Below are 122,834 nucleotides of genomic sequence, written 5' to 3' on the forward strand. Positions count from 1 at the left end.
CTCTCTCTTTCTCTCCTTTTCTCTGGTGCTTTTGATGAACTCTGACTCTGATGAACTTCTACCTCATTGGGGTGAAACACTCTGGACTTTATTATCACTCGGTTCCAGCACAAAAGAAATGTACAGAGCTCTTGTTTATGAAGGATGTTCCATTCTTTCTCTTATTCTTTTTTGAATAAGTGTGGAGTGTGATAAAAAAATGCCCTGTCAACACATAAATCCCATCCCAAACAGAATAAACTAGGGTGTTCACTCAGTGGAGCTTGTTGAAGTGAATGGTCACCTTCGTGGGAGGAGCTTGTCAACAGGATTTAGAAATTGAATAAAAAACATATCCGAGAAAAGCTAAGACAAATAGATATTTTTTAAAATGTCATAAGCTGTTCCAGTCAAGAAAAAAACATAGGTCCCATAAGAGCTCATCTAACCTCTAGTGCCTTTAACACCAACCTTACAACCACGTCTTCAACAAATGGGTCAAATACACACTATGGGTGTTTTCACACTGGTGGGGAATATGTCCAGATGCAGCTAGGATCAATTTGTGATTTGTAACATGTTAGACACTGGGTTAATCCCTTTAACTTCCCTTGATAAAACACTAAAGCAGTAAATAACAGTGCTTTTTGGATACACACAATATCCTCAAGCATATTGAAACATGAATATTAAATGCTACAGTTAAAGTAGTTAAAGCAGTCACTAAAAATGGCAAATCACTCAATCTCACACATAATGCAGTAAATGGATAGCTTCCACACCTGCAACGAGCTGCACCAGAGTTCTCTCAAAGTTAACCCCTGACCATCATTTTTTGGAGGACCTAACATCAGATTTCTTCAAAGTTCAGGTTTCTGACTCTTTGAGGTTACTTTCAAAGTTGGGTAATTGTGTTTGAAATGGCATTTTCTCGTTTTATGTTTTCATTTGGTATAGTAAATCTGAAATGGGGTTTTATTTGTTTTTCCAATTTTCTATTTATTTATTTTGTCTTTAATCAGACTTTTACCTTTAAAATGTTGGGTCTTGTAATAAAAGTGGATGGACTGCATGATCCAGGAAAATATGAAACACATTTAGTTTTACACATAATTTTCAATTTACATGTGGTATAGTAAAAATGAAATGGGATTTTTCAGTTTTCTAGTCTTTTCTTCCTGCCTCTGAAGATCTCAATTTCAGGGGAGATTTTGCAATGAAAGAGTTCAGCAGAAAAACCAGGAAACTGAAACAAATAAATCAACTTTTGATTTTCACTAGACCACATTATATAAAATTAAACAAGTTTTACAACATTGCTTTTTTGTGCAATTTCAGTTTTGCATGGAATCAAATGAGACAAACTCACAGAGCCAGCAGTCTTGAGTTCAGAACAAAAAAATCCCACTGGTTTCCATTCCACCAGTTGAATGCAAATCTACTTTTGCTTTTTCATCTGGTTTATATCAAATCAAATTCAAATCAAATGTATTTGTATAGTGCTTTTTACAACTGATGTTGTCACAAAGCAGCTTCACAGAGCTCCAGTAAGATATTTATATCTGCTGATAGAAAAATAATGGTGTGTGCACTCACACTGTGCCGAGTGAAGTAATCAGAGAAGAGGTAGAGCTTTCTGTTTGCTATGATAACTCCTACTGTAATAATGATATAAGGCTTTCTATATTGTTGGACGCTATGTCTATTTCTGGTAGAGAGTGAGAGTTTATTCAGAACATACTTTGGAGTAGTAAAAATGTACCTGTTTTTTTTAATTATCATTATTTTTCCAAAATGACACTTTCTGACCAGTGAAATATTCATCTATTTAGGCCATGTCCATTCTGTAGCAATTACTTGCTCAACATTAGTTTCAGTAAAGGTCTGTTAGAGCCTCCAAAACTTTGTTCCGTGGAGTTCTATCCAAACCCTTTGGGATGAGTTGGAGTGCCAGACTAATCACTCACTGTCCACATGGTTGAACACCAGCAGTTCAAATGTTCCACATTTAAATGTGTGTTTGACTTTAGGACAAAGAGTGGGAGAATAATGGATTTCTAATTCTTTAAAACAATACAGAGCCCACCTTGTGAAAGAGAGGGGAAGGGGATTTATTGGATGTGACAAATGTCATAAACAATAGAATAAGAAGATGAATGATCTTTATGACTCTGGGGGAGACGGATGCCGCTAACTGAGCTGATGGTAATAAGTGCTGATGTTTGTATGAGCCCTGATTTACACTGATATAATCTGATATATTAAAACCTCCCTCAGAGGAGATCTTCCTCATGTCTGAATTGTTTTGTCTTCTCTGAAGTGTCTAATGGTCGCTAATGGAGGGAGTTTACCGAACTGGGTGCAGTCATGACATCAAGATGGCAGGTGGACGGCAGTGTGGTCCCTCTTTCTGTTGCATCATTGCTGAGTTACAGAGACCTGGAAGCTGACTAATAGACAGCTCGGTAATATTGATCATATCTAATCTATGGGCTGCATTATATTTTACTCATGAGGTTTTCCCAAGGCGTGTGGTTCCAGCAGTAATAAATGAGTTACTGCCTGAGAGGAAGAACACCATCGCTTTTAAATTAAGTCATAACAATCCAACAAACATTATGTAAACACAGCGCTTTAGGTCCAAGCTGAAATGTTTGAGCTCTGATAACATTGAGGCACTGGCACAAAGACACTGTACACCCACAGGATTGTAGACACCCCTTATAATTAGTGATTTAACTCACTTAAGATGCACCCATTATGGTCACAGCTTGTATAATCTATACAGATAAGAATGAAATATAATGGGATCATCTGGTGCAGCTGCACATGAGCCTTAGTTCACTTTGCTCAATGCCAGCTGTTAGGAAGAGGGGTAAAAAACCTCCCTGCATTGTGGAGCAGTTTAATCTGAGCTCCAGTCAATATATTTGAGATGATCCACAATTATAATCATCCAGTATGACAACCTGACCTCTAATGTTCATGTAGCTGAATGCCATTAAATCCTCACAGAAATGTTCTACCATATCATTTAAGATCTTAGAGTAGAGAGAGTTGCTGCAGAAAAGTGGATTATTAATTAAGATTAAACTCACGATCAAAGGTAAAGTAAACAACTCTGGAGAATTACTCTTCTCACAAATCAGCTCCATCCTCCAAAGCCATGTAAAACATTGCGAGGCAAGAGTATGCTTCTTCTATGTATTTTAAAGTGGAATTATGTGTTTGAGTAAATTCGACTGTAGCTTGTTTGTTGTTGAAGTTTAACTTGTCTTCAAGTTTTATTCACCGTTTGAATTACTACAGGATCCCAGTTGTAAGTCGAGTTGTTTCATTTTGTAGCACGTTTCTATGGAGCAGGAATAGAGCAACATCTTCATCTCTTTTTAATGCCTGAGCCAGGAGTGGAGAGAGTGAGCTCCTGAGCCAGTTTGGCCAAGCCATTTTTGTTTTACCACTTGCTGAGCCAGGGCTGTGTATGAACACTGGACCTTTTTTACAGAGTGCTATTCTCAGAATTTTTTAAAAAGTGTATTGTATTAAAGTTGTGTAACAGTGGTTTTGGACAACAGGACGGAAATGTGACAAATTGTGAACATCACCTTTAATAACAAATGTTGAACATATTTACTCACGGTAATGTTGTCCTCTACATTAACACTAACATTATGAATAACACGACAGAAACTATACAGAAGCTTATCTTTATTGTCTCATTAAAATCTGTTGATAAGCCTGTTACTCTTGTGTTTCTCCCTCCTCCAGTCGGTGAAGAGTTAAACCGATGTGTGATGTGTTGGGACAGAAACCCACTTGAGCTGAGAGGCCCACTGTAGACGTGTGTGTGTGTGAGTGTGTATATTGAATACACCCACATGTTGTGTGTTCCAAGCCATCACTCTCCGTTTATCTCACCCCCTCTCTCTGCTCAATGGATCCTAATTTTGTTTTTATTCTTTGTTCATTAGCCTTTAACACTGCATTAGAGCCCATTGTCCCCAGATGCCTGTTCACCCCAAGCTTTTAAAGGGTCATAGATCAGTTTAACTTAGAAATGACCCCCATTTACAGAAAGAATCCCAGTCAAACACCCACGGAAACACCTTTTTTTTCACCTACCCTCTTAGCTTGGTTACCTAGAGCTTCATACATTTTGATTTAAAGTGTCAGTTCAGTCAAAACATCCAACTTACACAATGCTCCCCTTTACTCCTTCCCCAAGCAGTGTGTATAATTTCTGTGGAAATTCACGAAATGAAAGAGGTGCTCTGGCACGCCTGCACGAGTTTCACTACGTGCAATGCTGTGTCAGAAAAGGGATATAAAGCTCCCACCAGTGGGCTGTGGGTTGACACGGCTGCTGCCACCTTTGGGATGATTTGTGATCCAGACAGAAATCATCCAACATCAGTACCTGACCTTAACTGAGGTTTATGTGGCTGAATGTCATTAAATACTCCAATGCTCCAAAATCTAGTGAAAACCTTCCATTAGAGGAACTATACATAATATTTTACCTTAAACCTACAGCTTCAAAATCATTGTGATTCTTCACTGAGCTGTGGTAGGGAGAATGGAGTCTCTGTTGTTGCTACTCCAGGCTCAACACTCTAGAAACTGCATTATGTAACTTGGAATACATTTATTCATTGTATTGTTTTTATATATATATATATCAAAAATGAGACAATTAAAGGCATTTCCATAATGAGTGCGCTGCCAACAGAAGAAGCAGTGTGTGTGTGTGTGTGCGTGTGTCTGGTGTGAGCTGGATTTAAGGAGGATATTGTTTGAGTCTGAGCCCGTATCACTCAGGAAAACACAGATAATCTTCAAAGCGCTCTTATCAGTCAGGAGACTGCAGCCAATACAAAACAGCCCGCAGTACTCTCTCTCTCTCGCTCTCGCTCTCGCTCTCTCTCTCAGTCACTCGCTCACACACACACACACACACACAGAGAGAGGATACATTAAAACGGATACAGTCAAATGCCTTTCCTTTACTCACCCCAGACTGTAACAGTAAGAGGTAAAGTGTGTAGACACCTGTTTGAATGAAAGGGGGTATCACTAGTGTAATTCATATTTATTGCGCTGTACTGAAATCTGTGGGGAGAGGGCAAGGTGAGGGAGTTGGTTTCCTACCCTGCTCCAATAGTTACATAGTGTAGTTTCTGCAGTGCAGAGCCCAGGGTAGCTGTGACAGAGGCTCTGTTCCCCCATTACAGGTCAGTGAAGCATCACAAAAATACTGAATCTGAAATTTTAAGATCAAAATAATACCTAGTGATCCTTTATATACTAAATACTGTTGAGATGGAAGTTAAGAGGAACGTTTACAATTGTGGCTAAGTGCCAACCCGGTCTCACACTCACTCGTGATATAGTCACATATATAGGAGACTGCAATTCATGACATAGTCACATATTTTTGACTTTTTATGCAACAATATCACGATCGTAAGTGTATGGGTAATTACCATAAAAGCACTATGCGACAGTAACACGAAAACTCTTCCTCGTTACAGGAGTCATTACTCATAACAGAAAAAGGCATAATGCGAATTACTCAACATAGGTTCTTATTCCAATAAAGGCATAAAGTATTTTATTATAATATTTCCCCTAAGCAGTGCTTATTATTGGTGTCCTACTTTAGCTTTAACGCTAATGAGAACATTTCTCTCACTTAATGTTATTTTGATAATTTTCAAAAGGTTAACACTGAAAAGGTCATTTCTCTAGCCATTATTTGCTTTGACATTTTAGCAAATAATGAACTAGTAACATTATTTTTTCCGTAAATAAAAATAAGACCGTGGTGTTAACGGATGGTAATGACGCCTTAATGAGGAGGAGTTGTCGTGTTACTGTCGCATAAAATATGACGGTTTGAGTGGTAATTACCCATACACTTATGATCATGATATTGTCGCATAAAATGTCGAAAATTTGCGACTATGTCACGAATTGCAGTCTCCTGTATATGTGACTATATCACAAGTGAGTGTGAGACCGGGTTGTAAGTGCAGTTAGTTGTTTACATTCTGAAGCTAATTGTCTTTTAAGGTGGAATGGTGTGTTTGAGGGAAAAAGGTACTGTTTGTACGTGTCTGAAGTGTAACTTGTCTGTACGTTTTTATTCACTGTTTGATTCCCCTCAGAAACTCATGTGTAACTCGAGTTGTTTAGTTTTGTAGCACTGTCGCTAATGCAGTTAGCGGTCTCCTGAGTTTGGAGACATTTCCACCTTAAGTGATCCGGAACAGCACAAATAAGTTAATGATACCCACCTGTGGAGCAGGAATAGAGCGAAATCCTCATTTTGGTTCATGCTTTTCAACATTTGGAGTTCTTTTCATTGTCTAACACAATTCCAGATGTTTTTGACATGAGCAGAGAGAGAAAGAGATAGAGAAAGACCAGCATACCAGAGCGAGCCTCTCTGTCTTTTCACTCATTTACGGACACTGGGGCTTCGTAAACACATCAGACTGGAGAGCAGCAAATTCCTCAGAATTTTATAAAAAAGTGTTTTTTTATTATTACAATCATGAACTACATCTTTAAGCCCTAAATAAAGACTGCCCAGTAGGTTGGGCTTAAATTGTCTTACTAACGGGCAAAATTCTTCACACTGTTTTGTCTTACAATTTTCACAATGACATTAAAAAGAATTCCAATATTTACAGAAGGCCTCTTGTACTCTAGGAGATTGGGGCAACTAAGATCATCATATCCACTGCCAAGAGTGCCATCAGAGTAAAATAATTTGAGTTATTAATAAGTTTTGTTGGCTCCCTTCTAGTAACATTAAAGAGACCTGAGTCATTTCTGCAGTTTCACTGAGAAAGTCCTCGATAACTCTTCTGTGAAATAAACAACCAAACAAATCCCAAAATGTTCACCAGGAGCTTGTTTCTGGAAAGACAAAGCCCAGAGAGGTTGTTATGTATAACAAAAAAAAAACATTAAATGTTCTTCAGAAGTCTTGGCAGGGTGTTTGAGCCCTTTGTCCCAAGGTCCTCCAAGTTAGCATTCTCAAAGTCCTGTGACACTCATGTGGACCTTATTTATGAGAATCGTATCAACACCAACACTGAGCAACGCTTCACTGCCTCAGATCTCCCGCGTCCAATCTGCAATCCTCCCAATGTGACATTTACGCAACACTGAAACATGATTAAGTGCGTGGCGTTGGGTCCCAAGGCAAGGTTTTTGTCTCTTATCAACACAGTGGAGTTCGTTACTAAGCCAAAAACACACTTTAGAGCCCTGCTTCAGCCAAAAATCTAATTTACACTTTTCCTCCGCTTTATCCTGAATCAGGACCATAAAGCAAGCCATACCCAGTGTCTGCAGTTTGATTTTTATAGTTTTGCACTCGTGATACGAAGCTAATTTAGCTAATGATCAATGAAAATATACACCCCACCAATTAGCATTATGCATTAACAGGGAGTGTGTTCTTTCTTTGCTGCAGTATCAGCTTCTTCTCTACATTAATATTGATGTCCTTCATTAGTGAGATCAGGTACTGATCTTAAGGGATTAGTTTCAGATCACAAACATCACTCCAAAAACACACTCCCACAACACGCAAGCTTTATTCCTTTGTAGCCCATACTAGGTGTTGTGCACGGTGACACTAGACTCAGGTGCAGCTGCTCTAACATGTCTAATTTCATATCAGGTTTTATATGGCGTTGTATAAAAGTAGTTATATTTATTCATTATAAATGTTGTGTACATAATTTTGGATACATATGGAGCTCGTGGCACGTTCTCCGCTCGATTTTACTCAACTCAATATAGCTAATAATGTCACAAAACAATGTCTCTAACAGGAACTGCAGGCTTTGGAAACCACAACAATGTTGGCAGTAATGTGAATCATTGTTTACTCATTGGACATTCACTTGTTGTTGTTGTCTGGGACTGAACAGAACTCCGTACCTCAGTTCAGACTGATCAGTAGAGTTTTTCCATTCCTTGTTGTGTGTCTGGCTCTTGCTGGTTTCTTTTGTCAGCAAAAACTCCACGGGTTTAAACCACTGTAAAAGACCTAGGAGCTGCTGTTGTGAATTGGATAGAAATGTTTGGAGATTTTACAAGTGGCTAGTTTGAATGTTTGTATTTCACCATGTAGACTAGTCTCTCTGGCCAATCAGCACTCTGCAACATTTGCACATCACGTTTAGTCTCTACTGGGCTCAGTTGGCACCATGAGCGAGCAGGTATTAAAAAAAACTACCTAGTTCCAGGTACAAGGAACCAATTTTTCTAATGGAAAAGCAAAATAGCTGAGTAGTCGAGTAGGTACCATGCAGTGGAAAAGCATTCGATTTATCCCAAAATTATTGGATGGACCTCCCTCACTCCAAAGAACACAGTTCCACAACGCTTATGAATTTGGCATTTGGCATGTTGATTTCAGGCTCATGTGCAGCTGCTCTAGCATGTCTAATTTCAAGTCAGAGTTTTCTGTGGTGATTATGCAAACAGTGTGTCTACAAATAAATACATGCATTACATTAAAGTAGTTGATTGTATTTATTATAAGTGTTGTCTACAAACTTTTGGACACATAGTGTATATTAACCTTGTAACTCCAGTGCAGGACCTAATGGATAAATAAAATTTTCACCCAATCCACCGCTAATTCCTCTTTATTGAATACAGACTGTGAGCAAATAGGCTGAACTGAAGATAATGTGGGAAACTAGATGTTGAAACGACATGAGTTTTGATGACCCTCTGTCAGAGAGTGTCCGGTGTTGGTAAGACCCCTTGCCTTGATCTCTGGAGTTTATCTAAAGCATGTTTCCCCCTCTCTGGCTCCAGGAAGGTTGTCCATCCCTGTGAAGATCTAGCCTTAAAGATCCATCAATTACACACTCCGATGTTTATCAACTCAGAGGAGGAGTGTGGGAGAAGGTCCAGATGCTTTAGGTCACTGTACAGCACGTGCAGGACGACATGCAGACCTGCTTGCTTCAATACACGTGAGGACATTTTCACACCCTCTTTTATTACACCAAAGGGGATAGTAGAGTATAACGTAATGATCGCTGGCCATGAGGCGAATCCTCCAGAGCTGGGCCTGGACAGTATGAACAGTACCAGTCAAAACTTGAGACCCACCTCAGTGAGTATTGCACATTCAGACAACAAGAAGTCTGGGTTTTAGCAGATTTTAGCAGATGGAAGTCAGATGAAAATGACAGTAATTTATAACAAAGGCTTTTAACCTTTCTCACACTGCGACCCCTGTTTGAAGTGACCAATCTTTCACAACCCCCTAAATCACTTAATAAGACATCTCTGAAAGGGAAATGTTGAAACCCATGATTGTAGGTGTACAGCAGCAGTGACTGTTGTGTGTAAATAAATGCACTGATCAGCAACTGAACATATTACTTTTGCTTTTTTGAGGTTGCAATACAGAAAAAAATGATAATTAAAAAAAGGACCAGAACAAAAATTCATCATTCACAAATAAAACAGCAACATTCAGATAAAGTGATTCTACACTAAAATAAATAGTAAAAATTAATCTGAACAGATGTAGATGTAGCTAAATTAAATTTGTAATATTAACTAGGGGCAGCACGGTAGCGCAGGAGGTAGTGTTGCAGTCACACAGCTCCAGGGGCCTGGATGTTGTGGGTTCGATTCCTGCTCTGGGTGACTGTCTGTGAGGAGTGTGGTGTGTTCTCCCTGTGTCTGTGTGGGTTTCCTCCAGGTGACTGTCTGTGAGGTGTGTGGTGTGTTCTCCCTGTGTCTGCGTGGGTTTCCTCCGGGTGACTGTCTGTAAGGAGTTGGTGTGTTCTCCCTGTGTCTGCGTGGGTTTCCTCCAGGTGACTGTCTGTGAGGAGTTGGTGTGTTCTCTCTGTGTCTGCGTGAGTTTCCTCTGGGTGCTCCAGTTTCCTCCCATGGTCCAAAAACACACGTTGATAGGTGGATTTGCGACTCAAAAGTGAAGAGAGAGAGAGAGAGAGAGAGAGAGAGAGAGAGAGAGAGAGAGAGAGCGAGAGAGAGAACAAGAGTTAATACTGGACTGAATTTACTCAGTGAAGGGAGTTGAGAGCGACGCCAGACACTTTCTTCTGAGATGGATTAGTAATTATTAATAACATCTTGTTGCCCTTTCTTGATGTTTTCCAGTTTTAGATAATGATTAGTTTTGTTGAAGAAATTGTCATAAGCAGATTTTTGAGAGTCACTGAGCAGTTAGCCAGGGTTTTGTGGCTGCTAATATTAGCCGCATTAGCTCCCTTTAGCATCGGATATCAATTCTGGTCATAAGTGTGTGTGTGTGTGTGTGTGTGTGTGTTTATCACTGGAGTGCCCTGAATGTATTTATTAATTAAAGCCCAAGAGCCAGTCGTGACCGATCTGAATATCCCTCAGCTCAGTGTGGGGAGGTGTGCATTTTGTGCATTTGTCTGTGAGCGACAGAGAGATGGAGAGAGTGTGTGTTTATCTGTTAAAGCCCTGGAGAGCCAGTCGTGTTACATGTGAATATCCTTCAGCTCAGAAGCTCTGTATGTGTGTGTGTGTGTGTGTGTGTGAAAGAGAGAGAAAGAAAGAGAGAGATTTAATTTCATGACAGTACTGTAATCATGAATTACACCCAGCAACAGTTAGGGGGAGCTAAGGAGACAAAAAAAGCCTATTCTTGGCTTTTTTTCTAAATTTTGAAATTAAGGTCAATAATGAAGTTCTCTCACATTTTCAGTGAACTTCATGTATTAGTATGTTCTTCATTTCTCATCCATGACCGGGTAATATTAAATCCCTCCAACAATTTAGTGATTAACTGGCTTTTTTGAGATCGAACAGATGTACAGTTGTGCCCCTAGCGTAATTTCAGTGTGCGCCCCAGTTCAGCACACAGTCTAGAAAGGCCCCAGGGTCTGAGTGATGGATGCAGTTTTATAAAGAGCCAGTAACTCAGTCCTCTCTGTTTATTGTCTCAGTTTTGAGGCCAAAGCCCATTGAGCAATTGTCCGATTTACAAAGAGAACAGAAAGTCGGTCCAATCATTGAACTCCTGCAGGTTACACCCCCAACACACACACACACACACACATACACACACACACAGAGACATATCAGAATATTATGACCACACTCACTGTACACTCTCTCACTTCCACTGACCACACAGGAACACTTTGTACTACTACAACTGGACTCTGAATTCTTTGATTCTCATCACTAGAGTGGCACTGTTAGAGTTCTTAAACCCATCAGTGTCTGGACTGAGAACAGTCCGCCGACCAAAAACATCCAGCCGACAGCGTCCTGTGTCACTGATGAAGGACTAGAGGACGAGCGACACACACTGTGCAGCGACAGATGAGCTACTGTCTCTGACTCTACATCTACAAGGTGGACCAACGAGGGAGGAGTGTCTCACAGAGTGGACAGAGAGTGGACACAGGGTTTAAAAACTCCAGCAGCACTGCTGTGTCTGATCCACTCTACACCAGCACAACACACACTAACACACCACCACCACGTCAGTGTCACTGCAGCGCTGAGAATGATCCACCACCACCAGTATATATACCATACTCTCTGGTGGTCTTGAGTGTTGAAGAACAGAGTGAAAAGGGTCAAACATAATATGCGGAACAACAGATGTACTACAGTTTGTAATATTTTCAGGTGTATATGAGTTATATTTATATATATATATATATATTTATATATTTATATATATCATGGTATAATTAAGGGAATGTAATAATTAATAAAACTGATTAGAGACATTTGCCATAGTTTCAAGGTGCTTCACCTTCTTCATTAAAACAGTAAATGTCATTAACATGAAAGTGACATTTTGATCAGTTAATCTACAAAAATGGTGTGTTGAAATAAAATGTCACCCCGTTTAATCCCTCTCCATGTGTTTAACTTTAAAACAATGTTCACATTTATTTCATGAACAGCAGCCAGAGAAATAACTGGTCCAAAAAAAGCATTGGTCTGATAGCTTTGGTGTTAATGAGATTTCACTTTTCTTTTCAAGAGATCATTAGAAGTGAAACTGTTTATTAAAAAGACACTCATGCCAATAAAACAGAACAAGAGACTGTAAAATCTGACCACACACTGACAAGGGCCAAGGCCTGGCTTTCTGCTGAGCTCAGTAAAAGGAAAGAAAGAAAAGAAAATAGAGAGGAATTAAAAGAAAATGAACCCGACAAAGTGCACAGCTGTAAAATGTTCTCAGTTGCCAGACATGCTAAAGCTAACCCGATGAAGCCTGTAGTGTCTGGCTTCTCTGTAATGTTGCAGTATTTCACACAGCTGGGCTTGTCTGTTTAGCAGGATAGCTTAAGCCCCAAGTCAGGATTGTTCTCACCTAGTCTACACTATATAGACAAAGTATTGGGACACACCTTATTATTGAATTCAGGTGTTTCCCACAGCCACAGGTGTATAAGTCAAACACCCACACATAAAGGAATGGGTCATACCTAAAGAGCTCACTGAATTGAAGCATAGTGCTCTAATAAGACGCCAAAGATGCAACAAGTCAGTTTGTGAAATGTTATCCCTCCTACATACTCCACAATCACTTTTGAGTGGTATTACTGAAGACTGGAAACATTTAGGAACCACAGCAACTCAGCCACAATGTAGCAGACCACATAAAGTTACAGAGCAGTGTTTCCGAATGCTGAATGCTGTGTATGAGTCTCCAATGCTCTGCTGACTCAGTAACATAAGAATTCCAAACATCCTCTGGCATTAACATCAGAGCATAAACTGTGGGCTGGGATCTTTAAGACAGGGGTTTCCATGGCCAAGCGACCACATGCAAGCTATTCATGACCAAACCAAATGCCAAGTACTGACTGGATTGGTGTAAAAGCATGCCAGATGTAGACTCTGTAGCAGTGGAAAGATGTTCTGGGGAGTGATGGATCATAGACATTTTTGGCTACGTGGGAACAGTTTGAGAAAGGTCCTATTTGATCCATCCTGACTGTGCCCCAGTGCACAAAGCAAGTTCCATACAGGCATGGTTAGGTGAGAATTGACTGGCCCAGAAAGAGAGCTTACCTCAACCCAATCCAACACCTTTGGGACGAACGAGAATGGAGATCACAAGACTGACCCTCTCACCCAACATCAGTGTCTGACCTCGCAAATGCACTTCTGGATGAATGTGGAAATATTCCCACAGACACAATCTTATAGAAAACTCGAAGAAAAGAAACGTCTACCACTCGTTTTCCGGTGTCATCTTGCTCCTTTAAACAAGTCGTATTTGATAAAATCTTCACCTACAAAATGGGACAACGCTTCCAAAGCCTGATATATTATCGGCAGTTCTGCCAGTCTGCAGTTATATCAGAGGAATAGTACAGTGCTGCAACCTCACTGCATACATTTAGGGCATCGTGTGCCTCCACAATTATATATTATCACCCACCTTTAACTCTTCGGTAATATGAAACTGAGTACAGCTACTTATTCAGCAGAACGTTTTTCAAACCTTCCCATCCCACCTTAAATTTTGCATTAGCCTCAAGCACCAGAATGTAATTGCTTCATCATTTAAGGAGGTATTTACTAATACACTGATACTACATTAAGAAATGTAAAATAAATTAGTTTATAAAAAATAAAGTAGTTAAAGTCTTTTTAAAGGAGAAAATACTGATATTATTCATAACACTCCACTTAGAGTTCATCTCATGATTATATAGCCCTTACACCAGGCCTTACCCCTCTATCCCAAGAGGAATTAAGACAACCTACCCGTAGGCTAAACAGCAGGGTAGGGCTAAGTGGTAGGGGCAAGGGGTGAAATGGAATTCACCCAAAGACTTCTCAAGAGAGTATAAGCTGTTATAACCACAAAAAGCCCCAATTCCATATTAATTGAATAAATCAGTTTAGAATGGAATATCATAAAATCTACTGTAGGTGTAATGTATACATCCATATGGAGTATCTATATAAGTGTAATTCTCCCTTAACCTACATGAAAGAAAGAAATGAGGAAGAAAGCAAGGAAAAAAGAACAGAAAAGGTAAGAGCAGAGGAAGATACAGATACAGAATCTAAGGCACAGTTTTGAAAGTTTCCATTTACTGCTTCATGCAGTTTTTTATAGAAAAGACAGAACAGACAGAGTGAGAGAGAGCAGCAGTGGGTGCCATGTGGTGCACATTGCATGATGTAATTCTGTTAAATTCACCATCAGAGAGGCATCAGTAGTAACTGAATAGGCGATTAGCTCCCCCTGGTGCCATACAGGAGAACTGCACCACACACAAACCAGTGGAAAATTTCCAACCCATTGTCTTTAGTCCACACACAGACTGCATTTTACACTGAAACAAATGAATTATCCATTCACTCCTAGAGATCAGCTGACTGAGAAGGAGAGTGTGTGTGTGTGTGTGTGTGTGTATAAACTCTCTCTTTTTAAGACCCTTAATCAGTATTCAGCTCCATATCTGGCCACAGAAATCTCTCCCTCCACAAACTCAGTATAGACAAGAGAATTACAGAAGAGAGAGAGAGAAAGAGGAGAAAGATTGAACACAAGAAGGGACAGTGTAAGACTGACATAAAAAAGGAAACAGAAATAAAGCGAGATAAATGTAGAGAAAGAAAAAGTGAGGAGGGAGAAAAAGGAAAAGAAAGTAAGAGATAAATGAGGAGAAAGAGACAAAGAAAGAAATAAGAAAGAGAAAAAGACAGAACAAATAAAACAGAAAGAAGAGGCACGGAGGAAGGAGAAGGATAAAGAATAAGGGAGTGGAAGAGATTAATAAAAAAAGGGGCAGACCGAAAAAGACAAAATTAAGGAGATGGAGGCACACACACACCATCATTCAGCTTTACTTTTAGACACCATTGACCCTGAGGAGTGTGTGTAGAACACTGATTTCCTTTTCTCTTGTCCCTTTCACTTTTGTACAGTACACACACACACACACACACACACACACACACACAGCTTTATTCAGCTGATAATCCGCTTTCACACCATGTTACTGAACAATCGCAGTGTTGGTGACCTGACCACGGAGAAGGGGTGGAGCTTCTGGAGGTGGCCATATAGTGGGTTCACCCACTCTCAGCCAATCAGATCGCAGTGTGGGTTTCATTCTCACCATCTGTGTGTGTGGTGACTCCTCACACCCGGGAGCCTTACACCACAGGTGTTTCACACATCTTTTACGTTCTCACACACACACACACACACACACACACACAAAAGTACACTTTACAGCTGAAAAGCTTGGCACACCACACACTGCTCTGAAATAAATGCTGTTAATCAGGACTTTGTTCCTCTTCACTCAGTGACAGCTTCTACTCTTCTAGGAAAGGTTTATAGTTGATGTTGGAACATTGCTGTGAGGATTTGATGGTGATTTATGATTAATTCCTGTTCACAAACACCACTCCAACTGCTGCAAAAAAATAGAGAGGAGTCCAATGCCCCTGTAGCCCACATGTTATTTTCTCTCAACCTCTTTCCCCTTGTCTTCTTCTGCTTCTCATTTAACTGTGGTCACAAAATAATTATAGCGCTGACTTTGCTCTGTTTCCTTTCTGACTGATGAATTGCAGATGAAGGTTAAATGTGAAAACGTAAATGTACTTTTTAAAACAAAACTGTGCCTCTGCATTAACACAGAGGTGGCAGTGAATGAAAACACACACACACACACACACACACACACACACTAAAAGCAGTGAGAATGCACTGTTAAGGGTTGTGGGAAAAGAAGAATTTTTTCACTCCCCCATTCTTTTTTCTCAAGGGGATCAAACCTGCAGCTTTCTGGTCCCAAGCCATCTTCTCTAACACTCCCTGCGTGTATCTGACATTTATCACACAGAAAACGAGCTGGTATCTACAGTAAAGTGGTTAAAAGTGCACTTTGCAAAATGTGTGACTGATGTGTGTAAAATTGAAAGAAGTGAGTGTTTTACTGAGTCAGAAAGAACAAGGACACATAGTGTCTTTGATATAAAGCACTGAATAGCACCCCCTTGTGGAGCAGATCCTAGACATGAGTGAGTTTGTATGTGAGTGAGTTATAAACCAGTTCCATGAAGTGCTTCACACCTGAAGAATAAAATGTGTTTTCCTGCAATGTGTGGTGATAATATAGACTTAAACTCATGTTGTGAACATTTACCTCTACGTTATTCAACAACCCTTACTCCTTTCCTTCACCTTCACTCATCAGTGCTTCACACACAACACACAACACGGTCTTTTGCTTCCAATCTCCATTGGAATTTATATTTAAAAATCGAACCACTTCAAAATCATATTAAAAGAAGGGTAATGAAGTGACAAATCTCTTTTATCACTGGAATTGCTGGTGTTATGCTTTATGAATTTCATTCTTTTGCCTTGATGCTCCCTCGAGCAATAGTTCCCCACCTCACTCCTTTGGGAACCACACATTTTTACATTTCACACACATGTTAATACTTTATTTAGAGTTGACCTATAACATAAAATATCATATAAAACACAAATTATATTTCAGAGTCCCTGTACAGTTCACAATTACATTCACAATACACATTTCTCATGGGTAAAGCTAACACACACACACACACACACACACACACTAAATGCATGTGCATTAATCTTGAACAGCCACACAGGGGCGCTGCAGACTTAACCTATATAAGTTGTATACACATTTGTTCCAAATTTCATGTATAAAATATGGTTTGGTCACCACTGCTCACAAAAGTGTTATTTTCCACGTTTATTCTATATTCTCCTCTATTATTCTATATAGATATAATTCCATAACACACACAGCGTGACCCAATAACTATTTTACCATCTCATAAAACCTCTATCTGTTTCACATTTTGCAGAGAACTCATTGTTTGCACTGCAGCAGCATAATTTAAATAATTATTATAATTATGAGTATTATTATTTGTGCATAGGCACAATCCTCACTGCATTTTTCTGTGGAACAAATACTGAGCATATGTTAGGTGTTAGATGTCTAGAAATGTATTTAATCTAATGTGACCTTCAGACACCCAACAGGTACATATCCATTCATTCATTCATTCATTCATTCGTCCTGATCAGGGTCACAGTGGATCCGGATCCTATCCACATACTGTGTGATTGACTACGGGAGGAAACCCATTCAGAGACAGAGGAAACATGCCAAACACCTCACAGACCATGACCCGAGGCATTAATCAAAGCCAGGACCCAGGATCTCTGTGGACAAAGCTGAAACAATAAAAATAGACAAATATAAAAATATGATTCATTAATGAAATGCTGAAGCTCAAAGCACTTCAAATTAAAACCAGTTTAATCTTTGTGTCAGTGTGAAACGGAAGACTCTTTATGGGATATGAGGTGTGTTTGTGTGTGTGTGTGTGTGTGTGTGAGAGAGAGAGAGAGAGAGAGAGAGAGAGAGAGAGAGAGAGAGAGAGAGAGAGAGAGAGACCTCCTCAGGGTTTGTGTCGATGAAGAGGTGGAGTCATTAAGTGGAGAAGCACTCAGTTGGATAGGTGAGTGAGTCAGGTGAGACTCCAGTGAGACTCAAGTGAGAGTAGAGAGTAGATGAGAGTGGTTGCTATGGGTTACCCATCATTTTTGACAGTCCTGATGCTTCTGACCCTCTCAGAGCAGTTTAGCGATGTTTCTCTGAAAGACATGAGACGACCTGGAGCATCATCACCTGGAAACTTCATCATTGGGGGGCTGTTCCCCATTCACGCAGGTGTGCTGAAACCCAGCCGTCTTTCCCAGCCTCAAGAATTCATCTGCACTGGGTGAGTACCAGAGGTTACTCTCCTCACTGTCTCTTACTCCAGGTGTACATGAGCTAAGTTATAATTTGCTGAGTTTATTTACTTGTTTATTAATGGCTGTATTTATCTCTGATTGACCACAGCTTCAGTATATCCGGTCTGATACAATCCCTGGCCATGATCCATGCTGTGGAGACATTGAATACATCTCCCGTTCTGACCGATCTGGGCATCACTCTGGGCTACAGGATCCACGACACATGTTCGGACGTTACGACCGCTCTGAGAGTCACAGAGGACTTCACCCCGGAGAACTACTGCCCTCCCAACATGTCTGAATGTTCCCAAACCACCACAGCCGTAATCGGAGCTTATAACTCAGAGATGTCCATCTCAGTGGCCAGAGAACTGAGCCTGTATCTAATTCCGCAGGTACCGTCTCACAGTGGCCTCTAGAGAAAGGCTCCTGTATTTAATAAAGCCAAGTAAAAACTTCTTTATCCTATAGAGTTGAATTGTGTATGGTTTTAGAGAGTGTACTGTTTTCTGAGGAAGCCCTGTGTTTCAAAAAAAAAAAAATATATATATATATATATATATATATATATATATATATATGAGGGCATTTGTTCAGAAAATATGTAAAAATGAAATAAAAAACAAAGGCCCTAAATTGGAACCTTGTGGGACTCAACAAGAAAAATTCTTTCACACTGAGTGTGTATTTACATGTTTTTATATTTATATATACAGAAACTACCAACAAAACTTATTAATTGTTTCATGATTTAAATTTTGGGACATACCCCACTCTGCAAGCTGCTACCAAATATTAATATATTTGTTGATATATCCAACTCACAGGTCAGTTATGCATCCACTGCTGATATTCTGAGCGATAAAAGTCGTTTTCCTGCCTTCTCTCGAACGGTCCCCAGTGACATGCACCAGACCAGTGCTATGGTCAAGCTTCTCCAAAAAAATAAATGGACATGGATTGGAGTGGTCACCACTGATGGGGATTATGGCCGATCAGCTCTGGAGAGTTTTCTGTCTCAGGCTTTTCAGGCAGGAATCTGTGTGGCCTTCAGAGAAGTTCTTCCTGACTCTGTGACAAATGAAAAGAGGCTTGAGTCTGCAGTCAGTCGGGCCATTGAGACCTTAGACGGCAATACCAAGGTCAGGGTTGTAGTCTCCTTCACCAAACCAGAGCACATGAGGTGCCTTTTCAAGGCACTTCTGAAAAGATCACAGAGGTGAGTACAGCACTGGATTTGATAATAGTTCCAAAAACTTTTTTAATAATAGGATTCATAGCTTAAGTGTTGCTTGTCATTTGCTATGGTGTTCCAGGTGGTTGTTCAGGTGTCGTGTTTTTTTTATTTATTTTTTGGCATGGGTGCCATTTTGGTGACAAATGGTTTGATTTCAGATCAGATCTGGAGAGAGTCTCACAGCACTCGGAAGCACAGAAGCCCACCACCTCTTTGTGTCAGTGGGATAAAGGATCCCACAGTGCTCCATAATGAGGAGAAAAAACAGAGTTATCCTCTGTTAGCCAGATTAGCATTTTCATCATAGGATGTAAAACAATTAATGCATTAGACTTCAGTGCATTAGTTTGCTCTTGGAATTGAATCCGGGTGCAATATTATTATTTTTATAATCTGTGATATGCACTATGTATGGAGTATAGTACGATTTAGGACACAGAGCATCTACTAACTGACAGAAATGACCAGACCTCTGTAAATGAGTCGCAGAGCCATACTTATATTTCTTACATTTTAACATTTAAAAGTTGAGGATCAAAAGTGTTGAAAGAAACAATAGAAACATTTGAACAACACAGTTTTTATTTGAGTTATGTTTTTAAAAATGAGAAGGTACCAAATATGGCAGCTAATCTACACAGTAGCATCAGCTGCAACCCATGGCTTTCGGGTATTCCAGGTGGTTGCTAAGAATGTATTTGTTGCATCTTAGTGATATTTAACTACAAGTTCAACAGTTATTAATAACTGATTATATTGCTTTTTTTCATTGTTTACATATTATTTTAAATTCATCTTCAGGCACTGTACATACAGTTATTGTGCTATCTCTTTACACCAGAACAACTGATTTTCCCAGTTGGAGACCTGAAAGTACGTACATAACTTGATATGTAATTTGTGTCTACACTCTCTACAGTCCTGAGCAGAGGCTGTGGGTGGCTAGCGATAATTGGTCAACGTCTCAATATGTGATCACTCATGAGGAACTGAACAGAATCGGATGGGTCGTGGGCTTTTCCTTCGAGAGCAGAGATATCTCATCTTTTCAGGATTTTATAATGAACATGGACTTCACCAGAGAAGTTCAGAGGAACAGCTTCCTCCAAGAGCTCTCCACTTTGGCTTATAAAAACATGGGACAGGTTTACACAGTGGCAGATTTGCTGACTAACAACATAAATGCAGGTAAGCTTTGGAGAAACTATAACATCTTGACGCATGACATTTTCTTGATATGTATGAATATGTTTAGTTAAAGGAACACTGTAGTGTTTGGTATTTTTTAGTGCTGTTTAGCAAGATAAGAAAGAATTAACTAATCAATCGCTAACTAATACATTTGTTACGAATAATCACGTATCCTTCTTAAGACTGTTTTTAATAATGTATATTTAAATGTAAAATAAATGTAATCAATGTTAGGTCAACACAAGGGAATTATATTTATACTAGTATTTTCTATCGATTATAAAATGTAATCACAAAAATAAAATTAAAATGCTAGTACTTCCTTGTATTTTTAAGAGAGATAAATTTGTAGTGTGATATTTTTAATATCTATGTTGCTATGATTTTTAATACATATTTCAACCATAATAAAAGGTAATCTACCTTCTGAACTCTTCAGTAGTGGCGCTGTGTTCACATTGCAAGATAAATCTGCTAACACGTCACCAGATTCTGTAAAAATATTTAATTATGGGAGGATAGTGTAGCCTTTCATTTGTTTTATAAAATCAATACATTAAATTCCTGTGTGCATTAACATTAGTTAACGCATTAATTACAACAGCATTAGTATTGTTGTTTTGGGCTCTCCCTACAGTTACTAAGTGCACTTTTACAACATTGTCCTGAAATCAAGGGTGAGGGGGTGGGTACTGGGCTGATTTCCTATGCTACTTTTATAGTACCATAGTGTAGTTTCTGCACTGCTGAGCCCAGAGTAGCAACAACAGAGGCTCTATTCTCCCTGTTATATCTCAGTGGAGCATCACAATGATGTTGAAGCTGCAATTCTAAAGTAAAACTACTACCTAGTGTTTCTTTAATTCCACTATCATGAAATATCTTCAGAAATTAAATGTATTGCTCGGGAGGCCTTCCCTTTACTGCAGTAACAGCCTCTACTGAGATGGAAGGCTTTAGACTATATGTTGGGACATTGCAGTGAAGATTTGATGGTATTCAGGCACAAAAACTTTAGTGACGTCAGGTACTGATGGAGTTCTCTATCACACCTCATCCCAGTGGTAATAGATGGAGTTACATCACTCCAGAGAACACACTTAAAGTACTGACACTCGGCACTGAGCATTAGAAATGAGCTCATGGGCAGTTGATGTAGTAATCATTGATTTTTCTAAGGAGACTTTACAAACAGTTAAAGCAGTGGGTGCACCATAATTTTATTAGAAATAAAAAACCTTGCATTTTCTGATCACAATAATAATACAATATCATAATTTTACCCACGCCTCCTCACAGGGGACGTGTCCAGTATTGAGATGGCTGTAAACGCAATTGCTCATGCTTTGGCTAAATTATGCACGGACAGAAACTGTACTGTTCCTGGATCTGTTTATCCATGGGAGGTAAATATAATTTCATATATTTCTGTGAACGTATGAAGATTCATAATATATTAATACCTAAGGTATAATACATAGAGATAACCTGGTCTTCCACCAAACCGAGCTGTTTAGACTCACACCTGATTCGCAAACATCAATCAACTATGACATTTTTACTATTTAAAATGGATTGAAATTTGGATTGAAAAAGAGTCCACATGTTGATATTAACTTCAAATGAAAGGAGTCATGTGCTTTTAGATTTATTCTCCTGTTGTATTTCGCAGACTATTTTATTTGTATAAATTGTATAAATCTAATTAAATATTCAAACATTTTGTTTTTGACAAACATGAACACCTTGTGTCATTATATAAACGTTGCATAGTATTAAAATGGTCATTTTATTAAAAAATAAATTAAATAATTTAAAAAAATAAATGGTCTGAACCAAAACTCACACATACTTTGGATACAATATCATCCCCAAGAACAAATCTATGGACATGATTCTGCAGTGCATTTTCTGTGACGAATACCGAACAACGAATGCATTCGAATTTGCCGTTTTCAAACAACTTCATATTTAGTTCGTATGTTGTTGAATAAAATTGACAATTTTCATTTTTAATAGTAAACAACAATTACCATAAAATGACAAAAGTGCAGGCGAATGTTTAAAATCTGAAATAAAATATACGTTCAAAACACACACATTAAAAATGCTTTAAAACTTATTTGTAATCTTTAGACACACAACATCACAACATAGAAAAACAGAACTAAATAATTTTTTTTTAAATCCCAACCCTCTGTTTTCCAGCTGCTGCCAGGGCTGAGGAACTGCTCTTTTGAAATGGACGGCTTTACGTACACATTTGATGAGAATGGAGATATAAACCTGGGTTACCACATCTCTATGTGGAACTCAAGTGGACAAAGCATTAGGACAGTGAACGTAGTGTCTGTTTACAACCAGCAGAACAACAGCCTGACGGTCACTGACCTGCACCTAGTGAGTAAACAGCATTAGTGTATTATTATTATTATTATTATTATTATTATTATTATTATTATTACATTTGAAGGTTTTATCATCCCACTGTATAAATGTAAATATGTGTTAAACATCTCATGTCCCTCCTTGTCCTAATATTTCCAATCTGTCTCAGAACCTAACATCAAAGTGTTCGGACAGCTGTAACCCTGGTCAGTTTAAGAAAACCACGGAGGGTCAGCACATCTGCTGCTACGACTGTATCGACTGTGCTCCGAATCAGTTCACCAACAGTTCAGGTTAGTCTTGATATCTCTGTAACGTCTCCTTAATAACTCTATAGTTGCTCTTTAATAGTTACCTAGTGTCTGTCTCCTTACTATGTCTGTGGTTCTATCTAACTGTATCTGTAATGTTCTAGTGTCTCCTTAATAACTGTGGTTTCTCTTTAAAATCTTTCTAGTATCTCCTTAATGTCTCTGTACATTCTTCTTAATATCTCTCTAGTGTCTCGTTATTATCTGTGTAGTTTCTCCTTAAAATCTTTCTAGTGTCTCTTTAACATCTCCATACATTCTCCTTAATATCTCCCTAATGTCTCATTATTATCTGTGTAGCTTCTCCTTAAAATCTTTCTAGTATCTCTTTAACGTCTCCGTACATTCTCCTTAATATCTCTCTAGTGTCTCGTTATTATCTGTGTAGTTTATCTTTAAATTCTTTCTAGAATCTCCTGAATGTCTCAGTACATTCTCCTTAATATATTTCTAATGTCTCCTTAATATCTCTCTAGTGTCTCCTTAACATCTCCATACATTCTCCTTAATATCTTTCTAATGTCTCCTTAATATCTCTCTAGTGTCTCCTTAATAATTCCTCATTAATGTCTCTAATGTGATTCATTCATATTTATTTAATGTCGCTTTAATATCTCTGTTGTTCCTATTTAATATTTCTCTAGTGTCTCATTAATGACTCTGTACTTTCCTCTTAATAGTTCTCGTGTCTCCTTGTCTCTCTAGATTCTTAATACCTCTGTTGCTCCTCTTTAACATCTCAGTAATCTGTGATTAATGTTGTTCTAAGTGTCTCATATCTAACACTATTTCTTCTCATAGGAGATTCAGAGGTAAGTGTGCTGAGCTTATTTTAGACCGCAACATCTGGATTTAAACTGATGTATATTTCCTCTCAGACATGGACCAGTGCTACAGCTGTGACAGTGACCTGGAGTGGGCGGAGCCTGGGAGTTCATTCTGTAAACCCAAGACTGTGGAGTTCTTCTCCTGGACCGATACCTTTGCCCTGCTCCTGTTGTCTCTGGCAGCTGTGGGAGTGGTGGTGGTGGGTTTCGTGTCGTTTCTGTTCCTGTGGCACCGCAACTCTCCGGTGGTGAAGGCAGCTGGGGGACCCCTGTGTCAGTTGATCCTCTTCTCTCTGGTGGGCAGCTTCGTGAGCTCGGTGTTCTTCGTGGGGAGGCCCACAAACGTCCAGTGCAAAATAAGGCAGGTCCTTTACGCACTGAGCTTCACTCTGTGTGTGTCCTGTATTCTGGTGAAGTCTCTGAAGATCCTGCTGGCATTCCAGATGAAGCTAATGCACCAAAGTCATCAGAACAAGTTTTATAAGCCCTATGTTATTATCTGTTTGTGTGTATTAGTGCAAGGAGCCAACTGTACTTGGTGGCTCGTGCACTTTAGCCCTCACAGGACATACATAATCAACACCAACTCCATCCTAGAGGAGTGTCACGAAGGTTCTTATGTGGCATTTGGTGTCGTTTTGGGTTTCACAGCCCTGCTGGCACTGATCTGCTTCATCTTCGCCTTCCAAGGCCGCAAACTCCCGCAGAAATACAATGAATCCAAGTTCATCACCTTTGGGATGCTGATCTACCTCATGGCCTGGGTCATCTTCATCCCGATCTATGTGACCACCACTGGGATGTACCTTCCTGCTGTGGAGATGGTGGTCATACTCATTTCTAACTATGGCATCCTCAGTTGCCACTTTTTCCCCAAGTGCTACGCCATCATCTTCAGGAAGATGCACAACACCCGGGACGAATTCATGAAGAATGTGTACGAATACTCCAAAAAGACCACTGCCAGCTTAGGTGACCTGCTCTCACCTGAAGTGTACAAGAGCCTAGAAAGCTCCTACACTATATCCAGCCTCCCTCACCTCTTTCCTGAGAATACAGAGTCCAAAAAGACACCAGAATTCACACCGCCACCTTTCACGATCACAGAAAAACTCAAGCTCAAGCACAAAAGGTCATTAAGCATCTGAAAAGCTAAGAAACTTTATAAACTGTCCATCATCAGCTCAGGAACACGTGCCTTTCTGCCCTTAAAGGAATTATTTGGCAAAGTGACTGACCACAGTGTTTTAAAGGAACACTAGGTAGTAATTTTACCTTAAGATTGCAGCTTCAAAAATCACTGTGATGATTAACTATACTGGAATATTGAGAATGGAGCCTCTGCCATTGCTATTCTGGGTTCAGCACTGCAGAAAATGCACTATGTAACTTTTGGAGAAGGGTAGGATACCCAGAGCAAAAAAAAGAACCACCTCGCCCCCATTCCACTCTGTTCAGCGCTGTGAGGACCCCCACAGAGCAGGTGTGACGTGGTGGTGGATCATTCTCAGCGCTGCAGTGACACTGACGTGGTGGTGGTGTGTTAGTGTGTGTTGTGCTGGTGTAGAGTGGATCAGACACAGCAGTGCTGCTGGAGTTTTTAAACCCTGTGTCCACTCTCTGTCCACTCTGTGAGACACTCCTCCCTCGTTGGTCCACCTTGTAGATGTAGAGTCAGAGACAGTAGCTCATCTGTCGCTGCACAGTGTGTGTCGCTCGTCCTCTAGTCCTTCATCAGTGACACGGGACGCTGTCGGCTGGATGTTTTTGGTCGGTGGACTGTTCTCGGTCTAGACACTGATGGGTTTAAAAACTCCAGCAGCACTGCTGTGTCTGATCCACTCTACACCAGCACAACACACCACCACACTACTTCATTACTTACTGCTTCATCAGGGACTTTATATGTTCTGTTTATATTTTGTCACAGCGTGTATTTTCCAGATTAAAATTCTGATCAGCTCTTCATATCGAGATCCAAAAATTACTGAAAGGTTTATAGAAAATATATATTATTATATAAAAATGTATGATCTCCAGTGAAGCTGAGCACTTTATCTCCCTTCTCTGACCACTCCAAGCCTCCCTCTAAGCTGCTGTCACGTTTAATAAAGAAATTCCAGAAACTGAGACACTTTCTTGGCTTTGAGCCGAACAGATTTTTGAGACAACACTAGAAAGACGACACATACTGCCCATGGTGTTTCTCTAAACAATGACACACACACACACACACACACACACACACACACTGAAGCCCATTGTGTTCTCTCAGCAAGAAAACAGTTTCCTCTCTTCTCTTTCACAAGTATGTTATTAATCTGTCAACATTCATAACATATTTAATGACTTCCTTCTTGTTTCTACACTCTCACTGTTCACTCTCTGGGTTCCACTGACCACACGGATACGCTCTGTAGCTCTACAATTACAAACTGTAGTCCATCTTTGCTCTGAATACTTTCCTCCCCTTTTCCCCCTGTTCTTCAGTGCTCAGGACCCCACAGCGCAGGTATGATTTAGTGGTGGATCGTTCTCAGCGAGCGCTGCAGTGACACTGATGTGGTGTTGGTGGTGTGTTTATGTGTTTTGAGTTGTATAAATGTACATTTTGTTTAAACGATGTTTAACAGAAAACACACCACACTCCTCACAGACAGTCACCCGGAGGAAACCAACACAGACACAGGGAGAACACACCACACTCCTCACAGACAGTCACCCGGAGGAAACCAACACAGACACAGGGAGAACACACCACACTCCTCACAGACAGTCACGCGGAGCGGGAATCGAACCCACAACCTCCAGGCCCCTGGAGCTGTGTGACTGCGACACTACCTGCTGCGCCATAAATATCAAAAAATATTTTTCATCAGTTTTTTCCTTTTTTTCTTAAAAATGTATGAGGTTTTACATTATTATCTTTTTTTATTTGTTTATTTTTAAATAAACCCTCATTTCAAATTTGGTGTCTACATCATGTATCTTTCTTTTCATCATCTCATCTTTCTTTTTAACGTCACTTAAAGGAACATTATGTAAGACTAGCGTCTTTGGCTCCTGGGGCTCCCCCTAGTGTAAATCATTTTTACAGCACTGTTCTCTGTCCTCCTCCAAATGTTACATAGTGCAGTTTCTCCAGTGCTTAGCCTAGAGTAGAAATAACAACGGCTCTGTTCTCAGGTCGGTGAAGCCTCACAATGACTTTGAAAATGTTATTTAAAGGTAAAAATATTAGGTAGTGTTCCTTTAATGATACTCTTGATGTTTTGATGTTATTGTATTCTGTGTAGTTTCATAGGAGACAGAAGGAAGGCCAGTCCAGGGCCCACTCTCTCTGTCATTTTGAAGTAAGAATGGATGTGAGTAAAGCAGTTGGGATTGGTCTTTGGAACAGTAACGATCTGGACATTTCATATTTACTTTGGCCCAGAGAAAAAAAACGTTATACCCGAGCTTGGATTTCCTGAATAAAAACATAATCCCCTTAAAAGTACAGCCTTACACAACATTACCATAAGCCTTTAATAAACACATCAAAACTGATCGGATTGTTGGCCACGAAATTTGTAAATCTGTCCAAGTCCAACCCTGACGTTGTGTAAAAGTTAAAAGTTTTCATCCAAATGTCTTGGTGGAGCAGTGTGTAACGTGGTAATATTTACCCTGAGGACAGTAGAGGTTTTAGTGGTCATGAGAGATGGAGCATGAAATGTGAGATCCGGTGATGAGTATATGACCTTCACGCTCTCAGCATGTTCTTCCAGCTCAGAAATGATTAGGAGGGTGTTTGTGTTGTTGGTGTTTTTATTTTTTTTTTTTGAAGAGTATCACGGTGACATCAGTCAGGAATCAGATGCTGAGATGATTATCTCTGCTCTTCAAACCTGAACATCCAGTTTATTTCAGCTGAGACGGCCACGGCTTTGTTTTGCCTTTAGCTAAAAACTGCTGATGTAAGAGGAATACTGCAGCAAGGAGACTCAATGATAACTCTCCTACAGTTCAGAAGACGTGAGACACTTGTGTCCAGATAAAAACCATCAAGTTCTTTACAGCATCAGAATGGTGGAGTTCTGTCTTTTTTTCCAGCTGCAAAACGACAAACAAAAAAGTAGTATCTCAGCCAAGTGTTAGACCTCACTGAGATCTCCATTAAAACTGTGTGAAATACAGTGTGGTTCAAGCTGTAAAGCTGCAAATTGCTCATGGATCATAAAGCAATAATGAAAGCTGAAATGTGGAGAAGGTAAATATTTGTTAGGACTCCGGATACAGGCTCTGAGATGGACCGAGAGGCTGAGAGAGGCTTTTTACTGCGGCGAGAAATGATCTATCGATCTGTGAAAACAACTAATGGACTACATTATAGATACAGTTTAACAGTAAGAACTCTGAGATTAGGACCCTTCACATAAAAACACAAAGGTCCAGAAGTGGGAATTCAGAGTGGCCTGGACTCATCCTTTTAAAATAGTAGTGACTGCAGTAAAAGTAGGAAATCTTTTAAGGTGGAATGTTGTTTTAGTGAAAAGCCGACAGTAGATTTTGTGTGGTCACCGTTTAAACTCGAGGTGTTTAGTTTGTAGCACTCTCGGTATGCATTAATTCGTGTGAATTTGCAGTGTGGTCCACCTTAAGTAATATGTTTTGGTGGATCTTTTAAGGTGGACTGGTATGTTTTAGTAAGAAAGTGACTGTTCGTGGTTGATGTTTAAATTGCCTGTTATTTTCATTCATTAATTATCTGTAAGCGCTTATCCAGTTCAGGGTCGCGGTGGGTCCAGAACCTACCTGGAATCATTGGGCACAAGGCAGGAACACACCCTGGAGGGGGCGCCAGTCCTTCACAGGGCAACACACAATAGAGCAACATACTCATCTCTTTTCATGCTTTTTAACAATCAGAGATCTCTGCGCCGTCCATACGCCGCCGCATGACGAGAGTTTGGATGGATACACTTTGTTTAAAGTTTCCCCAGTTACAGAGCCAGGGCTGCATACAAACACCAGACCTTTTTCCAGCACACAATCAAACTGGAGAGCTAGCAAATGTAAAAGGTAAAAACATTTTATAAAAATTGTATTGGATTAAAATCATGAACATTACCTGTAAACTCTCAAAAAATCTCCTGAGGCTGAAGCAAATCTTTATATGTTTGGGAAACACTAACCCTTTAAAGCTGCTTAGATTCCTCTGGCAATCACACTATGTACTCCATACTGTATTAAAAGTGTTAATTATTTATTTTATTTTGAGAGAGAGAGAGAGCACATTAGAAATAGGTTACTACCTGTTAATTGCTTGCTTTCGACTAGAAAATACCTGCAACAAACCTGCAAAATCAATAATACGAGTTTGAATCTATGTTCCGTTTGCAACTGTGAGATAGAAAGGTAACTGTGAGATAAGGGAAACATTTTTTCCAGTATCCAGTTTAAAAATCTGTCCTGGTGGTTTGTTTTCACATGTTTACACTCACACATTAGTCATCAGTACCTTAGCCTTAAATGGGCCTTGACGAACATTTCATTGAAACCCTCTGCACAAAGCACAGCAGAAAAACACGAAGTTGCTGAAACTAGATACAACAAGAATTTCACAGCCTCCAGCAGGTCAGCGTGAAGCTGGATATACGAGAGAAACTTTGTAGGAGAGGGGCATGAATGTAGGTGGAAAAAAGGGGTAGGTAAAGTAGTAAAATACAGAATGATGAATCTAGCTTTAAAAAAATGTATTACGATGTATAGTCGCTGTATAAAAGGCCCTGGTTTGCTCAGTAAAGTTGCTACAAGTAATCTTTGTCCAGGTTATTTTGGAATATTTCTAATTGCAGTTTATTTGTTTATGTATTTTAATTATTTTGAAACACTCACATACTAGTCCTCACCATTTCCACCCATCACTGAGTCTCTTACACACACACACACACTTTGGGAGGCCAAACACGCATTTCTTTTGCAACTGCCACTAATGCAACCCCATTGAACAGCTTAACACTGAGAGGAATGCTAACTGCCCAGATCTATCACGTCAGCAAACAAACATATCAGCTAACATTAGCACAATGAGCACAGAGAGATGAGAGATGAAGGAGGGAGGGAGGGAGGGACACCCAGGGCAAAAAAAATATATATATATATATATTTTTTTTTTTTAACTGATTTTAATGGAATTTAATTGAAAAGTAGATGAGGAATTTTTTGTATATTGTACTAGTTTAGTTTTAACACTTTAAAGGGCAGCTGATGGTGTTCAGGGGGGAAAAAAAAGATAAAAGGAAGAAGGAAATTTAGTTTTTGTATCAATAGTTATTCATATGATATTCTGTTCTTCCGTGTCTTTCAACTCTGCACTTTCCTAGCTTTTAACTATTTGTATTTGTCTGATTTTCATTAAATGTAAACAGAAAGGTAAAGAGTTTATAAAACTACACAGAACAGTAAGTTATAGATACAGACTTTTACAATGATCTACACACGCTCTGGAAAATAATGACTAAGAGCATCACTGATGTCCACCTGCTCTAAAACTGGTCTAAAGTTGTCAGACGCGTCGATGAGTCACTGTGTTGATAGGTTTTACTTGTTGTCTGTGACACACTTCATTACAACAGTAAAGTCAGAGACACCGTCCCAGCCTCGCTATGAGACTCAAACACTGTCTGACTTCACAGCGGTCACACACTGAACTTAAAAACCTGGGGGCAGTGGAACTGCAATTCCAACCGTGACGTCTTTAGAACAATGAAGACATTTTAATATCTGTAACAACTGCATTTATTGAGCTGCATTTAAACAAAGGCCTGTTATTCTCAAAGTTTTTCCAGGGTTTTGTGCATTTTGAAGGGCGGCATACATTCAGATTTCATCAAAAGCCTCAGCTACTGCCTTTTCCGTTTGCTTTAACAGCTTATAACAACTGGAATGAGCTGAAGCAGCATTTATATCCAGGACTAACCAATCCAACATGAGTTCCTGACCTCCTATGAGGCCTAAGGTCACAATGTCCAATGCCATGAGTGGTTCTCCAATACTTTTGGCATAATTCCGGAGTCAGCATCTGACAACGCTACATTTGATGAGGTTGAATGCCACTCAGTTCTCACAGCAAGTGTTCCAACACCTGGTCCAAAGCTTTCCCAGAGGAGTTAACTATCACTGCAGTGAAGAACACACTCCAGATTAACGTCCTACAAGCAGGTGTCCACAGACGCTGGACACAAAGAGCAAAGCCAATCAGAACACACATTCTAACCCGTGTAAAGTGTGTCTTCTCTCGATGTGTAAAGAGAACATTTTATTTGTTCCATGTCATTTTACACATATTTTTAAACATTCTTGAGGGGAGAAAACTTGACGTCCTCTACACGGCAGATTGGTACCAATGTCGACTTTGAAACATCAAATAAAATAAAATAAAAAACTTTCTCCGATGAGGAGAGTGGGAGAAAAAAAAAAAACGCAAATCCAAACCTGAAAAAACACTGTACAAACATGAGAAATATTAGAAAACTATACACCATCGAGTTAAATGTGCTTGTTTTACAATCGCCAATGTTGTGTTATTGTTATTTTTGACACAGATCGTTCAGATCTGTTAGCGGAAGCCGGATTTCTCAGGTGAAATGAAGGAGATCTCAGGTTTCCGTGAATCCAGAGCAGACCGAAACGAGAAGGTGCTCAGGAAAACGAGAACAAACAGAACCCGAGAGAGGCCTGAGATTGAAGAGAGCACAGACAGAGGTTTCTAAACCAGAGTAAGGTGGGTAGTGGGTGGACATTTATCAGGTGTTTGTGACATGTGGATGAAATACAGTTCAAAGCAGGAGAAAAGTCTTGCCCCTGTGTTAGGTTCGAGTTCAGGTTTAGTATATTATCCTGGATCAACTTCTTGTTTATTCACTGAATATGTAAATTCCAGTCCAGGTTTCAGAGCCAGTCTGAGTCTTTTCTGCCTTTAAACATGACTCAAAGCCAATGGCAAATGATTTGAGATTTTTGTTTTTTTTGTTTCCTGAAACAGATAAACACAAGAAGACCCCAAAACAAAATAAAATAAAAAATATTAATGCTCCCAAACAGTTCCTCAGAAAGCATGAGGAAGAATGGAGACACCAAACAGACTGCATTTAAATGGTCAGCAAGTGACGGATATTTAAATAAAGATGCACCATAGCGTTTGGTAAACTCCTGACCACACACACACACAAAGGAGAAGTTTCAGTCACAATAAATACAACTCCAGAAGCTCCTCCACTCCGATAAAGTTCAGAAGCACGAAAGCCAGTGCTGATATTTTAGTCCAAGGCGAACTTTAAAAAAAATAATAATAATAAATTTCACAGGACACCAGAAAGAGTCACAAACAGGATAATCATCAAAGACGTTTGTTTGTTTTTTCGTTTGCTTGTTTGTTTGATAGCATCAGACTGTTTTGTGTGTGTGAGATCACACCGACAGGAAGTGTCTCACTTCAAACCCCTTTTGCCCATGCAAAGTCAATTTCTCTCTTTTTTTTTTTTTTACAGTCTGTAATAAATCACCAGTGTGCACTTCAGGGGGGAAAGAAAAGAAAGGAAAAAAAAAGCAGGAGAAAAATCTACCGTCAGCGCTGACTATTTCCAATCACTTTTCTTTTCTTTTTGCTGATGATCATAGAGGTAGTTTCACATTTCCAAAGGGATATGGAGATTTGTTTCCTTTCTCTTTTTTTTGGGTCACCAGTGCCAATGTCTAATAATAATAATATTATTATTTATTTATAATAATGATAATAATTATAATAATAATTATTTGAGGGGAAAAAAAAAAGGATAGAGGCTCAAAAACAAAAGACAGTCTATGTGAGATAGGGCAGAGCTCACAACTGGATAAATTTGCTTATGCTCCATCAGAAAGCTTCCTGGACGTTTTCCATACTCATCCACACACTGAAAAATAGAGGAGTGCTGCTGGAGCCACTGCAAAGGATTTTGGGGCCTTGGAGATGTTTCAGCAGTTCCTTTCTCATCCAGAAGGATAGAGAGAGAGAGAGAGAGAGAGAGAGAGAGAGAGAGAGAGAGAGAGAGTGTGTCACGATTCCATTCCAGAAGCAAAGCTGGGAGTTTTTGGAGCAGGTTTTAACTTGTTAAACAGGGTTAGAGCTGGGTTAAAGCTGGAAGCCCTCCATAGGCCCCTCCTGCTGCTGAAAGATGTACTGGCCCTGGTTCTGATCCACTTGAGGTGCAATACTGGCATCTTCCTCCTCCACTCCGAAATAATGCTCAATCAAGTCAAAGGCCTTCTGGTAAATCTCCTGGTTCTCGTGGCTCTGGAGGAACTCTATCTTATCCAGACCTGTAAATAAGACCACGAAATTTAATACTGTCAAATGAGTTGTGAGTAGAAATCAAATCAAATTTATTTGTATTGTGCTTTTCACAACCTTACAGAATTCCAGTAAAGAAAGTTTTAATACGAAACATTAAATCCCCAGGTGAGCGAGGCCAGGGGCAACAGTGGCAAGAAAAAGCTCCCTCAGAGCTGAGGAAGAAACCTTGGGAGGAACCAAGGCTCACACAGGGGACCTACCCTCATCTGGTCAAACTATCTACAAATTATTGACAAAGAGGTCCCTGAACCATCACATATGTCTGCTGTTATGATCATGTGTACTGAAACAATCATAGTTTAATAATAGATAATGAAAGCAATGATGATGGTGATAATAACAACAACAGTAGTAGTAGTAGTTGTAGTAATAGTTAGGAGTCCATGAAAACATCAATGTAGAACACTGCTGCCCTCTAGTGGAAGGATGCAATAGAATAATCCCTATATATTCAGTATCACCAACAGGAGAGAGAGGGGTGTGGGAATGCTAAAAAAAAAATAAGTATTTTTAACTGAATTAATAATAATAATAATAAACCATCTTTGTAACAATAGCATCTCAGTAATTTTAATGGTGGAAGAATTCTGAGATACTTAGAAGAAAGGAAGCAAAACTTAAATGTGTGTGTGTGTGTGTACCATATGCCTCCTCGATGAGGGCGCAGTAAGGGTTAATTCCGGTGCCGTTCTGTTTTGATTCCTGTTCTCCAAGCCTCAGTATGTTCTCCAGTCCGTTCAGGGCCACCTGCACAATCTTGGAGTCCATCACTGTCAATAGGTCACACATCGGCTTAATGCAGTTCAGAGAGACCAGGTACCTGTACCACACACACACGCACACACACACACACACACAAATATTAAAGATAATCAGAAACATTCACAATATGCTGGACCTCATCCAAAATTCCTTTCTGAAATGAAGAGAATTAATCAGGAGTTTGTTCCTGTTTGCTACAGGAAAAGCCCCTAGAAATGAAAACAATGCTGCGAAGACTGGACCTCATCCACCCTGAACATTACTGATGTTCAATGATTAGTTCTGAATCACAGTTCCTCCCAAAAATATTGGATGGACTGCAATCTCTCTGGAGACCATTGTAACTCTCTAGCCCACATTTCACAGCGGGCATGGTGACCATATGTGCAGAACCTGTTATGATTAGATAAGGAAGAGCTATGGTGACCTGATTTGATCTGGAGTGCCCCCACTGGTGGCATTAGTTATCGCCCAGGCTGCTTCTTTCCTGGTACGAAACTCCGCCTTCTGCAGGATCTCAATCAGCACCGGGAAGATGTTGGCATCAATAACCGTCTGAAAATAAAGATTAAAATAAAAATATAACTGAAAAACATGAAACAACTTCACACTACATTGCTTTTCCAGCGGCCACCAATGCATCTTCATCATCGGTGCTCAACACACTCAGAGGAGAACACTAAAAAGGCCAAGGTCTACTACGTCAGATACAGGTTAGAGAGAGGGTGAGGCTGGACCATAGCATTTTTAAAGGCCAAGTTTTCCAGAGATGGGATTGGGTATTATCGTGTGGAGTATATAAATGTGTGCATATTTTGTGTGTGTACCTGTATCTGCGCTCTGTTTCCGGCTGTGATGTTTGACACTGTCCAGCAGGCTTCTTTTTTAATGGACTCTTTGGGGCTGCTAAGCAGGTGGAGTAGGCAGGGTAATGCTGAGCAGTTCAGGATCACCTAGAGCACAGAGACACTGTAAATATAGTCTATAAATCTGTTATTAACACCATGCCAAAATCCCTACAGTCGCCTCGAACTCTGAAGCTTCTTTATGTGGTTTCTGACACAGTGGTTTCACCTAATGATAGATTGATGCAAGAGGAAGAAACGGCTATACTTCATTTAAACAGAAAGTATTATGTTTTCCGAATGCTTTAACAATGAATTGTGCTTATTATGAATAAGGACATGAGCTAACAAGCTAAAAAAAGTTTAATCCCAGATTGACTAAAAAAGTCTAAAAAAAATATAAAAATAAACAAATATGTCTTCACCTGGGTCTGAATATCGTCTCCTGTTACAATATTCCCCACTGCCCTCAAAGAAGGTGAGACCACTTTATAATCGCTGTGCCTGAAAATTAACAGCGAAAGATCATGTTAAGAGAAATTATATATTGCCCTTTATTTCTATTTAGACACAATACAACAAATAAAATACTTTTGTTGGATTAGAGAAACATTCTGATTAATCAGAATAAAATGGGCTGTCATTACACACACAGCAGTGGGCAGCCAAACCGCACCCAGGGAGCATTTGGGGGTTCAGTGCTTGGCTTGGATGTTACTGCCAGTCCTGGGGATTGAACCATTAGGCCAACGCTCTGTGTGTGTTTGTGTGTGTGTTTATTAATAGTGTCTCACATGAGCAACTCCACCAGTCTGCGACACACTCCTGAGTCAATAACAGCCTGTATTTTGTCGTTGGGACCGTCGGACAGATATGATAACGCCCAGCAAGCATCTGCCAGAACATCTGGATCACTGCTGAACAGCAGCCGGGACAAAACACTCAGACACGGAGAAACCTGCAGCAAATTAGAGAAGATGCTAAATTATTTATTACATTATTTAAACATCAAAATGAGGGTTCAGCACTTCCCACTCAGTCTGACAATTGCACCACAAGTCTACACTAATTTTTGCTTTTAAAAATATTTAATTTATACAGAAGCAAACATGAGAATATTCATTTATTCTTAAAGTGTCGGCAGCTGTTCCTAAAAGAATGACTATATTTATTCTTGGGAAAAACAAAGGGGGTGCATTGCCCTGTACACGTCTGAAAAAGGAGACATCTTCCTCATTGATAACCGAATATACTCACCTTTGCAAAGTCTGGGGGAGGGTTTTTGCCTCTGCACAGATTCGACAGAGCCCACACAGCATTACGGGTTGTGGTGAGACGGTTAGACTTTGCAAGTAACCTACACAGACACACACACACACAATTTGAGACCATGTACACCCCATCTACCTCAGTATCTGTACATATCTCTACAGCGGTTTAAATACATTACAGTAGAGCTGTTGCTATCAGTGAACCCAACTATTTATACAGCACTTCAAGTGCAGTCAATTGTCTTTCTATAATCCATATTTATTATTTCTACAATATATTAATTTAATACGTATTCATTTCTTGAACTAAGAAATTAAAAGTGTATTGAACTGTCTTTTTCTAATAATTCCGCTACTATTTACTCATTCACTGAACGATCCCTGGATTAGGAACATCTACTTGTATCTAAATTCATTATCCATACTTTATCTGCATTCACCCTGTTCTTCAATTACCAGGACCCCCACAGAGCAGGTGTGATGTGGTGGTGGATCATTCTCAGCGCTGCAGTGACACTGACGTGGTGGTGTGTTAGTGTGTGTTGTGCTGGTGTAGAGTGGATCAGACACAGCAGGTATGCTCAAGTTCAGTGTATAATACGCACTGTGTCAGGGAGGGTAGAATACCGCAGTTCAGGACAAAGTCTCTGCACTCTGCATTGTCTCCTGCGATGTTACCCAGTGCCCAAACAGCCTAAAAAACACACACATTTCAACACAAATACCAGAGATTAATTCATATTATAACAAAATAATAACTGAAAAATCAAGATTCAGCTTGTCAAACTTTGTGCACATTTTAGCAAATAATCTAAATGGGTTCCAAACAAAATAATTCCACATATGGCTTGGATATTAAACATGTTAAAGCAAGCTTCAGTACATTAGCAGTGTAATGGTTTACTGCCATTTAATTCTGTTCTATTTGGAGGTCCATAAGAAGTGATATTTGTACTGGATTTGATGTGTCTTACTTTCATGAAAACAACACAAATATTATAAAAAAGAAAAACCCTGAAAAATCTGAAGGAGAGTACTAAAAAGCTCAGGTCACCTGCTCCTGCACATCCTCATACTCAGAGTTGAGCAGTTCAATGAAAATGGGCACAGCTCCGGTCTCTATCACCACTTTCGTGTGCAGAAACGTCCCTGAGGCGATGTTAGTCAAAGCCCAGGCCGCTTCAAACTGTCCACAGCACAAAATAATTCAATTAAACATGAACATAATTTCACTTGGATAACACACAAAAAAGTAGCTATTATTTTGAGAATGTAGTAATAATCTTAAAGAAATTTGCTCACGTGTAACTATTAATATTTGTAAAATGTTTTTAAAATGTTTTTTTTTTTTAATGCTGGAGTAATGTAACATTTAACTGCGGTGACTGCTTTAATTAGCTATAATCAGATCGGAGCCTTCCCAGAATTCTCACCTGAAGGGTGCAGTTGTCACTTCTCTTCAGGAACTCCACAAACCTGCTGACCACCCCTGGAGTGAGGATCACCTCATCGATCGGTGGGTTCGGCTCTGTCGAGAGTTTATATGAAACGATTAGTTACGGGGAGTTTAGATGAGAGTTTATTTCAACACAGTGATCAACAAATCACCAGAAAAATGAGTCTGAACCTTTAGAGAGTAGTTTTCTGAACTTCTGGGTGGCTATGAGCTGCTGGTCAGGGTCATCAGAGAAGATCATCTGAATCATATCTTGAGTTATAACTCCTTCCTGTTAGAAATTAACAAAACGATACATAAAAAGGTCACATATTCATCAATGATTTTTAAAAATAAAGCAAATAAGTCTGAGTGTAGAAGATATGGGATAGAGGAATGGGATAAGATGGTGTGAAATGGGGGAATGGGATGAGGTACTATGGATAGATCGGATTAGACTGGAAGGGCACCACATAGATATAAAAAAAAATACAGAAATAAATAATATATTAACATTATTATTAACCACTGGAAGTAATAACACACTTACCCCAGATACGGGGACAGTGGAGCTGATGTCTGGATCCTGAATGGGACACTCCAGCATTGACTCATCACCCGGTGGCACGCACACATTCCTCCTCTTAAACAACTGGAGTTAAAGAAGGAAGAATATTAATCATCTTGTCTCACACTAGCTTTAAAACCACATCACATTTTATGGACATTTCTCCAAACATTAAAATTAACCTATGTCAACCATCCAAAGCATAAATAGTAGTACCCATGTAGGCTAAACTTAATAATTAGCATGACAATGTTTAACGATCTACCTGTTCTTCTCTCTTCTGTTTCCGCAGCTGAATCCCTTCTTCTTCTCTCCGTCTCCTCATCTCCTGTGGATTCAGGGCCTTATTCTTGTAGCTCTTCATTCGATAGTTGTCTTTACCTGGGCTCGCCATTCTGCCATTTGAATGAATGAATAAATAAGTAAATATATTTTGCACGATGTATTTCCTCTATCATACAGTGCCATCATAAAGATGGATAATTAGTTGTGCATCACCAGTCATCTCTAATGGTACTGAATTGAGCCCTATCACTCCAGAGAAAGAGTTTCCCTGTTCCAGGTCAATGCTGTGTGAGTACGGTGAACTCAGGTTCATGTGCAGCTGCTCCAGAGCATCACACCGTATCTTATGCTTTTGCAAGGAGATGATACACAGTGAGTCCACAAAGGATTCCGCTTAAAGTGGCTCCGATTGTAAAGGTGCTCATTATATGATATTGTTTACATATATATAACCATAGATAATCGCATACATAAATGTATAGCACAGTTATTTCCAAATACACTAAAATCTGTCTAAACATAATGCACTAATAACTAGCAGATGCCTCAGAGATTAACTACAATTCTGTAGATCCATTCTGATAGAAAAAACTAGCCAAGTCAGAACCTCAGACAATTCAGAACCAAAATGAGATTAAATACAGAATATTAGCTTAAAAATATTTACATCTGCTCATGCAAACTTTCTCCTACATTTAAATGAATGCATCCGGAGTGTGTTCCTCTTTGCAGCCGTAACAGCTTCTACATTTCTTGGAAGAGTTTATGTTAAACGTTGGAAGATTTATGTGATTCCTGAGGATTTGTAGGCATTCATTAACCCACACCTGGCACTGGGCATGGTGCCTATAACCTTCCGTACGTACTGCAGACATCACCTGTCCAGAAATCTCAAGTTATTTGTGTGTTATTTGTATTTTGTTTGAAACGGCTGGAACCCACTTCTCATAAAGTGCTGCTGTGGCCTGAAACAATGCCCATCTCTAAGTAGTTGGTAATTTATTCAAATTCTGCCTGGAGATCCACAGCATTGTTTTGTTTATCTGCTCTCTATTTCCTTCAAGACCAAACCAATCATCTGCTGATGTGCTCGATTAAAAAAAAAAAAAGAATGGAGTGGGGCTTAATACGCCATCTACTTGTCTTCTTCACTCTAGTCCCATGTCCCCCTGTACTGTGATGGCCAGGACTCCTACAGGAGCACCAAAGAACAGGTACTAGTGGGTGGTGGATTACTCTCAGTGCGCCAATGTCTCTGATCATGTGGTGTGTTAATGTGTTATTGTAGGTTGCACTTAGGTCTGTAACAATAATGGCATTATCAATTTATTGTACATTTTCTGCCCTGTTTGCTTACATAAAACTAAACATCACCAGTATTTTAGCTGTTCCTTCTGTTTATTCTCTGGTTTTCTCTGTTCTGGAGCCTTATGTCACTTTATTTAAAAGCCGTGGTTTTGTTTTATTGTTGGTTTATTTATTTGGGACATTTTGCTATATGTTCCAATTCTAGCGTGTCCATACAGTAAATAAATAAGCTCTTGCTAAAAGCTCATTGCTCTTTAAAAGGGATGTAAATACTTTAATATGCTCTTATATTACAATTACATTAGCGCCATAAAATGGCCTTAATATGACAATAATATAACTTATCACAATTATTTCTGGGGCAATATCTCACTCACAGATATGGCTATCCTGACAGTCCTAGTTACACTGGTACAAGTGGATGAGACACAGCAGTGCTGCTGAAGTTTTCAAACACCTCAGTGCCACTGCAGGCCTGAGAATAGTCCACCATCCAAAATAACCAACAACGCCCTGTGACCTCTGATAAAAGACAGGAGGATGCCTTACACAAACTGTGAAAGAACAAATGAGTCGCTCTTTCTCAACTCACATCTTTAAACTGGACCAACGAGGTAAGTGTTTATAAATAATAACAGACTAGAGAGTGAGCTGATATGGTGTTTAAAAACTCCAGCAGCACCACTGTGTCCATCACCACGTCAGTGTTAGTCCAGTGCTGAGAAATGACATACCACTCAAATTATACCTGACCTACAAAGAGGTCATTTTAATGTTATGATTATCCCTATTTCTTTGGTGTTTATAAAGATGGTGTCGTTTTGCTCCATCACACACTCCAAGGTTCCTAACACCACTATGAACAACTCAGTAAGCTTCTCCAGAACGTCACATTTCAAAGCAGCACATACAGAGAATTTCTGACCATTTTAAATGGTGGATTTCCCCTTTAAACTCTGGCATATTAGTTCAAGGCTAGTTGGCTTAAACATAGCAGCCACACCGCCGCTCGATTTCTCCGGCAAGGATTAAGACTTTAAGCCCTTTAACAGTAGTAATTCTCAATCTAGATCGTTTTAGTCTAGCATTGGGTTTACTCTAGGTCTGGAAATATGAGCTTTAATTGTTTGTTATTTACAAAAACTGCTAAAAATTGTTGCCTACCAACTGCTGCGTGGATAGTAACGTTATAGTGTAGTAGGTGGGGCAAGTTCCACTAATATCCCACCGTTTCAGGGGCCGGTGTGGAGCCAGAGAAGGTAAAATACACCACCAGATATCTTCTAAAAGCTCAAATTAAATTGAAACCACAACTAAATGTAAAATGTGTCCGTTTCTGCTGGTTTCTTCTCCTAAATCTGCCCGCTTTCCTCGCTACGTCACTTCGCCTCTCCTCTCAATTTATAGCGGGAATAAACCCCCAAGTCACTCATATAGTGGCCTTAAATCCACACAAAATACGAGTCGAGTCTCACCTGAACGCTCTAAGCCAGTGGTTTATGCCTGATTTACTCCTTTTCCGTGTTTTATTTGCTTTACCTTCCTCCCGACCTCCTTTCCGATTCACTCCGGCTGAGGAGGGCAATATGGCGTCCACAGTACTGATATGTAGTTCGGAAAGGTATCGACTCTTAGTGTCGACTCCCTCAGGTAAACATAAAAGAGTCGGCTCCCACGGAAAAAGTTATTTTTATTGGAGTATTTTTTTAATCTCTTAGTTATTGTTGCAAAATTCCTCACACTTTCAGTATTTTACATACCTGGTAACAACCTTTAGTTGAGGTTAAGGCTTTAAGGAGGAGGTTTTACTGGCCAAAGTTGCTCTGGTCTTTCAAATGTATTTTTAGTTGTCAAATTTATTTTTTTTTAATTTAATGACACCCTCCACTGCAAATCAAGCATATAACCTTAGTCAATGCGGTGTTGTTAATATGCTGCAAGGCTTGTCATAAGTGAAATACGCTACGCTATGGCTGAGCAGGAACATCAGTTTTCCAAAGATAGTTTCAAAAACACAGATTCAGGGTTTTATTACATCCCAAATCTGAGGAACCAATCCTGTCCACTTGTGGGGTGGAGCTGTCACTCTAAAGGCAATAGGTGGAGGAGAGTGAAGAGATGGAGATTAATATATTACAAATCCCTAGATTTGCACATACTGAATGAAAGGTAGGCGGCATGGTGGCACAGCACGTAGTGTCACAGTCCCACAGCTCTAGGATCCTCGGGTAGTGAGCTCAAGTCTCAATCCAGGTGACTATCTGTCCATAGGGTGTGAGTGAGTGTGTGTCACCCAGCTCTGAAGGACTGGCGCACCCAACAGGGTGTGTTCCTGCCTTGCACCCAGTGATTCCGGATAGTCTCCCGGCCCTGAACTGGATAATCTCGTACAGACACTGAATGAACGAAAGGTGTAGATTTACACACAAAACACTTTTAAAGCATTAGGGGATTTTTTCCCTTTGGCAATAGCTAGTAAATATTTGATGAACAGAGCTTTGTTTTTAACTGATGACTGGAAGAAGACTTTAAGTAACAGGCCTGAACATTGAAATTTCATTGTGACCATGAACCTCAGTATATTAAAAATCACAGTTACAACCAAAGAAAAATAAGAACATTCCTTCTTCGAAAGACATTCATTATTTCACTCTGTTGTATCTTTATAGTTTCATTTAATTACATTTTTAATAATATCCATTTTTGTTTTAGCAGATAAATAGAATGCATATTCAATAAAAACTGGAATACTGTACAAAGTAGGATTTCTATTTAACTAAATCATTAAGCCCAAATTTAAACATGTACAATAGGGAAAAACAGATTGGCATTTCTATTGGGCAGCCCACAGCTCTGGGCTTAATTTTTTTTAGATAACTCGGTAAGTAAATCCATATTCCACAGAGCAAGAATCCTCTCTTAGCAAAATAGCCTTTTCCCAAAACCCGTTCCTACTGGCTGACTTATATTTGGGCTAAAGTTGTCAATCTAAATCCTGCTTTGTGGGAAGAGTCGACTCATTTCTGAGCTGAATCAATTGTACTGATTCACTGGTTACTGGGGTTATGTCTCAAATCGCTCCGAATTTCCTACAAATCTATTCAGAAACTATTAAATCTACGCCCACTGTTAGATATTGCGCCTTAACACACTATTTAAAACGCCTTGCTTTGGACATATAGTTAACTATTTATGTGTATAAGTTTGTTAAAGGAGAAGAAATTGGTGACACACATAGTGAACTACATAGGGTGTATAGAGGAATTTGGGAGTGTCCCATGTCCGCCAGTAGCGCGTCACTTCCTGCCGTTCTCCGCGTTAAGAGAGGATGGATAACGAAAATAAGGAGAGATTCATTTTATGAAAAACACCTGCTGTTACAGTCTGCTTTTTGCAAACGGCTCAGTGAGTATTTAAATGTTTGACATAAGATGGAGGCTTTTATTAAAGCTTTACGTTTTAGTGTATAACGTTAATAACAATTCCACGAGGTGCTGAATCAAACAGCTTTGTTTGAAAACAATCAACATCACACAATTAAAGAGATCCTAGCAGTAAAAACAACCTGTGTCTTTCAGCATTGGATAATTACAGTTTACCCGTAATTCTAACATTTTCATAAAATGTTTTGTTGTTTTTTAAATGATTTATTGTTTTTGTTAATTCTCTCTTTAATTTAAAATTTGGATTTATTAAATTCCTGCCCAAAGTTTTAAGTCTTTTATTTCTTTTAATATAATTATAATGATTTATTTGATGATAATTTTCAAGGAGTTCAGTGACGTTCATGGAAATATTTATTTAAAATCTCCTCACTGACAAAGACTAAACCCCTAAAAACTCATCTCTGTTGATTAGGAATACGTAACTAAAAAACTAATTCCTATAATACCTTTAAAATGGCTTAGACATGGCCTGATTATACACTTTCACCTTTTAAATGAAGATATAATCAGGTATCAAGATACAAACTATCTAGCCACTAACAAGGTAAACTACATTTATAAGTACTGGGTAAAGTACATTTTCCTAAGCCCTCCCAGTTCTGCTCATGTACCACATCCTTTTGTCCCCCGTCAAATATAACAGTTCTCTCACTCTTGTAAAATATGTTTTCCACTGTTCACAGGTAGTTTTATTCTATTAAGTTGGTGGGCAGGGCAGCACAGTGGTGCAGCATGTAGTGTCGCAGTCACACAGCTCCAGGGACCTGGGTTCGATTCCCGGTCTGTGAAGAGTTGGTGTGTTCTCCCCGTGTCCGCCTGGGTTTCCTCCGGGTGCTCCTGTTACATTGGTAGGTTGATTGGCAATTCAAAAGTGACCGTAGGTTTGAGTGTGTGAATGAATGTGTGAGTGTCTGTGTTGCTCTGTGAAGGACTGGCGCCCCCTCCAGGGTGTGTTCCCGCCTTGCGCCCAATGATTCCAGGTAGGCTCTGGACCCACCGCGACCCTGAACTGGATAAGAGTTACAGATAATGAATGAATGAAGTTGGTGGGCACTGTTTTTGTTTTAAAACCACGGACAGTTTAAGCATCTGTTGGTGCAGGTGCTTAACAGGTTTTATTTATTTTTCTTATTTATTGTTACACTTATATAACGCCTTTCTAGACACACAAGGATGCTTTTACAATCAACACTGCTCACAACACAACACTACCATTCCATTCAACACTCAATCCACACACACACTGGTGAGAAGCAGCAGCCAAACACACACAGTGTCCTCTCAGACAGGAACAGCCATCCACCTGGAGGGCTGCATCGGGCACTAGGATTTCACCCAGGATACAGCAATCCATATCTGGGCACACACGCATACAGACATTCATTCACATAAACACTGATTCACTCACACACCAGGACAGTTATTAGAGAAGCCCTGCTAAGGACTGGCACCCTGTCCTACAGTTCAGACGGGGCACCAGACCCTCTGAGACACACTGAATGAATTAATAGCCATTACCTTTATCATTTTTCTATGTCTTTAGTTAGAAAATGGAACGAATAACAGACTTTTAGAAGCCACATTTTTAAAAAGTTCCATAAATGTGTGACGTTCCCAATGTCAGTGCATATTTGTGATCATTAACATGGTTTTTTTTCCATCATCCAGCAGCCCACCAACTAGTTTGTGTCTGTTTCCTTTCTCCTGTTACAGAAGGGTACGATGCCTGTGTGTGATATCTGCTGCCAGGAGCTGGTGTCCGAATCAGACCTGAGGACCCACCTCCTCCTGAGCCACTTGGAACGAGAGATGAACTGTCCTTTCTGCTCACTTTCGGGAGTTTCCTACGATGAGCTGAACTTCCACGTTGCTACAGCTCATCGGGAGAAAGATACGGACTTCCAGGCTCCTAAAGAAAGTGGGCAGAGATGTTCAGTGGATCAGATGGATCTGAATCCCCAAAGATCAGATGGTTTTTGTACTTCTGACCTCACTCCAGCTTGTCCTCAGACCTCAAAACATCAGTTTTCCTCTGTGGTCCATGGGACATCTGCTCCTAACACAGGAGTAGCTCTTACTCAGGGTCAAGGAACCACATCTAGAGCTAAATCCTCACCCCCAGCAGCGTCCACACCTAATGGGACAAGACGTTTAGTCCACACTGAAAAGACTCAGGAAGATCCAGCAGAGCATCGCAAATCAAAACAGAAACGCTTGTCATCCCCTCAGAAAGGTGCCTTCATAAACCAATGTCTTGAAAAATTGCTTTATGTCCAGATTAGGGACAAGACGCTAAAGTTTGCATAGATTTATGAGTTTGGGCTGAATTCCTATCTGTAAAGCAACAATAAAGTCTCTTTTAAAGGTGCATTAAGTTAAAGGAGCACTAGGTAAAGTTGTTACTTTTGCAACTGGCCTCCCCCTACAGTTGCAGAATGTAATTCCCTTTTACAGCACTGCCATGAAACCAAGGTGGACAGAGGAGGGAGGGGGGTGTTTTCCTACCCTCCTCCAAAGCATACTTAGTGCATTTCCTCCAGTGTCGAGCCTGTAGTAGCAACAACAGTGGCTCGGCATCACAATGATTTTGAAGCAGTAAGAATGCAACCTAGTGTTCTTTTAATTTCTTCAGTGCTTCCTTTAGATATTTTACCACTTTTCTGTAATTGTCACCACTAAGTATAGAAATGTATATATTTTCAAGATGAAAATAATGGAATTGCTGATTAATTTGACTGATTTTAAATGAATAGTAATTAAGCTCTAGTCTGTACACGGTGTTTAGAGACATGCGCCTGTTCTGTGTGTTTTGCTGCAGAGAAGATGTTCTCATGTCCCTTCTGCTCTCTGGTTTGTGGTGACTGCTTCGTTCTTCAGGAGCATGTGGAACTGCATCTCCAGGATCAGGAGGCGCCTGAAGGTACAGGCATGTGTGTTCTTTTTGATTTGCAAACCTTTGGAAACTCGGGTAGTTGCATAATTATAATCATAGTATTATTGTCATTATTGTTTGTAATTAACATTAAATACTATTTCCAACACCTTCCCGTTTCTGGGAGGGATTTATAAATGTAGCAGTGTATGTGCAGCTGCTCCAGATCATCTAATTTGTTTAATAAATAAACTTGTACTGTACTTGTACTGAGGACTTCTACTGTTTGTTATATTGTTTAAGGAGCTCTTTCTGAAGCAGGAGCATCAGCACAGCCTTGTTCATCAGTGAGAAGTGACTCAGGTGAGTAAATAATAAGGAACAGATTTATTCCTCTGAGTGGCATGTGGATGAAAACCCCTCCCCACCTGCATTAGGCTCTGTGTGGTCTATGTGCTGATCAACATGAAGGTTTATTTATGATGTATGTTTAGGTTTAAAGCTGTATGAATGTCCACTGTGTTCTCTGAGGTGTACTGACAACAGCTCACTGCAGGAGCATGTGGAGCTACATCTGGACTATGGTACGGCTGCCGCTTCAGGTACACACACACTGACATGTACATCACACGTTAATGTAGATTAAATATAGCTTCTGTTACTCTACAGTTTTGGGAAGGCTTTCCACTATTAGAACATATCTGAGGATTTGATGGCTTTCAGCCAAATAAACATTAGTTAAATCATGAACAGATGAAGAATGATTAGTTCTGGATCTCAAACACCACTCCAGCTCATCACAAACGTATTAGCCGGAGCTAACCGTGCGACGGTAGTGGGGTTTATACCCCTCTGTCCTATGCTTAGTATTGAGAAAAGAGACTAGGTTAGTTGCATAACCATAAACCTGTAAGTTAATTAAATCCTTTGAGCACAGTTGAAAATCAGCCCTGTTTTTTTACTTTTCCTTTTTTAGGGGATATTCCTGGAGATCTGAGGCTGGCCAGACAGCTGCAGGAGGAAGAGGAGAAGAAGAGAAAAGAGGAAGAGGCGAAGAGGGAGGAAAAAGACTTTAAAGAACTGCAGGTCAGCTGCACATCGCAGAAACCAGTGATGAACTATTATGGGATAGTGATCTCTGATATATTTCGTGTTCTCTGTAGATACGTCTGAGGATATCACGCTTTTGTTTTTTTTTACTGGGGAAGAATAACACAGATACAGTGTTTAACCAGAGGTAGACAAATCTTTTGACTGTTAAATTATCACATGAAAATACAATTAAACTTTTCCATTTATGGGGTTTTTTTTTTTTTGCTTTTTAATCATTTCCATCACTGGTGCCCAGTTCATCAATCGCAGTCGACCAATCAGTCTCACTGTGCAGATTGGTGGATTGAACCTCACTTACATTTACACTACATTTAAACAGGCTCAACGTGATTGACTGGTGTGGAATGTGGCCACTGTCCTGTGTAAGACATACAGAATACTGCAGATTATAAGCAGCTGAAATGAGGCTTTAATATTATAAGGGAGTTTAGAGCAAAAACAAACAAAAAAGCAAAATGCAAAGACAAAGTGACCATGTGATTCTCAGGTGAATTCTGGGAGTTGGAGTCCTCCCCAGCAAGTGTGATTTATTTTTATTTTTTTCCCCTTTAATACTGATATTAATATTGAATACAGATGATTTATTTGTTGCGGTAGCTCATGATTTATACTGTGTCCCAGAGACTTAAATATAACTCCTATATTTAGTGTAGGTTTTGCAGACTTCAAAGACATGTCATATGCATTTACAGTCAGAAATTAGTCCACAGCTTGATTGACCGGTGCTCTGTGCAGAAAGTATTCGGTTTGGACGGCAGCGGTGGTTACCGCAAGCAGATTGAGAGAAACATGGAGCGAGCTGTGAGGCGAGGTCAAATGGCACCTGCTGAATTTCACCAAAAACGGGCTGAAGTTATGGAGTCTCTGGCATCTGGAGTGGACGATGGTCAAAGCAGAACCACAGGTCAGTGTAGGACAGAGCAGACGGCAGGGTACATATTTCCTTTATATTATTTTACAAGTGCTTTTCTATTTGTGTCAGGTGTGATGGAGGCTCTGTATGAGTTTTATCAACGTGAGGCACGTGACAGCGCCCACGTGTGGCTGTGTGCTGAAACTGACCACTACGCTGCCTCTGTTGGAGACAAAGGCTGGGGCTGTGGATACAGAAACTTCCAGATGCTTTACTCTTCACTGAGAAGGATGGAGCACTACAGGGCTTTAAACACACTGCCAGGTGCACACTTTCATCATTATCCTTTATAGAACTGTTTTGGTTTCTTGTTTAAATCTGTGTCTGGAAATACAGTTTTGGATACATTTGGGATATTTGCTGTAAGTCTTTTATAGCAGCAATTCTTTATATTACTGATTAATTTGGAGAACGTAAGGCCAGTTAAAGGAGCATTATGTACAATTCTTGCTTTAAAATTATAGCTGCAGAATTGTTGGGATGCTTCACTGACATGTATTAGGGAGAACAGGGCCCCTGTCATTGCTACTCTGGGCTCAGCACTGCTGAAACTGCACTATGTAAATTTTGGAGGAGGGTAGACAAGAATGCAGAAGAGAACCAAGCAAAAATGGATAAAAAAAAAAAGAAAGCTGCTTCTCACTGTGGCTCCCTCACATTTGCGAACAGTGGTTATTTATAGGAACAGGCACCGAAACTAAAACTAAACCATTCCTTCACTGTGTGTATCTGTGTTTTTTTTTTTTCATCTGTCTAAAATCCTCACATTTTAGACTCAGTTCCCAGCATCCCCAGGGTGCAGGCACTTATTGAGGGGTCCTGGGCAGAAGGGATTGACCCCCAGGGAGCATCACATTTCAGCAAGAGACTTCAGGGAACCAGGGCCTGGATTGGAGCCACAGAAATCTACTCCATTCTCACTGCCCTTAGAGTCAAGTGTGTAAATGCATTTTTAATAAAGAATAATATTAACAATATTAACTATACACACATCTGGGTTTGATACATATTTGGACATGTTCCATTTATAAATTTGCATTAAAGGAGCAATTTGTTATTTTCTCCAGTGACCTGGATGTGTCAAAGATTTCATAATAAACCAAAATAAACATGGCCACCCCTATGTTGGGGACCCACTCTGCAGCGCATAAACAAATTCATTAAAGGACTACAACCCAATTAGATACTTCTTTTCATGTAAATTACAGTAGGTGAAAAATAACAAACAACTTTGATCTGTGTGCTATTTTGTGGTGGTAAAATGATTACAATAAGGCATGTTTATTGAAGCATTTTATTTTATTGTGTTTTAACACGTTTTATCCATGTTTTTTATTATTATTCCCTCAGGGCGCGTGTAGTGGATTTCCACCAACCCACTGGCCCTGGGAACACACACCCTCTACTGTTTGATTTTGTGAAAAACTACTTCTCCCTTCAGTCCAGCAGGGGTGCTAGACTTCCACCCAGGGTGGTGAAGACCAATCTTCCACCTGTATACCTCCAGCACCAAGGTACGGCCAGCTAGACTGTGATTATTCAAAATGTTTTCACTCTTTTATCTCTCTCTCTCTCTGTGTGTGTGTGTGTGTGTGTGTGTGTGTGTCTATGTGTGTGTGTACATAGACATACTCTTACTCATAGGAACAGAATGTAATATTTTAACCTTAAACTTACAACTTCAGAATCATTGTGATGCTGTAACAGGGAGAATAAGGCATCTGTTTTTCCTACTTCGAGCTCAGCACTGCTGAAACTGCACTATGTAATTCTTGGAGGAAAGCAGGAAAACACCACCCTCCTCCCTATTTATTTTTTATTAGAGCACTGTAAAATTGTATAACACTAGGGGGAGCCCCAGAAGCATAACATCTAAATCTTACCTAGAGTTTCCTTAAGTGTAGATGGTCATCCAGATTTACCAGGAAAAACTATAAATATTATTAGGCTTTGGTAAACATCATCGATGATGTTCCTGTTTATACTACCAATAACTGTATGACTACTACTACTGCTAATAATAATAATAGTGAACAATAATGTTTAATAACTTAATAAATTAATAGAAATAGAAGGTCTTACGTTAAAATTTAATATCTGTGTTAAAAGAAATAAATCTTCCTAATCGTCCCCCAGGCCACAGCCGGACCATTGTGGGCGTGGAGGAACGTAGGAACGGCAGTGTGTGTTTACTTCTCTTAGATCCAGGATGTCCTTCAGGAGGAATGAAGAAGCTTCTGAACTCAAACACAGCTCCCGCTTCAGTCGGCCGAATGCGGAAATTCCCCGGACACCTCAAACATTCTCAGTACCAGCTCGTCATAGTGGAGGGGGTCTTAACTCCAGAGGAGAAGCAGGTAAAATACACATCAACATAATTATCTTAATGCAGATTATAAATGCTTAGTAGCTTTGAATATTCTGTGTATTTTAGCTATTCCAATCCAGTTCAGCTACAATACAAAAAATACCAAAAAAAGAGAATATCCGTTCATCGCTTATCAGTTCATGAACCCCATTGAGAGGCTGTGACATTAAAACAAGCTCTAGCTGGATTCTGAAAGTAGAGTGGACCCACAAACATTTTAATGACTCCTTGCAGCGTTTGACTGCAGTTGTACCTACCTATGGTGGCAGTAATATGGTTTAGGGAAGCTGTTACTTTTTTTTTTTTCTTTATATTTATTTAATAGAAGGATGATTTATACCTTTTTATATTTTATTTATATTATATATTTTTTATTTCAAGTAATTCAATGATTCCTCCGGGTGCTCCGGTTTCCTCCCACAGTCCAAAAACACACGTTGGTAGGTGGATTGGTGACTCCAAAGTGTCTGTAGGTGTGAGTGTGTGAGTGAATGTGAGTGTGTGTATTGCCCTGTGAAGGGCTGGTGCCCCCTCCAGGGTGTATTCCCGCCTTGCACCCAATGATTCCAGGTAGGCTCTGGACCCACCGCGGCCCTGAACTGGATAAGGGTTACAGATAATGAATGAATGAATTAATGAATGAATAATTCAATGATCTGAAACAGTGGAGTGTGTCGTAACAGAAGAAGCTTTTAGGAAGGAGCACGTTGTTATACTCTATTGTTAAGGGAATAACAACAAGAAATAAATCTATATATGTTCAGTACAGACTCAGCAATCTTAGGCTGAACCACATTGTACATGTAAAACGAAAGAGAAGCGAAGTGAACAAGGCTCAGGGTGCGAGTGATAGATGAAATGGCAGGAGGCTAGAGCAGGGTGGGTCTACACATCTTTACATTTGTGTGCTTGGTCGAATCCCTGATGGAAAAACCTAAGAAAACCGAAAGCCGACTCAATGTATTTTTCCAAATATATTTTATGTTTTTTCACAGAACATTTTGTCTGTTTTTTTTTTTTTTTCCAGACACGAGTCCTCAACTCCAGAACATTACGTGCTGAAAGAATCCCCTGATGTTGCTGGTGGTTTGGAGACTGCATTACATCAGCACTAATATTTAAACAGACTGTGATTTTTCTCTGCATTTTGTGTGTCTCTCTCTCTCTGTGTGTGTGTGTGTGTGTGTGTGTGTGTGTGTGTGTGTGTGTGTGTGTGTGTGTGTGTGTGTGTGTGTGTGTGTGTGTGTGTGTGTGTGTGTGTGTGTGTGTGTGTGTGTGTGTGTGTGTGTGTGTGTGTGTGTGTGTGTGTGTGTGCGCTCATAAGTGAGTGATTTAATCTCTGAAAATAATAAATGTATAATTTTTACTCTATAGTCTAAGTGTTTAATTTGCAATCAGTTCTTTCTTCAAAGTTCAGGAAAACAACATTTTAATTGAATTAAGTTTCTGCCTCTTGCTCCAACTTTCTCACTAAAAACACAACGATCAAACCTAGAGCTGTCGTCAGTACGATGGGGAAGTTTGCAGAATCTTTCCCTACATATTTAACCCCATTAAAATGTTTTCATTGTTACATAATGTTATTGTTTAATCTCTGAGTAGTTTCTGTAATCTTCTGTCTGCCTCCTGTTAAGGAACAGAAACTGTAGCTGTTTTAAGTAAAGTAACTGCTCCATTCATTTATAAAGTAAACATCAAGTCCTGACTAAGCTGTACTAGGGCACTAGGGGTTGACCCAGGATAGAGTGCCAATCCATATCTGGGCACACACATTCACTCATTCACAGACCTCCATTCACTCACACCTTGACAGTTATTAGAGAAGACAATTCCCATGTATTTGGAGTGTTTCATTACCCACCCACCAATCGCCAGACGTTATATGAACGTTGTTTTTTTGGGCTATACCTTGCTGGTCCGTAGTGGCCTTTAGCTCAAAACAGATGATGAAATTTGAGCTGTGTTTGATCTGATTTGGTCCAAATTTATCCAAAGGTAGATGCCGTTTTACCAAAACAATTTACAACCATTTGAAGTTATATTCATATTATACATAATATATATATATATATTTACTTTAATTTACATTTACTGTTCTCTCTGGTTGGTTTATGTTCAGAAGTTCAGTGTCTTCTAAGATGGGACGCATGACTGAGAAGGGGAAAAAATGATCTGTTTGTACAAGGTTGAAGTATAACTTGTCTATAGTTGTTTACTTTTATGCAGTTAGCCATTCTCTGAATTTGGAGATGTATCAATATTACAAACCAATATAAATGTATTTCTGGTGCTGTAAGAGCACACCCCAATCAAGAAGGGCCTTGACTAAGCAGGTCCACCTTTACCCACCATTAGACACCCCTCATCGTAAGAAGAGCAAGTACCTCTGCTGGCCTTCATCTACTCTGGGATTGTGTGTTGTCGGGGTTGCGTAGGATGCAGGTTTGTACAGAATTTGGTGCTTCTGTGTGTGATAAGGAAAAAAATATTTTTGCTGCACTTCAACCAGCTTTTGTAATGCTTCTGTGTGAGTGTGTGTGTGTGTGTGTGTGAGGGGGGGGGGGTTTGAAAGAGAGAAAGACTTGGTCAAATGGGAAGAGAGGGGTGGTGTTGAGAGGAGGAGAGTGTGGGAGAATGAGAGAGAGGTGTCAGGGTGATTGGAATTACACGAGTATCAGTCTTGAATGAACTGAACTGCACGTATAGTCTTCAGTCACAATAATGGCAGGTAAGTGCAAGAAAGAGCTTAAAAGAATATATATATATATATATATATATATATATATATATATATATATATATCTGTGTGTGTGTGTGTATGTCTGTATATATAACATATGTTAATTTAAATTGCTCAAGGTGTTTACATGCCAAGGTTCACTACCAGTTTAATTTTATCAGTTGCTTTAGATTGTATTCAATCCAAGTTTATCTGCTCTGATCCTAAAAAAGACAGACTGCATTTCAGTGTAGATATGCACAAAAGAAATGTCTTTAATATGTATTCCTAATGAGTAAATCTATAACTTTATTTGTCATATGTACATCAATCAGTCAAATCGCTGACGGAAGACTTGAATAACATTTGATTATCAGGTTACAGCAGTATGTGAACAGTACGTTCTGAAATTGCAGTAAAAATGAGTAAGCCAGAGGATCTGTCACTTTTCCAACAAAAGAATTCTGGTTCTAGAACTGGTTCTTCAGGATTCTTGGAACGTTTGTGAAATCCAGCGAACCAGTCCATGTTTTTCATCTATTATATGGGAACAGTGACAGTGGGGTGGGGGTATCCACTGTAACAGCGTGTTCTGATAAATGTATTTAAATGATACAGTTCTATGAACTGTGAGAACAGTGGAGTCCTGTTGACAACAGAAGCAAAAATCACACATGTAGCAATTTCCTGCATGCCACCGAGGAAATATATCATGCTGCAAATGACCCAGTCCAGCTCCATTGCAAGGCAATATTTTATTTGAGGCTCTGAGCTCTTTCTGGAGCATCTTTAGCTCGACATTCCCAGTCTTTGATTCCAACTGGGAACAAACTAGTTCAAGTTGGTGGAAGAATGCTGAACAGTTCTGAATTAGGTAGATGAATGGGAACAAAGGGCTATTAGACAACAACCAAATTTGGGATTTGAAGATTTTGTTACGAGCATTTCCAAAGCAGACAGGTCTTGTGCGGTGTTCTCTGTTTCTAGTGGTTTGTGCCTAATAAATAAATATTGGTCAAAATAAGTAGAAGGGGTGACCTGGTGACCTCAAGGCTCACTGATGTACAAGTGGAGTGTAGGCTAGTAATCGGGTTTGTTGAATCACATTTTCTAGGTCGTCATGTTGAAAAACGTGTGTCATTTTCTAGATAAAAGGATCAGACACCAGAACAGTTTTTTGGGAAACCTGCAAAAGACGTACTGTGATGATGTAGGCAATGTTCTGCTGGGAAACATTGGGTGTCTGCAGTCATGTGAATATTACTTTCACAAATATCACCCGCCTAAAAATTGTTGCAGACTGTACGACTGTTCACGTCAGGTCATCATGGCCTCTTTTAGCAGAATAATGTGGCCCTGTCACACTTCAAAAATTGCTCAGGAATGGATTGAGAGACAAGACAAAGAGTTCAATGTGATGACTTGGGCTGGAAAAACAAGTCTGATCTATGGGGGCCAACAACACGAACACAAATAGAACTAAACTAAACTTTCTGCTGTTCCCGTCTCATATTTCCATAGTTTTTTACAGGAGCAAAAAACATATTTGGACCGTTTCCACTTACCACATCACCGTCAAATGTTCACACAGTAAAACTGGCATTTTCAAATGTATCAATACAAAAAGATTATATCACTGCATGCCAGTGCAGGCTGTAAATAGTTGTACAGTGACATGGTGTCTTTTGTTATCATTTGAATGGATTTGGAACAATGATAATGGGTTTAAAGGGTAAAGTTCAGGTTTCTGGATGTGATCAGGTCTTTATCTGATTTGGCTGAAATGTAATCTTCCGGAATCTTTCATCTGAGAACAATTTGTTAGAGTCAAAGTTGAGCACATTTATTTGTAAGTGAATGATGTTATCAGTGTCAACAACACAGAGCATCTATTTGAGTACACTACCCGTGTACTTCCCACAGAGCATGACTACAGATATTCATAACCTTCACCTGCCAAATGTCTGAGATATAAACTATGAGATTGGGTAGCTTTGACTTTGGGTTTGCTTTGTGGGATACTCTCTACACTTCTCTGTGTCTACACGATAAGTTCAGCATTTAATTTCCTCCTCATAGACAGTTTTTTTATAGTCGTATGTAGTGAAAATGCTGTTATAATCCAACCCCCCCCCCAACCCCCAAAAAAATTACTGTGTAAAGTGTGAATCATTGTACATTACAACAGAATGCAATGGTTTGGAAATCTCATCGACCCATGTTTTATTCACAACAGAACATAGAACTCATATCACGCATGATATCAATATATATATTACGTGTATTGTTTTGATGGTATGTTTTCTGCTGTATGTTTTACACAGAAAATGGAAGTGATGAAAACTTTGAGCACAAACTTGTTCTTCACCGAGGTTTTAACCTCATCTCTGGGACTCATGCTCCTGAGGAGGTCGACCGTATCCTGAACTGGGAGGTTCAAGACTCGGACGTATTTGGTGTCACGTTCCCCAAGTCAGGTATCAGTGAAACTACTACAAAGTGATTTTCTAAAGGTGTATACAAACTATAGTGTGTTATCTGTTTCTGTTTCTGCACATGTGCAAATGTAAAAAATAAATAAATAAATAAATCAGAGAAAGGGAAGATAATTTCTTTTTATGCTTGAAAAAAGTAAGATTTTTGATGTAATTATATAGAAATTCAAATTTCAAGTCAGCACAAAAAAACTTAAGTTTGATTTGAATTAGGGCCGGACAATAATTCGATATCAATATTTACCGCAATATAAAATGTTTCAATAACAATTATATGATTTCTATACACATTTATGATAGTTCAATATACACTACTTACAGCATCGATCACAGGGCACTTATTAAAAATATTAATATTAACAAAGTTCCTTGTTTGTTCCGGACAGTTTGTTGTTTATATCAATATCAGAATTATATCATATCGACTGAAATGTAGGAATATATTGTGATATACATTTTGCCCGTATCATCCAGCCCTAATATGAAAGGATCTGAATTATGTTTAAACGTCAGTTTAGCTCCACCCACTCGCTGAAAATAGGTTAAACAGGTTTTTATGAAGATGGCTTCTTGCATTCTTGAAGGTTTTTCTTGAATACTTTTATTCTGTAAACCCTTAAACGATTCAGTCTGACCTCTGAACCCTCCCCTGCAGGCACAGTCTGGCTCCAACAGATCCTGATTCTGATCGAGGCGAAGGGAGACCCAGCGAAGACGAATGGTCAGCTGAGCTGTGAGCGAGTGCCATGGATTGAGCTCATTGGGGGCAAGGAGAAATTTGTTGCTGAAAGTTCACCCAGACTTCGAGTCACACACCTGTGGCCCAAATTCCTCCCCATCAGCCTCAGACAGGGCACAGGCAAGGTCAGAAATGCATGGAATGAAATGCATGAGCACTGAAGTGGGTCTCCATGAGAGAGAGCAGTCTTTCTATAGAGATTATACACACTGTGCATGTGTAGAATAATATCTGGGTCCCCTGTGAGCATAGCTTTAAAGGCTGTGTTTTTTTTTTTTTCTTTCCTGGTCATAAAGGTCATCTATGTGGCGAGAAACCCGAAGGATGTTCTGGTCTCATACTACCACTTCCACAAATACGCCAAAATGCTGGAGACTCCCAAAGACTTTAATGATTTTTATGAGAAATTCATGGATGGACGAGGTAACTATTGTAATCAACCTTTAAGAGCTGACATGCAAATTATTTTGTTGTAAGTTTTAAAGCATTTTTTGTGTAGTGTATAATTGTAATTCAAAATTTAAACATTCTCCTACATTTGGTGGGCGTCACGTGGTGCAGCAGGTAGTGTCTCTGTCACAGCTCCGTCTGTGTCTGTCTGTGAGGAGTGTGGTGTGTTCTCCCTGTATCTGCGTGGGTTTCCTCCGGGTGACTGTCTGTGAGGAGTGTGGTGTGTTCTCCCTGTGTCTGCGTGGGTTTCCTCCGGGTGACTGTCTGTGAGGAGTGTGGTGTGTTCTCCCTGTGTCTGCGTGGGTTTCCTCCGGGTGACTGTCTGTGAGGAGTGTGGTGTGTTCTCCCTGTATCTGCGTGGGTTTCCTCCGGGTGTCTGTCTGTGAGGAGTGTGGTGTGTTCTCCCTGTATCTGCGTGGGTTTCCTCCGGGTGTCTGTCTGTGAGGAGTGTGGTGTGTTCTCCCTGTATCTGCGTGGGTTTCCTCCGGGTGACTGTCTGTGAGGAGTGTGGTGTGTTCTCCCTGTGTCCGCGTGGGTTTCCTCCGGGTGACTGTCTGTGAGGAGTGTGTGAGTGTGTGTGTGTTGCTCTGTGAAGGACTGGCACCTCCTCCAGGGTGTGTTCCTGCCTTGCTCCCAATGATTCCAGGTAGGCTCTGGACCCACCCTGAACTTTAAAGGGTTACAGACAATGAATGAATGAATGAAAATAGCACAGTATTAAAAATTACCCTTTTCATTTTATTAAAAAAAAAAAACAAACAGAATAAAAGTAAGAATTAATACACTATGTTCACAATCGTTTACATTGAAACCCCAATCTTATCTTAAAACATATATTTGCAGTGCTTTTTCCTGATGGAAAGGGTAATGAATGCAGTGATTAATAAATTCTTGTCACTTGCCGTCTTCAAACTGTTTAATTTTTAGGTTTTGGTTCTTTGTTTGTTTGTTAGGGTTTTATTTTTTTTATTATTAAAATGATAATTGTCTGTCTCAGTATGACGCAACAGTTATCATAAAACAACAAAAAGAGCAAGAGAATGTTTGAATTTAGAATTCCACTCATACGTTCCACAGAAAAAGCTTCAAAACGTAAATGTACACATGCTATATTCTCCCTGAAGCCCCCCAGGATGATGTGATTACAGGTGATGAATGAATTAATGAATGAACAATTTCTAAATGCTGAATAACAAGCCGTACAGTGCCTTGCGAACTTTTCAACCTTTTGCCACATTTCAGGCTTCAAACATAAAGATATCAACAACAAGTGGGACACAATCGTGAAGTGGAATGACATTTATTGGATGTGTCAAACTTTTTAAACAAATAAAAAACTGAAAAGTGGGGCGTGCGATATTATTCCGCCCCTTTACTTTCAGTGCAGTGAACTCAGTGAGGATCTCTGAATGATCCAGTGTTGTCCCAAATGACTGATGATGATAAATAGAATCCAAAATTGGTCAAAATTGATGGGAAGATGGATGGGGCCAAATACAGGACCATTCTGGAAGAAAACTTGTTGGAGTCTGTAAGAGACCTGAGACTGGGACGGAGATTTATCTTCCAACAAGACAATGATCCGAGTCAAAGTCCAGACCTGAATCCAATTGAGAATCTGTGGAAAGAGCTGAAGACTGCTGTTCACAAGCGCTCTCCATCCAACCTCACTGAGCTTGAGCTGGGCAAGAATTTCAGTCTCTCGATGTACAAAACTGAGACATACCCCAAGCAGCTGTAATTGCAGCAAAAGGTGGCGCTACAAAGTATTAACGCAAAGGGTCCGAATAATTTCGCACGCCCCACTTTTCAGTTTTTTATTTGTTAAAAAGGTTCGACACATCCAATACATTTCATTCCACTTCACGATTGTGTCCCACTTGTTGTTGATTCTTCACAAATTTAAATGTTATCTTTATGTAGCAAGGTGCTTGCACAGCTAAGTGGGGAAGTAGTGTTGTCTGCTTAAATACAACATCAAAGGTCATTCTAATTAAAACATTTCTTTCTTTCAGTTTATGGAAGCTGCTGGTTCGAACATGTTACAACCTGGTACTCTCTCAGAAACGAAATGAATTTCCTCTATATCACATACGAAGACATGATCAAGGTCTCAGCTACTACTTTCTCCTCGAACCATTACACTTGACTCATGGGTTTATTATTATTATTATTATTATTATTATTATTATTATTATTAAGACAGATTTGTTTGATCGGTTGATTATTTTCAAGGTTGTGTTTGCTGTAGATGTTTTATAATTAAACATTCCTGTTGTGTATTCTAACCCGCATGTCCGCTTCCACTGCACTAAAGCACAGCATGAACTCTGCTTATCAGATGCTGTGAAATTCATGTGCGATACAGATTCATTCGTTGAGATAAAATCACCTGCTACATTAGTACATAAAAAAACAAATACCTGTTTTTTCAGGACCTGCGGTCAGTGGTGGAGAAGATCTGTGAGTTTCTGGGCAGGAGTTTGAGTGAAAGTGAAATGGAAAACGTGGTGAAACACAGCACTTTTAAAAACATGATCCACAACCAGCAAGCGAACTACTCACTGATCCCCAGCTCCCTGCTGGACCAAGAGCAAGGCAGATTCCTCCGGAAAGGTACAGGACAATCCACAAGTACATTTTAGTGCAGTGCCTGTCAAAAGTTTGGGTACACTTTGTAGGTTCACCTTTGAAGCATAAATAAATAAAGATATCTCACAGATATTTAGAAACAGTAATAAAAGTATTTTATTTGATAAGCGCCTTTCAAGACAAACAAGGACACTACAATTAAGGGTTAAAAGGGGTAAAGTAAAAATAAAAAATAACACTAAATAAGAATAACAATGGGCGGCACGGTGGTGCAGCAGGTAAGTGTCGCAGTCACACAGCTCCAGGAACCTGGAGGTTGTGGGTTCAATTCCCGCTCCAGGTGACTGTCTGTGAGGAGTGTGGTGTGTTCTCTCTGTGTCTGCGTGGGTTTCCTCCGGGTGACTGTCTGTGAGGAGTGTGGTGTGTTCTCCCTGTGTCTGCGTGGGTTTCCTCCGGGTGACTGTCTGTGAGGAGTGTGGTGTGTTCTCTCTGTGTCTGCGTGGGTTTCCTCCGGGTGACTGTCTGTGAGGAGTGTGGTGTGTTCTCCCTGTGTCTGCGTGGGTTTCCTCCGGGTGACTGTCTGTGAGGAGTGTGGTGTGTTCTCCCTGTGTCTGCGTGGTTTCCTCCGGGTGACTGTCTGTGAGGAGTGTGGTGTGTTCTCCCTGTGTCTGCGTGGGTTTCCTCCGGGTGACTGTCTGTGAGGAGTGTGATGTGTTCTCTCTGTGTCTGCGTGGGTTTCCTCCGGGTGACTGTCTGTGAGGAGTGTGGTGTGTTCTCCCTGTGTCTGCGTGGGTTTCCTCCGGGTGACTGTCTGTGAGGAGTGTGGTGTGTTCTCCCTGTGTCTGCGTGGGTTTCCTCCGGGTGACTGTCTGTGAGGAGTGTGGTGTGTTCTCCCTGTGTCCGCGTGGGTTTCCTCCGGGTGACTGTCTGTGAGGAGTGTGGTGTGTTCCCCCTGTGTCAGCATGGGTTTCCTCCGGGTGCTCCGGTTTCCTCCCACACGTTGGTAGGTGGATTTGCCGACTCAAAAGTGTCCGTAGGTGTGAATGTGTGTGTGTGTCTGTGTTGCCCTGTGAAGGACTGGCGCCCCCTCCAGGATGTGTTCCCGCCTTGCCCCCAATGATTCCAGGTAGGCTCTGGACCCACCGTGACCCTGACTTGGATAAGCGGTTACAGATAATGAACGAATGAATGAAGAATAACAATAACAGGAACAAGAAATAGATGCAAATTTTTGATGCTATTTTTCAGCTGAGTAATCAGGATTGTAATAAAAACCTCATGAGTAAAAAATGCTATACAAAGGAAAACATTTCCTATATATTTTTTTACATTTGCTGTTTATAGGCGTGCACCCAATTTTCCACATTTTTATTTGAGGTAGATATATTTGTTAAATTATTTTGTCGCTGCCCCTTCACAATCATGTAACTCCGTGTCTGTGGATGTTTACTTTACTCCATCATCTGAACCCAGAAGCTCTCCTTCACACTGTGTGTAAATCTCAGGATGAATGGACCACTAGAAATGCCCACAAATTTCTTGGGATAAAATATATATATATTTTTTTTAAATCCAATGCTATTAATTTCACCTGCCAGTGGTTTTAATATTGTGGCTGATGAGTGTATACTTGTGTGTTTAATGTGTAATAGGTACAGTGGGGGACTGGAAGAATTACTTTACCGTGGCTCAGAGTGAGAGCTTTGACCGAGTTTTTCAGGAGAAGATGAAGGATGTCCCGCTCTCGTTCGTCTGGGACATCTCTGACCTCGTCAATACATGATTTTCTGCTTTAAAAACCTGCTTATTCTCACCTCTGCATAATCATTAAAACCATAACAATGTATTTTATTATTTAAAGATCAAACAAATTATTTTTATCATCAGAAATTTTTTTTTACATTTTTTAATCATTTTTATTATGACTTACGGGTTGAATGTATCGAACTGTTCTGTAGTCGATGAAAGAGTGTGTGGACTCCATAGTGTGGGTCTCTTTAAGGAGGCGGCCATGTTTAGCTTTAGTGCAGATTCTGTTACATCCACACCTCTAGGTGTCACTTTCTCCAGTGATTGTCTGTTACATAGCTGCAGTTTTAAAATCAGGAGTCTGATGTTTGATTGTTTTTCATTTTTTCTGAATAAAACAAAGTTCTGCTGCTCTTTGTGGAGCTCAGGGTTCTGCTTGTGTATTATATTTTAATGCCTCTTAAACTTTGTAATAACTGATTATTTGTGACTATAAATATTTGAATGTAACAATATTTATCTCAAGGGCGGCATGGTGGAGCAGCAGGTAGGTGTCGCAGTCACACAGCTCCAGGAATTTGGAGGTTGTGGGTTCGATTCCCGCTCCGAGTGACTGTCTGTGAGGAGTGTGGTGTGTTCTCTCTGTGTCTGCGTGGGTTTCCTCTGGGTGACTGTCTGTGAGGAGTGTGGTGTGTTCTCTCTGTGTCTGCGTGGGTTTCCTCTGGGTGACTGTTTGTGAGGAGTGTGGTGTGTTCTCCCTGTATCTGCGTGGGTTTCCTCCGGGTGACTGTCTGTGAGGAGTGTGGTGTGTTCTCTCTGTGTCTGCGTGGGTTTCCTCCGGGTGACTGTCTGTGAGGAGTGTGGTGTGTTCTCTCTGTGTCTGTGTGGGTTTCCTCTGGGTGACTGTCTGTGAGGAGTGTGGTGTGTTCTCCCTGTATCTGCGTGGGTTTCCTCCGGGTGACTGTCTGTGAGGAGTGTGGTGTGTTCTCCCTGTATCTGCGTGGGTTTCCTCCGGGTGACTGTCTGTGAGGAGTGTGGTGTGTTCTCCCTGTATCTGCGTGGGTTTCCTCCGGGTGCTCCTGTTACATTGGTAGGTTGATTGGCAACTCAAAAGTGACCGTAGGTGTATGTGTGAATGAATGTGTGAGTGTGTGTGTTGCCTTGTGAAGGACGGGCGCCCCCTCCAGGGTGTATTCTCGCCTTGCGCCCAATGATTCCAGGTAGGCTCTGGACCCACCACCGCCCTGAATTGGATAAGCGGTTACAGATAATGGACGGATGGATGAATGTTTATCTCATGATTGTCCTTAACTGAATCACTGCTGCCCTCTGCTGGAAAATAAAGGTAGTTTTTCTACATGGCCATGACATAAATACAAGAACCATCAGCACATTTAAAGGCTTTTTTCCATTATCTAGACCCTTGAAATACCATTATTAGATCCATTTTTTATGTAGATATATGTTTGGAAGAAGTGGCAGGTTGAAAAGAACGGATTGATCATAAATGTAAAACAAAAGTATGAAATAAACTGAACACCACAAACGTGTGTGTGAGAAACCTCAAGACACACCACTGCGAAATTCCGGATCCCGCATCCCTCAGGGCACAAGTATTCCGAATTATTTTTATTCAACTTAAAGGAACATTAGGGAAGATGTGGAAGAACTGAGCTTCCCCTACAGTCAGAGTGTAATTCACTTTTATAGCACTGTCCTGAATTCAAGGGTGGGTGGTGGTTACCTACCATCTTCCAACAGTTACATAGTGCTGTTTCTGCAGCACTGAGCCCAGGGTAACAATGGCAGAAGTTCACAATAAAATACAATGAAATATTTCTGCCAGAGATACATTTCTGACAACACTAATTATTAATTAATTCCTCATTCATTAATCTTTTTTTAGTGATTCGTCCTGATCAGGATCCCAGTGGATCAAGAGTCACTAACACACACACACCCACACCCACACACCCACACCCACACCTATGGACATTCTCCCACAGCCCATCCTCCTACCAACACTTGTTTCTGGGATATAGGAAGAAACTGAAGCACTTGGATGAAACCCCCCACCCCACACAAACACAGACACACACACACACACACACACACACACAACCTCCTCAGACAAATATTCTCAGATAAATTAAAGTTTTCTGTTAATAACCAAAAAGAAAGAACAGATAAAACATAAATACTGACACACAGCTGGGAACTGAAGGTGTTTAATGGCAGAAGGGCTGAAATGATCGTGTTTTAACAGTTTTTAAGTAAAATACGCGGCGTCCCGCCTCCTGGAGAAACAGTTTGTTTTTTTTCTCCCGTCCGAAGGGTCATTAGTGTCCAAACTAAGGCAGAAAATCAGATTCATTCTTCACTTTAGTCCTCATCGCTGCCCAGATCCAGAGGGTCAAAGTCAGGGTCATCTTCATCCAGGTCTAAATCGTCTATGTCCTGGAACAGAGACTCGTCCACTTCAACACTGTTCCCACCTGCAGGAGGAGAACCACAGTCCGTAAGCGCTCTTAAAGGTGCAATGAGTAACTTTCACTATCAACCATCAATATTTTGAAATATTCAAAATGCTATTTATTCCCTTAAAGGAACACTATGTAATTTTTGTACCATGTAATTACAGCTTCAAAATTATTGATATACTTCACTGGCCTGCAATAAGGATATCAGAGGCTCTGTTGCCACCACTAAGGGCTCAGCACTGCAGAAACTGCACTATGAAACTTTGGTAGCAGGGTCGGAAACCACATCCCTTCCCTCCCCCTCCCCATTGATTTCAGTGCAGTGCTGTAAAAATGAATTACACCCCAGTAGCAAAAAACCCAAATCTTACCTAGTGTTCCTTTAATGCACCAGGAAATAAGAAGAAGAATCATGGGAAAAAAAAAAAGACTGCTGTTTTAATGAGAAATACTATTTGGACACCACTCATCATCATTAATATCACTCACCATCCTCCAGGAACTGGATGTCTGATGTGTCGAGGTTATGATCTGTTTCAAACAGCTGCTTTCCTGTAACAAAGAGGAAAACGTTCAGCTCCTTTCTCCTTAAACACAGCACTAGACACAGGCAAAATACTTGATGGAGCTCCGTCCCTCCAGAGAACACTGTTCCACTGCTGGAGGAGGGTTTAAAGTAGGTGACTACCTGTGAGTTTATTTTTTCCTGACTGTTCCTCCTCCTTCTGTTTTTTACTCTTCAGTTCGGCCATATCCTGCTCGAATTTTGCCTTCCATGACAGGAAGTTCTCGATCGTCACCACAGTGCCCTGGAAAGCTTGCTGGAGGGGACATTAAAATAAAGAACATGAATTAACTTTGAGCAGTTAGTTTTATCTAACAGTTGTTTTTAATTACAGATGAAACAACAGATGACAATTCATTCTCTGATGTAATAATCACTTAAAGCAACTCTAAGTAAGATATGCCATTTTTGCTCCTGTTGCTCCCCCTGCAGTTGTAGACAGTCATTTATTTTTAAAGCACTGGCATGAATTCAAGGAGGTTTTCTACCCTCCTTCCAAAGTTACATAGTGCAGTTTCTGAAGTACTGAGCCTAGAATAGCAACGACAGAGGCTATTACAGCTCAGTGAAGCATCTGGATTATTCTGAAGCTGTCATTTTAAGGTGACAATAATACACAGAGTTGCTTTAAATAATTTACTATTTCTTAAAATAGATTTAACAGCTGATGTAAATATATTCTTTGACAAATACTGACATGTATATGGCCTTTAAATTAAACTTAGACCAAATCTGAGATCAGACCAAAATTTCAGGCTCCGTTTAAAGTAATTTTTTAGAAACAAAAACATGTATCATTATTAAAAACCAAGTCGAATATAATGCTGCTGTTTTTATACTCGTTCATTGTGTCATCCATAACCAGTAATTACCTTCTCTGCCTCTTCTGCCTCCCTCTCTTTCCTCTGCTTCTCCTCTTCTCTTCTACTCTTTATCTGATCGATAATTTCATTCAGTTTCTCCTGCACCGCCGTCACCAGAGTGAAGATCATCACCATGCCTAGGTTCTCCTCTGCCTAAACACACACACACACACACACACACACAAACACACACCTCAGGGCATTTATAATGAATGTAATGAAACAACTTCCCTTACAAGCCTTATACTAATTTAGCAAATACACATGATTAAGTTAAGATTATGATCTACACGAGTGCAAACGTGTGGATTTCTTCATTTTAAATTCTAAGATTTTCCAAACATCTCTTAAAGAAATAGGAGCATGTATAACAGGAAAATATACAAACCGGATTCCAAAAAAGTTGGGACACTAAACAAATTGTGAATAAAAACTGAATGCAATGATGTGGAGACGGCAAATGTCAGTATTTTATTCGTAATAGAACATAGATGACAGATCAAACGTTTAATCTGAGAAAATGTAACATTTTAAAGGAAAAATATGTTGATTCAAAATTTCACAGTGTCAACAAATCCCAAAAAAGTTGGGACAAGTAGCAATAAGTGGCTGGAAAAAGGAAATTGAGCATATAACGAACAGCTGGAAGACCAATTAACACTAATTAGGTCAATTGACAACATGATTGGGTATAAAAAGAGCTTCTCAGAGTGTCAGTGTCTCTCTGAAGCCAAGATGGTAAGAGGATCACCAATTCCACCATTGTTGGGCAGAAAGATAGTGCAGCGATACCAGAATGGTGTTACCCAGCGTAAAATAGCAAAGACTTTTAAGTTATCATCATCAACCGTGCATAACATCATCAAAAGATTCAGAGAATCTGGAACAATTGCTGTGCGTAAGGGTCAAGGCCGTAAAACTCTACTGGATGCTCGTGATCTCCGGGCCCTTAAACGTCACTGCACCTCAAACAGGAACGCCACTGTCAAGGAAATAACAGAATGGGCTCAGGAATACTTCCAGAAAGCATTGTCAGTGAACACAATCCACCGTGCCATCTGCCGTCGCCAGCTGAAACTCTACAGTGCAAAGAGGTTTGTGGCATGGGCAGCTTGCATGTCTGGAAAGGCACCATTAATGCAGAGAACTATGTTCAGGTTCTAGAACAACATACGCTCCCATCTAGACGTCATCTCTTTCAGGGAAGACCCTGCATTTTTCAACAAGATAATGCCAGACCACATTCTGCAGCCATCACAACATCATGGCTACGTAGGAGAAGGATCCGGGGACTGAAATGGCAGCCTGCAGTCCAGATCTTTCACCTGTAGAGAACATTTGGCGCCTCATAAAGAGGAAGGTGCGACAAAGAAGGCCCAAGATGATTGAACAGTTAGAGGCCTGTACTAGACATGAATGGGAGAGCATTCCTATTTCTAAACTTGAGAAACTGGTCTCCTCTGTCCCCAGACGTCTGTTGAGTGTTGTAAGAAGAAGGGGGGATGCCACACAGTGGTAAAAAATGGCCTTGTCCAAACTTTTTTGGGATTTGTTGGTGCCATGAAATTTTGAAACAACATATTTTTCCCTTAAAATGATACATTCTCAGTTTAAACTTTTGATCTGTGGTTTGTGTTCTATTCTGAATAAAATATTAGAAGTTGGCACCTCCTCATCATTGCATTCAGTTTTTATTCACAATTTGTTTAGTGTCCCACCTTTTTTGGAATCCGGTTTGTAGTAAGACCCCCTGCGTAAATTATTTGTTTATATATGACATAAACACATAAATAAAAAGACATAAAACTCCTCTAAATTCAACCTGTTGCTGCAGCAGCGTGAGGATGTCCTCTGTGTCCAAATCCTCAAGGTTTTCATGAGCTTGGATTTCCCATAGAGGAGGTTCATCTGGGTAATTTTCCACGTACGTGAACTTTAACGTTACCTGAACAGCTGAGAGAGAGAGAGAGAGAGAGAGAGAAGGGTGGGAGACTCTTCATTGATGAAACAGACTATTTGTTTTGATTAGTCTCTAGTTTTATGGTTTTATGGGAAAGCTTTAGATTAGCTCCTGTGAGGGTTTGATGGCACTAAGCCACATAAACTTAAGTGAGGCCAGGTCTTGATGTTGGAGACTTATTAATGGCACACCAAAGCAAACCTAGGCATACTGGATGCTCCATAGTCCAGAGCTGGGGGTTTCTACCCCTCTGGCCAACACCTGGCATTGGGCATGGCGACATTCAGTGTGTGTGTGTGTGTGTGTGTGTGTGTGTAGCCAATTGAATTGTGTCCAACACTGAAAAGGTGTATTATAGTTATACGTTTTTGACACAAATGTTACTAATTGCACCTTAAAAAATTATACATTTATTTAAAACTGATCCTTACTCTCATCGTTTTCTCCCGCATCTGAATTAACTGTGATTGTGAAGCTTGTGGGATCTTCTGAAAGCACTGTAAAAACAGAAGGATTAACGAATTAATTACGAACATATCGCAAAATAGGCTCTTTCGCACTCAAATGTATTATTACATATTAATAAGCAAAGTACTTAGCCGCTTAACTGGCTTCCAGGCCAACGTGTGAGTACTCTCAACGACTGTGTTCCAAATGGCGCCACGATCACTCAGTAGTGCACTATTTAGCTAAAGAACGTAAGCCTTTGTTTTGCTTTTACAATTAAACTACAGAACACTTTCTGCTAGGAATAAACTACTTTAAAGATTTTAGGCTTTTAAAGCCTCTTTTGGGTGCAGAATATATTACCCCATGACCTTCGTAGTGCGCTTTGTAGGGAGCATGTTGCCATTTGGTACACCCCAACGACTTCAGGACTGTTAGCTAAGTTACTTCGTTTAACAAAGCTGTTTAAAAGAAAACCTTCAGCACACGCCCTCGTCTAATAGATGTCTTAATACTCCCTTGATCTATGTTAAGGCATATTCCAGCATTAATACATTTAAATGTAAATAATGTAGACAGAACAAGCCCAAGCTGTTTAAGGGCGCTTTAGAAGGGAAGGTAAGCTAACAATAAGACATTAAGTGTTCATCTCTACCTGTAAAAGAGTCTGGATAAATGGACTCTATCGCCTCGAGTTCGTTTCGCTGCTCCTCTGCGTAATCCGTCATTTTATTTTGCTGTTTCCCATCAACCGGCTGCGGTTTGAACACGGACAAGAATGTGCCTGGGCTAGGAGTGGATTCAATCGATGATATTTTGCATCAGCTACTCACGTCTGGATTTGAAAGTGTGTTCCAATAAGTACGTGTACTAACTCAGATGAAGTGTGCACTTGAGCATTGCTCTCACGATCTCTGTTCCTGAAGAAATGAAGACGTTTCAGACAAGCTCACGTAGAGTAGGTCATATTTCTGTGAACATTTTTGGTTTAACTTTTGAAATATTATTTAAATATCGGTAACAATCAACAAATCAAATGAAAAAAATATATAATTATTATTATTACTGACATTACATTTTATACAGACAATAGACATTTTTGAACTGATTTGAACTGATTTTATATTAAAAAAAAAAAATAATAGATTAAATTATTTAATATTACCTCAAGTTCATTAAACAAATCAGGTGTCAATGACCGACAAAAATATGGGGTTTGTGAGTCATTTAATCAGTTCCCTATGTAGAATTTACCTGAATTTCTAGAAAGGGCTGTTAATCTGTGTGACTGTCTGCTTATTTGTTCCCATGGAGAGTGGATTGGATTTGGAGCAGACAGTCACATTTAAACACAACAATGAGTCCACCCTGCTGCCTTTTAATAAAAAAAAAAAGAATGTAATGTTCACTTTTGTATTCTCACTATTCTATAGATACATAGCTGAAAGTTAGCAAGCTAGTTGCACAGAAGGTCACACTCACACCTATGGACACTTTTGAGTCACCAATCCCCCTACAAACGTGTTTTCAGACGGTGGGAGGAAACCCACTCAGACACAGAGAGAACACTCCAACTCCTCACAGACAGACACCCAGAGCAGGACTTGAACCCACATTTTTTAGGAGCTGTGTGACAGCGACACCACCTGCTGTTCCACCGTTTGTTTGTTTGTTTGTTTGTTTTTGCGGGGATGGGGTGTCTTTAAAATGGTGGGGTTTTTAAATAAATAGTTAATAACACTTATAAACAGTGGTTTAGTGATTGGTTGCAAAACAAAAAAATGAGGTCATGGCATGTAAAATTATTTTAAGCTAGTCGACATATGTGATATTTCAGTTACTGAGGTCGTTGTATCTGGACCATGCTGATGTCATCCTTTCAAAATAAATGAAGGAATGACTTAATAAGGCATGGAAAACTTTATTTATTTGTAATTTGTAATTACGCATATTACAGAGTCGTTATCATGCACTGATAGTCGTCCCCACACCTACATTTATTTTGAATGAATGTTTTAAACAGCGAGTATTATTAGCATGTTATTACTTATCTGACATTATGTAACCTACTGTTTAAGCTTATTTATCAAGTGAAATGATCTGAAGAGAGTGTGTGAGTGTGTGTCACCCGTTCCCGCCTAGGCTCTAGTTGGATAAACGCTTACAATGAATAATTGAATGAATGATCTGAACGTACTAGAGGTAGAGAAATCATAATGATCTGCCAACATAGTTAGAAAAGTATGTCTAGAAGTAAAAAACGATTAGAAAAACCCTAAATACTCAAATAATATTCTCATTTCAACATCAGTACATGAATCTCTGGTAGATGTGTTGGACTAGATTTAAGAGTGTTTTACTCACTGATACATGGTTAAGAGGAAGCTCTTAATGCATGAGTCTTGTTTAGTTTGATCGAAACCTGTGCCCGCAGTTTCCTTCCTTTTTGTGGCGATAAACCATCTGCTGGCTTCCTGAATGAAGATGTACTTCTTGATGAAGGTGTGAAGCAAGTTGTTTTCTCATTACGAAGAGCCACAACATGACAGCAAGGCGTGACTCTGATGAATTACTTACGTTTACTTGACTCCTCTTATCTACAGATCACTAAGTCCGTGTCCAGAGGTTTGTAGACACCTTTCCCCCCAGCATTTCATCTAAAGGGAAGTGTATTAACTGGTGGTTTGTCCCCCTTTAAAGCAGTATATAGTCTCTACTGCTCTGAGAATGCTTCAGAAAAGATGGAACATTCTGTGAAGTATTTGATGGCATACAGCCACTTCAGCAATAATCAGGTAGTGATTTTGGATGATTATTTCTGAAACGCAAAATTTCCAGTGTGTGTAGCTGCTCATTCAATTGGTAATGCTTTTTTTACAGAAACTATGCACACTGTGTATGCATTTGACCTTAAAAACCACAGCTATCACTTCATTATTATTCACTCAAGCAGTGTTTATATTTATTAGTATGTGGTAAGTAGATAATGTCTAAAACACTGTACAGTAACAGACACTCATTGACCTTTATCAGACGGACAGACATTTCTTTGGCTTGTGCGTTCCTGAGTACAGAAACATCTCAGTGCTGATAAAACAACAACAACAACAACAACAACTACAACTACAAGGATCTGCTTGTTCTTAAACCCCCAGTTCAAATCAATTTTAAATAAACACAGACAGCTCGTTTAAGTGTTAAATATCAAATAAAAGATATAAAGCACTCAGTAGAAGTGCGCACAGAAACTTTCATCACATGCTCTGACATCACACCACTTTGATTCATCGCTGAGAAACCGGTGCATGTCTCGGCTTGAAGAGTTTAGTCACTTTAAAGGAACGGTTCTCTGTTTTCAAACTAAACTCTTTGTACAGAATCTGTAGTTTGTAGCTGATTCCTGGAGAGCAGGATTTTAAAATGATTTCCTGAACGTAAGAGACCAAAAAAATAAATAAAAAGCCCACAGACTCTGAAAACAATTATAATGAAACGAATGGGCTGTTGCTTCAGCTTTATCTTTAAAGGAGACGTGAAAGAAATGACTCATTCAGTTCGTGTACACATTTATTTGGGGATCTGGAGCTTACCAAATCACACACCAGTCAGTTCTGTGGGCTGCCTGTGTCAGAAAACATGGGGTAAAATGAAACGTTCTGAGCTTATGTGAGAGCAAAGATGAGGTTTAGAGACGTAAAACAGACACAGCAAGTTAAGAACAAATAGTGTACGAAGCGAAATGTGAAAGATGAAGGAAGAACTGGGTAAAATTAGTTAAAACCAGAGCTTTTCCTCGCTCTTCACTCCCGGGATCTCGTGCTGAACTGAGCTGTGGCTCATTCTCATTTAAAGGAACAGTCGCCGAATCCGGCCGTTCTGAAAGGGCTGATTGTACAGGGGGAGAACCCTGCTGTTTTGTTTGATCCTTGTAGTCTTTGAGCAAAGCATGTCACAGATGTTTTATTAAGACGCTGAGCTGGAAATGTGTTAGAATGTGTGTCCTGTAAAGGTTTAATCTGAATTGATGTTGATCATATCATACACGGACTGTTAAGATACTAATCATTAGTAATCATCATTAATTCGACTATTAGTATTTCTCTGGCTATGTGTGTGTGTGATATATATCTTCTAAATATTTTAAGGATGCATGTTAAACTCAGTATATAGACGTTTGGACCTTATGGAAAATATTATATTGGTTTAGATGGGTGGCAAAGTGGTTGTTTAAAAGTCTGTTAGCTGTATTTCCATGTCTTTGTCATTGGAAATGTAACTTAAATGAAAAGCTGATTCAAAAAAGCAAAAACAAAAAAAAGGAGAAGGTAATCCTAGTGTTCCATGCCCTGGTCTCTAGTCCAGTGTGTACTCCATCTGAAGCGGGGTTTTCTCCGAGGTGTAGTCCCTGTCCGGAGACTCCACGTATCTCTGCAGTGTGCTGTAGCACTGGTCGCTGTGGCTGTAAGTGTAAATGGATGAGATCTCTTCCCATGCGGTGTGATTGGGGAATGGAAAGGCCTCCGGGTCCTGATTGTTAAAGAAGGCCTTCATGTTCCTCTCGGCCAGTCGGGTGGCGTAATCATCGGCGAAACTGTCGAACTTCTCTTTCTCCTTCTGCATGTACACCTTCCAGAAGGTCAGCTGCAGGTAGCTCACCTGAGAGCGACAGTTCTTGTAGCATGTCCCGATCAGGCCGGCCAGAACCGCACTTATAATGAGAACCCAGCCCAGGATCTGGACACAAATACATACATATTTACTGTAGATTTATTAGGTATTATTATGTTAGAAAATCACATTGAGCTTGTTTATGTACTATATTACTAATCCAGACATTTAGAGCCTTATGTGTGAACCTTAATTATTCATTCATTCACTCATTGTCTATAACGCTTAACCACGGAGAAAACACCACACTCCTCACAGACAGACACTCAGAGGAAACCCACACAGACACAGGGAGAACACACCACACTCATCACTAACAGTCACCTGGAGGAAACCCACGGAGACACAGGGAGAACTCACCACACTCCTCACAGACAGTCACCCGGAGGAAACCCACGCAGACACAGGGAGAACTCACCACACTCCTCACAGACAGTCACCCGGAGGAAACCCACGCAGACACAGAGAGAACACACCACACTCCTCACAGACAGTCACCCGGAGGAAACCCACGCAGACACAGGGAAAACACACCACACTCCTCACAGACAGTCACTCGGAGGAAACCCACGCAGACACAGAGAGAACACACCACACTCCTCACAGACAGTCACCTGGAGGAAACCCACACAGACACAGGGAGAACACACCACACTCCTCACAGACAGTCACCTGGAGGAAACCCACAGAGACACAGGGAGAACACACCACACTCCTCACAGACAGTCACCCGGAGGACACCCACGCAGACACAGGGAGAACACACCACACTCCTCAAAGACAGTCACTCGGAGGAAACCCACGCAGACACAGGGAAAACACACCACACTCCTCACAGACAGTCACTCGGAGGAAACCCACGCAGACACAGAGAGAACACACCACACTCCTCACAGACAGTCACCTGGAGGAAACCTACACAGACACAGGGAGAACACACCACACTCCTCACAGACAGTCACCTGGAGGAAACCCACAGAGACACAGGGAGAACACACCACACTCCTCACAGACAGTCACCCGGAGGAAACCCACGCAGACACAGAGAGAACACACCACACTCCTCACAGACAGTCACCCGGAGGAAACCCACGCAGACACAGGGAGAACACACCACACCCACAACCTCCAGAACCTGTAGCTGTGACAGAGACACTACCTGCTGCTCCACTGTGCCACCAGTATTTTTAATTAATTAAAATAATTTTTTTGTTTGAATTTGATGAGTAAGATTAAAAAAAAACTATAAATAAAAAAAATGTACTTTTCAACGAACATGCATTTAAACAAAGACATTTTAGTGCCATTATTAAATAGAATTCAAGACTTTAAGAATATCATCATGATATTTTGAGATTAATGTAGTTACATTTTGAGCATCAAGACTCCACTGGGTCAGAAAGTGTGAAATCTTTAGAGCTACAGGTTTTTCTGGTAAAAGCTCAACAGGAAATCGGGGTTTCCTCTGTATTAGTGATTATCTGTCCACACTCTATTACGTGAAACGCAATGTAGAAGTGCCAGCGGAACAAGAGTCTGTTTGGATCTCTTTTACCCACATGCACCAGCTGTGTACAAACACAGACCTTCTCCAGCACAAACAGACGTGAGAGCGGCAAACAGTGAAGAACCATTCTCTGAATTTTATGAAAAGTGTGTTGGGTTAAAATATAAACATTGTCTTTAAGGTTCTTGTAACTGAATAGAATTCCCTTAAGCAGCTGTACATGAGCCTAAGGTCACAATGTCCAGTGCCAATCATGATATAGAGGGGAATGGTAACTTTAAAAAAGACAGAAAATACATTAAAAAATTGTTTTGTTTTGGTTGTTTTTTTTTTCTCCTCGGTCATTCATCATTTTCAGTTTCACCCGTCATCTCCGCCAGTCACACACAGCGCCACCAGCCTCAGGAGGGCGTCTAAATGCCCAGACCTGTCACATCAGCTGACAGACCCCTGTGCTGGCTAGCACCACAAACAGAGAGATGATTGGAGAGAGGGCCATGCCCATCCAGAGAAGTAGGCAAATTTGACGTTGGATTGTTTATGGTTTTTGTCCCAACCGTGACATTTCCTTCTTCCGTGTATGTGTGAGTGTGTGTGTGTGTGTGTGTGTGTGTGTGTGTGTGTGTGCTACTCACCTGAGACTGAGCCCTGAGCATCAGCAGAAGGTCAATAGTCTCAGCCACAGGTAAGTTGGATGTTTTGCACGGCACTTTGGCAAGTTGCGTTCTACACGAGCCGGTCCTGTTCTTGCAGAAGAGATTGATGATAAACGGATCTTCCAGTCCACTGACCGCACACTCATAAAAGGTCCCGTTTAGAAGAGCCACGCTCAGCCACATTATCGGAGCCACCAAAGCTCCAACCACAACCTTAAGGAGGATGGAGGCACAGCCAATACAGTTTCCCCTGGGGCAGAGCTTCGTAGGGTTTAGACAGCAGCCGGTACAGAGGCGCCACAAGGCTGTGCTGAGAAACAAACCCACGGTCAACAACACCACAGCAGGCCCCAACATGTACAAGAGGCCATAGGAGAAATTCTGGTCTGGGTTACACGGACACTGGAAGGAAAAGAGGGAAAAAATCCTTTCGCTGCCTATAGTGGCAATGGCCATGACTCCATACCCAATGGTGGTCTTCTGATTGGTCAGAAAACGCACTACAGTGCTGAAGGAATCCATCGTAGGCTTTAAAGGTGCCAAGAACATCAAAACTGCTCAAAAACTCTCAGATGAAGAAACTGCCCGCGACTCTCTGTTGACTTTCTAATGCAATCTCTCAGTTCACACTTCTTCAGGCCGGAACCTTGCAGAAACTCTGATTTTCCTCAACTTCTTCTTTGTTTACTTCATTCTCTACAGTCTCCTCTCCACTTTTTGTCTCCGCAGAAATCCCTCTCTCTCTCACTTTTGACTTCCAGCTAACTCCACCCTTTCTTTGTCCGTCCTGCCTCCTCCCCCCCGTGCCACAGACTGGCTCATCTGGTTTCAGCTTAGACACTTCCTGCCAGAGCAGATGTGAAATAAATACCACAAAGCCCTGCACAGGGAGGTAACACACACTTCTGTAATGTGTGGCAAATGAGAGGGTTCACCCTTTAACTACTTCTTAAGAGTCAAACTGTCACTGTCACTGTCACTGTTCTAAATGCCATTGTGATGCATTGCCTTTGTTTTGTGTTGTCATATGAACAGTTGTGGGTGTGGTTTATTTAGTTCTGAAGTACTGAATCATGTTGCTGACCTAATAATCAGACCTAGTGTAACCAGATTTGAATATACCAGCTGCTGTTTACACTGTGCATTAAAAATGAGCCTGAATTACTCAGAAGAAAGCCTTCTTACAGTGCAGGAGAACTTCAGCTGATACTTGGCTTTGGGTGTGGTGACCTTAGGATCATCAGCTGCTCCAGAGTGTCACGTAATATCTCATGCTTTCCGCTAAAGGTAATACACACAGTACTGTCTCGTGTCCACGAAGCGTCTATTAGAGGTGGGCGATATGGCCCTAAAATAGTATCACAATATTTCACTGTGTTTGGTATCAATAACAATATTCTTGGTATTATGAAAAAACACTGAATAAATGTTGTTAATTAAAAATAAATAAATAATAATAATTATATAGCAACGTTTATTTTAGTATAAAAACTAAAAATCTGTAAACATTTGTTTATTTTGTAAATTAACAATAACTTACTAAGATTCAGATTTTTGTATAAAACAAATTGTCTAGTAAATTTGGAGCATTTCTATTGGTCCGTTCGTCATGACATTTTCACACAGTGTGAAAGGGAGCTGCTGGGTTCAAATGAAACACAATTAAAGCTTCACAGTAAATAACGAAATAATTGCAAAATAGATGCTATGCTAAGTCCGTGTGATCTGTCTCACATTGGCTGTTGAGTTCTGCTCTGCATTTTTGACTTTGCTCGTACTCAACGGGGTGCTTGTGAAACAGATTGACTGTGTTTCCCTGGTTAGTTCTTGCGTATCTTACATATTGCTGTACATCTGCTATTTCTTTTAAACCAAACCACCTCCACATGACTGAAGTCGCTCTCTCCGTTTTGGAACAAACTCCTCCACCACAGAGCCACTTTCCGCCTCACCTTGTTGTGCCTAAACGTATGCTATTTTATTTGTAACTGCATGACGTCATCATGTAAAAATGTCAGAATATTACTATTATAAGCATAACACGAACAATGCAACAGGGCACAGCACTAATGTCTACAAACGTTTGGACCCTCGCTGCCTTTTTCACTGTGATTCAATCACTGTCCATTAGGGCTGGACATTAACACTGAAAACCTTTATTGACTTTGTATTGATCTCTGAGCTTCTCTACAGCTTCAGTGGATGTAGTTTTCACAGTTAACATCATCATTGCTTTATAAACTCCACAAAACCAGCCCAGCAGTGCTATCGGCCTTTTCTCTCTATCCACACAGCTGTGAGGAATTGATTCTTTATAAGTATGTGGACCCAACGTGGAGCCAGAAATGAAGGATATTAATCAGGAATTTGCTCCTCTTAGCGGCACCAAGAGCTGCTTCTATTTTTTTATTTTTTTTTGCCCTCATAGTTCACTGACAAGTCTCATACTGTAAATGCTGAAGTATTAAAGCTGAAATCATTTTTCCAACGTTGCTGGGAGTGTCTCTTTTATTAGAGCCATGCAGTGTTCATATTTACTGTGAGGAGATTGTGCTTCAGGTGTTGAAACAGACTGCTGGGATTAACTTTGGATACTGAAACTGTTTGGTCAGTGTTTACATTTCAGCTTCATCTTCACTGAAGTCAAAACATGTTCAAATCACAGACAGCGTTTTTTTTTTTTGTTTGTTTGTTTTGTTTTTGTTTTGTAGCGTGAGGTGCTCAAATCACTCGGTCAGCCTCTGTGTTTAGGTTCTCCTTCATGTCGCTTCCATGTGGCAGAGTCACGCGACTACAGCACGGTAGTGTGGTTTTAAAGAGGCAGTACATCTCTTTACTTTCTATTCATTACCCACTCCTAGTATATACCCCTCTGGTTGACTCATAGCATTTGACATGTTGTCCATAGACTCATGAATGACTGCTCTACTGTGACGTCAATGATATTGTTTTTCAGTGGAGATTTTACACTCATGTGCACAGTTTAACACCCTCCACCAAAAGATACATAGTGCAGTTTCAGCAGTGCTGAGCCTGGATTAGCAACGACAGAAGCCCTGTTATCCTTATTATAGGTAAATGGAGCATCACAATGATTTTGAACCTGTCATTTTAAGATAAAGTACTACCTAGTGTTGTTTGAATGGGTCCAGATAAGGCTCTGCTGTATAATACAGTCACACAACCAGCCAATCACGGCAAGGGACGACGGGGCTCGCCGCAAAACGGGTGCGTTTTGAAATCACATGACGCAGTTGCGCGCACATGACCCGGGGAGGCGGAGTCTGGACGGTTGGATGCAAGGATAGATAGATAGATGGATGGATGGATGGAGAGACAGAGGGAGGGACCGATGGATGGATGTGTGAGACCGCAGTATCATTAGTCACAGTGGACCGTGCTCGCGGATCTGCACGCGCTCTGTGGTCCCGCCCTGAACCGTGCGTCTGCAGCCGAAAACAGCGCTGGAGGCAAAGGTAACTGAACGTCTTGTACTTTTACGGTTTCTGCTCCTAACCCTCCGTACACAACCCCTCGGGGCATAATTAGAGCAACAGTGCGCGAGGGCTAAAGGCACGCGCTGTTTAACCCACACAAGAACGCGGGATGATTTGCTACGAATCAAAATGGTGGGAGTGATCGGTACGTACGTGCGTGCGCTTGTGTGTGTGTGTGTGTGTGTGTGTTTGCAGGGTCCACACGAACTTGCACATTCATGCCGAACGGACGTCCTGGTTGCCCTGTTGCTAGGAGACCCCTCTACCAGCCGAGATGGCACGAACGTGGGCGATGCACCCTCGTGAAAAATGAACGAATGAATGCACTGTATGAAAGAATGAATGTGGTTTGTATTCATTGGTCAGATCAATGTCAGTGTTGCAGTCATCCTGCGTATTTTCTAATGTACCGTAGTACCATTTTATTCAACAATGGTCAGCCAACCTTGATTTAGTTGTAATAGAATTGTAATAAAACATATATAGAATAGATGTCAACAACGGTATGTATGTGAATAGTAATAACAATCTAAATGACTACAGTATGTGTCAGGCCCTGAACTGTCTCTGTGTGACACACCTGATTGTAACCTGACCCAACCCCCTCTATAGGTCCAAAAGTTTAAAGGCACGTCCAGTGTATTATAAATTAATTGTGGACACCTTCTGTTGCTTTCACACACACAGTGTTTATAACATCTTTAGAAAGTCATGGAATGAAATGGGATGCTCTGAAGCAGCTGAACATGAGTCTACTGTAACTCTGCTGGGTTCCAAGCGTAATCTCGAGGTACCAATCCCCCAGCACTGAGCTGTGAAGCAGTGGAACTGTGTTCTCTGGAGCGATGAAGCTATGTACATTTTGGATGACTAACCCCCCATTATCAGTACCTGACTACATGGATGTTTATGTGGCTGTATTCAGTCAGATCCTCACAGAAATGGTTCAGAATTGAGTCTAAAGCCTTCCTAGAAAGATGCAAAGGTGTAATACACAGGGTAGATTACTGTAAATTTGACTTGCCTTTGATTTATTTGTAATTGTGTTGATTTCTTTTAGCGTCAATAGATTAATCTCTCTCTCTCTCTCTCTCTCTCTTTCTCTCTCTCTCTCTCTCTCTCTCTCTCTCTCTCTCTCTCTCTCTCTCTCTCTCTCTCTTCTCTCTCTCTCTCTCTCTCACTGTCTTTCTCTCTCTCTTTCTCACTATAACTCTCATCCTCTCTCTCTCTCTCTCTCTCTCTCTCAAATTCAAATTCAAATAGCTTTATTGGCATGAATTGTAAAGAATGAAATAAGAAAGAAAATAAATAAGTAATAACACAAAACAATAAAAACAAAACAACAACAAAAACTGATAAACATTTAGATACAGGACTCTAAGTGTGTCATTGGTTTAGTGCAGTGTGGGACTTTTCTCTCAGGGTGTGACAGCTGTGAACGTATTTAGCAGACAATCCGACACACTCTGGAATCTCTCCCAAATACACACTCAGCAGATCTTCATCGTTCATGTGAAGGGATGAGAGTCTTCACTGAGCGCAGGAACTCTGTCCTGAGGTGTGTGTATTTGGGACACGAAGAGAGAAAGTGCTGCTCTGTCTCTATCTCTCCTGAGCTGCAGTGAGGACAGAGCCGCTCCTCTCAGGGTTTCCAATGTTTCCTCTGGCGCCTGCTCTCTATCTTCAGGCTGTGGGCACTGAGTCTGTACATTGTTAGTGTCTGTCTCTCTCTGGGGTGTTTAATTTGAGGTAGTTTTCGTGTGTGTATTCTCTGTTGAGTGACCTCTCTCTCTCTGTCTCTCTCTCATCCTCTCTCTCTCTGTCTCTCTCTCATCCTCTCTCTCTCTCTCTCTCTGTCTTTCTCATCTCTCTCTTTCTCACTATAACTCTTTCTCATCCTCCTCTCTCTCTATCTCTCTCTCTCTCTCTCACTGTCTTTCTCTCTCTCTTTCTCACTATAACTCTCATCCTCCTCTCTCTCTCTTTCTCTCTCTCTCTCTGTCTTTCTCTCACTGTCTTTCTCTCATCTCTCTCTTTCTCACTATAACTCTTTCTCATCCTCTCTCTCTCACTGTCTTTCTCTCTCTCTCTTTCTCACTATAACTCTCATCCTCCTTTCTCTCTCTCTCTGTCTCTCTCTCTCTCTCTCTCTCTCTCTCTCTGTCTCTCTCTCTCTCTCTCTCTCTCTCTCTCTCTCTCTCTCTCTCTGTCTCTCTCTCTCTCTCTCTCTCTCTCTCTCTCTCTCTCTCTCTCTGTCTCTCTCTCTCTCTCTCTCTCTCTCTCTCTGTCACTCACTCACTCACACACACAGTGTGTATGTTTCTGCGTGTGTGTTTGTGTGAAGGTCACTCTGTAATGAGATCAATATCTGCAGGGACATGGCATTGATGCTGAGGGTCAGGAGACGCCTGAGAACCAGCTGTTGATTGGTGTCGGGGTGAAACAGCACACACACACACACACACACACACACACATTGCTGGTTTTTAGTTGACAGACACAGCCTTCTCCAATTACAGAGTGGACGTTGTGTCTGAGTTGTTCCTAGATGAACAGACAACAGGCCTGACGTGATGGTGACATGTAACACGATTCCTCACATTCATCAAGCTGCAGGAAGATTTGCATCTCGCCACCGGCCGCAGTAAAGCATTAATATCTTTATAGAGTTATCTGTGTATCACAAGGGTTGTGTTTGGTTTACATAATGAGGGGGGCGCCTTAAAACTGTCCTTTGCTTCTCTACAGAAACGGAGGGGGAAAGATTTGGTCAAAGTTAAGCTATTTTACTTCTTATTTTTATGTTTTTACACGGATTAAATCAGGAGTCTCTACCCTCTGTGCTCCGGTAACACATTCTCTAAGACTTAAGATGGTGGAATCTTACTTGAAGGAACTCAGGGTCATATCAACATTAGTGAGTTCATGTTCTAGAGTTTGAAAGATTAATTCACCACTTAAACCCATCCCAAAGGTTTTGGATGGAGATCCATCACTTCAAAGAACACAGCTCCACTTCAAAGCCCAAGCATCTTATTTCATTTCCTGTAGGTATTAGACACACTGGGTTTGGGCGGTCAAAAAGGTTCTACTTAAAGCAGATGCATTAAATTGGTAATGTCCACAAGCATCGATCATAATGATAAATAAAGCCTGATATCAATAATAGAAAGCGAGCTGAGAACTCTTATCCTACGCCACTTCTTTCTTTGTGTCCCTGTAGAGTTCTGCACATGCTCAGTGCGGCGAAGTTGAGTCTCAGGAGACTGGAGCTCGTCTTCTGTCCTTCAGGAACATGCCGTCTGAGCCACCTCCAAGGTACAAACATCTCTGCAAACACCTGCACATGCACCGATGCTTTTAAAAACGCATTAATGCCTAGTTCTGGTTTAAATGAAAAATGTTTATTCTGTGTGAGGTGTTTGGTGAATAGTGTGAGTTAGCAGTGGACAGCAGTGTGTGTGTGTGTGTGTGTGTGTATGAGAGAGAGAGAGATGGTCAGAGAGACTTTGATGTATTTTAACTCTTCAGGGTTTGGAGCTGAGCACTGGGTGATGATTAATTTGCAGAAATCTGGATCCCTGCTGCGTCTGCTGCAGTAATGTTGTGAACAAACACATGGCAACACCAAATATGTTATAAAAAAGAGTGTAAAGTGGATCTAAACAGCTTTGTGGTTTCAAAACGTGGTTTTGCACAGGACATGTCACACACACTTCTCAGATACGTGGGCCGGACTGACTGCTCAGTTGAAAGCACAATGCTCATTGAGCCAGTTCTCACATCACTAATTACAACTCGCTCTGCCAGTTCCATAAGAACCCCACACAGCCGCGCAGTATTATTGTACTCCATGGTATTTTTGGAAGCATAAAGCTGCTGAGAATAACGGCCAAAGGTAGGCTATTACCACGTCCAAAACTAAAATGGTGTCTTCAAAATGGTTCTGGACAGAGAAAAAGAAAATGGACACTGAAAACCACTCACGTGTTTATGTGTCTAGCATTTAACACCTCTGGACCAAACAGAGGTCGAAAAGTTAGGAAAAAGACTAACAAAGGCATAGAACTGCATGAAGACCTCCAGAGACAAACAAAACAACAAACAAGTTATTCTGGGTAGAATGAGGGGGCGGAGCCAGAGTTTTTAATGTGGTTTTCCAAATAAAGGAACACTAGGTAATATTTTAACCTTAAAAGCACAGCTTCAAAATAGTTGTCATGCTTCACGGACCTGCAGTAGGAAGAATAGAGTCTCTGTCATTACTGCTCTGGACTCAGCACTGCAGAAACAGCACTATATAACTTTGGGAGGAGGGTAGGAACTGAGCTCAAAGTGTGTAAGCCATTATTATGCTTTATATATTTAATGTAATTGCTTATAATGCTCCAAATTTACAATTGCTTTATCGCTTACTGTTCAGTGCTTTGTAGTTTTTTTATTCACCTCTGTGTTTATGTGTGTGTGTGTCAGCCCCCAGGCCATGCTGACAGGGCAGAGACTGTGCCAGTCTAAATCTCACCAGAGCTCAGTGTTGGCGGCACTGAACCAGCAGCGTGTGGATGGTCAGCTTTGTGATGTGACGCTGGTGGCTGGGGAGCAGAAGTTCCACGCCCACAGAGCCGTACTGGCCGCCTGCAGCGACTACTTCAGGGTCAGACACAGATTTCCCACCTAATACTCCACTGTTATTTAGTTATTCTGTACTCTGTCAGGCTCATAGACTACCAGAGAGCAGGTATGATTTGGGTGGTGGTGGTGTGTTAGTGTGTTAGTGGATCAGACACAGCAGTGCTGCTGACGTTCTTTAAAAATCTAGAGAATGACTAACCCGCCCTGGAGAATCAGATGAGTTACTGTCTCTAACTTCACGCCTACAAGGCAGGAGTAGACAGTGAATGGGCACAGTGTTTAAAACTCTAAAAGCCCTGCTGTGTCTGATCCATTCTTACCAGAGTAACACAGCACCACCAGGTCAGTCTCACTGCAGCGCTGAGAAAAGATCCGCCACCCAAATCATACCTACACTGTGGGGGTACTTTGAGGGTCCTGACCATTGAAGAACGAGGTGAAAAGGGTCTAACAAAGTATGCAGAGCAACAGGGGCACTATGCGGCTCCTGTGTGTTCTGTAGAGCTGACAAAATTCCATTCTATTTGGGAGCCACAGCAATAGATGTTGGAACAAAGCTATGAAATGTTATTGCATTCTGCCACATAAAGATTTGAGAGGCCTGGTTAGTTATGGATCATAAACACCTCTCTAACTCCTCCCAAAGGTATTAGATAGAACTCTTTCACGCCAGAGAACACAGCCCGACTGCTTCACAGCCCAGCGCCTGGGGGATTTAGTCTTTTCCACACTTTCCATTAGGGATGGGGACCTTAGGCTCATTACTTAGAGCATTGTGTATTACCTGCTTTAGCCTCGTTCCAGCTCCATTCCAGAACTAAAGTCGTTTCAGGCACCAAGCGTGTTTGGGTGATCTAATTGTATCTGGGAGTGTTGTTGGGTGTCTGCCAAAGTTTAGTGGTTGTGCATGTGTTTGTGTGTGTGTGTGTGTGTGTGTGAGAGAGATCCACTCAGTGGTGTTCTAGACTGTGGATCAATGTCTATGTGATACCCCACTGCGTGACACTAATCAATGCCTTTGATCATCAGACCCCTGCTGGAATACAGCAGGAATAGCATGGCCTCTCCACTACTTGTGTGTGTGTGTGTGTGTGTGTGTGTGTAAAACAGAGATAATCTTCTGGACCAACAAAATGGCTCTGGCATGTTTTATTTCTTTCTTAAACTGTAATAATGTAGACATTATTTGTATTTCAGAAGATATTTCTGAGGAGACTAGATATCTACTCTCCCCCTGTCCAGTACTCGCACTTGTAACCCTCGCTTGCACGTGTCAGCTTAAGTACCACTTTAAAATGAGACTAGGTTATAAAGAGAGTGAAGCAGATGAGATCATTCTGCAGTGTGTATCAGGTGTTGGATTAAAACATGCACTAGACTTTGCTTACACAGGCCAGGTAAGGGTACACACACACACACACACACACACACACACACACACACACACACACACACACACACACACACACGTAGTGTGTAGTAGTAGGTAGTAGTAATATGTAGTACCACTTTAAAATGAGGCTAGGTTTATAAATGGTTTTAAATATGTTTATTACATGGTTATTACTTGGGTAAAGGTAATTAATAAGTAAAGGGCGTCAGTGACTTCTGTTTTGTCTAATACTGAAAGTGTCAGAACTTACTGAAAAAGATCAAATTAAAGGATAATCTCAGACCTGTAAATGTGAATTTAGTCATTTAACTAGTTATATTTCACCACATTATTATCCGTGTCTAAAATGACGTTCTATTGGTGGTTAAATGGTTAAATGTATTACCAAATACGCAATGGAGCTGACAGGATTAATATTGATTGACCACATGAGGTCAGTATCCGACAAGATCTGAGGTTTAACTGTAGATGGATGTGGGTTCACTATTTGGCAAACAGCAGGTCACTGATACCCTTTCTATCGGTGTGTAATAACTGATTATTAATTATTTGAATGTGTTTAAATAACCTAATTAATAACCATTAGTAAAGAGATTGCAAATATTTGTTTAAACCTTTATAAGTGTAGCTTTATTCTAAAGTGGGACTTTCTTTATTAAAATGGTCGTGGTTCGACTCGTTGTTAAATGAGATGAATTTAGGGGAAAAGTCCCTGTTTAATTTTCCGCACTGATATAAAGGTGTATAAATATCAGCAAGTTCAGGACAGTGTATGAGCACGGAAATCTGTAACTGCTCATAACAAACGGCAAAACTGAAAACGCTGGGCACAAGGCAGGAACACACCCTGGAGGAGGGGCCAGTCCTTTGCAGGGCGACACACACTCACACATTCACTCACATTATTAAAACATCAAAGTGCACACTTCAAGGAAGGCCTTAGGGCTTAGGGCCTCTGTTAAGGTGCACACAACTTGTCTCTGAAAACCATGAATTGAAATGGGATGCTGCACATGGGCTTAATGACTCCATGCTCAATGCCAGGTGTGGGCCAGAGGGGTCTAAATCACCCCCAGCATTGGGAAGTGTGTCTCTGAGTGATGGAGATTTATTCAATGCATTTGGGTTATTTGTGATTCAGCATCAATACCTGACCATACTTATGATCTCGTGAATGCTCATTACAATCAGTGCTTCACAGAAATATCCCAACATCTAATATAAAGCCTTCCCAGAAGAGTAGATGTTGTCATTGAAGTGAACAGGAACACACTTCCTATTAATAACAAGATAAAATGTTGGATAAGCTGGTGTCCACAAACCAGTTGTAATTTGCATATATACATTTGCATGAAAGCATATTTATATATCGGTCTGTGTGTATCTCTGTGTGTGTGTGTCTGTGTGTGTGTGTGTGTGTGTATGTGTGTTTTCAGGCCATGTTCAGTCTGTGTATGGCAGAGAGTGAAGCAGATGAGATCACTCTGCAGGGTGTATCAGGTGTTGGATTAAAACATGCACTAGACTTTGCTTACACAGGCCAGGTAAGGGTACGCACACACACACACACACACACACACACATGTAGTGTGTAGTAGTAGGTAGTAGTACTATGTAGTATTAGGCAAGGAAGATTCATTTATGAGTTTTACTAAATAAACAATATAAAAGATATAAATTTTCCAGCTGCTTGAGCCATAATTTTATTCCAGTTAAAGCCCTATTCGGATGGGATTAGTTTCACATGGGGAGCTGGGGTAATGTCAGGGGGGGTGAGGTCATGGTGGATTCGCACTGGATGAGAAATCTTAGTGAAAATAACATAGGAGATGGGAGTGGCCACTCGATTCACGCATTACCATCACGCAGCGTGGATCAGACACAGCAGAGCGACTGGAGTTTTTACACTATCACTACTCTTCTGAGAACAGCCCAATAAGCAAAAACATCCAGCCCACAATAACCTCATCTTACTTTACATCTATAAGGTGGACTAAAGAGGTAGGAGTGGGTGTATAAAAAACTCCAGCAGCACTGCTGTGTCTGATCCACTCGCACCAGCACAACACACACTAACACACCACCACCACGTCAGTGTCACTGCAGCACTGAGAATGATTTACCAGCCAAATAATATCTGCCCTGTGGTGGTCCTGAGTGTTGAGGAACAGGGTGAAAGAGGCTAACAAAGTATGCAGAGCTACAAGTTTACTAAAGCCTCTAATTTTAGAAAAAAGAAAGTGCACCTTTATGGTCAGAAGAGCGAATGAAATGGAGGAGTGTAGAAAGGAGGTGGGTTAAATATTATGTATCATTTTGGCGATTTATGAATAATAATAAAACTGAATAACGTAGGGTACCTTTAAAACTGCAGCTCTTACTATTTATAAGTTGCAGTTGTTTCACTCGTGATTTCGGTTGGGTTCAGCCTTGTAAACATGCTTTTAGTTCCACGAGTTTTTACAGTCAAAAGGAATATTGTGGGAAATAATTCTTAAAGCGATTAATGAATGACTTATTTTAACAGCCTCATAGCTTTCTGTGTTAGACATCAAAGAGCAGCCAGAACATCAGCATAACGTCTCAAAATCCCAAGCTATTTTCATGTCTGACGCAGATAAGGACTCTGATAATGTATATGAGATTTGGTTTTCAATTATATCTCATATCTGTGGTAATAAAGCCTTGTCATCACAAAGATCAACCCCCTGCTCATATTCAAATACATGCTTTAAAGGGACTCTCTGTCAGAAAAGAAAACACTGCTAACACTAATCTCTCCCCCACCTCCCTCTCTCTCTCTCTCTCTCTCTCTCTCTCTCTCTCTCTCTCTGTAGATTCTCTTAGATCCAGGGGTTATTCAGGATGTTTTATCTGCTGGAAGTCATCTGCAGCTTCTAGAACTTCTCACACTATGCTCACAGTATTTAATACAGGTATAAAACACCAACAAACACACACACACACACACACACACACATCTGTACATATATATTTCCAACCATGTAAATAAATGAACTGTTCCCATGCTCACTTTGGACAGCTTTGGTTGCCATTAAAGTGATGTATTGTAATAAGTTTGAAATGTGCTGCCACTAGATGGCAGTGTAGCTCTGTCTGTTGTGCAATGGGAGTTGGCTGCTAGAAAATAATTGTTGGTCATCATCAAAAGTTGATAGTTTTTGTAATAAATGCATAACTTTACAACCATCTTCTGAGACTAAATTCTGAGGTTTTTATTGTTTTATTTATTTGTTTATTTTAAGAAAAATGTCTCTTTGTGTAACTGTGAAAGAGAAATTAATAATTTTCTTTAATAGATGTTTTGATGGAAAATGTAATAATATAAAGTGTGTGTGTGTGTGTGAAGGAGCTGAGCAGTGTGAATTACCTGGAGCTGTTCCGATTGGCTGATCTCTTCCACCTGCCCATGCTGGAGCAGGCTGTGATTGGTTACCTGGTGCAGCACCTGGCAGAGCTACAGGAGGCGGAGCTTCTTCTACTGCCACTCCGCCTCTTGAGGGAGGTGCTGAAGAGTGACCAGCTCACTTCCCTCACAGAGGAGGAGATATGGCAGGTAGTAATGTGTGTGTGTGTGTGTGTGTGTGTCTTAGGGATGTCCAATCCAAAGAATGGGTCATGGAGCTAATCCAGGCATATAGTAATGCATTAAATCAGTTACATTTTGTCCAGAAATTTAAACACCTCTTGTAATGAATTAATTCACCTGTTTTAAACGGCACCCTACCAACCAAATTAATTCTGGATTTTGAACTGGTTCCATTCAGGATTCTTAGAACCTGTGCCACATTTGCACCAGTTTTGTTGGGAACAGCGTCAGAGCCATAAATAAATGTATAGAGCCAGGAATAAATCACGGTTTATCCACTGTTTACAGCGTGTTCAGCAGGGTCCGTGTCCCAACATCGACTGTAAATTCTTCCCAGTCACGAGGTCAAATCTTGTGAGTTCTACCCTTCAGTTCAGAAATAAGTGCAGGATGATTTTCCACAATATTTGGATATATATATATATACTGTGTATTCATTAACACATCTGTATATCTAACCTGGTGTTAAAACATCAGTTTTGTGCACTTTTCTCTAGACACGGCTGAGGGCAGGTGTGTGTGACTGTTCATTTTTCCCAATCATTCCTCTGCCACCAGGTTCTTTCTCTGATTAACCTTCTGTCCCTCCTCCTCCCCACACTGATGAACCCACTCTCTGACCTCACCACTGCCCACTGATTACACACAAACACACACACACACACACACACTTGAGTTTATTCAGCCATCAGACAGCACTCTGTGTGTGTGTGTGTGTGTGTGTGTGTGAGAACCAGACCTGCCCTCATATCCTGCACCTGTCAATCATCATCACACACTCATCCTCTGGAAATCACATTTTCTTCCTCTGTATTTTCTATTCTGCTCACACTTTTGTGTGTGTGTGTGTGTGTGTGTGTGTGTGTGTGTAATTTATTCAGCTCTGAGGAAGTTCTCTGATCCATCACGACCTTCACATTCACACACCTCTCTCTCCCTCACCCCATCTCTCTCACCCTACCCCTTTTTATTTCTTGTCTTTTCTTTCCCTCCCTACCCCTCTTTCACCCTGTCTTTATTTCCTTGCCCTCTATCTCTACCTTTTTCTCTCTTTAATACATACCTTTGTTCTCATCCTTCTGGTTGTTCTCTCTCTCTCTCTCTCCTTATATATATATATGGAAAAATACAGAAAACACAATGCATTAATATTACAATAGAGACAATTCAGATGTGTTTACAGTGTGTGTGTGCGTGTGTGTGAGAGAGAGAGAGAGAGAGAGAGTCCCTCTCAGTGATGTTCCTTTTGCCTTAATTGGCTGCCTGAGCTGATTGTGTTAAATGCTGCTCTCGTGTGTCAGTTTCCATCACTCCCGCCTTTTTTCTCTCTGAGGATAAATGAGTCCAGATTACTGTCAGCTTTGATTAAATACTCATTGTTTAAGATCCTTCACGCATTGACTCTCTGTGTGTGTGTGTGTGTGAGTCTGTGGCCTTTATGTAGATCTCTTTACCACGCTGTGCTTACTGTATTTCCTAAGTGTCAGATTTCAGTGCAGTGTCAGGTTTCAGATTTTTTTTTAATATTAAGTCTTTATCTTTTTAGTGTTCTCTCTGGAAGGAGAGCTGAAGGGAGGTGGTGGGAAATTTTCAGTCAGTGTTTTTGGCAACTAGTTTCGTAAGCACTTGCTGGTGTTTACAAAATGACCTTCTCCAACTTTAAATCACAATCCTATTTACATTTCCTTATTCCATTTTTAATATCACGGTTTAAATGGCTGAACGACAAACCCAGGGTAATTATTTAGGTAATTATTCACCTCCTGTTTTATTTAAATGTTATATTTCACCTTCAATCCTCCCCCTCTCTGTCTTTCTCTCCCTCCATCTGTCTCACTGTCCCTCTCTCCTCCTTCTGTCCCCTTATTCACACCTCTCTAGTTACTGGTGCGCTGGTTGGAGCATGGCCGCCGTCTCCATCACTCCGAGGAGCTGCTGCAGTTCGTCCGTTTCGGGCTGATGGACCTGTCCACACTTCAGCGAGTGTCCTGTGGCGTTCTGGAGTTCTGTCCCTCCGGCGCCGCCCTGGTGGACGAGGCACTAGAGTACCACCGCTGCCCTTGTATCCAGCCGTTGCGGCAGACCCCTCGAACCACCCCCCGGCACCGCTGCCTCACGTTATACATCACAGGTGGCCGCAAGCGTGAGGTCAGCCGGGTGCGTGAGCTACGCTTCTTTAATCCTGCTCCCCAGGACCACGCCCGGCGGGCCGGAGGTGGGGCCAACTGGAGTGAGCTGGCACCTATGCCCGCAGGGCGGAGCCATCACTGCGTTGCGGTGATGGGCAACTTCTTGTTCGTGGCAGGGGGTGAGGTGGAGCACGTGACCGGCCGTACGTGTGCCGTTAGGAGCGTGTGTCGCTACGACTTGCGGGCAGACTGCTGGAGCGACGTGGCACCAATGAAGGCCTGCCGTGAGCACTTCGTACTGGCGGCACTCGGACACTTCCTCTACGCTGTCGGAGGCAGAAATGAGCTAAGGCAGGTGCTGCCGAGCGTGGAGCGCTACTGTCCCCGCAGGAACAAGTGGAGCTATGTCCAGCCATTTGACCGCTCGCTCTCCTGCCATGCCGGCTGTGTCGCAGATGACCTGCTCTGGATCTCAGGTATGGAGAGACCGCCTCTCAAGACCCTGGCACACACTTGAAAAAGAGAAAAACAAAAAAGGCTATAATCATTTCGTTTTTTTTCCTTCCTCCAGGTGGGGTCACAAACACAGCACAATACCAGAACAGACTGATGGTGTATGACCCAGAACAGGTAACTGACAACTGTTTGTGTGTGTGAGAGGGAGAGTGCAAAAGAATGTGTGTGAGAGAGAGAGATCTTGAGAAAAAGACTGAAAATAAAAAAGAAGCAGCAGAAGGAGTGAAAGTGACGGTGATAAAAGGATGATTAGAGAGATGAGAAAGAGAGAGAAACTCATTGGTATTCACATTGGCTCCACACTTACCTGACACTAACACCAACCCCCTCCTCCCACACAGCTCCCAACAGATGCTCGCTCTCTCTCTCGCTCTAATTAATGAATGAATATAACCAGACATTTCCTGAGTTTGCAGAGAGGACTCTCTTTTGAATTAGGTGTGCTTAAAGTAACAGTATGTAATTTTTGACCCTAAAATTCATTCATTCATTATCTGTAACCCTTATCCAGTTCAGGGTCACGGTGGGTCCAGAGCTTACCTGGAATCATTGAGCGCAAGGGGGGAATACACCCTGGAGGGAGCTACCTTAAAATTACAGCTTCAAAATCACTGAGATGCACTGAGCACACACACAGCCATCGCAACAAGCAGCTATTCCAGAATCCGGGTACAGCTGCGGGGTTAGGTGCCTTGCTCAATGGCACTTCACTTACATATGTTAAGATTGCCCCCACCCTCAAATTAACTGCCATTTGAGGGAATCAAACTGGCATCGCTTCACTTCCAAGCCTGCTTCTTTCATAGCCCTGCCACTTAGCCCCATACCTCCGCATTTTGCCAATGTCTCTGAATTTCCAGTTCTACCTTAAATGATGAGGCATTTACATCCTAGCACCTGTGGCTACTACAAAATTGAATGTCGAACTGGACGTTTTGAATAAAAAGATGCCAAATAAGCAGCTTTGTATCACAGAGAGTTAGGAGTGGGTGATAATATATCACTACACCTTGTAATTCAGTTCGCAGGGGCAAGATAACACTTAACACCCAGGGGTAGAGGTAAAGTTAGGAAATGGGATTCACCCTAAGTCTACATGAGTCACATAGTAAAGAGATTTCTTTATAAATGCTCTATTACTGTTGCTTTAGAACTTGTCAGTATGCTTATCGCCGTCTCTAATGAAAAATCCACTAGGGGAGGGGCCAAAGTCTATCCCAGTTTACAAACTATTCTGCCTCTTTGTTGTGAAGTTGTGCATTTCCAAATTCCTCAAAAGTTGCACAGTATAGTTTCAAGTAAAGTTATATCTCATGTAAATTTCTTCTTTCTGTGACAGAATCAGTGGCTGGTGCGGAGCCCCATGCTCCAGAGGAGAGTTTATCATGTGATGGCAGCAGTGAGGAGGCAGTTGTATGTTTTGGGAGGAAACGACCTGGACTTTAATAACGACCGTATCCTCGTCCGCCACATAGACTCATACAATATTGACACAGACCAGTGGACACGCTGCAGCTACAGCCTACTGACTGGTACACACACACACACACATCCCATATATACCCATACATACACACGAAGCCCAGAGTGTAACCTATTTTTCCCAAGATTGTAGACTCTCATTAGAATCAGTTACCATTTTGAACACAGTTGATATAATCTCTATTCGCTGCTCCCGAGCAGCTGCACATGATTTCAGGGTCACCATGCCCAGTGCCAAGCATGGGGTAGAGGGGTGTAAAGTCAACAAAGCTCTGGGCTGTGGAGCAGTGGCCCATCAGAAGCTGACCTCATTAATTCATGCATCTTAATTCTCTCCAAACAGGCCAAAACGAAGCAGGCGTGGCCGTCCATGACGACAGGATATACGTGGTGGGTGGATATTCAATCTGGACAAATGAACCACTCTCCTGTATTCAGGTCAGTTTGGGTCACTGTGTTCTGTTCTTTATCGATGGACAGTAACAAACTAAATAAAAAGCATGCTGTCAGTTTTCAGTGGAGAAACAATGTGGAAGGTGTAGCTTCTAATCCTCAGCACTCTCACTGATGGCAGCTTGCTGCACCTACACACACAAACCTGCAATTTTTTTCTTTCCCTAGAAGACGGCCCAAACCTGTCAATACAGAATGGAAATAAAATAAAAATTGAATTAGCTCTGAAGTGTAACGCAAAGGAAAAATCACTCTCAGAATGCTCAGTAAAGCCACACAAAGACAAAGCAGAGAACGACACTGAACTTAAATACCCTCCAGACAGGTGTCTAATCAGTATTTCGGGGAAGGACAGCGTTGCTGTGATCTCTGATTGGTGTGGGAGCTGCCCATGTGATCTCCTGATGTCTCCTGGGAATTGGAGTTCCTGTGACTCGGTGGGCAGGGTCTCTGGACAACATGACTCTTAAAAACATCTTTAAATAATTAAAAATGAATGACCAGTGATTATAGGGCTAATCACTGCACTTATTGAAAACGTCTAATGAATACTTTGAAGGATAATCACAATATAAACGAGTTATTGATGTGTGTGTTTGTGACAGGTGCTGGACGTGAGCACTAAAGGAAAGGAGGAAGTGTTTTATGGGCCAACTCTACCTTTCGCCTCTAATGGAATAGCAACCTGCTTTTTACCTGCGCCGTATTTCACCTGTCCAAACCTGCAGACCCTACAGATGCCCCACCACCGCATAGGAACGCTGTAACAGATACATACACAAACACACAAAGGTTTGTAAACACTGTTTATAATCAGTGATTTCAGCTACTTAAGGACCACTGTGAGTGTAATCTCTATAGAAAAGCTTAAAATGAATGGGTTGCTCTCGATATTCTGCACATGGATGTCATCCAGCTCAATGAAAAGCTTGAACTAGAGGGTTATAAACCCCCACCCTCTGAGCTTCGGACAGTGGAACTGTGACCTGTGGAGTGATGGAGATCTATTCAACAAGTCAGCGGTGAGTTGGAGTGGCAGAACCAGCCCTTGAACATCAGTACCTGACCTCTCCAAGGTTCATGTGACTGAACGTCCAGAAGAATTGGGAACATACACATGCACCATTTCTAAACAAAGAAGCGTCCTTAAGACGCCAAACATGTCATGGATGATCAACTCTTACATCTGTATCAAGTGGGAGAAGTAGATGTTTATCAGGAAGCTGAATCTATAACGTCATCAAATTACGCTCTCTCCCGATACTTGTCCTAAGCCCTAAGTGCACTCTTTGAAGTGCACACTTGAAAAATTGAACTTTCTGGCCATTATTGGAAACACTTCCTGTTGCCCCAAGAGCACAGTTCCCACAATGAAGCATGGTGGAGGCAGCATGGTGCGGTGGGGATGATTTTCATAGGATTAAATTAATGATGGCTGGCACTAAGGGTGAATCCCACTTCTTAAATTTACACCTACCCCTCGTTTTCTGGTGTTATCTTGCCCCTTGGATATTGAGTTACATGTAGTGGTTAAAATCTCCCTCTATGAAACGAGGCGACCCTTCAAGAGCCTCGTACCTTGAGGTCTGCAGCTTTATCAGAGCTTCTGGATCTGGAGCTGAATTCAGCAGCTTTTTGTTTTAAACTTCCAGTTCCGCCTTAAACGCTGTAGTAGCTTAAGGCTCTAGAATGTAATTGCTTCAGAATTTAAGGTGACATAATGCACAGAAACTACATTAAAGTATGATACAAAAGATAACGAACAATGGATTTTGAATGAGAAAATACTGATATGTGTGGCTTTCTTTGGTCACGTGTCATTTTTAACCCTAACCCTTTGTTTGATAAGTCCCCCTAAAAAAAATCTGTTTCCAGGGGCACACAGCCTTAAACCTCATCCCTACCCTCTTTCCCAACAAGAACGGAGACACCCCCACCCCCAGGCAAAACAGAGGGGTAGGGATAAGGGGTAAAATGGGATTCATACAGGGCAATTTATGAGGAACACCTTTTAACTCAATGGAGCTGGGGTAGTTTTGCCTTCAAGAATCGGCTAGATGTGCTAAGCTAATAGAGATTTACCACAAGAAATGCGCAGGTCTAACTGTGGCAAAAAGTGGCTCCACAGTGTTTTGTTTTGAATATTTAAACACACTATAGACAAGATATAAACACTCTACAGTTGCAGAGTGTAATTCACTTTTACAGCAGTGTCATGAAATCAAGGGGGAGGGGTTACAGTGCAGTTTCTGCAGTGCTGAGCCCGAAGTAGCAACATCAGAGGCTCTGTTCTCTCCCGTTACAGGTGAGTGGAGCGTCACAATAATTTTGAAGCTGTAATTTTAAGGTAAAAATACTACAGTGTTTCTTTAAGTGTTCAAGGCCTCAGGCCTGAAAACACAACCAACTCAGCTCATGCAATTTCTAACTCTGCAAGTTATCATCAAAAGCCAAAAAGTGCTTTATTTCCTGTTAAATTTCACAACCCTCCAAAACCCTTTACTTAATCTGGACCAAGTTTCCAAATGCAGTTACTTTTTCTACATTTTCCAAAGCTTTTTTTACATTCCTGTGTGAAACATCATGTAATCAGTGTATTGTGGGTCGTAGCCTTCACCGTAGTGCGGTCTTGTGAGAATGGTGCATTGTACTCACAGGCGTCGTTGGTGAGCACCTCCGTTGGGGACGAGTACAGATACTAGGACATTTTTAACTTGTGACTGCAATGTGATCATCTCAACTGCCGTCTAATTTTGACTCAAAGTAATATATTCTCTCGTGCTTTTTTGCATTCTCTGGAAACCTGCAGCAAACTGGAGACTGTTACCCATTTCAGAATCCTAGTTCATCTCAATTTCAATATGAGGTTTTGTATTAAATCTCAGGACTACTGCTGTGTACCTGAATGTGTCAGATTCTGAACATCACCGATGTACAGAAGCCTGAACTTTGCCGTCTGGAATGTTTAACACTTTTAATACTAACACTCTCCGGTCCTGTACTTGGAACTAAAGCTGTGGGTTCATGTTTCTTTTCCCAGCTTATTTCAATAAAACTCCACATTTATGCAATTCATAAATCTGTTGTGTGTTCTTCAATCTGTTACTGATCCGTGTCATGTTCTTCAGAGTCTTTCCTGGTGAGAAAAGCAACAATGTTGTGGCTGACTCTGATGAACTGCTGTTAAAAAGCAGTGGATAATTATAGTCAATATCAGGTATGTTATGATATATTTGGTATATATCATATCCATTCATATCATGGAGGGGGTACCAGTCCTTCACAGGGCAACACACACACTCACACCTACGAACACTGTGGAGTCTCCAATCCACCTACTAACGTAGGAGGAGGAAACCCACACAGACACAGAGAGAACAAACAACACTCCTCACAGACAGTCACCCGGAGGAAACCCACGCAGACACAGAGAGAACACACCACACTCCTCACAGACAGTCACCCGGAGGAAACCCACGCAGACACAGGGAGAACACACCACACTCCTCACAGATAGTCACCCGGAGGAAACCCACGCAGACACAGGGAGAACACACCACACTCCTCACAGACAGTCACCCGGAGGAAACCCACGCAGACACAGGGAGAACACACCACACTCCTCACAGACAGTCACCCGGAGGAAACCCACGCAGACACAGGGAGAACACACCACACTCCTCACAGACAGTCACCCGGAGGAAACCCACGCAGACACAGAGAGAACACACCACACTCCTCACAGACAGTCACCCGGAGGAAACCCACGCAGACACAGGGAGAACACACCACACTCCTCACAGATAGTCACCCGGAGGAAACCCACGCAGACACAGGGAGAAGACACCACACTCCTCACAGACAGTCACCCGGAGGAAACCCACGCAGACACAGTGAGAAGACACCACACTTCTCACAGACAGTCACCAGGAGGAAACCCACGCAGACACAGGGAGAACACACCACACTCCTCACAGACAGTCACCCGGAGGAAACCCACGCAGACACAGGGAGAACACACCACACTCCTCACAGATAAGTCACCCGGAGGAAACCCACGCAGACACAGGGAGAACACACCGCACTCCTCACAGACAGTCACCCGGAGGAAACCCACGCGGACACAGGGAGAAGACACCACACTCCTCACAGACAGTCACCCGGAGGAAACCCACGCAGACACAGGGAGAACACACCACACTCCTCACAGACAGTCACCCGGAGGAAACCCACGCAGACACAGGGAGAACACACCACACTCCTCACAGACAGTCCCCAGGAGGAAACCCACGCAGACACAGGGAGAACACTATAACAATATTTGATTTAACGATATGTTTACAAGTTCTTACACAAGTGGGGAAGGGAAGGATAAATTGAGAGCGAGAGCACAGGGAAAAAAAGGAAAGGGAAGAGGAGAGGAGACTGTGGTGAAAGATTTTATTTTTCAATAAAGCCACTGAATTAAATTCCATATTAATTCATCAAGATATAATCAGTTACAAAACACACACAACTTGTACAGTATTTACACGAGGTCAGATGTCAGTCTTCTTCTAAACTGACCATCTCTGCCTTTCCAGCTTCTCCCAACAAACCCAACAGGGACTTATAGGCATTCCTAAAGAAAGACAGAAAGATGAGGAGAAATATATTGGAGAGATTAAACAGAACACATACAGCTTATTATTATATTACTACCTGAGAGAAGTGTTCCTCCCGAGTCCTCTCTTCTGCTCTGTGTTTCTCAGACTCAGAGACAGAGATGGAATCAGACTGGACACAGTGGGTTGGCTGAGGACCGCTACTGTCTCCAACACGCCGTAAACCTGCTGCTCATACACACCTTCGTTCTCTTGTATAAACGCCCTATACACATACACAGCCCATTGGGTTACAATCAAAACAGCTGTGCCCCAAAATACATGCCAAGAAGTCGATTCAAAAAATATCCAGTTATTTCAGAAAGCTTCTGATAGCAATGACTCAGCATCTTTAAATAATGAGATTTTCTCATGTATTTTTTTTTACCGGAGAACTGTGATGATCTGCTCACACGGCTGATCTCTCGCTGCAGACAAACATCTCTCAACCATCAGCTGCAAACACTCTGCACTCAGCCGCTTCACTGCAGCAAACACACACACACTTAATACATGTCTTCAGATTACTTCCTAAATATTAACATGACATTTGTTTCATTGAATAATTCCTCTTTTATTAGAGCTTCAAACTGATGGTAGTCCCTTGGTGGAGAAAATCTGGAGAAGGTTTTCAAACTGACTTCAAGTTTACTGTAAACTGCCTCTGTAACAAATGTTTGGGTCTGTTTTTCTCATAATCCGGTCAATGAGCTTGGGATTTTAGGTACCAACTGTTTTTGAAAATGTGTGTCTGTGTGTGTGTGTGTGTGTTCTCACCCTGGGGTTCGTTAACAAGCATTAGACAGCGCAGTGCCGGTGGAAGCGTAATGGTCAGGAGTTCAGGGTCAGCATCGTTATTCCTCCGCAGAAGCTCCAGTAAAAAGGACAACACTGCGGCCAGTCGAGGAGGTGGAGCATGGCCTTTAAACTGCAGAAAATTATCTCTAATACACCACCAGGAGGAAAAGAAAAAACAAAAGTAAGCGTGACACAGGTTTAAGAACAGTTTCTTTATGATCATTTACTGAATATCACTCAAATGCTAAGTTAGTCTTCAGATAAACTGTAGAATCACCTCCTCACCACCTCCCAGAACATTTTTCAGATAATATTTGTATATTGTATTTGTTAAGCCTTGAATCAAAAGCAAGTCATCAACTCCAGATGTTTCACATTCATCACATATTACTGCTAAAACTGTTCTAGTTAAACCTCACTGGAGCTCAGCACACTTGAAGGAGAACACTAGCTGCTAATTCTGTTAGGTTAGATTAAAGACCCCCTGAGTTTGCTAACACCATGCTGAATTATGTGGGGAGAGGTAGGGTCATCCTACACACACAGACAGAGCGAGGACACCTGTTTACAAACGGCTGTGTTAGTATTTTTAATATGTAAATGAATGATGTGTACTACCTCAGCACCTGAAGGATAATTCTCCTAAGCAGTGCTCCTCTGGGAGTGGGCCTGATCTCACAGCCAGCTAACAGCACTGGGTGATTGGCTACTGCTCCTGCAGTGGGTGTGGCTGGGAGGAAGCGGCTCAGGTATTGGACGATAACATTACGGAGCTGCTGCCTCAAATAAAGTCCCTGAGTCTGTGACACATTCGCAGCTACAGAGAGACCCTATAGAATACAAACACAAACTCTCACACACACCTTTCTACTTTAACCGCATTAAGCACAAAACAAGTCAGAAAAATAACTCACTTTTCAATAATATAAATAAAAAAAAAACAGTTAAATAAATTCATTAACAGGCAATTTAGCAATTTCACACCCCCCCAAAAAAAAAACATGTCTCTTGAAGCTCTACTGTCAGTTCCACCCCTCACCTGAAGGTAGAGTGGCAGTGTGTCCCTGAGGGCTGAGAGCACCTGAGAGGGCGGGGCTTTTTCTTGCTGCAGCACTGAATGAGGGAGGAGAAGTACGTCCACGATGCGCAGGAGCAGAGACTGGGCTTTGTTGGTGGCCAACAGGGGGCTCCAATGCTTCACCACACAACCTGAGAACAAAGGCCTTATGTTTTTAAATATACTGAATCTCGTTTAAAGGAACAGGCACTGAAACCAGTCGTTCTGAACAGGGCTGTTTAGACAGGGTAAGAAGAGGGCTGTGTTCTTTGATCCTAGTGGTATTTGTACAAAGCATAAAGACCCCAGGGGACAGTGCTAACTTGGGAAAAGGGGTGAAATATGTCTCCTTTCAAGGGGTAATCAGTCATTTTCACCTTTCATTATATAAAGCAATTATACTGACACCTAGAAGCCTGAATGTGTCAGAGATTCTGCTGGGTGTGTATTAGCTGTGTAAAGGAGTGTGAATTTGTGTGTGAGACCCACCAAGTGTCCAGTAAGCGAGCTGAAGGCCTTCAGGGCTGCGGTTCATCAGATACGGTTTAATAAATTTCAGAACATCACCCACATATTCCAGAGCTTTACAAACCAAAGAGGAACGCTCAGACAGCAGCTGCAGACTGGAGTATACACGTCCTACAGACTACCACACACACACACACACATCAGTACACTGCCAGACACAAAACAATGCTAAAGAGTAAAAAAAAAACGTGTTTTTTCATAATTTACTTAGTTGATTAAGTGATTCAGCCTTATACTTTATACTAGGTTTGTGTGTGTGTGTGTGTGTGTGTGTGTGTGTGTGTGTGTTCCCACCTTGATAAACAGTAATAGAGCAGGTTTAGGCTCCAGTTTTCCAGCTGTGAGCTGAAGACCTGCTTTTTGCAGCAGTGTGTCCACTTCTGGAAGTCGGAGCACCAGCCGGGTCATCTCTGATAACTGTGCATCCAGAATCTTTCCTACACACACACACACGGAAATGTATAGTGATGCACTGATCCGAGGGTTGTGATCAAGTCGTGATCAAGCATAAAAAAATGGATCAAAGTGTGTGAACACAAAGTAAACTGGACCTGTTCTGCTGTTGTCAGGAGTTGTGTGAAGATGCCGCTGCAAAACACAACGGATCCAGGCCCTCACACACAGAGCCTGTGCAGAACCAGAACCAGAACCGGAACTCATCCAGCCCACCATCTCTCTGCAGCACAGGAGAGGAGATGAGAGGTTAAAGCCATTGTTCTGTCACATGTCAAATTGACAGCTTTTCTCTTTTTGCCTTTTGAGTCACAAGAAAGACACAGCAAAATAAAAAAATCCGAAAGAACACAATTAATATAAAAGAAGGAAAAGGCCAAAGAAAAATGTACCGAAAGGAATTAAAGACGGAAGTAAATAAAAACGTGGACGTGATTTACCCATTCTGCAGCAGGTGGCTGAGGAAGCTCGTTACCAGCAGGGGGCAGAGCATCTCGTCCCAGCCGAAGCAGTGCATTATGGACTGGAGTGGGTGGGGCTGGAGGTCCTGAGGAGCAGAGTTAGGCATGTCCAGAGCCAACAGAGTGAAACCTGAGGAGAATAAGACACAGGGATACCTTATACTGGTAAAATCATCACAGACGTTTTGAAGCAGCTCTTCTTTCTCCCCGTCTTTTAGTTTTTGCTGCATCTGTAGTAAACTTTATTAACTGACACAGGACAGAAAGGAACATAAATCATCACACCATATCTATTATAGTTGTGTTATTTGAAGGAATCACTACAGTATTGCAGTTATGCAGCCTTGCAGGTTTGGAGCATTTATTTATTTTTTCCCCCACTCTGACCTGCGGCTGCGTCTGCGAGCTGTTGCGGCGGAGTCTGAGAGAGCCTGAGGCTGCGCAGAAATGGGAAGAAATGAGTCCATAGAGCCACGGCCACAGCTAGGTGGCGCTCTTTCACCACGTTCAGAGGAGGAGCCCAAACGGGAAGATCAGTGGAACCCAGCTGATTAAACCGCTGCTGTACTCTCCTAGAGAGAGAGAGAGTGTAAATCTTTACTAATCCTTATACATTTATTTATTCATTCATACACCTATAGCCCACACTTATTTGGCGTGGTGATAAAAGGCAGAACAATTAATACATGGTTTATTGCACAGCCATAATATAAACACACACACACACACACACACACCTGCTCCTTCCAACATCTATTGATTAGTGTGTGAAATCATTAGGCTCCCTTCTGCAGAAAAATGACCCATTACACACACACAAACAAACACACACACACGCACCTCTTAATCCCCCCTTAGCATCTGAGATCATGTTTATTCCTCCCATTAGAGAAATGCAGGGGAAAGAGAGGGAAACCCACCACATACTTGAAAATGAACATAAACATGAACAAACACGCATGACCCCATCACGCACATTATCTATTTGTTTACAATACACAGACCTTTGAAGACTACAACCCACAATGCTGAACGTGTCCATTTCAGGACAGACTTGTTGTTATGTTATTATTATAATTATTATTATTTATCCAATGCTTGAAAAGCATTATATTGTTATTCCTCAGACTACCTCATATATCTTCTTCTTATTATTATTATTCTGTAATTTTCTGCAAGAGAAGGTTTGCATTTATGACATTTTCCTGCTGAAACAGGCCCCCTCAGTTTAATATTCAGTTGAGTGTTCTGTAGAGAACCATGAGCACTTCAAAAATATTTGCAGTCTTCAAATGTTTTGCATTGTGGAAGGGCTCTTCAGATCCATTAATGAATATCACCGCTGTCCAATGAGGAACATGTGTCTCTGTGTTTGTGGATGTTTAGTTTACTACATCATTTGAATACAGCAGCTGTCCTTCACACTGTGTGTAAATTTAATGAAGAATGGACCAATAGAAATCCTCCAAAATTACTCTGAAATAAATCTAAGCACCAAAGGCTTTGTGAAGGAACACAGCTCCCAACTCTGAACACTGCGTTTCCGCTTTTCCAAGTCTGTCTCTGCTACAGTCAGCGTTAACGTTTTGCAGCAGCCATAGGACAGAGACACAGCACACATTCACAGCCTCTCTCTTTTTCTCTCTCTTCTTTCTGCCCACACTACTCTTTGGGAACGTTTGCCATACACATATGGATGTAAGTAGACATACACACACACACACATATACACACACACCCGGATTTGGGGGGTGAGGTGTCAGAGGGGAGAGCACAGTAGGAGAGAAACCTGATTAATCGATTACCGAGAACTCGATTAGTGTCTTGGCACACCGCAGGGGTCGCCACGACGACGACTCGCTCACCTCACTCACACACGGCATCGTGGTAGAGAATACAATGAGTGGAATTAGAGTGTGATTGGTTCGTGGCTGGTGTTGTGTGTGCGCGTGTGTGTCATTGGTCAGATTCAGTCAGCAACACTGTGTGCCCCGGCAGCTAATTTGCCTAAAGCTTTCAGCAGCTTAAATTTACACACTGCTGTAATTACTCATTAATCGTGTCAGTGAAAACGCATTAATTTCAGCCACGGCGCAAAAGCGGAGCAGAAATTAAGAGTAATTTGAGGGGACGGATGGACAGGTGGTGGCCTTCTTAAACCGGGTTCATGTGTGTGTGTGTGAATCACAAACTGTCCGGCTGTGTCTTATCAGCTATTAATAAGCTAATGAATGGCCTTCAACCCAAACACACAGGGAACATGCTCAGCAGAGAAGAGTTACATTAGCGAAGCTGAATCACTCCTGAGGGAAATGAGTTCTCTGTTAAGATTTCCGGATTGTGTAAATTAATACAGCACAAACACATGTATCCAAGTACCTATAAATACAAAAAATATGTAGTAAAACATACAGTAAATATGTTATAGTAGCATTTGGTTTTAATAAAATAAGTGTAGTCATACATTTTGCCCTGAAAAAACAAACAAGGTTGTTTTTCCTTTACGTTTTAAACTATGACATGTTTTGTTTTCTTTTAAAAAGCACTTTATAGTTAGGATTATTAAAGTTAGGATTAAAGAATCCTAAAACTACAAGAAAAAGGAACTCGGGTGCTCTCTCTGCGACCCGTGGGTGTAAGATACACCATTGTCCCAGCGATGAACTCACTGTCTTGCTATCACACACACACACACACAAGCTTCTCTACACTCTGTCCTTTTCACGTAGTCTCCTGACAGTGTCCCTTCCGTTCCTTCACACTCAGTTTCTCTCTATTACACACACTCTGGCCTTTTCATAGTCCCTCTCTCACACACACACACACACACCATTGAAATTCAGTTTTCTGCCAACACCTGCACGGTATGACCCAGGGGCCACAGGCTCTCAGACACACACACACAGAAGCCTTGGGACCTTGAAACACAGGCATTCTCTCTAACACACAAACTATTACTGCTGCTACAAACAGAAGAACCTATTCACAATGCAGCCTTTGTGACCTTGAAAGAAAGACAGCAGAAATTTTGGAGCCTACCAGGGCCACACGGGACCAAACCAACAGATCCAGTGACTGTGAGGTCAGCAGTGCAACTGGAGACAAGTCTGTGTGTGGTCAACCAAATAACGCAGTGAAAAATCAAAAAACAACTGATAAAGAGGGGGCTGTGTGTGTGTGTGTATACCTCAGCTGTGTTAATGCCGTCTCTAGGAAGTTCAGTGCGGTGTGTAGCTCAGAAGTGCGGCAGGCGGGAAGCAGAAGGCTGAAACCTTCACCCAGCAACGCTTCCTCGGACTGGCAGAGGGTGGTGCTGGTTTGCCAGAGCTCGGCCGCTCCATCCAAGTATGCTGAGAGGGGGCGCCAGAGGGCAGTGCGGCGGCTTGGCTCCGTGGTCTTCAGGTAGAACTCCCGTGCTGCAAGAGTGAAGGCGGAGGACAGCTTGGATGCAAGCGGTGCCAAGTCCAGGCCTTTCTCTCCGAACAGCAGCAGAATCGCCAGCTGCCCTCGCCATTGCAGCGCACACACGGCTGGGTTCACCGAGCTGGGCATAGAACCCGGTGTGGAGCTCGGCCCCAGCAGGTTTAGCAGGTCACTTGCTCGCCCTGCCACGTCCTCCAGGTCCCCACACTGCGCTAGAACCATAAACAACAACAGGAAGTGATGCAATCCTGTCTCGGACAACTCCGCCATGCGGCGAGCGTGGAACTTAGAGTAGATTCTGGAGAGAGAGAGAGAGAGAGATCGTATGCAGTGTTGTGATTCTACATTTAACTTCATATTTTATTTAATGCATTTGTGTCTAAGCCTAAGATATCGTTCTTAAAGATGTCACTTCCAGACAAATATTTATGAATTATGCTAATTAGTAGACACGGAGACTGGGGTTATGAGAGAGAGAGAGAGAGAGAGAGAGAGAGAGAGAGAGAGAGAGAGAGAGAGAGAGAGAGAGAGAGAGAGAGAGAGAGAGAGAGAGATGTGTATGTGTGCATCTGAAAGCGCTGTATGATATCCTCCAGGGCAGTATTGCAAAATGGCTGTAAAGATCATGTTAAATGTCAAACACACACACACACACAAACACACAGTTGTAACGCTGTCATTGGCTTGCACAAAACACACACAGCAGCATAGCACAGAAATCAATGACCCCCTGTGCCTTCCAACAATTCCATGTTTTCCCCAAAACACTCTCTCTCTCTCTCAGACACACAGAGACACACACACACACACTGTGACCCTGTCACCCATCGCCTGCTGGTATTTGGTAGAAAATTGTTTGTTGTTTTTCTTCTTTGGAATAAGTTTGAAGCTCGTCTCGTTGTGTTAACATTTCAGCAGAACCACACAAACAGAACCAGTGTTCTATTCATTTCTATTACACGTTATCAATGTTATTTCCCTCCGTAAATCTCCAACGGATATGTTCAGACAGAACAGACAGGCTGTGCCTCTAAGAAAAGAGCAGTTAAATGCATTGTCCACTTAATTTCATATTTATCTCTGTGTTGGAACAGAAAGAATGATGATTCTGTAGAGCCGTGGGTCCCAATGTGGAAGGCTGTTGCAGAGGGGGATGAGACACAGCATTCATGTCACTTGTAATAATTCCACTCTAAAAGTGATTTATCAGAAATTGCAAGTTTTATATGAATTCAAATGTTTATAACAGATGCTGTTCTCAAAAATATGGGAACCACTGCTGAAGGTGGATATGAGGAAGTGGACAGTTTCTGAGACCTGCACTTTGTGGGTATTTAATTTCTACTTATTTAAAAAAGCAAGGATTGGAAAAGCAAAATGATTTTTTTTAAAAATGCCCATTGCTCAAAGAGAACCACTGCTTTGGGCTGGTTCCTCCTACTGGGGCCCCATGGCCCTGTGTGTGTGACAAAATAAATCTGGATAATGACTTCCCTATGTCTGGAGCGTGCTCAGACACACGACAGACATGAAGGCTAATTAGCTAATGAGCGTGGTGGTTAATTCGGTTTCCCAGCCACCGCGGAGCAAGAGCTGGCAGAAACCGGACTGGATTGGGCCAAACACACACACACACACACTTATATTAATAAGCCCAGCAGGGAGCCCGTATGTGTGAGTATATATATTTGTGTGTGTGTGTGTGTGTGTGTGTGTGCGCGTCTGTCTTCATTCTCCAGGAATCTGTAGCATCTGCTCATCAGAAAAAAAAACTGTCCAGAAAAAACAGGTGGCCAAATAAACAAACAAAAGACAAACAAACAAATACAAACTATGCTGGGAGCTCCTCACTCATGAACTCCTGGAACTCTATATGACTATTCTTCACCACAGGACACACACCCTACCTGCCCTAACTCTAACCAGTCATTCTCCCCGCTGAGACAGAGCAGAGAGGGGCAGGCGGGAGACAGAAAGTGTGGGGAGTGAATGGTGAATAATAGAGAGAGAGACACAGAGAGAGAGAGAGGTGAAGAGGGATAGAGAGGGGTCAGCAAGGACTTTGCTAACTTGGAAAAGAACAGACTGAAGAGAAAGAGAAAATAAGAAAAAGAGAAGAGAAGAGAAGCAGTATGAGTTTATTCAAACCAGTCAAAATAAACTGAATGAAATATTGAACTCACCTGCCCTTAATTTGTCTCCATGCTGCTCCAGGTGCATTTTCCTGACTGAGGTGTACCGCTAACACGCGCAGGAAGATGAGGAAGGAATTAGCCGTGCGGTACAGCTGAGCATGGCTCGCAGAGGTCACGAGGTCGTGGCTGCAACAGCTTTTAGTCTGCTCCAGCAGGGTCAGGGGGGTGGAGCTAATGCTTCCCAAAACGGACACGCCCAACCACGGCACGGTGAATGATCCATTCTGGATCGAAAAGAAGTGAGATACAGAGCTTGATGAACATTACACAGTCAAAAGTGTCTGCGCAGCCAACGCTGCATCTAAAATGAATGGAATTAATCATGAGTTTGAAGCGTATTCTTCTGAAAAGGCTTCACAAAGGATGCCTTAGGCCTACACTACTCTACATGCTTTGGTCCATGGTACCTGCCGTGTTTACCATGCAACAGCTCCCTGACAAAATGTAGCCAGTGATGTGACACAACAGGGTTTGGAAACCAAATCAACCGAATAAGTACATTTAAGTGTTGTTTACTTATTGTAAATTTGCGTGCTGTTGTCTCTTTTTTGTTCAAAGAGATCAGTATTGTTTTTGTCTTTCCTTGTTGCAGCGTCCAGTTCTCATTGGATGCTTTTGTCAGCCACAGATTCAAGGGGAATTTGAAAAGACACTGGCGCAATTTTACGAGCTGCCGTCGTGAGTCGGATAAAAACAAATGTGGTCGCTACTGTAGCTTGGAGATTGTGACAAGTCTCTGCAGCCATTCGGATGTCTGCAAAGTTAATATGTCATGTTTTAATCCTCTACTAACGAACGCCTCTACTAATGAACTTTCCAAGATACGAACCGGGCATTTGAATATTTGTTGCCTCCACCAACGAACCACGACTCTAGAAACGAACCCGAGCCTCCTCTGAGCCGGCGGCTGGAAATGGCCACTGACCCCAACAGGCGAGTCTCCCAGCGCCCCCAGACTTGAGTGAGCTTTTAAGATTAGCACATTGTAGCTTTAGCAATTTAGCATTAGCGTAAATAGCAGACATGGAAATTCGTGCTAAGTTAAGCCGTATCTACGCTTCGTCTCCCCACATTCACCGCCTACTCTCCGTTATTCCACCCCCCACCTCCCGTCATACAGCCAGTGCCTGTGTTACTCCTCCAGCCAGTCGTCACGTCTTCAAGGTAGCGATGTGTAACCACTTCCAACTTTATTATTTCTTTTTTATTACTGTTTTCACTGTATTTCTCTTTTATTTTTAATAACGCTACATGTATTTTTTACTAATTTGAGAGTGTTGTAAACATAGATCAGTGCAAAAAGACTTTCGGGGCGGGGGCTGGAACACATTAATTGCTTTTCCATTATTTTAAATGGGGAAAATTGACTCAAGAAACGAACTTTTCTACTTACGAACCAGGTCACGGAACAGATCAGGTTTGTAGGTAGAGGTTCCACTGTACATTCGTTATAAGGGGTTATATTTTGGACATAGGGGGCGTGATAGCTGGACAGAAACCTGGCTGTTGTTAAAATGATGACTCACCAGGTTTTTGCTGTAATATTCCCACAGTGTGTTTACAGCACTGACATTGGAGCCCCATATTAAACTGAGAGAGAGACAGCAGTGAACATGCATCCGGACCTGCTCCTCCTGTAGAGCTGCCTAAAACACACACACACACACACACAAAGTCAAACTCAAAGGCAGCCTTAAGCCATTTAAATAAGCAACTAAAAGGGACATATAATGAAAATAAATCACTGAGTGGATTAAAGCATTCATTTATGAATCTGAAAACATGGGATAAAGACAAGTCCTGTATGGAGAACAGGCAATGCAGAATTGTCCTAAATCCTCATCTGACAGTGCATTTACAATGCTCCTGATTGGCAATGCACGTGAAAACATACCCCCCGCTTCAGCTGGCTGTGGACGTGATCCAGTTGAAATCCTGGCATCATCCAATTTAAATCATGTTCATTTTGAATACAGAAAGACTGCTTCATACACTGCATTGTGGACACATCACTCAAACACCAGCTCTCTTCTCACTGGTTAGGCACACTCTGTTTGCCAGATTATTTTGCATAAAGTTCAGCCCCAATCAAATGCACAGGATAGATCATGCAACACAAAAATGCAGCTGACGAAGCAAACCACTCCCATTGAAAAAGAATTGGATCCACTATGGTGCAAGTTACACTGTCGGACCAGTGTAAATGCCCTGTGAGTCTGCAATCGCAGCACTAGACCGACATTAATGCAAGAAGGCAAGATGGGGTTAAATGGAGGGAGAAAATCAAACAAAAAAAAGAGATTAAATATGGCATAAACAAGAACAAAAAAATCAAGTAAATGCCTCGCATTTGGAGTAAAATGAGGCTCATTTATGGGCGCTGAATCTGCCGTTCTCTCTTTAGCCAGGGGAAGAAAAATGCTGTGTTGTCTGATTCTTGCTCTATTTTGACCAAAGCATGTCAAAGTGGTTTTTTAAAACCCAGGAGACCGTGTAAACTTATGAAAAAATGGGTTTTTGATGTCCCCTTAAAAGTTCTCTTCTCCAAATGAAAGCATTTAAACACACACCGCACCTTCACGTCGCAGCTGGACTTCAGCAGTTCCAGCACAAAACTCCAGTTATCCTCCAGCTGTTTCTGAAAGACAACAGCAACAAAAAACAAATAAGCTGTTGACCCCCTTTATAAGCATTAAATCTGGGAGGCTTGCGAGGGAAAATAGTGAGCATGTCAACTCTGTGTTCAAAACCAGACTGTTTGGTGAGATGTATATAATGTATAGTAGAGTATGATGTCACACCACCTTTTCTATGCTCCCGTTGCGGCTGTACATGCCAAGCTGGGCGAGGTGAGTGATTAACCACCAGGCGAAACCCAGAGGATCCTTACAGTGAGCTTGGAGGCTGGGGTCACGCTCGTCTGCTGGCGCACCCTTCAGGAGAGTCTTTAGCAGCGCATTCACATAGCCCCAAAAAGACTGGAAATAAGTAAAATAAAGGAGGAAATAAGTACAGAACATTGGAATAATTGTAATGCCAGTGCTATATGCGTGTTTATGTTGTACCTGCGTGTGCAGGGTTTTTCTCCTATATTCTAGCAGGTGAATAAGAAGGATCCACAGTTCTTTGGTACAGATGCAGTGGAAATGGTGACTGGTCAATACTTCAGTGGGTCGAACCTAAATGAAAAAGAGGATAAGTTAAATGCTCCATTTAATGGCTTTTAGTCAAGTGAACATCAGTGAGGCACTGGATGGAGCAGAGAACCCGGTTCCAATGTTACACAGTCCACTGTTGGGGTGCTGTTTCATAAGCCATTAGCCCTTTCTTGTCCACACATGTTATGACCTCAGGAACCTCAGCACAACTCCCTACAGTGTCCTATATCTTTTAAGGGAGTTCTATGCTGATTATGTAAACTGTGTGTTCACTGGTAGAAAAGAAGCTTCAATTTGGATAGTAACTTTTTTAGCAAACCATCAAACACCTTGTTGTACTTGTTCATGGCCAGAGTTATGAGGTCACTCAGAAGGTTGTTGAGATGGTCTTCAAACAGGCTGACGTTGGTCAGGGTTTCTCCAGTTAGATTCACAAACTGTTGCGCATATACCACCTGACCTACAGGGGGCAACACAAAGGAGAAACTGTACCTCTAAAATTCAACCTGCAGATTTGGAAATGAAAAGGAATAAAATGACCTGACCTTATTCTTACAGATTTTTCTCGGTTTATTAACAACAACAACAAAGTTATCAAACGTCTAAGTCTTATTAATAAACACTTTATTTATTTGTTTATAAAACATCCTTGAGCATACACACAGGCTAAATTTAACACCAATATTTAAAGGCTCTTATTTGCTCCAAAATAGAAATCAGAGACAATACTATAATGATATAATTTGCACATTATTATCGGTAGATGAAACATTATTTAATAGCTTTTACCCATCATCCTCTGTCCCAGGAGGTGCAGTATCTCCAGCACGGCCCAGTGGGCGTCCAGGTGAAGGTGTAGCAAATGCCAGGATGGAGGAAAAAGCTAGAGAAAAGTAACTGGTTAATCTCTAACGTCTTGTTTTTAAACATTCATAGATAAAAACATTCAACTGTTCTGACACAAATTTAAACAAATTTTCTTATGGAGCTCACTTCGTAACGTCATAACCTTAAACAGAGATGTAATTTAAAATATATATCTATATATATATATATATATATTATATTGGCTATATTTTATCTAATCAATTATCAATTATGTAACAGTTTAAGATTTTGATTTATAGCGGATCTATAGCTGTAAAATATCTAATCTTTATGCTGCTTTACTTTTCCCTGGTGGTGGATGGTCAGTGAACTCTGGACGTTAGCTGGAAGGTCTCGGAGTCGGCCGATCAGCAGTGTGACGGCAGATAATTCCTCAACTAGAGTGGAAGGTAGCTGAGATTCAAGCTCAGAGAACGGATGAATAAACTCTTCACCTACAGCCTGAGGAACCTCCAGGAACCTGAGTATGAGGAGATGATATTATATAAATAAAATGTATAAGATATAAACAGCAAATAACAAAGGAGGTACTTATAATCTCCAAGTTTGCAAACATACTTTAAAATAGATCATTAAAATATTAACTAACTTAGATTTCATTCTAGAGAACCTTACAATGACGGTGAATGGAACAAGACATTCATTCATTGTCTGTAACCCTTATCCAGTTCAGGGTCGCAGCTCCAGGGAGCCTACCCGGAATCACTGAGCGCAAAGTGGGAACACACCCTGGAGGGGGCGCCAGTCCTTCACAGGGCGACACACACTCACACATTCACACTTATGAGTTGCCAATCCACCTACCAATGTGTGTTTTTGGACCATAGAAGGAAGCCGGAGCACCCAGAGGAAACCCACACGGGAGTGACTTTGTGTAGGCTCCGGGATCAAGAATGAATGAATGAATTAATCATTAATTTAAATCTTTACCTGTGAATAAAAACTTTAATGTAGGCGAGAAACAGCACACACTGCTTTCTCAGTTCCTCAGCTTCATAATGCAGACCACTGGCCTGACCTGGAAGAACAACAGTGTGTTTACTGTAAACTTCCTATTAATACACTTGCTTCCAGAAGTAATGATGGATGGGCAGCAATTAGAATTTAGTTGTCCACCTCTGTAAACAAACAATGACCCATGTGGAGAGGCACTGATTATATATTGTGTTATAAAGCGTTTATAACCTGTTTTACATTACAGACAATAAATTGAAATACACTACTCACCAAAGTCATGCGAGCTGGACTGTACAAGTGTCTCCAGTCTGTAGACATTTTGTCTGAAACAGTGGACAGATTGTGAAATTAACAAACTCCTCACCGTCAGCAGACAGTGTGGCCAAAATCCAAAAACACGCAATCTGTACACACACACACACACACACACCTGAACAAGCCGAACAGAAGTTTAGTGGACTCCACCAGTGCTGTCTCTGTGCCCCACGGGAAGCCAAACATTTCCACAGTATCCATTTCAAAATCTGTAGGAGATGGGTCCAGCTTCAATAGCAATCTGGAGAAAAACAAAGGAGATTAGACTGTTTCAAACAGATGAATGATGGAGATTGGTCTCTAAAACAGACAGTTTGAAACAGATGGATGGACTATAAACAGATATATTTTGAGATAAACCTCATAAATGATGTAATGTCTGAGTTTTGTTGATTTTCTACAGAGAATACACTAGCAATCATGAAGAACGTACTTCTAAAAAGCATTATAAGTATGGGCCGTCAGAACAAATCCCTGCATCCTCACAATTTTAATTGTAAAAATGTAAAAAGTGTTTTTCAGCTCATTCTTCCCCATTTCAACAGGTCCTTCGTCATGACATTTTAGCAGTTGGGGTTTTTACATTATTTTGAAACATTAAAACAACTTTAGAGCGATGATAACCTCAAAAACAGTCCTAAATTAAAGCCGACACACCTCTTCAACACTCCTCTGCTGATGTATCCGTCTGAGGGCAATGTGTGTGCATTGTCCCGTCCTGGTTCATACACACAGGTGAAACACGGCTGTGGTGCGGCCGGTTCACATGCATCCTCTGACAGGAACGGAGAGACCGGGGGAGTAAGTGACTGGCTGAAATCATCCTCCATCCCTCGGCTCCAACACACTGCAGGAAAATAAACCATAAACACACCACAAGGGGGATTCCGGCTCATTTATCAGTTTAACAGCATCCCAAAGGTATTAATAATTCATAATGAATTAATCAATTTGGCCAAAAGAGTGTACAAAGCTTAATGGACCCAGAGTAAACATAAGCTTGGACTAAGAGATTCTAAACCTATGTACTAAACATATTTCCGTCAACGTATTGGCACTTTATGGAATTTGTTTTTACAATAATAAAGTTTAGTAATGTGTTTCACTACTTTTTAGTGGTAACTATTACTTATTCCTCAATTTAAATATTTTCCATTTTATTTATGTAGTTCCTACCCATTTCTCTGGAAGACCAACCAAGTAATCAGTAACAAATTACAAAAAAGAACAAAAATGAATAAAGGTATGGAGCCCTGCTGGTTACACCCCTTCAAAATATGTTTAAATTATCAAACATCTTAAAAGGCGTGGGAACAAGTTATTTATCGCGTTCCCAGTCCTTTTTAACTCGTTTACACATATAATAAAGTTATTCGCATGTGAATAAAAAGCTCAATAATTACAAAGAAATGCAACGTTTTATTGATAAACTCTCGTTTGTCATACACTGAATCAGGCTTAACTAAGGGTTAAACACGTTCATATTTTTCACTGATGTTTCTGCCACATGTTCAAAGACTTAAAAACACTCAGAGGTCCATACAAACGTACAAAATCTAATTTAAAATCATTATCTATTGTGTCATTACGCAGTAAACATCAACATTAAACTCACCTCTTTCAGCTGACTACTCTCCCGCGCTACGGAGAAACACTCAGTGCGCATGCGGACACTTACGTCACCACAAACTCCTGCGATATAATTGGCCAGAAGTTCCTAAGATGGCCTGGGTGTATGGGGTTTTGACCAATCAGAGCCGAGGCTCGGAGTCTGAGACTCGAACTCAAATCGCTCCGTGCTCCCTTCGTAGTGTATGAGAGGAAGGATGCATCCCAAGTGGATTTCTATTAGAAATTATAAGTCTACAGAAGTGTAGAAGTGGATTTCTCGACCTAATTAGGCGATTTCTTGAACATATAATGACCTATAGAAAAGTTAAAATACTGTAGAGAAATGCCAGCACACCATGAAGATTCGTGTTCCTGCATATGCTTATGTTAAACCATTGACAATATCCAATAAAAAATGTGTTTTGACATCACAAAAAAATGGAGGGTGGTGGCAAAGAGGTTCATGTGTCCCTGACACCCAGCTCCAGCCTGAGTGTCTCTGACTTTACATCTACAAGGTGGACCAACGAGGGAGGAGTGTGTGGTGTCCTGGGATGAGTTCACATATGAAGGTTTTGTTGTTGCCCAAAGGGATAGTACAGCCTATATAAACAATAACACAGTTAAAATAAGCATAAACCAGAAAATGTGCATTTCTTCAAGAAAATGGCTGAACAGGAATGGATTTACATTAAAATGGCAGCTTCAAAATAATTATGCTGCTCCACTGACCTGTAATAAAGAGAATAAAGCCTCTGTAGATGCTATTTTGAGCTCAGCACTGCAGAAACTGCACTATGCAACTATAGGAGGAGGGTAAAAAACCGCCCCCATCTCTCCCGTCCCTCTTGAGTTCAGGACAGTTTTGTAAACACACTACAAACTGTAGGGGGAGTCTGGGACCAAATATGGGTTCCAAGGTATGGACGAGGCATTTCAGACTGTTGCTATGCAGCACTATGATGAAACTGTTGGTTTTGCTACCTTATTTCAGAATTTTTCTATAGTGTTGCTAAGTTGGCGCTGTGATGTGGCCAATGTGCTTCTAGATGGCTGATATGTTATAGCTACCAAGTGATTTCTACGATGAATGCTAAGGTATTTCATGTGGCTGCTATAATTGCTATGGTATTTCAGGTGGTTGCTAAGGTTCCCCAGATATTTACCAACTTGTTGCTAAGTGGATGCAATGGTGTTGCTAATGCATTTCTAGGCATTTGACATTGTATCCCAATTGGTCATTAGGGCAGTTAGTACTATAGAGTGGTTGCTATGGTATTTCAGGTAGTTTCCATGTTCCCAGGTGGTTGTTAGGGTGTTACAAACAAAAGTGGTTGCAAACATCAGGTATAAATTATATAAAGTGGACACAATATATACACTATAGATGCTTTGCAGAGAGCAGCAAAAATGATGAAATGTGTCATTATGTTTGTTTGATCATTTAAACATTTATTTATTTATTTTTAGCAAATAAAGTATATAAATATAAATGTTGAAGTACATGGAAATAAAATTCCCAGAAATGAGGCAGCTTAAAAAAACAAGATGATTTTTCTAACAGGACTGACATGTCAGAACTTTTAACATTACATTTTTAAGGTGGAAACTAAGCAAAAAGTTAATGCTGTTAAAGCATCCACTTTTTAAATGACCTGCTCTGGGGCTAACAGGAATGTGTTTAATGACCTTTCTTTAAAAAGAGTGACATGTAGTTAATACTGTACAATGAGGGGACATAATGAGTCGTATTTGACTCTTTATTGGGTTTCCCCCAGAAGGGTCCAGCCTTTGTGGCTTTATCTGGGACCCCGTGGCTTCTGTTTGATCAATTAAAGCTGTGAAAGGCCTCTTCAAACTTGCAGCCCTTTCAGCTCTCTGCCTGGAAAATATAAAGTTATCAGTCTTCCCTTAGCGATATGGGGACAGGAATAAGTGGTTTGTCTATAAAAATGTCCAGGTGCTTTATCAGTGTCCCTCTAGGGCCTCAAGGCCCAGAGCATGATGTTCGACTGGTGGGAAAAAAATCATTTATCCATACTCCTTTCTCTCTTTCTCTCTCCCCCTCTGCCCTGGGCCTGTTGGCTTAGTGGGCATACCTCCAGAATGAGTAAGTTCAGTTAAGATTATATATATATATATATATACAGCAATCAGATCAACCATAACATTACGACCACCTCCTTGTTTCTACACTCACTGTCCACTTTGTAGATCTACAATTACAGAATTACAGATTGTATTCCATATGTTGCTCTGCATACTTTGTGCCCTCAGGACCCCCACAGAGCAGGTGTGATGTGGTGTGGATCATTCTCAGCGCTGCAGTGACACTGACGTGGTGGTGGTGTGTTAGTGTGTGTTGTGCTGGTGTAGAGTGGATCAGACACAGCAGTGCTGCTGGAGTTTTTAAACCCTGTGTCCGCTCTCTGTCCACTCTGTGAGACACTCCTCCCTCGTTGGTCCACCTTGTAGATGTAGAGTCAGAGACAGTAGCTCATCTGTCGCTGCACAGTGTGTGTCGCTCGTCCTCTAGTCCTTCATCGGTGACACAGCGCTGTGCTGAGAATGATCCACCACCACATCACATCTGCTCTGTGGGGGTCCTGAACATTGGAGAAGAGGGTGAAAGGGGTAAACAACCTACGTAGATCAACTGGGGAACTTCAGTCTGTAATTGTAGAACAACAAAGTGCTCCTGTGTGGACAGTGGAGCTGAGAGAACGGACACTGAGTGTAGAAACAAGGAGTTAGTCATAACGATTCTGATTGTCTGTGTATATACAGTATATATCAGACCACTGCAGAGTGAGAATTTGATTGCATCCATCCATGAGAATTTTACAGTAGTAGGCACCACTCCAACTCGTCCCTAAATATTTGCATGAAGCTCCATCCTGCCAAATACACAGTTCCAGTGCTGAGGGGATTTATATCCCTCCAGCTGATGCTTGGTATTCTCATGTGCAGCTGCTCCAGAGCTCATGTCGATCTTGCTCTCCAGTCATCATACACGAGCTGCGTGTAAAGAAGCAACCTTGGCCAAAACCCCCTTTGTGTAGTGACAGATTGTACATCTTCTCCTGCAGTTAACAGTTTTCTGTGTGCGGTGAAGTGCCATGTGGACGTAGACGCAGAGGGAGTTCAGATAAATGAGTCATTTGCATTCTGATAACAGTGTACAGTAGGTAAGAGCTGTGTCTAAGGGTCGGAGATCATTTGCATTGCAGTGTGGAGAGACAGAGATAGAGGGTGTGAGAGAGAGTGTGAAAGGGTGTGTGAGTGTGTGTAGGTGGAGAAGAGAAGGGACGAGAAGAGAAGCTGCTGGAAAGTGAAGGCCTCTGGGATGGACCTGTTCTTCTGGACAGGTAAAGTGTGTGTGATTACACAGAGCTAAAAGCTAAACGCATATTAAACAGCTTCACAGTTTATTGAGTTCAGAGGTTCAGGGGGATCACTTTGTGGAGTTTAGATGCTGTCAGTTCTCAGGAGTGTGCTTCCTTCAGTCTTTGACTTTCACAAAGCCACTTAGATATTTTTAGGTTTTTGATTTAAATTTCTAGACGTTTACAGTGTTGTTAAAAATCAAATATGCAGCTGTAGATTTTAAGTGGGACTTGGCCTGAAAAGTCTTATAAGGGAATGTGTGGCTAAACGGGTTAAATATTTAATTTTTATTTAGAAAATGTTTTTTAATGTAATGCAAAGTGTCAGAGCATTGTGTACAAATTTGGGGGAATCTGCTTTAGCAGAAATATTATAAACAGGGACTAAGACGCTTCTTTCTACTCTTCTGTAAAAAAGAAATTCCAGATGTTGGAACATTGCTGTGAAAAATGAATAGCATTCAGCCACATAGACTTTTCAGGGATGTCAGCTATTGATGCTGAATGATTGGCTGTGGCTCATAATCATCCCGTTTCCACTGCTTTACAGCACATTCCTGTTGTGGGATGCTTTATACCCTGCTTCTGGACTCATGGCATTGCGCACAGTGACCTTTGTAAACCCCATTCCGTTTCATGCATTTCTATGGAGATTAAAAAGCTGTGTCTGCACAATGAATCCACTGCACATTAAAGAATATGAAATAAGCTCAATGTTTTTATTGCAGGTCCTGGGATGCATCCAGCGGTTCTGACCATGCTGTGTGTTTTCTACCTGGCCACCGGGGGGCAGCACTGGACTAACGCACACGTTTTCTATGCCGTGGAGCTGGAGGGGGGCAGCAACGCCGCCGGAGCTTTGGCACAAAAACATGGCCTTCGCTTCATCTCACGGGTCAGCGCTTATTTTAAACCTTAGTTTAAACCTTTATTACATTCACCCCCCCCCCCCCCCAGTTCACTCCACCTTAAATCCATTTACCGAGGCTCTTTTATAAGCAGAAATTTAGAAAGTGCTGACCACTACTTCCATTTTGAAGATATCTGACTTTCATCAAGTTACAATGGAGGGGGAGGCTTTTTGAATATTTCATGTATTACATGTTTGATTAAAAAATCCCTTACAACCAGCTTCTCTCTGAGATTCTCATAAAAAAATCCAATAAGAAAAAGACGCTTAAATCATCAAACGTCAAGTGAGCGGTTAAGATTCTTAGGCTTTTTAGCTGTGTACTACAGGAAAACTGATGAGGATTTAGAAAAGAAACAATCCCGTCCTATTATCTGTGATTATCTGGGGGAAAAGTACATTTATATGATGTCTTACACTATAGTCTTGGTCTATGGGCTTTTAAAGTATTCTTAATTATGTTATTTTGGAACAACTAATTTGTACTCAGTCATTACTAATGTGTAATTTAAATTATATTAAGTTACATTTAATATACACTGAGTGTAATAGTCATGTTATTTTTGTCCCTTTTTTGAAATACATTTCTCTGAGCTGATGCCTTAACTCTGAAAGACATTAAAAGAGCTTAAATTATTAATGAAAATATAAAATAAAAGTCAAAAATATAATCAAATAAGCAGAGCATGTAAAACTATTCACTAGTAAAAATTATGCATTAGCACAAAATATACCAATATACAGTATTACGAATTAAAATATTGTAAATGATAAGAATTTGACTTATACAATATTAAGCATATAAATATATTTAAAGTACTTACAGAGTTGCTGAAATAACGTATGACTAGTACACTCAGTATGTAGTACACTTAAAGCACACGCTCTTTTTCCACAAGGGTATGCACTTTATAAATAAGTTATCTTCTAATTGTCTGATAATCACAGAGAAGACTGGAATGATTCATTTCTAGATTTTAGATATAAATAATATACGGTGGAGCAGCAGGTAGTGTCTCTGTCACAGCTCCAGGGTCCTGGAGGTTGTGGGTTCGAGTCCCGCTCCGGGTGACTGTCTGTGAGGAGTGTGGTGTGTTCTCTCTGTGTCTGCGTGGGTTTCCTCTGGGTGACTGTCTGTGAGGAGCGTGGTGTGTTCTCCCTGTGTCTGTGTGGGTTTCCTCCGGGTGACTGTCTGTGAGGAGTGTGGTGTGTTCTCCCTGTGTCTGTGTGGGTTTCCTCCGGGTGACTGTCTGTGAGGAGTGTGGTGTGTTCTCTCTGTGTCTGCGTGGGTTTCCTCTGGGTGACTGTCTGTGAGGAGTGTGGTGTGTTCTCTCTGTGTCTGTGTGGGTTTCCTCCGGGTGACTGTCTGTGAGGAGCGTGGTGTGTTCTCTCTGTGTCTGCGTGGGTTTCCTCCGGGTGACTGTCTGTGAGGAGTGTGGTGTGTTCTCTCTGTGTCTGTGTGGGTTTCCTCCGGGTGACTGTCTGTGAGGGGTGTGGTGTGTTCTCCCTGTGTCTGCGTGGGTTTCCTCCGGGTGACTGTCTGTGAGGAGCGTGGTGTGTTCTCCCTGTGTCTGCATGGGTTTCCTCCTGGTGTACGTAGGTGTGAGTGTGTTTCATCCTGTGAAGGACTGGCGTCCCCTCCAGGAAGTAGTTCCCACCTTGCGCCCAAAGGTTCCCGGTAGGTTACAGACAATGAAGGAATAAATTAATTAATACTAAAAACAATAATCTTAGTTGCCTAAGAATAAGTGCACAGTTCTTGTCCAACTTTCGCCCTCAATTTTTGTCATCTCTCCAATTCCACCCTGTAAACTGAACTACCTCTATCAAAAACAATGCCACCAGGCTGAAGAAAACACGTGCTTTCTCCAAAAACATGTGATGTGTGGTGTTAATCACCAGCTCTTTTTCACACTGCTGCTAATAACACGTCCCTCGCTGTACAACTGAATCCATGGGAGAAGAGCGCCTTCTCTAACCAGCTTAACTGTGCCCATGCTGGCTAGCTGGCATCATGCAGGTGGGATGAGGGGAAAAGGGGGGGCCATCCCACCCACTGAGAGCAAGGCCAACTGTGCTCTCTATAGACTCTTGGGCTCAGTCCCCTGAAGCATCACTGGCGATCAAACTTGCACTCTCTCAATGATAGGTCCATGTTTTGTAGTTATAAGGGAAGCTGGTATTTTCAGATTACATCAGTAAAGACATGGAGATACATTGTTTGGTTCTGACAGTGAACATATCATCGCTGTCTAATTAAAAAACAAGTATCTCCGTGTTTGTGGATGTTCAGTTTACTCCATCACTTGAACACAGCATCTGTCAATGGACCAATAGAAATACTCCAAAATTATTCTGAAGAAAATCTTTTTGCACTGGCTGCCATTGAAAGTAAAGAAGGGGTTACCCTTCTCCTGTGAAGTTGCTATTTTGGGAGATGCATGTTTTTAATTGGACAGTGAACATAATATATATTTGCACACTGCAGTTTTAGCAGTTCAACCCAAATTCAGCCCTCATTCTGTAACTCATGAATAATGCATGAGCTTGACATTTTCCTGGAGTTTATTGGACAGTGAAGACACCCCAGTGACCTGGCAACACCACAGCGCTGTGAAACACACACACACACGCTCATGCTCTTCTTCAGGAAGGGTACATGTCACACACACACACATACACACACACACACACACACACACACACACACACACACACACACACACACACACACAAACACACACACACACACAAACACACACACACAAACATACACACACATGTATCTGCTGTGGTAAGGATACACAACAGGATAAGAAGAGGACACCTTGTATTTTACAGCTTTATGACCTAAAGGTTTATTTATACCTGAAATGTGGAGTATTAATCAGGAGTGTGTTCTCCTTTCACTAAAGTAATAGTTTGTTCTCTTCTGAAAAGGCTTTACGCTAGACGTTAAGTATTGCTGTGAGGATTTGATGGCATTCAGCCACCTAAATACTAGTATCAGTGCAGTCAGGATGTGATATAGGCTGAATACCACATGAACTGGATGGAGCCGAGTAAAGGAGGGCCCACACTTGGATTGTCCTGAATTTTCAAGCTGAAAAAGGCTGACTGCGCTCTTTTTTACCTGTCGCCTTGAGCCACTTCCAAATGTCAATGACTTTAATTTCCCTTTTGTTGCGACAGGTTCAATGTGATTATGTCAGTAGTGATTTTTTTGTCCCTCTTCTATCACAGCAGATACATTCTGTTTTTACTCAGATTCGTAAAATAATTCAGTTGTATTGGACTCTTTCTGTCTGCTGATGCTGCACGGTGAAAGCCACCAGAAGTGAACACTGCTCTAAAGGGACTCAGAGTTTCTACGTATACAAAGGTCCATAAGAATATGTACAAGTTTTGTGCACAGATAATTAATAACATTTAAACATATTTGCGTTCGCACCCCATGGGCCTCACTACCTACAATATATCAATTCAGTCCAAGGATGTCATGTGGCACAACTCTATATAAATTTGTATAAAACCCATAAGGGAGGAAGCAAATCAGTGTCAATCCCATTCCTCCTGAAACGTGCAGCAGTTACGTTCTTGCGGATGCATCATTTAAGGTGGAACGGGAAATTTGAAAGGCAGATTGTTAGAGATGTTTCCCGACATAATACAGCAGGACCTTCATAACGGGAAGGTCTCCTTCAACGTGGTTAAATAAAGAACCCAACACTACAACCATGAGGTGCTGGAGGTTGTGTTCCCTGATTGTTTCTCAGTGGGCAGCGTTCTGACTAGGTAGTGAATGGGCAGCATGCTGTTTCTCAAGTCGGCTCAAGCGTACAAACAGACAAAATTCATACTTTTGTCTTGGGAGTGAAGCTTGTAAATTCAGTGTTTTTGTGTGTTTGTCTGAATTTCAGACATGGGAAACCACATTGATGAAAATATATATATTCCTCATACATGTGCAAATTATATCTGAATGTACAAAACCTTTTTACACATGCACAAAATATTTCTACAGCTGCAAATCTATATGACACATTTTAAAGTAACACATTCAGCTATGTTTATTATTTCACATGTACATAGCCTACCATTTCGTGGCTGAGTTGCTGTGGTTCCCAAAAGCTTCCACTTTGTGGCAGTGTATAACCTGTGCATAAACCAGGTACAAGCTGGTCAGTAGCTGGTTAACTGTAGTGTTGGAGTTATTTTATCCAAAAGTTTTTCCTGACAAAATCATTATCTTGCTTACGTTCTCATTGAAAACAATTATAGGATGAAGTTTCTTTGAGTGGGTGTAGCGTCATTTATCATTTTGTGTGTGTGTGTGTAATGGGTGTTACTGGAACATGCTTTGCCTGTTTATGCATTTTTTGTGTGAAACAAAATCCATGTGGTCAGACATAATGGCAGGTATTACAAATATGATGTTTCATAGGGAATGACATGAAAAAAACAACCACCTTTACTAAATTCACCCCCTCCCTCTCTCTCTCTCTCTCTCACACACACACACACACACACATACACACACACACACACACACATACACACACACGTTTGTTTATTAAAGACATAATATAATGTTCCATCTGTATTTATGCACTATAAGTACCAGTCCAGTCCAGTAGCTTCTTAAATCCTTTTCTCAAAAATGGCTTCTCAACAGCTCCACATCCTTTCAGACCCATAACGCTCATCTGTTTTTTATTTCTTATTTCAAAGAATTCATTAATCAGTCTCCCACAATGTAGAATATTCCCAATTGGACAGTGTGCATGTGTATGTGTGTGTGTGTGTGTGAGAGAGAGAGAGAGAGAGAGAGAGAGAGAGAGAGAGGATGTATAAGTGTATGTGTGTGTGTATGTGCAGATGATATATGGCTGTAAAGGCCGAGTGTTGGCCGTGTGATGGATTAAAGCACTTTGTAGGAAAATTACTGTCTCCCACCCACACACACACACACACACACACACACACACACACATACACACACACACGCACCTCACCACCCCCACAGTAGAGAGAGGGACAGTCTGCATACTGAGACCTCTGTCTGAGACAAACCAGCCCACAGAGGCACACACACACACACACACACACACACACACACACACATACACACACACACACATACACACACACACACACACACACATATGATTTGGATTCGTGTAGATTGGTTTTGATCAGATCGGATCTAGTTTATTTCTGGATTTCAGGACAAATCTGATTCAGATCTGGTTTGCATTTGCTTTGGACATGACTTTCCTGATTTGAAATTTGATTTGGTTATCGTTTGTGCTCAGGGGGATCTGGACTGAATCTTAGATCCAGGTGAATCTGAACCAGGATTAGGCCAGATTTTGACCTGCAGAGATCTGGGTCTTGGTACTGAGTTTTATCTGATTTCTAAATGAACATGTTTGGGGTCTGGTTTGGATTTGATTGGGACCTGATTTGGATGAGATTTGGCTCTGGTTTGGATCTAGTTTGAATCTTGAAAATCTGGTGAAAGCTGGAACACTGCAGATAAATTTTGCTGCCCTAGAACAGATGAATATTTAATCAGAAGTGAGAGAGAGAGAGAGAGAGAGAGAAAAGAGAGTGAGAAATAGAGATATAGAGAGAATTATAGTCATCATTACAGCCTCCCCTTTTGCCCTCCAGAGAGAGAGAGAGAGAGAGAATAAATGATTGTCATTCAAATGCTTTTTTGTCCTTATCTTCTATCTCTCTCCACACTAGCCTTTATTTCCATTCACTCCTTCACATATCAGTCATTTTCTCTCTCTCTCTCTGTCTCTGTCTGTCTCTTTCTCTTGCTTCTTTGTCATTTTTTATTTTTTTACTGCCCTTTTGTCCTTTTTTCATCACAATGTTCTGCTCTTACACAACTTTGCCTTTCTTTTCTCTGCTCTTGACACACACACACACACACACACACACACTGAGACCACTCCCAAGCAGCATCTTCTGCACCACAGTGTAATGAAGTATAACTGTACGTGAGTCCAAATAATGTAACTCCAGATATTTTCAGAATAAATGAATAATTACATTATAATTATTACATTTCTGATTTAACAGGTTGTTGCAATGAACATTATGT

At 41.1% G+C, this 122,834-nt stretch overlaps 8 protein-coding genes across 11 annotated transcripts; 4 read left to right on the forward strand and 4 right to left on the reverse strand.

Moving 5' to 3' along the window:
- Positions 1 to 17,560: 17,560 nt before the first annotated feature.
- On the forward strand, positions 17,561 to 25,244 carry LOC136675987 (G-protein coupled receptor family C group 6 member A-like). Its single transcript, XM_066652823.1, has 8 exons — positions 17,561 to 17,799; positions 17,922 to 18,210; positions 18,643 to 19,034; positions 19,972 to 20,240; positions 21,543 to 21,649; positions 22,452 to 22,643; positions 22,801 to 22,924; positions 23,821 to 25,244. The coding sequence occupies exons 1-8, from the start codon at positions 17,588 to 17,590 to the stop codon at positions 24,915 to 24,917; spliced, it is 2,682 nt and encodes an 893-aa protein (XP_066508920.1). The 5' UTR covers positions 17,561 to 17,587; the 3' UTR covers positions 24,918 to 25,244.
- A 4,790-nt stretch (positions 25,245 to 30,034) lies between these two features.
- Positions 30,035 to 41,213, reverse strand: LOC136675524 (importin subunit alpha-6). Of its 2 annotated transcripts, none has more exons than XM_066652093.1 (14): positions 41,095 to 41,213; positions 38,292 to 38,421; positions 38,009 to 38,110; positions 37,651 to 37,750; positions 37,457 to 37,551; positions 37,078 to 37,209; positions 36,629 to 36,717; positions 36,010 to 36,109; positions 35,547 to 35,710; positions 35,178 to 35,256; positions 34,735 to 34,860; positions 34,335 to 34,462; positions 33,787 to 33,965; positions 30,035 to 33,111 (listed from the first exon to the last, which is right to left on the reverse strand). In XM_066652093.1, exons 2-14 carry the CDS (start codon positions 38,418 to 38,420, stop codon positions 32,924 to 32,926), a joined length of 1,611 nt encoding a protein of 536 aa, XP_066508190.1. In that variant the 5' UTR covers position 38,421; positions 41,095 to 41,213; the 3' UTR covers positions 30,035 to 32,923. The 2 variants fall into 2 exon arrangements, with proteins under 2 accessions (XP_066508190.1, XP_066508191.1); XM_066652094.1 differs by having other exon boundaries at positions 41,159 to 41,191.
- A 1,690-nt stretch (positions 41,214 to 42,903) lies between these two features.
- Positions 42,904 to 51,560, forward strand: LOC136675523 (zinc finger-containing ubiquitin peptidase 1-like). Of its 3 annotated transcripts, none has more exons than XM_066652090.1 (12): positions 42,904 to 43,024; positions 44,779 to 45,298; positions 45,884 to 45,985; positions 46,241 to 46,300; positions 46,432 to 46,539; positions 46,914 to 47,023; positions 47,786 to 47,954; positions 48,033 to 48,227; positions 48,737 to 48,899; positions 49,314 to 49,477; positions 50,100 to 50,320; positions 51,359 to 51,560. In XM_066652090.1, the coding sequence occupies exons 1-12, from the start codon at positions 42,980 to 42,982 to the stop codon at positions 51,404 to 51,406; spliced, it is 1,905 nt and encodes a 634-aa protein (XP_066508187.1). In that variant the 5' UTR covers positions 42,904 to 42,979; the 3' UTR covers positions 51,407 to 51,560. The 3 variants fall into 3 exon arrangements, with proteins under 3 accessions (XP_066508187.1, XP_066508188.1, XP_066508189.1); XM_066652091.1 differs by having other exon boundaries at positions 46,432 to 46,521; XM_066652092.1 differs by lacking the exon at positions 42,904 to 43,024 and adding an exon at positions 43,768 to 43,913.
- A 1,373-nt stretch (positions 51,561 to 52,933) lies between these two features.
- On the forward strand, positions 52,934 to 61,507 carry LOC136675910 (amine sulfotransferase-like). The gene is made up of 7 exons (XM_066652714.1): positions 52,934 to 53,059; positions 55,375 to 55,527; positions 56,201 to 56,409; positions 56,581 to 56,707; positions 58,750 to 58,844; positions 59,170 to 59,350; positions 60,979 to 61,507. The coding sequence occupies exons 1-7, from the start codon at positions 53,053 to 53,055 to the stop codon at positions 61,107 to 61,109; spliced, it is 903 nt and encodes a 300-aa protein (XP_066508811.1). The 5' UTR covers positions 52,934 to 53,052; the 3' UTR covers positions 61,110 to 61,507.
- Positions 61,508 to 63,293: 1,786 nt separating this feature from the next.
- On the reverse strand, positions 63,294 to 68,256 carry LOC136675901 (RWD domain-containing protein 1-like). Its single transcript, XM_066652701.1, has 7 exons — positions 68,046 to 68,256; positions 67,375 to 67,440; positions 66,806 to 66,936; positions 64,993 to 65,136; positions 64,244 to 64,376; positions 64,045 to 64,107; positions 63,294 to 63,570 (listed from the first exon to the last, which is right to left on the reverse strand). Exons 1-7 carry the CDS (start codon positions 68,116 to 68,118, stop codon positions 63,458 to 63,460), a joined length of 723 nt encoding a protein of 240 aa, XP_066508798.1. The 5' UTR covers positions 68,119 to 68,256; the 3' UTR covers positions 63,294 to 63,457.
- Positions 68,257 to 70,345: 2,089 nt separating this feature from the next.
- On the reverse strand, positions 70,346 to 75,015 carry LOC136675875 (calcium homeostasis modulator protein 5-like). Its single transcript, XM_066652668.1, has 2 exons — positions 74,201 to 75,015; positions 70,346 to 72,124 (listed from the first exon to the last, which is right to left on the reverse strand). The coding sequence occupies exons 1-2, from the start codon at positions 74,768 to 74,770 to the stop codon at positions 71,744 to 71,746; spliced, it is 951 nt and encodes a 316-aa protein (XP_066508765.1). The 5' UTR covers positions 74,771 to 75,015; the 3' UTR covers positions 70,346 to 71,743.
- A 2,519-nt stretch (positions 75,016 to 77,534) lies between these two features.
- Positions 77,535 to 94,952, forward strand: LOC136675635 (kelch-like protein 32). The gene is made up of 11 exons (XM_066652290.1): positions 77,535 to 77,697; positions 80,942 to 81,036; positions 82,192 to 82,372; positions 85,180 to 85,287; positions 86,581 to 86,679; positions 87,114 to 87,320; positions 89,235 to 89,958; positions 90,054 to 90,112; positions 91,338 to 91,530; positions 91,824 to 91,918; positions 92,539 to 94,952. Exons 2-11 carry the CDS (start codon positions 81,014 to 81,016, stop codon positions 92,698 to 92,700), a joined length of 1,851 nt encoding a protein of 616 aa, XP_066508387.1. The 5' UTR covers positions 77,535 to 77,697; positions 80,942 to 81,013; the 3' UTR covers positions 92,701 to 94,952.
- Positions 94,953 to 96,375: 1,423 nt separating this feature from the next.
- Positions 96,376 to 112,488, reverse strand: LOC136675777 (protein MMS22-like). Its single transcript, XM_066652526.1, has 25 exons — positions 112,425 to 112,488; positions 111,467 to 111,656; positions 110,925 to 111,050; positions 110,765 to 110,817; positions 110,468 to 110,555; positions 109,820 to 109,997; positions 109,439 to 109,532; positions 108,979 to 109,109; positions 108,557 to 108,670; positions 108,296 to 108,469; positions 108,067 to 108,129; positions 107,018 to 107,137; positions 105,480 to 105,715; positions 103,061 to 103,594; positions 100,261 to 100,445; positions 99,853 to 100,003; positions 99,511 to 99,635; positions 99,254 to 99,396; positions 98,921 to 99,077; positions 98,414 to 98,583; positions 97,993 to 98,204; positions 97,354 to 97,520; positions 96,965 to 97,061; positions 96,635 to 96,802; positions 96,376 to 96,554 (listed from the first exon to the last, which is right to left on the reverse strand). The coding sequence occupies exons 2-25, from the start codon at positions 111,637 to 111,639 to the stop codon at positions 96,479 to 96,481; spliced, it is 3,735 nt and encodes a 1,244-aa protein (XP_066508623.1). The 5' UTR covers positions 111,640 to 111,656; positions 112,425 to 112,488; the 3' UTR covers positions 96,376 to 96,478.
- Positions 112,489 to 122,834: the final 10,346 nt, after the last annotated feature.

This window comes from Hoplias malabaricus, chromosome X1, assembly GCF_029633855.1.
Source record: "Hoplias malabaricus isolate fHopMal1 chromosome X1, fHopMal1.hap1, whole genome shotgun sequence".
In the NCBI taxonomy this organism is placed as follows: Eukaryota; Metazoa; Chordata; class Actinopteri; order Characiformes; family Erythrinidae; genus Hoplias; species Hoplias malabaricus.

Coding starts and splice junctions, on each gene's coding strand:
- LOC136675987 (XM_066652823.1), top strand. CDS start 17,588: ATGAGAGTGGTTGCTATGGGTTACCCATCATTTTTGACAGTCCTGATG. Junction 19,035..19,971: donor CTTCTGAAAAGATCACAGAG/GTGAGTACAGCA, acceptor CACTCTCTACAG/TCCTGAGCAGAGGCTGTGGG. Junction 20,241..21,542: donor GACTAACAACATAAATGCAG/GTAAGCTTTGGA, acceptor GCCTCCTCACAG/GGGACGTGTCCAGTATTGAG.
- LOC136675524 (XM_066652093.1), bottom strand. CDS start 38,420: ATGGCGAGCCCAGGTAAAGACAACTATCGAATGAAGAGCTACAAGAAT. Junction 37,751..38,008: donor CCACTGTCCCCGTATCTGGG/GTAAGTGTGTTA, acceptor AATTTCTAACAG/GAAGGAGTTATAACTCAAGA. Junction 36,110..36,628: donor ATTCTACCCTCCCTGACACA/GTGCGTATTATA, acceptor GTGTCTGTGTAG/GTTACTTGCAAAGTCTAACC.
- LOC136675523 (XM_066652090.1), top strand. CDS start 42,980: ATGAAAAACACCTGCTGTTACAGTCTGCTTTTTGCAAACGGCTCA. Junction 43,025..44,778: donor TGCTTTTTGCAAACGGCTCA/GTGAGTATTTAA, acceptor CTCCTGTTACAG/AAGGGTACGATGCCTGTGTG. Junction 45,986..46,240: donor GGATCAGGAGGCGCCTGAAG/GTACAGGCATGT, acceptor ATATTGTTTAAG/GAGCTCTTTCTGAAGCAGGA.
- LOC136675910 (XM_066652714.1), top strand. Junction 56,410..56,580: donor TCAGACAGGGCACAGGCAAG/GTCAGAAATGCA, acceptor CTGGTCATAAAG/GTCATCTATGTGGCGAGAAA. Junction 56,708..58,749: donor GAAATTCATGGATGGACGAG/GTAACTATTGTA, acceptor TCTTTCTTTCAG/TTTATGGAAGCTGCTGGTTC.
- LOC136675901 (XM_066652701.1), bottom strand. CDS start 68,118: ATGACGGATTACGCAGAGGAGCAGCGAAACGAACTCGAGGCGATAGAG. Junction 64,108..64,243: donor AGGAAAAAATAAACTCACAG/GTAGTCACCTAC, acceptor TCTTTGTTACAG/GAAAGCAGCTGTTTGAAACA. Junction 63,571..64,044: donor CATCCAGTTCCTGGAGGATG/GTGAGTGATATT, acceptor CTCCTCCTGCAG/GTGGGAACAGTGTTGAAGTG.
- LOC136675875 (XM_066652668.1), bottom strand. CDS start 74,770: ATGTTCTTGGCACCTTTAAAGCCTACGATGGATTCCTTCAGCACTGTA. Junction 72,125..74,200: donor TGCTCAGGGCTCAGTCTCAG/GTGAGTAGCACA, acceptor ATTTGTGTCCAG/ATCCTGGGCTGGGTTCTCAT.
- LOC136675635 (XM_066652290.1), top strand. CDS start 81,014: ATGCCGTCTGAGCCACCTCCAAG. Junction 82,373..85,179: donor CCTGCAGCGACTACTTCAGG/GTCAGACACAGA, acceptor GTGTGTTTTCAG/GCCATGTTCAGTCTGTGTAT. Junction 91,919..92,538: donor AACCACTCTCCTGTATTCAG/GTCAGTTTGGGT, acceptor TGTTTGTGACAG/GTGCTGGACGTGAGCACTAA.
- LOC136675777 (XM_066652526.1), bottom strand. CDS start 111,639: ATGGAGGATGATTTCAGCCAGTCACTTACTCCCCCGGTCTCTCCGTTC. Junction 110,556..110,764: donor GTCCAGCTCGCATGACTTTG/GTGAGTAGTGTA, acceptor TTGTTCTTCCAG/GTCAGGCCAGTGGTCTGCAT. Junction 98,584..98,920: donor GCTCGCTTACTGGACACTTG/GTGGGTCTCACA, acceptor CTTTGTTCTCAG/GTTGTGTGGTGAAGCATTGG.